The sequence below is a fragment of the Rattus rattus genome, chromosome 6 (assembly GCF_011064425.1).
Source record: "Rattus rattus isolate New Zealand chromosome 6, Rrattus_CSIRO_v1, whole genome shotgun sequence".
Lineage (NCBI taxonomy): Eukaryota > Metazoa > Chordata > Mammalia > Rodentia > Muridae > Rattus > Rattus rattus.
Window position 1 is genome coordinate 125473450 of NC_046159.1, and position 144179 is coordinate 125617628.

Genomic DNA, 144179 nt, shown 5'->3' on the forward strand with positions numbered 1-144179 from the left:
TGATTCGTATTCCTTCTACATGCTGATTTCCAGTTGAACCAGCACCATTTGTTAAAAATGCTATCTTTTTTCCATTGACGGTTTCTAGCTTCTTGTCAAAGTGACTGTATGGACCATAGGTGTTCGGGGTTCATTTCTTGCATCTTCCAGTTAATTTTATACCCTGAAACTTTGCTGAAGTTGTTTATCAGGTGAAGTAGCTCTCCGGTGGAACTTTTGGGGTTACTTAAGTACACTATCATACCATCTGCAAATAGCGATATTTGGATTTCTTCCCTTCCAATTTGTATCCCGTTGACCTCCTTTTGTTGTCTGATTGCTCCGGCTAGACTTTGAGTACTATATTGAATAAATGGGCAACCTAGTCTAGTCCCTGAGTTTAGTGGAATTGCTTCAAGTTTCTCTCCATTAAGTTTGATGTTAGCTACTGGTTTGCTGCATGTTGCCTTTACTATGTTTAGATATGGGCCTTGAAATCCTGATCTTTCCAGGACTTTTATCATAATGTGGTGTTGAATTTTGTCAAATGCTTTCTCAGCATCTAACGAAATGATCATGTGGTTCTTATCTTTGAGTTTGTTTATATAGTGGATAACATTGATGGATTTTCATATATTAAACTATCCCTGCATCCCTGGGATGAAGCCTACTTGACCATGATGGATGACCATTTTGATGTGTTCTTGTGATTGTTTTGCAAGAATTTTATTGAGTATTTTTGCGTCGATATTCATAAGGGAAATTGGTCTGAAGTTCTCTTTCTTTGTTGAGTCTTTGTGTGGTTTTGGTATAAGACTAATTGTGGCTTCATAGAAGGAATTTGTAGTGCTCTGTCTGTTTCAATTTTGTGGAATAGTTTGGACAGTATTGATATGAGGTCTTCTATGAAGGTCTGATAGAATTCTGCACTGAACCCATCAGGACCTGGGCTCTTTTTGGTTGGGAGACTATTAATAACTGCTTCTATTTCTTTAGGAGTTATGGGGTTGTTTAGATGATTTATTTATTCCTGATTTAACTTTGGTACCTGGTATCTGTCTAGAAATTGTCCGTTTCCTCTAGTTTTGTCAGTTTTGTTGAATATAGGCTTTTGTAGTAGGATCTGATGGTTTTTTTAAATTTCTTCAGATTTTGTTGTTATGTCTCCCTTTTCATTTCTGATTTTGTTAATTTGGATACACTCTCTGTGACCTCTGGTTAGTCTGGCTAAGGGTTTATCTATCTTGGTGATTTTCTCAAAGAACCAGCTCCTGATTTTGTTGATTCTGTGTATAGTCCTTTTCATTTCTACTCAGTTGATTTCAACTTTGAGTTTGATTTTTTCCTTCCTTCTACTTCTCTTGGGTTTATTTATTTCTTTTTGTTCTAATGCATTTAGGTGCACTGTCAAGCTGCTGACATATGCTCTCTCCTGTTTCTTTTTGCAGGCACTCAGAGCTATGAGTTTTCCTTTTATTACCGCTTTCATTGTGTCCCATAATTTTGGGAATGTTGTATCTTCATTTTCATTAAATTCTAAGAAGTCTTTAATTTCTTTTTATTTCTTCCTTGACCAAGTTGTCATTGAGTAGAGCACTGTTCAACTTCCATGTATGTGTGGGCTTTCTGTCATTATTATTGTTATTGAAGACCAGTTTTAGTGCGTGGTGATTTGATAGGATGCATGAGATTATTTCTATCTTCCTGTGTCTGTTGAGGCCTGTTTTGTGATCGATTATATGGTCAATTTTGAAGAAGGTTCCATGAGGTGCTGAGATATATATCCTTTTCTTTTAGGATGGAATGTTCTATAAATATTTATTAAATCCATTTGGTTCATAACTTCTGTTAGTTTCTCTACATCTCTGTTTAATTTCTGTTTCCATAATCTGTCCATTGATGAGAGTGGGGTGTTGAAATCTCCTACTATTACCATGTGAGGTGCAATGTGTACTTTGAGCTTTAGTAAGGTTTCTTTTATGTATGTAGGTGCCCATGAATTTGGAGAATAGATATTTAGGCTTAAGAGTTCATCTTGGTGGATTTTTCCTTTGATGAATATGAAGTGTCCTTCCTGATCTTTTTTGATGACTTTTGGTTGAAAGTCAATTTTGTTTGATATTAGAATGGCAACTCTAGCTTGTTTCTTCAGGCCATTTTCTTGGAAAGTTGATTTCCAGCCATTTACTCTGAGGTAGTGTCTTCTTTGTCTCTCAGGTATGTTTCCTGCATGCAGCAAAATGTTGGGTCCTCTTTATGTATCCAGTCTGTTAGTCTATGTCTTTTTATTGGGGAATTGAGTCTTTTGATGTTGAGAGATATTAAGGAATAGTGAATGTCGCTTTCAGTTATTTTCATTGTTAAATGTGGAATTATGTTTGTTTTTCTCTCTTTTGTTTTCATTGCAAGGAAATTATATTCTTCCTTTCTGTACAGTGCAATTTCTCTCCTTGTGTTGGATTTTTCCATCTATTATCCTTTGTAGGACTGATTTTGTAGAAAGATATTGTGTAAATTTTTTTCTTGTCATGGAATATCTTGGTTTCTCCATCTATGTTAATTGAAACTTTTGCTGGATACAGTAACTTGGACTGGCATTTGTGTTCTCTTAGCGTCTGTATGACATCTGTCTAGGATCTTCTGGCTTTCATAGTCTCTGGCGAAAAGTCTGGTGTAATTCTTGTAGGTCTGCCTTTATATGTCACTTGACCTTTTTGCCTTACTGCTTTTAATATTCTTTATTTGTTTTTTGCATTTGGTGTTTTACCTATTATGAGACGGAAGGAATTTCTCTTCTAGTCCAACTATTTGGAGTTCTGTAGGCTTCTTGCATGTTTATGGGCATCTCTTTCTTTAGGTTATGGAAGTTTTCTTCTATAATTTTGTTGAATATATTTACTGGCCCTTTAAGTTGGGAGTATTCGCTTTCTTCCATACCTATTATCCTTAGGTTTGACCTTCTCATTGTGTCCTGGATTTCCTGAATGTTTTGGGCTAGGAGCTTTTTGCGTTTTACATTATCTTTGACAGTTGTGTCGATGTTTTCTATGGTATCTTCTGCCCCTGAGATTCTCTCTTCTATCTCTTGTATTCTGTTTGTGATGCCTGTATCTATTGCTCCTTGTCTCTTCCTTTGGTTTTCTATATTTAAAGTTGTCTCTCTTTTTGCTTTCTTTTTTGTTTCTATTTCCATTTTCAATTCATTCACCTGTTTGATTGTGTTTTTCTGTAAGTCTTTCAGCGATTTTTGTTTTTTCTCTCTAAGAGCTTCTACTTGTTTACTTGTGTTTTCCTGCATTTATTTAAGGGAGTGCTTTATGTCTTTCTTAAAGTCTTCCATCATTATCAATAATGTGATTTTAAATCTAAATCTTGCTTTTCTGGTTTGGATATCCAGTATTTTCTTTGGTGGGAGAACTGGGCTCTGATGATGCCAAGTAGTCTTGATTTCTGTTGCTTAGGTTCGTACGCTTGCCTCTAGCCATAGGGTTGTCTCTGGCGTTTGCTTGTCTTGCTGTTTCTGAGAGTGACTTGACCGTGCTGTAGGCCTCTGTGTCAGCACTCCTGTAGAACTGTTTTCCTGTTTCCTTTCAGCCTTTCCTGAGAACAGATGTTCTGATTTCAGGTGTGTCAGTGCTCCTGGAGACTGTCTTCCAGCTCTAGGTATGGGGAGGAATCAAAGGGTCCTGCCCCTGATTGCTCATAGGTCCTTGCACCCAGAGGGCACAGTTGGCACTATTCGATTCCTCTTGGGTCTGCACTGTGGGCAGAGGGCATTCTCCTCTGACTTCTCAGGAGTATCCACACTTCTGAGGGCCCAGCTCTCTCCCCCAGGAGATTTGGGTGCAGGGAGCTGTTTGGCAGGTTCAGTTTGGTCCTGGGCACAGACCAGAACTGCGCCGACCAGCAGCTTTCTGTTCCTATATTCCTGTGTCCAGAGGCACTGTGCAGTTTCCCCTTGGACCAGGGATGTGGGCCGAGGTGTGCAGAGGTGGCAGTCTGTCCTGTGGTCTTAGGATGTCTGCACTCCTGGGTGGTCCACTCTGTTCCCCATGGGATTTGGGTGTAGGGAACTGTGGGATGGTATCAGTTCACTTCCGGGCAGAGCCACAAACAGGAAGTGCCCTGATCCAGAGGACTTCTGCCTCTGTATATCCTGAATCCACCAAGCAGGTCACTCTGTAGCAGAAAGTGGGTCTTACCTCTGCTCTCAGGAATATTGGTGCACATGGAGATGCGGGCAGGAATCAAAGGGTACTGCGTCTGTTTACTCATGTAGGTCCTTGCACCCAGCAGGAACAGTTGGCACTATGTGATTCTCTCTTGGGTCTAGACTATGGGCAGATGGTATTATCCTATGACTTCTCAGGAGTATCCACACTTCTGAGAGTCCAGCTCTCTCCCCCACAGGATTTGGGTGCAGGGAGCTGTTTGCCCAGTCCAGTTTGGTCCTGGACACAGACCAGAACCATGGGTACCAGCGGCTGAGTGTTCCTCTATCCCTGTGTCCAGAGGCATTGTGCAGTTTCCCCTTGGACCATGGATGTGAGCCAAGGTGTGCAGAGGTGGCAGTCTGTCCTGTGGTCTCGGGATCTCTGCACTCCTGGGTAGTCCACTCTCTTCCCCCTACATTTTTTTATTATGTTTTTATATGATAGTGAATTTTTCCTGTGACTTTAAATCTTTGTATTATAGAAGAATCACCAGAATGACAAAAATCATCAATAACAACAACTTTTGTAATTTTTGTGTGTAGAACAAATTCCTAAGGTTGGTAGATGTACAGAGATTTGTTTTAAAAAAAGCTATAAATATTGGCAGAATCATTCACAAGAAAATTGATGATTGCACTTAATTTTCATAAAACTTTATATGTATTTTACCTATTATGTTCAAAGCTCTTCCTTCTGGAACAGTTCAAGCAAGTGTGAAGCACAATAGTTATAACAACGTTTTTTAATAATGTGGAAAAATGTCTTAAAACTACAATAAGCTGAGCACAGTGGTATGTATCTTTGATCACAGTTGGAAGATTATTGTAGGTTTTTGGCTTCATAGGATGACTGTCTCTCAATACAAACAAACATTAGCCACTTCATTGTGTCTATAAACAAATAAGATTACCTAAAACTAGGAGGTAGAGTTTTCATCTGGTTAGTATGATTAATACCTCTGAGTTACTTCTCCACAGTCTTCCAGTTGCAGGTTGATTTTGCAGGCAGCTTTCCCAGTATATCTGATACCAAAACATTATGTTATCTCAAATTCTCAGCTTCATTAGAGCCTGTGTTATAAATTTTACTTTTGCTTTAATATTTTAGATATAAAAATAAAGCAATATTCCTTAAACATTGTAACAATAAGGTCATGGTGATTATTGGTCTATTATGTGTACTAAACATGGACTTCCCCAATCAGAGATCTGTATTAAAGAAAAAAATCAATTTTCCTTCTTGCATAAATAACACATTTCAATTGTACATGTGGTGTACTATGTAGGACAGAGCTTGTCTGTCCTATTTCAAGCCCTGAGTTCAAAATGAGCACAACAGAAAGCAATAGGCATATTTACTTCTTTATTTGCTTATTTCAGCAAATTGTGATTATTTAAAATATTGGTATAATTATTTAAAATTTAAGATATACAAAACTGTACACAAATTGAAGCAACATAATCAAAAATCCTCACTATGACTGTGGTCACTTAGCTTAAGATTACTAGGATATTTGCAGCTGGGCATACATTAATCTCAGAATTTAGGAGACAAAGGAAGATTGAGGTAGAGGGCTGTAAGACATTTTCTCTAGGGCTCCAGAATGTTTGCTGTTATCATGTTAATTGCATAATAATCTATTTGAAGTACTCATTGGGATATGGTGTCTAATGAAACGATCCTTTAAATAATTTGAGAGTAAGTTTCATTATTTTTTTATTTTTTCTTTTCTTTTATTGGATATTTTCAATATTTACATTTCAAATGTTATCCACTTTCCCAGTGTCTCCAGTGGACCCCTCTTCACCGAATCCACCCACACCCTGCCTCCATGAGGGTGCTACCCTACCCATTCACCCATGCCCTCTTACCTCCCCGCCCTGGCATTCCCCTACACTGGAGCATTTAGCTTTCACCAGACCAAAGGCTTCTCCTCCCATTGATGCCTAACAAGGCCCATCCTCTGCTACATATGCAGCTGGAGCCCTGGGTCCCTCCAGGTGTACTCTTTGGTTGGTGGTTTAGTCCCTGGGAGTTCTGGGGGGTCTGGTTGGTTGATAGTGTTGTTATTCCTATAGGGTTGCAAACCCCTCTCAGTTACCTCAGTCCTTCCTCTAACTCCTCCATTGAGGACCCCATTCTCACTCCAATAGAGTGAAAAATTTTCCAGCCTTTTACTATGAGGTAGTGTCTGTCTTTGTCACTGAGGTGCATTTTCTCTATGCAGCATAATGATAGGTCTTGTTTACTTATCCAGTCAAACTATGTCTTTTTATTGAGGAATTGAGTCCATTGATGTCAAGAGATATTAAGGGAAAGTAATTGTTGCTTCCTGTTATTTTTGTTGTTAGAGGTGGAATTATGTTTGTGTTGCTAACTTCTTTTGGGCTTCTTGAAAGAAGATTTCTTTCTTGCTTTTTCTAGAGTGTAGTTTGCTTCCTTGTGTTGGGTTTTCCATCTATTATCCTTTGTAGTGCTGGATTTGTGGAAAGATATTTTGTAAATTTGGTTTTGTCGTGGAATAACTTGGTCTCTCCATCCATGGTAACTGAGAGTTTTGCTGGATATAGTAGTAGCCTAGGGTGGCATTTGTGTTCTCTTAGGGTCTGTATGACATCCGCCCAGGATCTTCTAGCTTTCATAGTCTCTGTTGAGAAGTGCGGTGTAATTCTGATTGGTCTGCCTTTATGTGTTACTTGACTGTTTTCCCCTACTGCTTTTAATATTCTTTCTTTGTTTTGTGCATTTGATGTTTAATTCTGTGACAGTGGGAATTTCTTTTCTGGTCCAGTGTATTTGGAGTTACGTAGGCTTTTTTTATTTTCATGGCCATCTCTTTCTCTATGTTAGGGAAGTTTTCTTCTTTAATTTTGTTGAGGATATTTACTGGCCCTTTAAGTTGGGAATCTTCATTCTCTTTTATACCTATTATCCTTAGGTTTTGGTCTTTTCATTGTGTTCTGGATTTCCTGGATATTTGGATTAAGGGCTTTTTGCTTTTTGTATTTTCTTTGACTCTTCTGTCAATGTTTTCTATGGTATCTTCTGCACCTTCGATTCTCTCTTCTATCTCTTATATTCTGTTGGTGATGCTTGCATCTGTGATTCCTGATTTCTTTCCTTTTTCTATCTCCAAGGTTGTATCCCTTTAGGATTTCTTTATTGTTTTTATTTCAATTTTTAGATCCTGGATAGTTTTGTTCAATTCCATCACCTATTTGTTTGTGTTTTCCTATAATTCTTTAAGGGATTTTTGTGTTTTCTCTTTAAGGACTTCTACCTGTTTATCTGTGCTGTCCTGTATTTCTTTAAGGGAGTTATTTATGTCCTTCTTAGAGTCCTTTATCATCATCATGAAATGTGACTTTAAATCCAAATCTTGCTTTTCCAGGGTGTTTGGACATGTAGTATTTACACCAGTGGGAGAACTGGGCTCTGATGATGGCAAGTAGTCTTGGCTTCTGTTGCTTAGGTTCCTGTGCTTGCCCCTCGACATCAGGTGGTCTCTGGTGTTAGCATGTCTTGCTGTCTCTGACAGTGGCTTGACCCTCCTGTAAACCTGTGTGTTAGCTAGCACTCCTGTAGACCTGTTTTCTTTCAGCCAAATCTGGAAACTGAGACCTGCTCCTGGGTTTGTGTGTCCTGAAGCCTCAAGGCAGGTTGCTTGGAGCAGAAGAATTGGTCTTACCTCTGTTCTCAGCTGTGTCAGTGCTCCTAGGTTCTGGTATCCAGAGGGAACTAGGCAGGTTGCTCTTGGGCTAGGAATGTGAGCAGAACTGGAGGTCTCCCCAGAGCTCTCAGGATTGTCTGTACTTCTGAAAGTCCAGCTCTCTCCCCCATGGGATTTGGGTACAGAGAGCTGTGGGAGTTGTTCAGCTCTGGGCGCAGGCAGAAACTGGAAGTGTCCTGTCTCAGACTGTTCCTGCCTTTGTGTGTCCAGGTGGGTTGCTTGGAGCAGAAGACTTGGTCTTCCCTCTGCTTTCAGGTGGGTTGGCGCTCCTGGCTATTAGCTTTCAGCTCTGAGGGCAGGCAGAAACCACTCTCCTTTATTTCTTTAAGAGAGTTATTTATGTTCTTCCTTAAAATCCTCTTTCATCATCATGAGATCTGATTTTAAATCCAAATCTTGCTTTTCTGGTGTGTTGGGATATCCAGTATTTGCTCTGGTGGCAGAACTGAGTTCTAATGTCACCAAAAAGCCTTGGTTTCTGTTGCTTATGTTCTTGTGCTTGCTTCTGGCCATCTGGCTATCTCTAGTGTTACCTGACCTTTCTGTCTCTGACTGCGGCCCATTCCTCTTGTGATCCTTGTGATGTCAGAACTCCTCAGATCCTAGCTGTCTCTGTGATCCTTTGACGCTGGGATCCTATGATTCTGAGATCCTGGTTGTGTCTGATAGCCTGGGAATTGAGCTTCCTCTGTAATCCTGTGATCCTGGGTGTTCAGAGCATCTCTGATCTTGGGACAGTTAGAGGGCCTAGGAGTCTGGCTTCCTCTTGGTGTTGTGGTACATGGTGTGGAGCCAGCATCCAATGTCTGCCCAGGGCACTGCTTCAGAGTGGAAAAAAAGCTGTGTCCCTGGCTGGTTCCTGAGTCCCTGGATTCTGGGAGTCTTAGTTACTCCAGGGTTTAGGGTGTGGCCTCCTCACTCCTGTTCTTGGGTGTGTCAGAGCACCTGGGAGTCAGGCTTCCTCTGGGTGCTGTGGGACTGGGTGTGGAGCTGGAGCCCAATGTCTGCTCAGGGTACTGGTGCAGACTGTAAGGCACAAGTTTCTTTATTAAAAAAAGTCCTTAAGACAAGGTTTCTTGGAATTTTCTAATATTCTGTGGAATAGATTTAGAAAGTTAACTTTGTGATTGTCACAAAATAATAATGTATGTAGTAAAATGATGTACACTTCAGAATATAGTAAAGCATCTTATTAAATTTTATCAGTTGAATATTTTTCTATTTCTAAAACAAGATAATCTTTACAGACCCCAAGATTTAACTTTACAAATGCCTGGAATTAAAACAACAACAAAAACAAAAACAAAAGCCTTGTAAAGTTTTTATATAGTTCCTGGAAGAAACTTCAAGCATATCAGAAGCCTCAGAAAAAAATGAAAAAAAAAAAAATAAGACAATTGGCAAGCACTGAGTACAGTTCATTGACAACATAACCACAACACACGAACAGCTCTGTCAACCTGAAGTTATGATGAATAGGGCTAAAAGCAAATTACAAAACACATATTTGATTTGATGCTATGGTAAATCGTTATCTTTATAGCAAGAAATAACAAAGGCTAGAGACTAACTTTTGTCTGTTCTATATTTAGAACTGATGATTGCCTGAGGAACGTGAATCCTTTTTCTTTTCACAACCCAGGCTTTGCTGAGGTTCTGCATGACTAATGTAAGCCTAAGCTGTTACTCTGGTGCCAGTCAGTACTCAACATAGTTCAAATTGGAGTATTTCCCTTTGTTGCCTGCTAGAAAATAATCATTTTTCCCCCAAATTTCTTTGCTGTCTCCTTAAAGTAGTCCTGAATTGATGGTCTTCGGGTGCTTTTGTTTTTGTTTTTGCTAAGATTCTTTTCTTTTCTTTTCTTTTCTCCCCGATTTACCAGCTGTGTTTTCTCCTTCCAGGCCAGCTCTCCACAGTACTGCCTCCTCCTCCTCCTGGCAGGCCCAAGGTCTCAGTGGAGCTTGTGGGTTCCCAGGTGTTTTGTAGGTGTACTTTTGATGTTTCCCCAACAAACGACTCAGTAGGATTTCTGATAGCCTGGTCTAGGCTTTCTTCCCAAGAAATCAAAGAAGAACTGAGACAGGAGAGCACTATTCAGGCGTTCTCGCTTTTAGAGCTTGATGGCATAAATCTCCGACTTGGAGATAGGGTATGTAAAAAATAACTTGCATTTTTTCATGAATATATTGATTTTCAAAAATAGATTTCAAGCTGAACACTGAAAACTGCTTTTGTCTTTAACATATAAAGCAGTAGTGTCTTGGCTTTGCATTTTTTCTACTTGTCAATTGTGCTAATTCTGGTAACAGCTAGACATGTCAATAATGTATGTTTGGTGACTATGTTTAAGTATTTCCTTTTAACAATCTGCTGATTTTTGGTGAATCTTAAAATTATATGTCTCTTTCAGGTTTTAAGACTATATTCTTATATATTGGAAAATAATGTTCTAACTTTTCAATGCTAATACCATGTTTCTACTTTCTAACACACACACACAGACACACACAGACACACACACACAAACACACACACACACACACACACACATATATATATATATTGCACTATCCTTTATATTGAGGTTCAATAACTAATTATATATGATAGAATTTTTCTCAAATTTTTGGCAAGTATTTAAATTTAATTTTATTTATTTTATCTTATATATGAGGGTTTTGTCTGTAAGTTCATGTACCATGTGTGTGTTGGATGTCCATGAAGTTCAGAAAGGGTATTGGATCCCCTGAATCTGGAATTATGGGTATCTCTGAACCACTTTGTGGGTGCTAAAAATGGAACCTGAATCCCACACAAGAGCAGCAAGTGCTCTTAACTGCTGGCCATCTCTTTAATTTTATAATTTACTAACAATTAAATTAAAGATTGAAAGATAATTTGCATGTTTATAATGTCATTACCAAGTGATTATTTCTTAACTGTATTCATAGATATTCTGCAGTGCTGCCATGTTTTACTTGGAGAAACCAGATGTACCAAGTATAGCTGTTGAAAGCCAAGGATTTTTTGCTGGAATTAAGGTGTGTAGCATTGAGTATGAGCTAGAAAGTTAATTTTCTATAGTTTGCCCATGATGGTTCCTGGGCCTTATTGTGGACTGAATCAGAAAGTCTAGATTAAATTTGCATTTTAAAACAACCTGAGGGTTAGGGATTTAGCTCAGTGGTAGAGCGCTTGCCTAGGAAGCGCAAAGGCCCTGGGTTCGATCCCCAGCTCGAAAAAAGAAAAAAAAAAAAAAAAAAAGAGCAACCTGAATAATATTCATATCCAGCAAAGCTGGGAGACACATGGGAAGGAGCTGAATTTGGGGTGCTCTTTTACTTATAGTACACTGTGTCCCAGTAAACTCATCATCAATTGAAAAACAGTTTGAGTCAAAATTGTATTTACTGCATCATAGCATAGCAACAATATGGAATATTAGATGTTTACACCTACCATTACCTAGCATCATAAGAAAGCATGTCACAGAATATTGCCAGTCTCAGGAAAGACTGAATGTAAAATTGTCCACCATGATAAAGTAAAGCCTCACAAGTCAAGCCATCAAATTCATGGACTTGTGAGAAAGGAGGTCTAAAGCTCAAATTAGAATAAATAAGTCAAAGGCTCTATTTTCATAAGTCATTCTACTAGATATTCTATTATGCATTGTGAGAATGCTACTACTTGACTACTGTAAATGTTTGAAGAGAAGAACCAGATGAAGGGCTAGCACCTGGGACTTGAGCTGAAAGGACTCAGCTCTGGGCTTTATGGATTGCCATGATTGTGCTAACTAAACAATATAATTCTATTGATTGCTGCTGCTCACTTTCATGCTGGATCTAGAAAGCGATGCGTTCTTCCAACAGGTAAGCCGAGTGTCAGGGACTCACACCAGTGGAGGCACGGGGCAGTACAGAAGGACAGAAGCTAAAGAGTAACACTGGCGGGGAGGGGGTCCACCAATGGAATTGGAGATTGCATAGGGCATCATATTGCATCGTATCTTGTCCAAAGATAATGTGGGAGATTGGTCAATTGTGAAGACAGGACTTAAAACAGGATAAAAACCTTTGTCTAGCTAAGTTCAGGCACACATAGACAGAACCCAGGTAAGGAAGACTCAGTTACTTTGTCAGAAGAGCTAGCATTGGGAGAGCAAAGAGAGCTCTGACTCTGGGAGCACAGGAACCTTTGCCTCTGCTTTGGTAGATACTCAGCTAAACAATGTCAGTGGTCAGCCGCTGTTATTAGACTAACAAAGGAAGCGCACTAAGAAGCAATTCTTCCAGGCTCCCAGACTGTAGTTGATTTAAACAGATAACAGGTGCTCACAGCCAATCAGTGAATGGAACTTGGGAACTCTTATGGATGAGTAGAATGAAGGATTATGGCCCTGGTGGGGATAAGAACTCCACAGGAAGACGAATAGAGTCAACTAACCTTCACCCTTGGGGCTCTCACAGTCTGAACCACCAACCAAAGATCATACATGGGCTGGACCTAGGCCTCCCCACACATATGTAGTAGATGTGTAGCTCAGTCTTCATGTGGGTCCTGAACAACTGGAATGGGGGTTGTTGACAAAAGCTGTTGCCTGTCTGTGGGGGAGTTCTTCTAGATGGGCTGTCTTGTCTGGCCTCTGTGGAAGAGGAAATGTCTAGCCCACAGAGACTTGAAGTACTGGGGAGTGGAGCGAGGGAGGATACCAAGGGGAAGTCCCACCTGCTCACCCGCTTGCTTGCAGGAGAAGCTGAGGGGGGAAGGGAGAAGGATTGTGGGAGAGGGTTACCAGGAAGGGGGAGTGAGCAGGATATAAAGTAAATGAAAAAAATTAAAGAAAAAAAAGCAAGTCTTCTTAGAGACGGTTAAGACTTTAGGCTGTGGGAACAACACCAAAGATCCCTGCTTCCACATATGACTGCCTGATGGACGGGAGTGGACTCAGGTTTTATCAATACATCACAGGAAGTCTAACTTAAAAGGCAGATGGTCAGAAACAAGCTGAGGTGCAGAATGGTGAAGGTGATGACATTTTGGCTTATGTATTAAGTAAATATATACATTTCAATCGTGACAAAAAGTCCTTGAAAATCACCAGGTTCTTCTCTGCTTATGTCAATAAGCATCAGCAAACAAATGAGAAAAAAAATCACCATCTCTCAGCCTTCATTCTCCAGAATCAACGAATTTTGACTGGTTTGATGTTAATCAGCCTTGTTTACTTAAATAAAACACAATGGTTGTTATTAATGGCTCACTAAGCAAAAGATAGTCTGCTGGGGTAACAATAACAACAACAACAAAAACAACAACAACAACAACAACAACAACAACAAAAACATGTCTTCAAAATGGACTCCTAGAAATACATTCTCTTTGAACTTAAATGCTGTGTTTTCTCATGCAAGTTAAAACCTGAACTGGACACTATATCAGAAGATGGAAAAGAATACCAGCTGAGGATAGAGAGTACAATTCCTATTGTTTGCTCTGAATTTAGTGAGCTTGATCAAGGATGCAAAATCTCATTAAAACTGAAAACCATCGAGCAAGGTAACACACTAAGTTCACTTTGGTTTATTACTTGCCAGGCAATAACTGATCCTTGTTCTCTTGCAGAGAGAGTCCCTGGATTGTACTCACATAAGAAAATATGTTTCTTGCTTAAATCAAACAATAGCCGCATCGTATGACTTGACGTAATGTTGAACCGATGATCGACACAGTGATTCATGTTTGCTTTTTCTTCCTTTCTGGTTCAGACACACTAGTGAACCATCTGCTCCATGTTGTCATTTGTCCTCTTTCCTTTCCATCCACATCTTCGTAATTGATCACTTCCCTTCTTCTCTGTCTCCTACCTTTTCTTCATTCTGCCTTGTTTGTGGAGATAGCGACAACTTTACGGTTTTACAAAATGCCTTCACTGAAAATATTTTTTGTGATGTACTCAGAGTTGGAGCTTATGAAGCATGGATCTCATAATGAGTTCTGTACACTTCTCTCCCCAATGTAAGCTTCATGTGGGATATTTTGTCTCCATATAAATGACTGATCCTACCCATGGATACCTGATGCATGACCATAGATAGATCACTACTAAAACAAAATGGAGAGGGAAGCCTCTCCCTAGAGCAGCATCGAACAGCCAGGAGAGCAGACTGTGAATAGCTGTGGCTGGGTTGCTTGAGTTCTTTCCCAGTTTCCCAGTGCTCTGACCCAAACCAGAGATTTTCTGATTAAAACAGAACCTATAAAGAGAAATGATAGTTCTGTTTGCACACTGTACATTTTTCATACAATAAAGCATTTTCAGTAGAACCTCAAGCACAGGGTATCCAGGTGACAATGGCCTTATGACACTGAGCTGAATAAGAGAGGTGAAAAGATTAACAGGCCCAGGTTAGTCTCCTGCCTGATATACAAATAAATTAATGAATTAAAATGAAAATTTAAGAAGGTGAATTAAAGGCATAAAAAGAAACTCAAAGATGTCACGCTAAGGGACTTGACAACTATACATGCTTAGAAGATACCTACCTGGGCACTTAGACTTCTGGAGGCCTGTGTACATCAGGCTTGTGATTTTATTACAGCTCAGACCTTTGACACAATTCCAGGTCAAGCTACTTCTGGGAGCATGAAAACACATATTACTGAACACATATAACTATCCAAATTATGCTAAGCCAAATTTTCTCTTGATTAGAAGTATACGTTCAAATATACTTATACACTCTTGGTTTCTTTAATTAAGACAATTATTGCTATAATAATATAAAAATGGCATAAATGTGCTCTTGTGTGTCTGAATTGCCAATTAAAAGTTGCTCTCTATTTCTAGGGAGAAATTTCTGATTTCATACTGGATGCTCTTTCCCTTCCTTTCCACCCAGTGTCTATGATGACAGAGAACATGGTTACCTGATTTGACAGAGGCCCTGCAGCTGTTGTACGGGCTCCATGAGAACAGCCTTGGCCTTCATATTGAATACTTGGGAAATGAAGTCATTGCCTGTACCTGATCCAGACATATTCCACACTCTTTCTAGGGAGCTAGCTAAGGAATTTGGACGTTTCTATTATTTTTATGAGTATGAGAAAAATGTATTTCTAGGAAAATAAAAAGAGAAACATAGGCCACACAGTAGTAGCACATACCTTTAATCCCAGCGCTTGGAAGGCAGAGACAGAGTTTGAGACCAGCTTGGCCTACAGACCTAGTTTCAGAGAAACCCTGTCTTAAAAAAGAAAGAAAGAGACACAGAGAGAGAGAGAGAGAGAGAGAGAGAGAGAGAGAGAGAGAGAGAGAGCGAGAGAGAGAGAGAGAGAGAGAGAGAGAGAGAACACATTTTTTTCTGGGATCTTGAACCCAGTAGAGTGTATAAGTTTTACCCAACTACTGCAATTTCATACCTGTAAAATTCATGTGTGTAAAAAATAGTCTTTAGAAATAATTCCTTCCTCTTGTAAACTCAGGAAGGCTTTGTAGTCTTGAATTGAATTTGAAAACCTGCTTCTTTATATCCAATCTCAGGACATGTACTTTCATTAATGAAAAGACCAGAAATTATGCAAATGAGCTATATCACTTTTTAAAGTTCTGTTTTCATTTTCCGTTACTGTTTCCTCTCAGGATTATTTCCTTTTTTTTCTTTCCCAACCCCTATTTCTTTTTTTCTTTGTTACTATCATTTTTAAGTTCTGAATATATTCTGATATTTATAACGTGAAATGAGTTTATTACTCATGATCACCTTCAAGAGCGCTACATCATTTTCTTACTGAATGTCAAAATAGCATATGAACATTTATGTTGACGAAATATTCTACTAAAATATTCATTACCCTCTCCTACCTGTTATTTACTGCTTTTGAATTTTGTCTAAATGCACATGTACTTATAACTTTATTGAAAATAGTAGTGTGTTTGTATGTATGCATACATATTTTAAATTAATATTATCTATAGAGATCAAGTAGATTCAGTAGCTTTATTTTAATTTAAACAAGCATTACAGTAACTTTTAAAGAAAAATATTTAAGAATAATATTTTAGTCTGTCTCATATTGGGTCAAGTAACTACATTTGACTTGTATGTGTCTTGGAAAAAACTTTAAAATTTTTTTTTTCTTCCTGAATAGGTAAAGAACACCTCGATTTAAATTTGGCATTGTCTTCGTGCCATGTGGACCTTTACCAGAACCCTTGTGCCGATGGAATATGTAGCCAGGCTGTAGTGTACTACACTGCTGTGATAGACTTTTCCCGGGATGGAGACAGAGTTACAGACATCACTGTTGAACCTATAGTTAATGATGTTTTCCTGTGGGACAGATACACTCCAGACAGCATCCAGGTTGACTAATCAGAAAAATAACCTTTTTAACTTAAGATTTAAAAATACATTTGTGCCAACAATTTTTTTTTTTATAAATTATTTGAAGAGATGGCTAAAAGGCTAAGTTTCCTTTCTTGTCTTTTAGAGGACTCAAGTTGGGTTCCTATTGCCATCTGAGGCAGCTGACAACTGCCTGTAACTTCTCTAAGAGACCTGACACTTGCTTCTGGTCTCTATGGTCACCTGTTTACACGTGACATATATACACATACAGATGCATTATAGAAATAAATAATCTTAAAAAATGCTTAATATTTTTACTTTAAAACAGTTTCATTTTCAGCACCTATAAAAAGAATTCATTGAATAGTAGTTTCAATTGCTAAAAATTTACTAGCCAGCAATCAATGTTAACATTTAAACATCTTCTTCTTCCACAGATCAAAGTCAAGGATGTCCCATCTGCTTACTGCTATTCATTTACTGACCCACACATAATTACGTTTGATGGCAGGTAATGTCCTGGTCTTTTCTTCTTTTGGTGGCTTTTGTTTTCTTTGTTTTTTTTTTGCCATGTTTTGTTTTAAGCATCACACTTTTTTATCATTTCCTTATGTTTTCAATGATTTGCACTTTTGCTGGTTTGTTTCTAAACATTAGTGTATTTGTGTAGAATATTTTTGCGTTGATTCTGTTCCTTAGTAAATAATGCAGACAACTAATGGGCCTGAATTTTTGGATTATTATAAATAAAGATGTATTGAAGATTATTACAAATGCACATATCATTCGTGTTTGGCCACCTATTTATTTGGATTTTAAGTCACTTATTTTCACTAAGAGTATTTACTGTGTTGTATGTTTATAGAATTAAAAAATAATCTATGAGGCTTATGTGAATGATAAAGCTAATTCATTCAATCTATTTTAATACTAATTGCCTTTAATTAGTGATAAGAATGCCAATTTTCAAAATTGATTTTTTTTCCTACCATGAAGTCTTTTGTGGTTGTTTCTGGAATTCAAGTAAAATGTTCAAAGTAATGAAAAGAGTATCAAAATGATACGGCTTTCACAGTCTGTAGCTGGGACCTTGTGATGCTAAGACATCCTTAAGAAGAGAGACAACTCATTGTCTAGTAAATCCTTTCTACATGATACCTGACAGGTGTTTTAAACATTGTGTGACAGCTGTCAGTAGATTTTTCCTGAGTGACATAGTGGTGGAACCCTCCACTATGAGCTTTGGATAGAAGAAGTGATACAGACACACGATTCACACCAATCATAGTAGTACTAGAAATAAAAGAGTTGAAAGCAAATATGTGCCAGGAAGAAAATTAAAACAGACAGAAAATAAGGGAAGGAAATAGAGCTCATGATTTTATTAAAAGAGACCGGCTACTGAAAGCCAGTAAGTAATACTCACGTTAGAAAATGCTTTCTGTAAGGAAGACAGCCAGGTGCCTGTGTACTCTGCAAGCATATTCTCCTTTAAGAGTAAAGCCTGCTGGATGGACAAAGAGACAGAAAGATACATGGGAAAGAGTTAAGGAATTTGTGGCCACTTTGAGTCATTCACAGACATATATCAATCTTCAGATCCATAAATGTGCTGAAAATTTCTTTTCCTGAGAACAAAATACATTGCCTGCTTATACATACATTAAAGAACTTTTATATATTAAAGTTATATTGTTATAATATTTTATCCTGATTCTCGATGTAGTTGACCTTTGTTCATACTAGGGTATATGACAACTTCAAGACTGGAACGTTTGTGCTTTCTAAGAGTATGTCACGTGATTTTGAAATCCACGTACGTCAGTGGGACTGTGGGAGCCTTCACTATCCTGTGTCATGTAACTGTGGCTTTGTTGCAAAAGAAGAAGGTGACATCGTTACTTTTGATATGTGCAGTGGGCAGTTACGTGAATCCCCGCCATATATGTTTGTAAAGAGCCAAGAATCATCATCAAGAAATATCAGAATAACTGAGTCTTATTTAGGAAGAAAAATTACGGTATGTGGACAGAAGTAAAAATTTGACAGTAGAAGGAATTTTGCTTTTCATAATTTTGGATTAACTTTTACTCATGCTTACAAATTAGGGACTGTTATGTTTTGATATTAGGTTGCTGAAGAAATAAGTACTTAGAAGATAATGAATGAATATAATCAAAATATATTATATACATGTATGAGAATGTACAAAAGAAAGAAATAGCTTTAGGTTCACTCAGATATTGCACAAAAAGCTTATATTTTAACCTATTATTCAAAATGCAGCATACACTCATATCCCTTTAAAATGTTTTAATATTAGTTTTGTGGATTGTTCCTAAAATTATGTGACAATGTCTAATAAATATATATTAGGTAAAATGACAAAAATAAATATTCAGGAATAGCTGAGCAGTTTTTTTAATGAATACAGTCTGTTACTACTTCAGGAAGACATTGGTAGATATATGAAAAAGTAAAAATTAGGTAAAGGGTCATAAATTATATTTTTAATTGGATTTTTTCCATCTTTATTAAATAAAGGGGGTTCATTACAGTGAATTACAGGCTGTGGTCTGCTAATCCTATTTTTTCTCTTTTTTTTATTGGATATTTTTTATTTACATTTCAAAGTTATTCCCTTTCCTGATTTCCTGGACACAAGCCCCGTATCCCATCCCTCTCCCCTTCTTCTATAAGGGTGTTCTCCTCCCCAACCACTCCCCTTGGAGGGAGGGTCCAGCCTTGGCAGTACCAAGGACTTCTCCTTCCATTGGTGCTCAACAACGCCATCCTCTGCTATATATGCATCTGTAATTATGGGTCTGTCCATGCATAGTCTTTGGGTGGTGGTTTAGTCCCTGGGAGCTCTGGTTGGTTGGCATTCTTGTTCTTATTGGGTTGCAAGCCCCTTCAGTTTCAATCCTTTCTCTAACTCATCCAACAGGGTTCCGGTTCGGTTCTCAGGTCAATGGTTTGCTGCTAACATTTGCCTCTGCATGCTCTGGCTGTGACTCTCAGGAGACAGCTATATTTGGCTCCTGTCAGCATGCATTTCTTAGTTTCATCAATCTTATCTAGTTTTGGTGGCTGTATACATATATATGTATGTGCTGTATACCCATGTGTGGCAGGCTCTGAATGGCCTTTCCTTCAGACTCTGCTTGAAACATTGCCTCCATATCCCCTCCTATGAATATTTTTGTTCCCACTTTTAAGAAGGAGTGAGGCATCTGCACTTTTGCATCCTTCTTCTTGAGCTTCATGTGGTCTGTGGATTGCATCTTGGGTAATTCGAGCTTTTGGGCTAATATCCACTTATTAGTGAGTGCATACCATGTGTGTTTTCCTGTGATTGGGTTACCTCACTCAGGATGATATTTTCTAGTTCATTCCATTTGCCTATGGATTTCATGAAGTCATTTTTTTTGATAGCTGAGTAGTACCCCATTGTGTAAATGTAACATATTTTCTGTATCCTTTCCTCTGTTGAAGGCTATTGGGTTCTTTCCAGCTTTAATATTATAAATAAGGCTGCTATAATGAACATAGTGGAGCATGTGTCCTTGTTATATGTTGGAGCATCTTTTGGGTATATGCCCAGGAGAGGTATAGGCTGGGTCTTCAGGAAGTACTATGTCTGATTTTCTGAGGAATCTCCAGACTGATTTCTAGAGTAGTTGTACTAGCTTACAGTCCCACCAAAAATGGAAGAGTGTTCCTCTTTCTCCATATCCTCACCAGCATCTGTTGTCACCTGAGTTTCTTATCTTAGCCATTCTGACTGTTTTGAGGTGGAAACTCAGTTGTTTTGATTTGCATTTCCCTGATGACTAAGGATGTTGAATATTTCTTTAGGTACTTCTCAGCCATTTGATATTCCTCAGGTGAGAATTCTTTGTTTAGCTCTGTACCCCATTTTTAATAAGGTTATTTGACTCTCTGGAGTCTAATTTCTTGAGTTCTTTGTATATTTTGGATATTAGCCCTCTATCAGCTGTAGGATTGGTAAAGATCTTTTCCAAATCTGTTGGTTGCCATTTTGTCCTAATGACAATGTTCTTTGTCTTACAGAAGCTTTCCCAATTTACGAAGCCCCATTTGTCAATTCTTGATCTTACAGCATAAGCCATTGGTGTTCTGTCTAGGAAATTTTCCTCGGTGCCCATGTGTTTGAGGTTCTTCCCCACTTTTTTTTCTATTAGTCAAACTAATAGGAAAAAAGTATATCTGGTTTGATGTGGAGGTCCTTGATCCACTTGGACTTAAACTTTGTACAGGGCAATAAGAATGGATTGATTTGCACTCTTCTACATGCTGACCTCCATTTGAACCAGCATCATTTGTTGAAAATGCTATCTTTTTTTTTTCACTTGATGGTTTTAGCTCCTTTTTAAAGATCAAGTGACCATAGGTGAATGGGTTCATTTTTGAGTCTTCAGTTCTATTCCATTGATCTACCTGCCTGTATCGGTACCAATACCATACAGTTTTTAATATAGTTTGAGGTGAGGGATGGTAATTCCCCCAGAAGTTTTTTTATTGTTGAGGCTAGTTTTTGCTATCCTGGGTGTTTTGTTATTCCAGAAGAATTTGAAAATTGCTCTTTCTAACTCTATGAAAAATTGAGTTGGAATTTTGATGGGGAATATGTAGATTGCTTTTGGCAAGATGGCCATTTTTACTATATTAATTCTGCCAATCCATGAGCATGGGAGATCTTTCCATCTTCTGAGATCTTTTGCAATTTCTTTCTTCAGAGACTTGAAGTTCTTGTATTACAGATCTTTCACTTGTTTGGTTAGAGTCCCACCAAGGTCGTTTATGTTATTTGTGGCTATTATTTCCCTAATTTCTTTCTCAGCCTGTTTATCCTTTGAGTCGAGGAACACTCTACATGACTGCTATCCAAAGTTTAGAAGCCAAGTCAACAGAATGGGGAGCATAAGACAAGCCTGGGTTCTATAGCAAGACTCAGTCAAAACTAAATAAATAAGCAAAAACGAAAAGTCAATTCACAAAGGAGTAACACTGAAAAGTATGTCTAAATGTACAAATAATCAACAAAATATTGAAATGCCTCATCATTAACCAAATAAATAAAGAGCACTACCTTTCACATAATATTGCCAAAAAATAAAAATAATGGAAAAATAGTCTTTCTAGGGGACTCTATATGTCAATTCAGCAAAAGTTTTAACTGGAAACTTGTTCTAGTGAAATCCTTATGGATGTAGGTAACACCAGTGGTGTCCATTGTATCTCGCCCTGTAAGAGGAAATTTATAAGTTACCATAGGGGATTTTAATAAGAGAAAATTAAAATTAGACACATAATAGAAGAAGTTATGATCAAGAAAATGAGAGGGTGGGCATTTGTTGATTTCTAGGCAGAGATACAATATACAGACTTTGGAATAGTTTTAACCAGCTTAAATATTAGAAATATAAGGTTACTACTCATGAAAAGCAATACCATGAGTACACATCATTTTTTTTTAAATAAGGAGACAAGAAGGATTATGTTTAAACTGAAAAACAAACACTGGTGATGTGTCTTTAGTGCTTTTAGAAAAAGTCATTTTTTTCAGTTACAGTTCCAGATGGTTGGCCTCAGGACATTACTGGGACCAGTGGCAGTGGTTCATTGTCAGATGGCACAGACCATTAAGGTCACTTGGGTATTGATTCTATTTGCCTACTGGCCATAAGAGAATAGTGATTAGCTTCAAGGACTTATATTCCTCTCAAATCATGTTTATTGGTGTAAATTAATGACTTGGCAGTGCAATCCCATACTGCATTATTACCATCAGAATGCGACTTTGTTAACATTACTCTTACTAGCTCTAACTGCTTCGATCTTACAAAATACAAAATTTTAATTATGGAAGAAATCAAGAACCATCTGTTTCAATAAATAGTTGAAATGGTGGGGTCTGTAGACAGTTAAGAGGACTGGCTTCTCTTTTGGAGGTTCAATTCCCAACATCCACATGGTAGGTCTCAACTGTCTGTAACTCCAGTCTCACAGGGTCTGACTCCCTATTTTGCCCTCTGCGGGTACCAGACACACACACACACACACACACACACACACACACACACACACACACACACACACACACACACGCACGGAGAACAAACATACACGCTGGCAAAACATCCATGCACATAAAAATAAAAATTAAAAGAATTGAAATTGTGACCAAATTTCAAATCAGCATAAGGTGAAAAGTGATTTCTTTGAAAATATAGTATTAAGTGAAAGTTTTCATGTAAAAAATAAGCTTCTAATTCTTTTTGTGCATAGAAAAATAACTTTCTTATATCTTACACGGCACTCTTCTCTTAACCTCGTGGATTGAGCATCTTGTATCTCAGTGTGGGCTTGTCTGCTTTCAGATTTGGTTTTCCTCCGGAGCGTTCATCCGAGCTGACCTCAGTGAGTGGGGGATGAGTATAACGCTAAGAATCCCTAGTTTAGACTTCAGAAGCACATTGGGGCTTTGTGGCACCTTCGATGAAAACCCAGAAAACGATTTCCATGACAAGAATGGGATCAAAATTGATCACCACGTCAACAATTATGTCGCTTTTGTCAATGAATGGAGGTGAGAATCAAGCTAGGATTCATTTGTTTTTGTGTTGCTATGAGGCTAAGGCCGTGGCCATTCAATGTTCTGCCCTTCCGTAATAGATCGGTGGGGAAAAAAAAAACGTTTCTGTTGAAATAATTATCCTGTCTTTCATCTGGAAGGCTTCTACCAGGAAAAAGCATGTTTGACAAAATACCAACCTCCCCGCCGTTTCCTGCAAAACCATCCTACTGCAGCTGTTCGCTGGGTACCTCCACGCACCATCTGCTTTCTCACCATCTGGGCAGCAGGTCTCACTCAGAAATGGCTTCCAGCTGCAAAGACGTCAAGCACATCCACTTCTCTTCCTTGATTCCGGACCTAGATATTAACTCTGAATATATCAATTCAGAAGCTCTTATTGGAAAAATAAACCTTCATGCACCTACGGAAGAAAGCAATTTGAATGTCTCACTACAGGAACATGCTCACCCAAGCCTGCTCAAACCGGAGTTAAATTTACAGCATCCTGGGAATAAGTCTCAAAATCCTCCTACATATTTGAGTAATGAGAGGCATACAGAGGACCAGCAAATGAGGAATGATCTACAAAGCAGATGGAAACGACACAATTTGAAGGACTTTCATCCCGTATTTACTTTCCAGAGTCTTGGACAAGGCAACCTGGAAGAGTTTTCTTATTTTTTTCCTGAGGACCACTCTGAGGGCAGCCAGCAGGAGTTTGTCCCCTCATGGCCCACACCATCGGGCCTCACTGAATTCAACGTCTTAGCAATCTGTGAGCAGACTCTAGTCAACTCCAGCATTGGAAGGCTCTGTCTTCCCTTCCTTGGCAGGACACTAAACCATGTTATGGACATGTGTGTGAAGGATGTTCTGTTAAAGGACGACATTACCTGGGCAGAGGCAGGCGTGGCCTTGTTAGAAAATGAATGTGAGAGACACGTTTTAGAAGAAGGAAAACACAACGTAGAAGAATACGGGAAGTCAATGGAAGGCATCCTAGAAGTGTTAAAATGTCCCAATTTGTGCAGCGGACATGGACACTGTATGGACTGGGGCTGTGCATGTTTTCCAGGCTACAGTTCCTATGACTGCAGTCATTCATATGGTATGTAAATACTCTGAAACCTTGGTGTTGGGGATGGCATGTGATTATGGACATGTCTTTGTCCTCAGTGTTTATTAAGTCCATAGTGAGAATATATTAGTTAATATCCTAAGGATTCCCCCAAATGTTTCATCTTCTTCAAATGTCAAAGGGAAAGTCCAGTGGCAACTTGATGGTGGCTGTTGATCCTTTCTAACTGACTTCATCTCTGTTGTTCACTGGAAATGCCAGGCCACCCTGACACAGGCTTTTGCACACAATTGGTGCTTCTATCTGCAGAGAATAACCTTTCGCCTAGCCTCCATGTTCCATATAATTTAAGCACTATTTTATGTTATTTTACTAAATACACTAGTTTGCTCAAAATCACTTTTTAAGTCTATTTTGGAACTTGTCTCTTGTCTGAGTATTAACTTAAAAACTTCCTTGTAGTTTTTCTCACACAACCCGATATTTTTTTATCTCCTATGACATAATTAATTTAAAATTTCTGCACATACCTGAAAACACATATTTGTACATTTTATGTTTTTTCACCTTTAAAACAATCTTTGTCATCCCATGGTAAAACTTAAGTTACATGGAGGCTTCTTTTGGCTTATTCCTATAGCTCGTGTAGTGGAACTAAATACAAATACATCAGTAAATAGACATGTGTTACAACCATGACATGATAAACTAATACAAATATTTGTGAGAATTTTGGGAATCCTGAGGTCATAGGCTTGTGATTTTTCTTCCAAGGCTGGTAGGTTTTTTCAGGCTTTGACAGAATTAGGGCAGAAGAATTTTGTTTACAGGCACACATCCATTTTAACAATCAGATCTCACCGATGCAGGTAAGATGTGCTCACTAAGGCTACAACCAGAATAAGAACCTTATGAAAGTCAGTTAACTATGAATTCTAAGAGAGATATTTCCTGTTAGTGATTAATAAACTCACAGTTATCCTTATGGAACAACAAAACAATATACAAAACTGGAATAGGTGTATAAACTATACATGCATATATATATATATGTGTGTGTATTTATATATGTGTATGTATCTATTTATATACATATATACATTACACATATCCATGTATATATAATACTTTGATAAAAATATTTTGTAATACTGAAATGATTTTTGAAAAGTGAGTATTGCGCTGTTAAGTAAACTATTTTATTATAGAAGCGTATTTTACCTGTAGTCTATTTATTTGGCACAAGCTGATATGGCTAAACTAAGATGTGTTTTAGGTATAATTTGTTAACATCTGCTCTTAATTAATACAAATATTACTGAAACATTAGGGAAATGTGAGTTTAAGTGTTATCAATTATGACAATGCTTTTGTTTTGATGGTTAGCAGTACCTATTTAAACACAGCATGATTAAATGTTTAATTGGTTAATTACTATAAATAATGTTTTGAGTACATTTCGAATTGTTATTGGAATTATACTTTTAATTTAGACACTCAAAATAATTATGTGTTTTTTTGTAATTCACAAAGTATGCAATTTTTTTAATCATTTTTTTCTCTAAAGACATTGTTCCTGAAATTACCGAGATTGAGAACATTGGATTCTGTGATATTCAGAAGCAGAACTGTGTCACAGTGAGAGTTTTTGGTCATGGCTTCAAAGAGTCATTATCCATCAAGTGTGAAGTTACTCAACTGGAGGTATGATAAGCCCAGGCTTTGGGTGTTGTCTTAGGGTTTTATTTTTGTGAACAGACACCATTACCAATGCAAGTTTTATAAAGAACAACATTTAATTGGGGTAGCTTACAGGTTCAGACCATTATCATCAAGGCAGGAGCATGGCAGCATCCAGGAAGGAATGGTGCAGAGAAGCTGAGTTCTACATCTTCACATGAAGGAAGCCAGGAACAGATTGTGCATCCTCAGGCAGCTAGGACGAGGGTCTCCAAGCCCACGCCCACAGTGACACACTTCCTCCTACAAGGTTACACCTTCTAATAGTGCCACTCCCTGGGCCAAACATATGCAAACCATCACAGGTGTAGTGTTTAAAACGATTGAGTTTATGCCATTTTTAGGTTAACTTTGTCTAACAGAGAGCAGCGTGATCTCAGGCTGTTCAACCCACTGAGAGTTACAGGAAAATGGCCACACTGCTTCACTAGATCCACTACCTTGTGATTGTTGATAAATATTTTATGCCATTATTATTAAGACATGGTTTTCAGGAATGATTGATAAAATCTAAAAGAACATCAAGCTTGTTATTTAGAAACATCTGTCTCTCTAGAACTGTAAACCACATGAAGGGTGATGGTTTTCAGCCAAGAAGGTGAATATGCCCTTCCAAAACACAAATGGGGATAGCTGTGCTCTGATCACATCTCCCTTGCTCTGACTCTGAAATACCCCATTCGGTCCTCCATCAGTTCTTTGTCTCGTAAGATTATTAAAGCAGAAAAGTCATTCAGTTTGAATGCAAGCACATCAGAATATATTTTATTTTGTGAATTATACAATCTTCCTTTTCTTTATTCAAGTAAAAAATTTATTATAAGGACATGCTTTTAAATTTAGATGCTCATTTGGAAAAGTTGAAAATTTAAAACATGTTTTTGCATTCTTTATATCTAAGTCAACGAAGTAAAGTGTGAATCTGGCACCGAGAATTTGCTGAAGAAAATAATTTTGGAAATATTTCCCTTGTGTAATTATACACAAATATGCTCATTGCATCATGTTATGCATGGGGTCTCAATATCAGAAGAGAGAAGAATTGTGGTGTTGGCTGATTTGATAATATAAGATCATGCTTTTAGTAAATGATTGAATAGAAGAGAATTTTACAAATTTGCATTTTTCTAGGAGAGAAAATTGTCATATATTTTCCCCTTCTTCTTCTCTATCCAACCTCTCCTGTGTGGATATATAATATATATTTGAATATATATTTGAATATATATTCAGTAAGCATTCATTTAGTGTTGCCTTTTTTGTATATATTTATTAGCTGTCTACTTGCTATTGGAAATACCACTTATGTAGATGTAATCTTAAAATCTAAACATAAAATGTGTCCAACATGGGTTTTAAGGCTTTCTTGGCTCACTCTTTATTAAGCATAATTTGACACAATTTTCAAGTCATGCAACCCTAGTCTTTTAGGGTTTGCTGAACTTGGATATATGGTACTAAGCTTCCAGTAAGCTAATGTTTTCTTCTGGTTTCATTTTTTATTACAGGCTAGTTATTGCTTTTAAGACCTCTCAATGGATCAAACATGCGCACATATCTATATCTTTCTATCATCTATGTATCGATCTATGAATCTATCATCTATCTTCATCATCTTTGCCTATCTACTTAGCATCTGTCTAATCTACCATCTTCAAGATATTGACAGCATTGTCTCTGATTCTATTGGAATGGCACAGGGTTCACTCTAGTCTCTCTTCTTATTTGTTTCTCTTTTCTTTACAAGTGAAAAGAAATTCCCACCATTTCTAATATATAAACCTATTTTGTCATTCTTTGCATATACATATATTGTCAAATATTTTACCCTCTACCTTTGAAAATCAAATTTATAAAATGACATAATGATACAATAGCAAATGAAGTTTCCAATGATATACACTATTTTTACTTCATATTCATAGTAGTTATGTATTTCATTGTAATATAATTAGTTTAAATGTTTCTGTTTCTTTTTGAGTTTCCTACAAATTGTAGTTGATTTGCATTAAAATTATTTAGTGTCTGGAATATTATCATAATTCCAAAAATTTGATCTGTGTGAAAGGTATTTACAGAGAATTGTTTATTCCTTCTCTTCTCTTTCACCTACTTTTTCCATTATCTTTTTTATTGTCCTGAGTAATGAGTTCCCATTATTCCATATTTTTATAGTATTCTCTCCATATACTGACATATATGTCTATGATCATTGTTTCCAAGTTAATCCCCCTCACCATATTTCTTTTGTACAAAGGCACACATATATATCTTCTATGTTCCATAAAGAACAGACTATCATAGCTTGCAGCTCTTTTCTACTATTACAGTAATGTTGATAAACGTGTCTTGATCTAGAAATCCAGGTACACACCCATTTCTTTTTTTTTTTTCATTCCTCTAAAAGTCAATTCCAGCTTTTAAGTTGCTGGTCCATAATATTAAATCCAAAAAGTAATCTTGTAGGAAAAGGGCTCTTTCTGATCTAGATCCTGACTCCTTTTGTGGGCAGTTTAAACAACCTCTTGTCTTCATTCAGCTCTACTATGGACCATGATGTTTTGTGCTTCCTTCATTTTCAAATGCTGGTTTCTCTATCCATGTTGGATTTCCCTCTTTTTGTTTCAATTTTCAGTATCCAAACAGAAGCTCCCTTTATCTTCCAGGAAGAAAAAAATATGACACCCTCTTCTGAAGCCTTCCTTGACTAGATTAGATTTGGGACTTTCTCTGTATTATATCTTATTTCAACCTCAGTTATTACAGCAAAATTTTATATTCCATTTCTTTTCTTTTATGTTTTGCCTTAGCAGAATACCAGCAGCTGATATGTATATGTGTACAGGGCTGATCAACTGAGATTGGATGGATATGGTTTAATACAGGACACATGTGAGAAGCTCTAAAAAATTAAATTATTTAAACTAAAAAGAATATCCTCAGCATATAATAAACACAAACTTTTGAATACAAAGGATGTAGAATCCTATTTATTTACTACTTTGGGTCAACCTTTTCATAGAGGGCTAGAACTCATAACTTAAGGACCAGTCATTGGCCACAGTCTGATTTCACAGAGAAAAACAAGAGGTCCAAAATGCCTTAAGCATAGCTATCATGACAAAATTGTTATGATATTTTTGTCATTCTTCCTCTGCTAGAGAAACTGACAGACCTTCTATAACAGACTGTTCCTCCATAACTATAGATATCTCCACAATTGTTGAGCTGTCAATCAAAAAGTCTTCAAAATGAGGTTATACTTTATTCCACATAAGCTGGAGTGATATTGCTGTCCTTGCCCTTTCCTTCTAACCTATAATGTTGAGGAAATATCAGGTTGTATGACCAATGCTACGTCATTGTGCAATCGAAGTGCATTTTTATATATTTGAGTATATAAATGAATTCAGATGTCAACAAATATGCCCTTCTAGTTTTCAATATAGTTGTCAATACTCAGCAAATCATTCTGCCATTTTCTTTTCACACGCTAAGATTTTTATAACACTATAAAGTAGTACCCAATGTATAGCTTAAGCATGACATTCTGTTTGCATTGAGTAGGATAAACTGGCTAGAATCTACTCAAATGACACAAACTAGCTTAAGCAAAATGACACATTTTATTGTGGATAGTATATTTTTTTAATAGAATCAAAAACATGAAGTTGAATTCTCATGGGAGAAAGTATTTTACTTTCGTGGGACTTGGTACTATGAAAAGTGATTATGTGCACAATTATAAATGTGCACATCTGGTTTTAGTCCTACTATTCTTTGTACTACCACTACACAGTTTTATATTTTGAAATGTAATCTATTATGGGGAGTCTGACCCCAAATCCTCTGGCATAAAGTTAAAAATGTTCAAATAGTTGAAGTACTGACTATCTTTGTTATTTTTCTGGATCAGTCAAGGGTCATATAGCAGCATGAAAGCTCTATGGCTACCGACATACTGTAAAGGTGTTCCAGGGAGGTAAAAGTGGGAATTTTTTGGATGGGGGAGGGGGGAACTCTTACACTGAAAATGTGTTTACCATCTGCCAACTGTGCACTCCACTGATTTCTGACTTCCTCTTGCTCTGAAATACATTCTGTGGTGAATACATATATATGATCAACCTTGGCAACTTTTTTGGGATTGAACTTGTCAATAATGTATGCTTTGGGGGAAATGTTGAGGGGAAATGTTGATTTTTTTTTAATTATCAAAATACGGCATATACTTTTCTATTATTCTGAATAAAACTTACTTTCAATGTATTTTTCTAATCATATATCTGATCGTATGGATTATACATTTTAAAATTTCTATGTTGACTATATATAATTTACTAATTATAAAATGTACAAAAGCACTTCCACCATCTAGAAGCAATCGGTTGACTTTTCATTACTCCTTCAGTATAATGGCAATGAATGGGTGCTTGGAGCCAGTGTCTACACACAAGCAATCTTTCAAAGTAGCAGAGTGGTTGACTGTCAGCTGCTCCCAGACGGCCAGCATTTTGGTAGCATGGATCTAACAGCAGAGAAACCCTTGGCAAAGTTTCAATTAAAGGTAACAGATAAAAGATATCATCATATGCATAAATAAAATTGCATAGTGAATTGATGAAGCAACATTTAGAAAAAATAACCTTAATGTATAACTACATTCTCATAGGTATCTAATGATGGTTACACATTCAGTAATCCCAAGATAATGATTATATATGATGGCGCTTGTCAAGTTTGTGGTTTCTATGAAAATGATTCATGCACTATGAAGGTATATATTTTTACTTTTTCATATTATATATATATATATACATGTTTTTGCATATTTTGTCCTTTTCCCAACCTTATGCTAGAATGACATGGATAAATTCTTTCCTCAGATTTTTGTTAGTCTAGGTAAAATTAATGAACTTTCTGTAACTCTTGTTGATTAAACAAGGATATCTCTTCTTTTTGTGTCTTAAAGTGGCAGAATGTTTCTCCCTGAAACTTTGAAGGAGGAGCTATGTTAAAGTAGCAAACGTCTGTAGTTCTAGTACTTAGGAGATGAAGGCAGGAGGACCACAAGTATAAGGTTGTCCCATCCTGGAGAACAGTCTGGACTACGTGAGACCCTGCTTCTCTGTACCCCTCCCTAAAGAACCAGAGGAGAAATTTCACATTTAATTATCCACTCATGTGGTCCTACATACATATTTTTCAGTAAGATTTGTGTTTTTGGTTAATTAGTTATTTTGTGCAGCAAATAATTTGTATTTGAAAGGGGTTTATAATATGTATCTAAGGCTTTTATTGTTTTGTTTGCCTGTTTTTTGGTTTTATTTTTCCTTTGGTTATCTAGAAGGCTTCCTACATGGAAACTGAAGACTTAATAAAGCCCATGGACCTAATATCAGTCAACCCTTCAAACCACAGAACATAAAACTAGTGGGCACACATAAAAAAAACAATGTGTATACTTTTTCCTGAGATAAGTATTCAGAGTAGGTCAAGACGAAATTTTAGTTATTGAAAACTGATTTGGATTTTATTTTACTTGAAATATTTTGTGTCTGCCTGTTTAGAAATACTTTCAATGATGTCATTCAAAGCTGCCTTGCCCTCTAGGGCTATTTGTTCTATTTCATAGAGCACTGTACGTGCTAACAAAGGAATTGTTATAAAATGAGCAGAAGTGGTAAGTGAGTGTGATTCTTCAGAAGAAGTTAAGGGATGGTTGCACTCTGCTGCTTTGCTTTGGGGGATGATTTGGGGAGCTGAAGTGATTGTTCCATGGATCTTGGCCAGTGGTAAAATTTAAAGATCAGAGTAGGGAACACCGAGAAACGGAAGTCAGCTATAAATTGATATCATTCTTTCAACTGTACAGGAAAAATGCCATTTTATTAATAAAGCACTTCTAGGAGGAGCCGACAGACAGAACATTGGGGCTGTGTTTCCTGTTACTCATAAGCTATTCTCTAGTATTCCATGGCCTCCCTGCATTTCTTTATTCTTCCAAATTAATCAGTTTTATTGTTCTTAGTACTATGAATAATTAGTTTACAAAGATGTATTTTGAGTTCAGTTTATGAAAATTATCTCCAAATCCAAATATACATGCTACTGTCTTTCTGTTTCTAGTTTCTACGTATTAAGCATGGGATATCTTATTGAATTTTTTTCAAATTTCACTAGGATAATATTTGTATTATTGATGATGTCTGCTACACTGATGGGGATAGAAATCCTACCAGCTCTTGTTTGATTTGTAGACCTCAAACTTCAAATTCTACTTGGTCAGTTTTAGATTGTAAGTTCTTTTTTTTAATTCAATTGTTTCTTATACAAAGGTCTTCTAAGTAATTTTAAGCCATAACTGATATTAATATATTTGAGGTAGATTAACAATGTAGTTAACTTAGAATCTCTCATTACTTCATAAGTTTCTTTGCTTTAAGAAATCAAAAGACTGGAGTATGTTTTTATATGTGGTCATGAACACCAAATAACAACACTTTGGCTAGTAATAGGCTTCATATGTATTTGTATCAAGTGATTTAATAGCTCTTTTAATTTGTAACTAAACTTTCCATGATGATACAATGATAAAACTGATTGATGGTATATATCTTAGAATTTATCCTAATATTAAGTGATATAATGCTATATATAATTTATATCACCATATAATAATAGGTTACAAATTATGTATTTTAATATTTAATAATGAAATAATATTAGAATAGTTCATAGAAGAATGAAATGAGAATTCTTAATTCAGATATATACAGTTTCCTACATTTAACTCTACTTTGTTCAGTTTCATGGCAAAAATTCAGCTATTTCAGCTCCAATGGGCAGGGATCTATCATTTGATATTTAAAATATTTAGACTTAGTACTCTATAAAGTGCCTTTTAACACCCCCTTCTGTGATTCTGTGAATATTATCATGTGTACAGAAAAATTCAGGATCGACTCCTCCATCCTAAAGGTACCACAAATAGTGGTCACCTGTCATTAACGTCTTCACTTTCCCAAACCTAAGGTAATTTCATGTGTGTGTCTGAGTTCTTTCCTCCTGTGTGATCAGGTATTATTAAGTACATGGAGTACTAAGTACGATGCAGTAAGACATGACTCTCAGAGCCTATATAAGCTTATTTATAATCAATACACTTTATATTTATATGTCATTGCTTATGTAAATTCCATTACTTTTGTTAGGTAATTTTTTCATATTCACTGCTTAGCACCAAGATTTACAGAACATTAGCCAAATCTAATGAAATTTTGAGGGAAAATCTTGAAAGTGATAAAGAAAATGGAAACTGCCTTCTGAGTTGGAGTATTTATTGTTTGTTTGTTTGTATGTTTGGGACAGAGTTTCTCTGTGTAGTAGCCCTGACTGTCCTAGAACTCACTCTGTAGACCAGGCTCAAGTTCAGAGACCTGCCTGCCTCTGCCACCCTAGAGTTAGGATTAAAGGTATGTGTCCCCACCATCCGGTGAATCTTTTAATGGTTATGGTATGACTGATTTGTGATTATCTATCATGTTCAGTAGTATAAATAGTCTTAAAGTGGGTCTCATGTAAAGGAAGAGGGAACTAAGGTCAATAATGAGGCAGCTTTCAAAATTATACAGGGACAAATAGGGAGGTGGACCAGGGCTCTTGGCACCAGGGCATCCTATATACACATAATGCCCTTGTGGTATTTCTTGGATCTCTTATCTTTAGCTAGTGTCATAGCCAGGGTTTCTATTCCTGCATAAACATCATGACCAAGATGCAAGTTGGGGAGGAAAGGATTTATTCAGCTTACACTTCCACGTTGCTGTTCATCACCAAAGGAAGTCAGTACTGGAACTCAAGAAGGTCAGGAAGCAAGAGCTGATGAAGAGGCCATGGAGGGATGTTACTCACTGGCTTGCTTCCCCTGGCTTGCTCAGCTTGCTTTCTTATAGAACCCAGGACTACCAGCCCAGAGATGGCACCACCCACAATGCCCCCAACCCTCTCACTAATTGAGAAAATGCCTTACAGCTGGATTTCATGGAGGTATTTCCTCAAGAGAGGCTCATTGCTGTGATAACTCCAGCTTGTGTCAAGTTGACACACAAAACCAGCCAGTACAGCTAGCAAGTGAGGAAAGTACATATATTAAAATATAAGACAGTATAATATATATTTTAGAAAGTTTTCTGAGTATAAGGAGAACATTCCTATTCCCAACACAGCTTCACTAGCAGGTGTGTGAGCTTGGGTATTGGAAAGAGCACAGAGGAATAGGATTTGATCTGACTTTTCACTCCCAATTGTTATAAATGGGGAAGTAGGCAGAGTGAAAGAAGTGTTAGGATTTGGATGAGGAGTATAATCACAGGAAGTAATGTGAGGTGCAGAGGGAAAAGTGAGGCTGGAGAGTATACATGAACAGAGTAACAGGGTCCAAGATACCCAGGATCCCCAAGCCTTGGAATGGTCAACACAAAGTTGTTTAAGACAAAGGAGGAATGCCTCCAACCTGCAGAGTGCAATACTGTCAGCATGTGTCATTCAGTATGCAAAGTATTTATAGTCTTGGCTCGCAAAACTAACCCTGAACCTGTCAGTTACTTTTACATTTACACAGAATAGAATGCCATTTATGAAAAAAGAAAAAAATAGCAGCTAATAGAACTTAAAGCAGAAATAAGACCTAATTAGACATTTGTCCCTATGGGAACTATCAGAATTCTTTCATTTTCTATGCAGGCACAAGATTAAATTCTTTCTCTGTTACAGATAACCAGCCCCCTGTGATTCAAACACTGCAAGACAAATTACAGGTGTTTTATGGTGAAGACTTTGAATACCAGTTCATCGCCTGGGATCCAGAAGGCTCTGAGATACAGTTTACACTAGATTCTGGTCCTGATGGTGCAGGTGTTTCCTCTGAAGGACTTCTTACATGGAAAACAGAGTCACAAACTCCTCAGAAATTCACTCTCCGTCTTAAGGATGACTGTGAGACTGAAGCTACAGTCACACTGGAGGTTATAGCTATAATTACATAAATGTCACTGGATCTTTTACAAATACTACCACTTTATTTTAAATCCTAGCCCAAGACATTGTCTTAATGTCAAAGGGATATGGAGACAACAAACATTGCATGTTTGTTTTAATGTGGTTTGTAACCAAATAACACCTTAGAAACACTCCTTTTTAAAAAAAAAAATTGGATATATTTCTGTATTTACATTTCAAATGTTATTCCCTTTCCTGGTTTCCTGTCCACAAGCCCCCTATCCGCACCTCCCCCATAAGGGTGTTCCCCCCATTCACGCTTCCCTTACCGTCCCCCAACACTCCCTTACACTGGGGATCCAACCTTGGCAGAACCAAGGGCTTTCCCTTCCACTGGTGCTCCAACAATACTATTCTCTGCTACGTATGCAGATGGACCCCTGGGTCAGTCCGTGTATAGCCTTTGGGTAGTGGTTTAGTCCCTGGAAATTCTGGTTGGTTGGCATTGTTGTTTTTATGGGGTTGCAAGCCCCTTCAGTTCTTTCAAGCCTTCCTCTAATTCCCCGCAAAGGGGGTCCTATTCTCAGTTCAGTGGTTTGCTGCTAGCATACATCTCTGTATTAGACATGCTCTGGTTGTATCTCTCAGGAGAGATCAATATCTGGTCCCTTTCAGCATGCATTTTTTAGGTTCATCAATCTTATCTAGTATTGGTAGCTGTATATATATGGGTCACATGTGGGGCAGTCTCTGGATGGCTGTTCCTTCAGTCTCTGCTCTAAACTTTGCCTCCTTTTCTCCTCCTATGAATACTTTCGTTCCCCCTTTTAAGATGGAGTGGAAGCATCCAAATTTTGGTCATCCTTCTTCTTGATCTTCCTGTGGTCTATGGATAGCATCTTGGATAATTCAAGCTTTTGGGCTAATATCCACTTATCGATGAGTGCATACCATGTGTGTTTTTCTGTGATTGGGTTACCTCACTCAGGATGATATTTCCTAGTTCATTCCGTTTGCCTTTGAATTTCATGAAATCATTGTTTTTGATAGCTGAGTAGTACCCCATTGTGTAGATGTACCACATTTTTTTGTTCTTTTTTTTTTTTTTTTTTCGGGGCTGGGGACCGAAACCAGGGCCTTGTGCTTCCTAGGCAAGTGCTCTACCACTGAGCTAAATCCCCAACCCCTGTACCACATTTTTTTAATCCATTCCTCTGTTGAAGGGCATCTGGGTTCTTTCTAGCTTCTGGCTACTATAAATAAGGCTGCTATGAACATAGTGGATTATATGTCTTTGTTGTATGTTGGAGCATCTTTTGGGTATATGTCCAGGAGATTTATAGCTGGGTCCTCATGTAGTGGAATGTTTAATTTTCTGAGAAACCTCCAGACTGAATTTCAGAGTGGTTGTACCAGTTTGCAATCCCACCAACAATGGAGGAGTGTTTCTCTTCCTTCACATCCTCACTGGCATCTACTGTCACCTGAGTTTATCTTAGACATTCTGACTAGTGTGAGGTGGAATATCAGGGTTATTTTGATTTACCTTTCTCTGATGACTAAGGATGTTGATCATTTCTTTAGGTGCTTCTCAACCATTCGATATTCCTCAGCTGAAAATTTTTTGTTTAGCTCTGTACCCCATTTTTAAATAGGGTTATTTGGTTCTCTGGAGTCTAACTTCTTTGAGTTCTTTGTATATTTTGGATATTAGCCCTCTCAGATATAGAATTGGTAAAGATCTTTTCCCAATCTGTTGGTTGCCATTTTGTCCTAATGACAGTGGCCTTACAGAAGCTTTGCAGTTTTATGAGGTCCTATTTATTGATTCTTGATCTTAGAGCATAAGCTATTAGGAAATTTTTCCCAGTGTCTATGTGTTCGAGACTCTTCCCTGCTTTTTTTCTATTAGTTTGAATGTATCTGGTTTGACTCTTAAGGCCTGAAGCATGGGTCTAAGTTGATAGCTGGCATCATACTCTGTAGTTGCAGAGAAGGATGGGGATCTCACTCATTTCCACTCTGAAGGAAGTCCTGACTAAAATAAGATCCATAACTATACCTTTTTCCTTCAAACAAAGATGTCTTAGATGATGAATTAGAAATAACCAATACACAAAGAAGACATGAAAGAACTAATTGACAATTTTTACTTTATTGATATATGTAGCATGTCTGTCACAAGGCTTAAATTCTTATAATTTTGTGATGTCCATGTATGCTTGGAGTTTTGCATGTACATTTTCACACAGACACATCTGATGAAAGGTAACTGTGTTTGACCATATTAGCCTAGCAATTGAAGTTATTGTCTGCTCTTAAACTGCAATAACATGGGTGGCTGACTGCCTTCCATATTACTGATTTTGTTTCCTTGTATTCTGTTTGCATTTAGAAACTGATGGTTCTATCCAGGGGATATGGTGTTACTTGCCTAAAAACTATGTCCTTGGGAAAATGAGGAAGGGGGAATATAAATTCAAGGCCACTTTGAACTATTATTGAATCTATTTCTAAGATTAGAAAATAATAACAAATGTTCTACTTGCAACATTTCTAAGATATAGGTGCAACATGTAGCACCTATATTTTAACTTCACTCTTGAAAGGAGACATAATTTTTTAAACAAGAAATTTGCAGAGAAGCATGACGTGTTTATCCATGTCCAAAAGGCCTTATACCTATCCTGATTTCATGGAGAGATGACTAAACATAGTTTTATTCAAAATAAACACATTCAATACTTTTCTTTTGTAGGTGACTGTGAAGTCTTGTGACTGCTTGAATGGTGGTTCATGTGTGACTGATAGAAAATTTCCTCCAGGAACTGGAGCCTACCTTTGTGACTGCTTGCCTGGTTTTTCTGGTGATCTTTGTGAGGTTGAAGCCAGTGGGTGCCAGTCAAACCCCTGTGGCCTTGGGAAATGCTCTGGAGGCTTATACGGTTACTCCTGTGACTGTCCTCCTGAGCTCACAGGTCAGTCTGGGTTCCTTATGAACTGAATAAGAATGTGAATGAGTTAAACACAAAAGTTCCTTGGAATAGTCTTTGGGTGAACCAGGAAAATCTATACTCCTAATATTTTAAACCATATTCTTAAAAGTCTAGCAAAAAGTGGCACAGGCAATAAACACTGCATGCATCCTCTGATAATTTTTAATTGCAAACTACTCTCAAACACTTCTGCATTTTTGCTTTCATATATATATATATGACATATGTAATATATATATATATATATTCCTGTGATTTTGTCCATTTTATGATTCTGATAGCAATCAAGGAAACTCAATTGCGTGTTTATAGGCACTTCTACATCTATTTGGCAAGTAAAAGTACGTGTAAGTGCATTTATATTGAAATATGGATCAGGGAACCCTGTAGAAGAGGCGGAAGGAGTGTGGGAACCAGAGGGTGGAAGACACCAGGAGAACAATGCCCTCTACATGAGCTAAGGAAAGCTTCTATGAACTTATAAAAGCTAGATCAGAAAGTACAGGGCCTACACAGGTCTGCACCTTTGGGTTTATATTTTATCTTTCTGTGTAGTGTTTTTATGGAACTCCTGAAGGTGTGAATGAGTGGGTCTCTGAATCCCATGACTTCTCTTGGGGCCCATTTACTACTGTTGGTTTACACTGACCAACTTCCCTGTGATGATTTTTGTTTTATCATTTTATATTTTATTTTGTCAGAAAAAGAGAAACATTTACTTAAAAATATCTTTGAAAGAAATATAGTGTAGAATAATAAAACTGTTTCCAGAGAATAAAAATTTTATCACATAAGAAATGCTTTATTAGTAATTTACTAACTTAGAGGTATCATAGGTTAAATCAGAGTTGGAAACAAGTGAAATGCAAGCACATTCACTAATTCATCACTTGTCCTCAAATGTCTGATTCCAAAAATAAACACACGATAATAATAAGCTTAAATTATCAAAGAGTTGAAAGTCATGTATCAATAGATTTTTGGGTATATTGATGTAATATTAGATTAATATACAGTCATTGAGCTGACCTTTCTGAAATAAATTAATTTTAACATAGATGAGCAAAGCAGAAAATTTACTTGTATTTAATCTTTTTATTATTTTGAAATTATCACTTAGGCATGTGAATATAGATATCTCATTTGTTTTGTGTTATGGACAATATTTGAAAGTATTTAGCCCACACCCGCGGATCCCGACCCGCAACAGCTCTCTGCTCCCAGAACCCGTGGGAGAGATACCTTACCGCCTGGTCAGGTGGGAACTCCTGAGGCTGCAGAGCAGAAGAGACCACCAACACTGCCCACCCCTGCCCACATCCCTGGCCCAAGAGGAAACTGTATATGGCCTCTGGGCTCCCGTGGGAGAGGGCCCAGGTGAGGCACGAGCCCTGCCTGAGACACCGCCGGAACCTGAAGGAAACAGACCGGATAAACAGTTCTCTGCACCCAAATCCTGTGGGAGGGAGAGCTAAACCTTCAGAGAGGCAGACACGCCTGCGAAACCGGAAGAGACTGCTCTCTACACACATTGCTGATTCCAGAGGAAAACACCGGAGGCCATCTGGAACCCTGGTGCACGGAGGCTCCCGGAAGAGGCGGCGCAGATCTTCCCGGTTGCTGCCACCGCGGAGAGCCCGTGGGCAGCACCCCGCGAGCGAACTCAAACCTCGGGACCACAGGTAAGACCAACTTTTCTGCTGCAAGTGACCTGCCTGGTGAACTCAAGACACAGACCCACAGGAACAGCTGAAGACCTGTAGAGGGACAAAACTACACACACGAAAGCAGAACACTCTGTCCCCATAACTGGCTGAAAGAAAACAGTAAAACAGGTCTACAGCACTCCTGACACACAGGCTTATAGGACAGTCTAGCCACTGTCAGAATTAGCAGAACAAAGTAACACTAGAGATAATCTGTAGGCGAGAGGCAAGCGCAGAAACACAAGCAACAGAAACCAAGACTTCATGGCATCATCGGAGCCCAATTCTCCCACCAAAACAAACATGGAATATCCAAACACACCAGAAAAGCAAGATCTAGTTTCAAAATCAGATTTGATCATGATGCTGGAGGACTTCAAGAAAGACGTGAAGAACTCCTTAGAGAACAAGTAGAAGCGTGCAGAGAGAGGAATCACAAAAAATCCCTGAAAGAATTCCAGGAAAACACAAACAAACAGTTGAAGGAATTAAAAATGGAAATAGAAGCAATCAAGAAAGAACACATGGAAATAACCCTGGATATAGAAAACCAAAAGAAGAGACAAGGAGCTGTAGATACAAGCTTCACCAACAGAATACAAGAGATGGAAGAGAGAATCTCAGGAGCAGAAGATTCCATAGAAATCATTGACTCAACTGTCAAAAAGATAATGTAAAAGCGGAAAAGCTACTGGTCCAAAACATACAGGAAATCCAGGACTCAATGAGAAGATCAAACCTAAGGATAATAGGTATAGAAGAGAGTGAAGACTCCCAGCTCAAAGGACCAGTAAATATCTTCAACAAAATCATAGAAGAAAACTTCCCTAACCTAAAAAAAGAGATACCCATAGGCATACAAGAAGCCTACAGAACTCCAAATAGATTGGACCAGAAAAGAAACACCTCCCGTCACATAATAGTCAAAACACTAAACGCTCAAAATAAAGAAAGAATATTAAAAGCAGTAAGAGAAAAAGGTCAAGTAACATATAAAGGCAGACCTATCAGAATCACACCTGACTTCTCGCCAGAAACTATGAAGGCCAGAAGATCCTGACTGATGTCATACAGACCCTAAGAGAACACAAATGCCAGCCCAGGCTACTGTATCCTGCAAAACTCTCAATTAATATAGATGGAGAAACCAAGATATTCCATGACAAAACCAAATTTACACAATATCTTTCTACAAATCCAGCACTACAAAGGATAATAAATGGTAAAGCCCAACATAAGGAGGCAAGTTTATACCCAAGAAGAGGCAAGAATCTAACTGTCTTGGCAACAAAACAAAGAGAAGAAAAGCACACAAACATAACCTCACATCCAAATATGAATATAACAGGAAGCAATAATCACTATTCCTTAATATCTCTCAACATCAATGGCCTCAACTCCCCCAATAAAAAGACATAGATTAACAAACTGATACGCAGAACGAGGACCCTGCATTCTGCTGCCTACAGGAAACACACCTCAGAGACAAAGACAGACACTACTCAGAGTGAAAGGCTGGGAAACAACTTTCCAAGCAAATGGTCAGAAGAAGCAAGCTGGAGTAGCCATTCTAATATCAAATAAAATCAATTTCCAACAAAAAGTCATCAAAAAAGATAAGGAAGGACACTTTATATTCATCAAAGGAAAAATCCACCAAGATGAACTCTCAATCCTAAATATCTATGCCCCAAATACAAGGGCACCTTCATACGTAAAAGAAACCTTACTAAAGCTCAAAACACACATTGCACCTCACACAATAATAGTAGGAGATTTCAACACCCCACTCTCATCAATGGACAGATCATGGAAACAGAAATTAAACAGAGACGTAGACAGACTAAGAGAAGTCATGAGCCAAATGGACTTAACGGATATTTATAGAACGTTCTACCCTAAAGCAAAAGGATATACCTTCTTCTCAGCTCCTCATGGTACTTTCTCCAAAATTGACCATATAATTGGTCAAAAACAGGCCTCAACAGATACAGAAAGATAGAAATAATCCCATGCAATATCGGACCACCAATGCCTAAAGCTGGTCTTCAATAACAATAAGGAAGAATGCCCACATATACGTGGAAATTGAACAATGCTCTACTCAATGATAACCTGGTCAAGGAAGAAATAAAGAAAGAAATTAAAGACTTTTTAGAATTTAATGAAAAATGAAGGTACAACATACCCAAACTTATGGGACACAATGAAAGCTGTGCTAAGAGGAAACTCATAGCGCTGAGTGCCTGCAGAAAGAAACAGGAAAGAGCATATGTCAGCAGCTTGACAGCACACCTAAAAGCTCTAGAACAAAAAGAAGCAAATACACCCAGGAAGAGTAGAAGGCAGGAAATAATCAAACTCAGAGCTGAAATCAACCAAGTAGAAACAAAAAGGACCATAGAAAGAATCAACAGAACCAAAAGTTGGTTCTTTGAGAAAATCAACAAGATAGATAAACCCCTAGCCAGATTAACGAGAGGACACAGAGAGTGTGTCCAAATTAACAAAATCAGAAATGAAAAGGAGACATAACTACAGATTCAGAGGAAATTCAAAAAAATCATCAGATCTTACTATAAAGCCTATATTCAACAAAACTTGAAAATCTACAGGAAATGGACAATTTCTAGACAGATACCAGGCAAACCAAGTTAAATCAGGAACAGATAAACCAGTTAAACAACCCCATAACTCCTAAGGAAATAGAAGCAGTCATTAAAGGTCTCCCAAACCAAAAAGAGCCCAGGTCCAGACGGGTTTAGTGCAGAATTCTATCAGACCTTCATAGAAGACCTCATACCAATATTATCCAAACTATTCCACAAAATTGAAACAGATGGAGCACTACCGAATTCCTTCTATGAAGCCACAATTACTCTTTTATACCTAAACCACACAAAGACCCAACAAAGAAAGAGAACTTCAGACCAATTTCCCTTATGAACATTGACAAAAAAATACTCAACAAAATTCTGGCAAACTGAATCCAAGAGCACATCAAAACAATCATCCACCATGATCAAGTAGGCTTCATCCCAGGCATGCAGGGATGGTTTAATATACGGAAAACCATCAACGTGATCCATTATATAAACAAACTGAAAGAACAAAACCACATGATCATTTCATTAGATGCTGAGAAAGCATTTGACAAAATTCAACACCCCTTCATGATAAAAGTCCTGGAAAGAATAGGAATACAAGGCCCATACCTAAACATAGTAAAAGCCATATACAGCAAACCAGTTGCTAACATTAAACTAAATGGAGAGAAACTTGAAGCAATCCCACTAAAATCAGGGACTAGACAAGGCTGCCCACTCTCTCCCTACTTATTCAATATAGTTCTTGAAGTTCTAGCCAGAGCAATCAGACAACAAAAGGAGATCAAGGGGATACAGATCGGAAAAGAAGAAGTCAAAATATCACTATTTGCAGATGATATGATAGTATATTTAAGTGATGCCAAAAGTTCCACCAGAGAACTACTAAAGCTGATAAACAACTTCAGCAAAGTGGCTGGGTATAAAATTAACTCAAATAAATCAGTAGCCTTCCTCTACACAAAAGAGAAACAAGCCGAGAAAGAAATTAGGGAAACGACACCCTTCATAATAGACCCAAATAATATAAAATACCTCGGTGTGACTTTAACCAAGCAAGTAAAAAGATCTGTACAATAAGAACTTCAAGACACTGAAGAAAGAAATTGAAGAAGACCTCAGAAGGTGGAAAGATCTCCCATGCTCATGGATTGGCAGGATTAATATAGTAAAAATGGCCATTTTACCAAAAAGCGATCTACAGATTCAATGCAATCCCCATCAAAATACCAATCCAATTCTTCAAAGAGTTAGACAGAACAATTTGCAAATTCATCTGGAATAACAAAAAACCCAGGATAGCTAAAACTATCCTCAACAATAAAAGGACTTCAGGGGAATCACTATCCCTGAACTCAAGCAGTATTACAGAGCAATAGTGATAAAACTGCATGGTATTGGTACAGAGACAGACAGATAGACCAATGGAACAGAATTGAAGACCCAGAAATGAACCCACACACCTATGGTCACTTGATTTTTGACAAAGGAGCCAAATCCATCCAATGGAAAAAAGATAGCATTTTCAGCAAATGGTGCTGGTTCAACTGGAGGTCAACATGTAGAAGAATGCAGATCGATCCATGCTTATCACCCCCTGTACAAAGCTTAAGTCCAAGTGGATCAAGGACCTCCACATCAAAACCAGACACACTCAAACTAATAGAAGAAAAACTAGGGAAGCATCTGGAACACATGGGCACTGGAAAAAATTTCCTGAACAAAACACCAATGGCTTATGCTCTAAGATCAAGAATCGACAAATGGGATCTCATAAAACTGCAAAGCTTCTGTAAGGCAAAGGACACTGTGGTTAGGACAAAACGGCAACCAACAGATTGGGAAAAGATCTTTACCAATCCTACAACAGATAGAGGCCTTATATCCAAAATATACAAAGAAAGTTAGACCGCAGGGAGACAAATAACCCTATTAAAAAATGGGGTTCAGAGCTAAACAAAGAATTCACAGCTGAGGAATGCCGAATGGCTGAGAAACACCTAAAGAAATGTTCAACATCTTTAGTCATCAGGGAAATGCAAATCAAAACAACCCTGAGATTTCACCTCACACCAGTGAGAATGGCTAAGATCAAAAACTCAGGTGACAGCAAATGCTGGCGAGGATGTGGAGAAAGAGGAACACTCCTCCATTGTTGGTGGGATTGCAGACTGGTACAACCATTCTGGAAATCAGTCTGGAGGTTCCTCAGAAAATTGGACATTAAACTGCCTGAGGATCCAGCTATCCCTCTCTTGGGCATATACCCAAAAGATGCCCCAACATATAAAAAAGACACGTGCTCCACTATGTTCATCGCAGCCTTATTTATAATAGCCAGAAGCTGGAAAGAACCCAGATGCCCTTCAACAGAGGAATGGATACAGAAAATGTGGTATATCTACACAATGGAATATTACTCAGCTATCAAAAACAACGAGTTTATGAAATTTGTAGGCAAATGGTTGGAACTGGAAAATATCATCCTGAGTGAGCTAACCCAATCACAGAAAGACATACATGGTATGCACTCATTGATAAGTGGCTATTAGCCCAAATGCCTGAATTACCCTAGATGTCTAGAACAAATGAAACTCAAGACGGAGGATCAAAATGTGAATGCTTCACTCCTTCTTTAAAAGGGGAACAAGAATACCCTTGGCAGGGAAGAGAGAGGCAAAGATTAAAACAGAGACTGAAGGAACATCCATTCAGAGCCTGCCCCACATGTGGCCCATATATATACAGCCACCCAATTAGACAAGATGGATGAAGCAAAGAAGTGCAGAAGTGTAGATAGCTCCTGAGAGACACAGCCAGAATACAGCAAATACAGAGGCGAATGTCAGCAGCAAACCTCTGAACTGAGAATGGGACCCCGTTGAAGGAATCAGAGAAAGAACTGAATAGCTTGAAGGGGCTCAAAAGAGACCCCATATGTACAACAATGACAAGCCACCAGAGCTTCCAGGGACTAAGCCACTACCTAAAGACTATACATGGACTGACCCTGGACTCTGACCTCATAGGTAGCAATGAATATCCTAGTAAGAGCACCAGTGGAAGGGGAAGCCCTGGGTCCCTAAGACTGAACCCCCAGTGAACTAGACTGTTGGGGGGGGGCAGCAATGGGGGGAGGGTCGGGGAGGGAACACCCAGGAAGGAAGGGGGGGGGGGATGTTTGCCCGGAAACCGGGAAAGGGAATAACACTCGAAATGTATATAAGAAATACTCAAGTTAATAAAAAAAATAAAAAATAAATAAATAAATAAATAACACAAGTGAAAAAAAAAGAAAGTATTTAAATACTAATTGCCTAAAAATATGTGCATAACAATGTCTCTTCTCTATTCATAATATGAATTTATTCATTCAAATAAGATTCTAAGCATATCAAAGTACCTTAATGAGAAATTTTTGACTTTTTTAACATGTAAAACTAAAAATTTCAGAGCCCAGTACTTTGAATAAGTCATTCTTAACATTAGTGGTCAAGATTCTAAACAATCATTCAAAAGATTCAGGTTTTTAAAGAAAAGTATAAATTTTATAATTATTTTATATAATTATATATTATATGCTGTAATTCTTACCTCAAATATTAATCAACTATTTCTTAAGACACATCTTGTTATGATACCCTAACCAACTCAAAATCTTCCTATCACACCCTCCCTGGTGATGAGGTTACTCACCTTATTTATAGAAAAAAAAACAAATTTACGTGTGTGAAGACGTTGAGTTTACTATTAAAGCAGTCTCAATGATTTTATATTTGATTGTACAGTAGTTTTTTTAAATAAAGAGTAAATGTATTTCCCCTGTAGAGGATTGGAAGTACTAAATAAAGAGCAGGAGAATCTGCTAGGCAAGTATATGCCTGCAATTCCAAAACTCGAGAGGCAGCAGTATGACAGTTTTTAGTTTAACCTGAACTACATAGCCAATACCAGTAAAGTATAAGTAACCAAACAATGAGATGTTGACATTGAATAATTATAACTATTGGTCTGTTTCCTATAGGCAAGAACTGTGAGACAGATGTAGATGAATGTGAATCCTGGCCTTGTTTCCCAGGTGTGGAGTGCATCAATGTCTTTGGTTCCTATTATTGTGGTCCATGTCCAGAAGGGTTTCATGGTGATGGAAACACATGTCATGGTAATAGCCCTTGCTTGTTGCTGTATTTTGTGCTGCATTTATCTACTTCATGTCACTCAAGAGCATTTTCGTCCACTCACATTTTTCTTCAGTATGTATGTGCCATGTTACATGTAGAACTAGATGCACAGGATCAAAAGCATAGCTCATACATCCTCACACTTAATTAGCATCTGGTAGCAATGGTACAAAAAAGAAGTTTTGTATGTTTTGAATGAGGAACACACAGGAGGTATCACTCCTGCCAGGAAGGACAACTGAAGACCTTACAAGAGGTATGAATTGAGTGGAGAAGGAGAGATAGAGAAAGAGAGGAAGAGGGGGGAGGGAGAGGGAGAGAGGGGAGAGGGAGAGAGGGGAGAGGGAGAAAAAAAGGGAGAGGGAGAGAGGGGGAGGGGGAGTAGGGGAGAGAGAGAGAGAGAGAGAGAGAGAGAGAGAGAGAGAGAGAGAGAGAGAGAGAGAGAGAGAAGACTATCCATATGAAAGTCAAGAGGTCAAGAGAGAGGACTGAGTTAAAGAAGAACTCTTGTGGTTATTATCCAAGGAGACAGAGGAAGGGAGACATAAGACGCTGAGGGACATCAACAGTGAGTTCCAGAAAGCAGCATTGAAGAACTATACATGGATTATGGTTAAGCGAATAAAGATCCCCTTTTCATGATATATTTATAAATCACCCAATCTATATACCATACAGATATGTGGGTCTATATGTCAAGGTAACAAATAAGAAAGCCTGTGCAGCCTCCTACTTGTTTTCCATTATCCCTAGAGTATTTTTTGTAGATAGATAATAATTGTATAATTAACCACAAAATACCTTCTTTTCTTTCATAATCTCTGCAATCTCAAATCTTATATTACAGAAAAACATTGGAAAAATCATTTTTTCCTAGTTCTGGAGTATGAAAATTCAAGAGCAAAGGTGGTTTATTTGTCTTCAGGAATACTGTCTTCTTGCCCATCAGATAATAGAGTCTTCAGGCCTTTCTTCTGTGTGTGTTTTCCTGGTATCTCTACCTTTTCTTAGGACAGTTATCTGCTTACAGCAGAGATGCACTTTCTCACCTTGTGCAACCAGAATTCATTTTACAAAGGCCCTCCCTCCAAACACACCCATGTTTAGCATGTACACATTTTACAGATGAATTTTCAGGCCCACAATTTAATCTGAAAATTTGTAGGAATAAACTTAACTTTGACCTAATTTCCAATAGTCAAGTCCAAGAGCCTCATGAATCCAGATTATGACTCATCGGATTTTGTTTGCAATAGTTGAATTCCGATATGTTTGATTTATTGATTTGCAGTTGAAGAAGAGTTTTTAAATGACTTTAACACAAAACCATGGTTCTCCTGAGGTCTGATAAAAGAGTTTTTGATAAAGAAGATGATAAAACTGCAAAAATTCACATTAGGCTAATAGACAAAAATGTCCCCAATAAGTCATGATCTTGGATCAACTGTAACACAGACATTTTTGCTTTCCCTAAGACTAACAAGTTGCAACTCAGTTGTTTTTACTTTTAGAAAGATATCCTGAGGGTTATATAGGAAACTCAAAATACATTTGCCCTTGCTAATCTCCCGAATGCTCAGGTATGTATTACAGAATCATGAGTAAAGTGGATTTCATGGAAGCTTATTAGGGGATATTCCATAGCTTTCAAACCTGTTAACTTTCTGTGTTACCTCGTGTATCCAAGTGCGTTGCACAGTCCTTGAAGGCTGGAACACTATGACGACTTTTATTACTGTATGATTTTTAGTCATAAGTGTTATAAACCATACATAAACGAATGAATAACTTGGCATCAAAATGTGTATAGGGTAAAACATTAATAAACATTCTGATAGACATTTTATTTATTTCTTTGTTCTTTAGACTTGAGTTTTCAACCACCGTCAAAGGAACCTTTACTGACAGAACCAAGCTTTACTTGGCGTCCTGCAACAACTTTCAACAAGTTCTTAAACTCAGTAGGCACATCCCGCTTGTCAATAAAATCAGTCACAACTCAAATGGATAATACAAGGAAGGGTGGTGTTTCTCATCAGACACCAGCTCATGAGTATGTGGATCACGTTCTCAGTACAGATCTAACTGTTGACGTGCTTGAAGTTCCGGCATCCAGTGGTCATGTTCTAAGCACCAGTCCTAACAGTTCTTTTGGCCAGGTAGATCCTGTCCAGAGCACTACTCCAACAGAGACCGGAGGGCATAATGCTCAAATTAGCAAACCTTTCCAAAATTTCTCTGGGCGAGAGTTTACATCATTGACAACTAAAGCAGCAATTGCTGTTTTGCCAGGAAAGTCTACATCAACCAGAATGTCAAATTGCACAGAATCATCTTGTTTCCTGGGTGTTTCCTGTATGCCAACCTCAGATGGTCACTTCAGGTGTGGTCGCTGCCCCTCTGGGTATTACGGAGATGGTGTCATTTGCAGAGGTACTGTGAGAACTTTTCACTCTACATAATGAAAACTAACTCACTTAATTTCAAGTAACTAAGAAGTCGTACTTCTCTGTTTGCTGATTTCTACTCACTCTGCTTAGTTTAAAACGTTTTGGGAAGAGTGGGTTTTCCAAATTACTTTTTAAAATTGCTGTTTTTGTTAAAAAATGATTACTCTGTAAGTATTAATAATACAGTTATACTTGTTCTGTTCTAAGTTTTATAGTAACTCTGTTTTAACCATCATATAAGCTATAACAACCTCCCATTTTGAGTGCTGTTTTCCATTTGTACAAATGACAGAGCAAATCTTTGTGAGCTTAGTTATCTAGTATCAAGCAGCTACCGAGATGAGACACAGTTGTGCATACAAACTGATCAGTATTGTGTCTCAAGTTCTTGTCAGTCCACAGTTGACGTGTAACACTTCAAATTACTAATTCTGACGTACTTGCTTATTTTTACAAACTAAAACTTTCTGTATTTCCACCAACACTTTTGACATTCACACAATTTTCTGACGTTTCAATTCTACAAGCATTGTTTATATGTTTATATGTTGGATGTGCTTAGTCATGGTTTTGGCTTGGGCAGTGGAGAAACTGTTTCCTAGGTGTGTTGCCATTGCTTCTATGATTGCTTTGTTAAGAGTAACTCCATCTTTTATGGCTTAATAAATAGAGTAGAGACATCATCGCATACATTATGGTTACATGAGAAATGTCAAAGACCCAGTGGAATATGTCAAGGGACTCAAGATGCTCAAGGGAATCTAATCCCATTAGCTTTCGACTCCCTGGAACCTTGCTTCTCCCTTGAGCATCACTGTCTGTTCATCAACATTTAGCTGTATTCAGTCTGAAACTCCATTGCACTCTGCAATACAAGTGTATGGCTGGCTGCTTCCTCTTCTGCAAGCTGGGGTTATTGGAATAATTGCCACATAGGGTGCTTCTTTCTTAGTCTGGTAATTATTTTTTCAACCATTCTAATCATGAAGTCCGTATAAAGAAAAGACTTATGGGTAAACGTAGTAACTGTGCTTTAATACTTCATTAAAATGTTCACATCAGAAAACTTCAGGGTTGGAGTTCAGTACTCAGCATGGTGACTCACAACCATTAGAACTCCATTTTCAGGAGATTCTATGCCCTCTGCTGGGGTCCATGGACACTGCATGTTGCCAAACACCCACAAAATAAAAATTTGTAAAACCAAAAAAGATTTGGCTGGGCTGTGGTGGTGCATACCTTTAATGCCAGAATTTGGGAGGGAGGTGGATTTTAAGTTTGAGGCCAGCCTGATCAATAGAGCAAGTTCCAGGACAGCCAGGGCTACATAAAGAAACCTTGTCTCAAAGAAAGAGAGACAGATATAGAGACAGAAAGAGAGAGAGAGACAGACAGAGAGACAGAGAGACAGAGACAGAGAGACAGAGAGAGAGAGACAAAGACAGAGAGAGAGGCAGAGACACAGAGACAGAGACAAAGACAGAGAGACAGAGAGAGAGACAAAGACAGAGAGAGAGGCAGAGACAGAGAGACAGAGAGACAAAGAGAACATTTAATTCTACAGGTAACACACACACACACACACACACACACACACACACTCATGCCACCATTCAGACTTTCTTCCTTGTTTTTTTGCAGCATTTTGTAGACACTCTTGTGGAAGAAACAGGGAATGTGTTGCCCCAAACATATGCAAATGTAAACCAGGTTACACTGGTTCCAACTGCCAAACTGGTGGGTACATGATTCATTAGTTTGTATAATAAATTTTATTTGATAATCAATATTTCTAAGCCAAGGGCTTTATTTTTGTGTAGCCATCTGTCACCCTGCTTGCAAAAAGCATGGAAAATGCATTAAGCCTAACATCTGTGAATGTCCTCCAGGGCACGGTGGAGCTACCTGCGATGAAGGTGAGAAGTCCGATGACAGTCTCAAATATGGAATTAAGTACAGTGTTATTTCCTCGAAAATATTTTTAAAAGATAATTGTCTTTTAAAAATTTTGTGTTTGTGTTAATGAGTACTTATTGGTACTGGGATAAAAAGCTCACAGTTTAAAAAATATTCATACTAATTCTTTTTTAGGGAGATTTTTGCTTTTAATTTAAAAAATGTTAACTGTACAGGTGTTTTGTCTGGATGTCTGTCTGGACACCATGTGTATACAATGCCTCCAGAACAGAGTGCCATATTTCTTGGGACTAGATTTACAGACGGTTGTGAGCTGCTAATAGGTACAGTAGTTTATCTGGGAAGCAGCCAGTGGTTCTTAACCATTGAGCCATCTCTCTAGCCCCTAGCTTTAGACTTTTAAACACTCAAACTTCAGAAGTCATAGATGGAAAGAGTAATTGTTTTTCTTCCAAAATATTTGCTTTTTGAGAATTAGGTGTTTGGGGGAAACTAATTCTTTAATTGATTTATGGATTAAATGCAAAACTCATGGCTATTAGATGGTAAGAAGAAACCTAAAAGGTGACCCTAAAAGTACACCTATATCCATAGTGCCTGGTTTAGGATGAGTTATTAAGTAAGGAGTCTACAGGATAGAGCTGATAGAAGTAGGTGCTCATTAAAATTTAATTTGCTATTTTTAAAACAGTTTTTGAAACTGAATTTTAGTAGGTAATACATATAATTGTGAATGATGTTAGAACCCTGTTAAATGCTTTGATGGTGGCAAAGAAAGCAGAAAGTCACAAAATAAATTTGGAAGGAACAGAAGTCTTCAAAGCTAATAGCAAATGAGAAGAACTATGGAAAGATAAAAGTCTATGTTTAGGACAGGAATTCATGACAGGTATTTTCATCCAATTAACCAAAGGTTTTATAAACCGTTCACACGCCTGCATTACGTTTTGTAGTTTTCATGTATAAACCATGGTGGCTGATTTTTAAGCTTTAGAATTGTGAATTCACATCGTGGATTCACAGAAGAGTAACTACACAGTAAAAGGAGCTGGGCTTACCCTAAATTGTTCTTTTAATGAGACTTTATTGCAACCATACTTTATAAATCCATCTATACTGATTACTGAAACCTGACTTAATGCTATCTGTGTCTGCAGAACATTGTAGCCCTCCTTGCCAACATGGTGGCACGTGCTTGTCTGGGAATCTCTGCACTTGTGCTTATGGCTTTGTAGGACCAAGGTGTGAAACATGTAAGTAAAGCTCTCTTACAATCTGCTATAACAAACACCTTCCTTGGTGAGTTGATGGCTTTCGTGCTAAATAAAACAAACCCATCCCTAAGTAACTTTGACATGCTAAAGGAAGCAGGTGCTCCCTGAATAGAGGTAAAGATGCTTAGATGGGTGTGGCTCTAATCCTGGTATTCTAATCCTGAGGTTGAGAGGAGACAGTCATGAGTTGAAGAGTAGTGTGAGTTATACATAGTAAAACCATTGTCTTAAGAAAAAAATAAAGAGGTTTGCTATGAGTAGTAGCAGCTTTGAAATAAGTGGAAATCAGACTTATTAATTTGCTTATAAGTTTATTTTATTTCATTTATCTCTATGTTCACCAGATACTAATGATTTTCTTAAATAACTCATTCTTGTTTGGTGCTAATAATTGTCTAATTTCTCCATCTCTGTTTGCAAGAAAATAGCTGAACATAAGAACCTGAGTACATCTATTATGACCATGAAATATCCTGGTCTTTCTCTCTGGCCAAATTCAATTACTAGAAGTATTTGACGGTCACAAGCTAAATTTGTCTTTCTTTTGTCCTTGTTCTGTGATCTTAGTGGTCTGTAACAGGCATTGTGAAAATGGAGGCAAATGTGTTGGACCAGACATTTGTCAGTGCAAGCCTGGCTGGTATGGACCCACGTGTAGTACAGGTAAAATCAGAATTATGTGCAATAAAATTATCAACAAAAAGAAACTTCAAATGTCCCAAACATTAACATCTAAGTTACAAAACTGAGCTGATAGGAATGACGTGAAGAAGATATGTATAACACATTTTTAAAACTCATACATTTCATCTTCACATTTTTCTGTTATCTTAAACCTTATGCCTGTCTTACATGCTGCGTTACCTAATAAGTACATTCTTGCTGTTGTGTTTCTATGGTATGTGTTACATGGTATGGACACAGAAACCTGTGTTTGTTGTGATTTCTCCATTTAAGTTCCTGTCTTCTTTTCTAACCAGGACATAGACATCCTGCTTTACTTAACATCCGTTCAATTTTGGATGTCAAGGCAGCCATCACAGAAATCCTTTTTGAAATCAGTATCAGATGTAGCAATAGCAGTAGCAGAAGGTTTGCGGTCTAATCTAATACTATCTACCCCATGTAATATCTACCCTCCTATGCTTAGAAGACAAAATCCTTTCCCTATTTATTACAACGTCAATGTCTGCTTTAAACTCTAACTCAATAATTTCACCTGTAATGCCTATCTAATGACTTTTCTCAACAAAAATATAACCCACCATTTGTAATGTGCTGGCCATACGGGAAGCCCATGTCAGAAGAAAACAAAGATCATGCCCTTATTTCAAGTCTCACACCAATTTTGAGACAAGAGATGGAATTATATTTTTTCTAAATATGACTATGAAACAAGTTGGTTTATAAGAAATATAAGTAAACTACATATCACAAGTGAAAGCATTAATTCCAGCAAGTGGAGTTTGGAAGAAAACTGTGTACTCCCCTTGGAGGCTGGATAAAAAATCTAAGCTGAAAATTGAATTAAAAGCGCTTTCAGAACAAAACATAGGTGATCAGGCATCAACCGTCTGAGCATGGAAGGACTTGAGTGAAGCACCCCTGTATTGTTTGCAAGGGGGTAAAGATGCACACATAAGCCACGTCCTTTTATGGGTGCTGTTGAGTTAAATTGGCTTTTCTTAGCCTACAATCATGACAAAAAGTATTCTGCATTTTAATCATGCTCACTCTACATTCTTAGTTTTATTGTGATCATCGTTAGCACACCAAATAACCACACTTACAAGCAATTGCAAAGTTCCTTTGCTACCTCCCATTTGGTAAAGTCTAGAACATTATTGGCTCTCTTGCAGTTAAGTATACCATCATGCTTCCTTCCATCCATCTGTGCCGCATTCAGTCTTCAAATAACATCCTTTGTGATCTCTTCCTCTCCTGCTGTTCATTAGCTTTATGCGATCCCATTTGCCTCAATGGTGGTTCCTGTTATAAGCCAAACACGTGCCTTTGCCCTGGTGGATTCTTTGGAACGCAGTGCCAGAATGGTAAGCATTCCTTGGACATAGTACAGAAGGCAAGTGCAAAACTAGGAACACAAAATGGGAAGGAAACACAAGTTTCAGACGGAAAAAGACTGTTTCCTCTGTTTCCTACTGTTGTCTAGGTATGGCCATGTGGACCAGCTCATGTATCAGAATTGTCGATTGTTCAACACATGTTAGATTAACAACCGGGGCATGGTCTGTGAAGTTTTGTCAAGCTCAGATGTGAAACAAATGTACATCCTTCTAGTACAGTTCGTAATGAATGTTTCCATTGCTTTCAATCCAGTAGTTTTTGACACGTATCTTATCTAATGTCTGACATTTTCTTGTAACCGCTCTTGATTTTAGACTCATAAAACATTTGGGAAATGCATCTATGTACAAGTCTATGTAAAATGGCAAAATTTTTCTTTTTCTTTTCTTTGTTTTATTTATTTTATTGTTTACTTAAGATTTATTTATTTATTTTATGTATATGAGTACGCTGATGCTGAGGGAGAGGGAGAGGGAGGGAGAAGGAGAGGGAGAGGAGAGGGAGAAGGAGAGGAGAGGGAGAGGGAGAGGAGAGGGAGAGGACTAGTGTCAGGTGTTACTCAGGTCCTTGTTTAATTTGGAGTTCCAAGGTGGGTCTGAGTGGGTCATTAGTTGAGGTACACATGCAGCTCAGCTCTTAACCACTGAGCCATCTCTCCAGCCCAGGATCATTTTCTTTTCTGCACCATGTTTTAATACTTTTCCCCATGCAGTTAAAATTATAGAAGTTTCTTCTTTTTTTAATTTTTTTCTTTTCAAATTAATGGTAATATCTCAGGCTTGAGCATATTGGTAGGAAATAGGAACTATTCTTAGTAAATTAAATGCATGAAATACTTCCTGAATCTTTAATTTTAGAATTATGGCAAACATAGTTTTAGAACACATTTGAACATCTTCATCATTAAATTTCTAAAATTAACAGTTATGTGATACGATTTGATTTATTTTATTGGAAATATGTTTTCATGCAATACATTCTGGTTACAGTTTGCTCTCCCCTAACTTTTTCATGATTCTCCCCATCATTTCCCCTCCCATCTAAATTGACACCCTTTTTTTTTCTCATTAGAAAAGAATAGGCATCTAAAAATTATAATAAAATAAAGACAAATCTGAATAGGACAAAACAAGGCAAGGATACAGAATGAAAGGAGCTAAAGAAAAAGCACAAGAAACATAGAAATGCACAGAAACATTCATTTACACAGAGAAATCACATTAAAAACAACAAAAAACAAACAAATGTTTGCACACAATAAAACAGAAATAAAATGAAAACTGTAACATATATGCCAAAGATCTGTAAAGTTGAGAGAGAGAGAGAGAGAGAGAGAGAGAGAGAGAGGTGGTGGTTTTTGCCTTTACTCCCAGCACTCAGGAAGCAAAGACAGGCAGATCTGTGAGTTCAGGGCCATCCTGGTCTACAAAATGAGTTCTAGGACAGCCTAGGCTATGAAGAGAAACCTTGTCTCAAAAAACAAAACAAAACAAACAAAGAAAGAAACAAATAAACGAGTGAGAGAGAGACAGAGACAGACTGTGCCTGGCATGAACTTTAGAAGCTTAAAGCTCACCTCCCCCTCCCCCCCAGTGACACACTTCCTCCAGCAAGGCTACCCCTTCTAGTTCTAACCCATTAGAATCCCATTCACTGTTGAGTAAGCATTCAAATATAGGACCTATAGAAGCCATTCTTACTCAAACCACCACAGATGTATTTCACAGCTTGTAATTTTCTTTCCATGATTAACAAATTATATGGGATGCACATTTAGAAAAAATGTATCTGTAGGGCTGATGAGATAGTTCACTAGGTACAGATGCTTGCTAACAAGCCTCAAAGCAGAGTTCAGTCTGCAGAATCCACACAGGGGCAGGAGAGAGCTGTCTCCTGAAAATTATCTTCTCTGATCTGTATCACATGCATGAGTACATGTGCGCATGCTCGTGCGCGCGCACGCACGCACACACACACACACACACACACACACACACACACACACACACACACACACTCAGTATGTACCTGCAGAGGTTCAACCTAAAGCAGTGCAAACTATCTATTTGTTGAATTAACTATTAATTAATAAATCCCAGTGGTGGGGTCACTACCTGCCTCAATGGTTGATGTTCCTGAATGAAAGACACGCACATAGTCACACGGTCTTTATATATTAATATGCCTTAAGCAGCACAATTGCTGGGAGACTGCCTAGCCTCTGGAATGCTAGAATAATTCTGAGTTACTATTTACTAACTTCTGAGTTCCATCTTGGCTTCTCTTGGTCAACGGTCTCGACCACGTTTTCTTGGCCCAGAGCCTGGGGTGCTCTCCTTGCTTCTCTACCCCATGGTCACTTCTCTGTCTTCCTCTCTCCCCTCTCTCCTAAAGCATGGAGGAGCTCCTCCTCTTCCTGTCAGTTTGAGGCCTGGGAAATCCTAAAATCCCACCTCTGTCTGTCCTCCCCACTATTGGCTGCTGGCATCTTTATTTACCAATCAGAACCAACTGGGGCAGGTTCCCGGAAGCTATGCGGAAACTCTCTTGTGCAAACAGTTTTTGGGGGAACATAATTAGCATTTGTTATACAATATTCATTAAAATATCCAACTGCATATTTTGTATTGAAAGTGCTATTTCATTTATAAAGCTTCTTAAAATCAATGATGTTTTTAGGGGGAGTGGAAATTAAGAAAGCAGTTATTAAGGGGAACTGATCCAAATTGGCAGTCTAAACAGCTCTTTTACTAAAACACATTAATTTTTAAAACAAATTAAAATCCACGTAACAATCTATCAATCAAGGAGAAATAAATTTAATTTAGGCAAAGCAGATAAACAATACAAGAAAATCCAATGTTTACAGTCTATAGTATAGCTGGGTGTCAGAACACTGCTTAGCATATACAGAGCTCTGGCTCGATTCTCAACACTGCATACAAATAAAATAACATTAAATTTTACCGTTTGAGAGAAACACAAAGCAGTAATAACGCATCTCATAGAAATGACAAACATTCAGGTTTGTTTCCTAATCTGGCTTCCCCTCTATGGTCAATATATGGTCAATACGAGGGAAGTTACATTAAACAACCAACAAATATTTCCAACAAAGGAATTTTATTTTACTTATTGTTTAAAAGATTTTTACCCAGCATTCTCAGGAACCAGTCATATAAAGTTTCACTAGGATGTGACTAGATAAATGTTCTTTTAAAGTGTTTACTGCTAATTTTATAAAGTAGTATAACAAATCGTTAAGGGTCTTTCTAGTCTTATACAAGAGTAAATATAACCTAACTTTGAGCTAAGCATCATTGGTTCACTTTCTTAATTCTCTTCACATCATTTCACAGTTGGCTTTCCATGCACATGAAGTATAAGTTACATTTCACAAGGCACTCAGTTGAAGATTCCAGCACTAGGGTGTTTTAATGATGTTAACCTCCTAGTGGCCGATGGCTCTGATTTCTGCATTTCATTGTTTAGGAAGGACAGTTGTAATGGCTTGCAGTTGTGGTCTTTTGTTTTTATAGTGCAGTTCTCTATCTTATGGCTCCATAGATAACAGGCCTATAAGGCCATGTGCAATATATAATAATTCAGTACGTACAGTTCACACACTGCTGCCATGTGTTCTTTTAGCTGTCTGTCACCCTCCCTGTAAAAATGGCGGCCTATGCATGAGGAATAACGTGTGCACCTGTCGTGGTGGGTACACCGGAAAAAGATGCCAGACAAGTAAGACGCCACTAAAATATTTGCATGCCCCAGGTAAAAATGAACCTTTGTTGTGTGACTCATGTGTTTGTTGCTTTTGTTCTTTTGACCTAAGGCATCTGTGAGCCTATGTGCATGAATGGTGGAAAATGTGTGGGACCGAATATTTGTTCCTGTGCTTCTGGTTGGAGTGGAAAACGGTGTAACACACGTAAGTAAAACAAAGAAGGCTCTCAATGTGTCAGCCTTCTGTCCTCAGTGAGACTGCAGGAGGGCAGCATGAAGGAGGATTTAAGACAAAGTCTGTTTTTATCTGTTTGTTTTTATTTTGATCTTTTATTCTTGCTCTGGGAGATATCACTTTAAAATAATGAAAGACAGAGTCATCTGAAGACAGTGTCCAGTATTTTCCAGTTTTTCAGTCACATATGCCAGCATAAGCCATGGGTCTGGACTAATCTGAAGTTGGAAGTTGAACTGAACTCACCTGAGCTCAGCAGTTCAGGTCAGTGCAGGATGAGTTTCTAGCCATTCCATCATTAGCCGCAGAGCTAGTGATGACTCCCTTCCCTCAGATGTCTCCTTTATTCTTTGTGTAAAATTGTTATTTAATCTGAGGGTGACGCTCCATGCCTTTAATCCCAGCATTTGGACACCAAGGCAGTTGGACCTCTGTGAATTCAAGGTCCACTTGGTCTACAAAGTGATATCCAGGCTAGGGCTGGCTACACAACAAGAGGCTGTCTCCAAATAAACCAAGATGATTACTTTAGAGTACTATGTGGTGTGTTGCTTAAAAATGAAAACCGCTGTAAAACTCCAACAGCTAGGGAAGAAGTAGGATGCACCATGGTACTCCAAAGAGCATTAAAATCACATTTTCTCTCCTTCTTCTCCCCTGCTTTTGATACCGTAGTATAATTACATCATTCCTCCTTTCCCATTCCTCCCTCCAAACCCTGTCATATGCTTCTCCTTGCTCTCTTCCAAACTCCTTTCCATGGCCTCCTTTTTCATTGATAATCCCTTTGTGCATATCTTACTATATGTGTGTGGAAAAAAAAGATAATAGAAAGAGAAAGAAAGAAAGAAAGAAAGAAAGAGAGAGAGAGAGAGAGAAAGAAAGAAAGAAAGGAAGAAAGAAAGAGGGAAGGAAGGAAAGAAAGAAGGAAGGAAGATCCTACTCAGTCTGTATCATGTTCGTCTTATGTGTGTTCTCAGGGATGACATTTGTTATTGGAAATGACTTGATGTGCTCCTCTCTGGGGAAACATTCTCCCGATGTCCATATCAATATCGATGTCGGTATTCCTTAGTTGCCTGTGGTTCGTTATGTAGAATTAACACCTCTGGTCTTTCCTGAATCTACTTGGGCATGGCTATTCTTGTCCTCCTTCAGCTCTTGTATAGGCTGACATGTTAAGACTTTTTTGAAGACTATGCCTGAAATTGGGAAATGATATTGATAAAATGTTTTCCTTTGAGGTTTTTTCTTTTCCATTTTATTTTATTTTACTTTGGAGACAGGTTCTCATATTGTTGGTATCAGGAACTGCTTTCGCCTCCAGCAATGACATCACCTGGTTAGTGTTTCCATGGCAACAGACATACATTCCCAGCATACCTTTGACTTAATTCCCACCTTCATCTGGGAGCAGTTACATCATATTTCAAATAAAAGGCAGAACTTTTTTGCCTCCCTCCTCTTTTTCTTCTCTCTCTCATCCCTCTCCCTTGTCTTGTCCTTTCATTACACCTCTCCACATGGAACCGTGTTGGCCTGGTGTGGTTTGTCCACACACAAGTTGAGATTTCTCCCCCAACACATATCATTTCGGCTGACCTTGAGCTTGCTATGTAGCTGAGGCTGAACTTGACCTCCAGATATTACTGCCTTAAACTCCAAAGTGGTCGGATAATGGGCATGTTCCATCACTCCAGGCTGAGGAAAGATCTTTTAGTTCTTGACTTGTACATTTTTCTTTTTTAATAAATGAGAGTTGTTTTTGGTAGTTTGTTATAATTTGACTAGTAGTTTAAATTTATAATTTCTTTACCTTTGTATTTGCAGCCATCTGCCTTCAGAAATGTAAAAATGGTGGTGAATGTGTAGCTCCCAGCATGTGCCATTGCCCCTCCACATGGGAAGGGGTACAGTGTGAGAAACGTAAGCAGCATTCTCTACTTCACGTTCTGTGTATAAACCCATTGGAATAATTAATCTGTAGCTTATGGAGACACAATAGAGACTGATTTCTTTGTGAATAAAAAGATATATCTACAAGATGGTGTTTCTCACCAAGTCTGGTGAGAACAGACCCCACTTGCCATTTTCTGATTTCCAAATATGAGACACAGCATGAGTGTGCCCCATCCCTATGTGTCATGGCAGGAGTGTACCCCCTCCCATGCTATCCTAATTTTATTGTATCACTCTGATAAAGTATCCTGACAAAGAACAACTTAAGACAGAAATCATTTATTTTAGCTTACAATTACAAGTTACATGTTATCGCTGCAGGGAGGTAACCGTGGCAGGAACTTAAAGGAACTAGTCACATCATATCGACAGTGAAGAGAAGAGAAAAGAGAGAGAAGTCAATGCTCCAGTTCTTGGAGAGCTTTCTTTTTACTCTTATCCACTCTGGGGCCCTAAACTTGGGAATGGTGCCATCCATTTTCAAGCTACATCATTTAAGACCTAATCAAGATAACCCCCTATAGAAATATCCATAGGCCAACCTGATCTAAGAAACCATTTCTACTTTCTTCTTAGATGATCCTAGGCTGTGTCAAATTGACATTTAAAGCTAACTGTCATATATTCACAATGAAAATAAAAATTTAGAAAATAAATGTTGACCAATTTTATATCCATTTGAAAGAAGAGATTATTTGATAGTTTATTTCCCATTTCTCTTATTTCCTTTTAAAGTTTTAAAACAGCATATTAATCATATGATTAATGGGTTTCACCGTGACATTTTGATAAATGGCTATAATGTTTGTTGATCCAGTACCCTCTCTTGTCCCTTCTCTGCTCCTCATGATTCTCCATGAATGTGGAAGCTTTTGTTATACGTGTAGACTGATATCCTTTAAGCACAGCCTGAAGCTGGGACTGTAGATTCTCCACACTGAAGGACCTTTGTGTGAATCAAAAAACAAACCATTTTCCTCAAAATGTTTTCTGTCCAATTTTCCAGAAACTAATGTATTGGCAATGCTAACTGAACATAGATGTTACTGCCATCTTCTGGGAAACAGTGGTAATGCCCATTCAAAAGTAGATCTAAAGGTTGGAACTTCTTTAGTGTGGAACCCTTGAGTGTTACAGTCCTTCCCAACCACATACAGCAGCCCCTTACATATTTACAAGTAATGGTTTTATTAAAGCATTTTATAGATGATTATGCACAGATATATATATGTATATATATATATATATATTTGTAAAATTACCTTAGAAGAGATTTCCATGAACACCTTTCCTGTATGGACAGTGCACTGGTGTTCAAAAAGTAACTGATTGAGCTGGGCATGGTGGTTCACACTTACAATCCAAACACTTGAAAGCTTGGATCAGGGGGACTGAAATGAGTTTGAGGAATTTCGGCTACATAGGGAATAAAAATGTAGCAAAGGTTCACAGCAAGGTTCTGTCTCTAGAAAAAAACAGAGAGGGAGAGGTCAAGATGTTTCCAGTTACTGTCCAAAGTAGGATAGAAATTTTTTCATATACATACCAGTATCAAATTGTCTCTTTGGAATGCTTTTAATAATTTCAAATAGCTTAGAACATAAGTAATATAGCTTTAGTTTGATTTAATAAGGTATATCTTGAGTTGCGAGTGTGGATTCTGGAGTTAAGAGAGAATGTAAATTAAATCTGCCCACAGAGAGATCACTGACAGATTCTTTATATTTCTTTTCTACTCTAATGTGACTACCAGAAAATTTAAATGATACATGGTTCATATGCACTTCTTTCCTGTGGTGAATTATAATTTATTTTGTTTTTTTAAGTGGCACAGAAATTGTACATATCTCTGTGTGATGTTCTAATCCATATACGTATCATAAGAAGTAATAACCATAGGAAATCACAGTGAGGCTCCAATCACAAGATAGTTTCAGGATAGTGGAATACAGTGTATTATGGGATTCTATTATAAGATGTGATGACCATACAAATCTGTTTGTTGCAGCAATTTGTACTCAGAAGTGTCTTTACGGAGGAAGATGTGCATTTCCTGGTGTATGTTCCTGCCGTACTGGATACTCTGGAGTCAAATGTGAAAAAAAGATACAGGTACTTGATAGTACAAAAAATAGAGGCTTCTCTGTCTGTCTTCTACCTGGTAACTGACTACTGTTGATATCTTATTTCCAAAACAGAGCATATATGGATTCATTTTTTGCCTCCAAAGTCAGAAAATATTATCAGTTTACACTCACACAAATGTCTTATGTCCATGTAAATGAGTGCAATGTATAGATCCCACATCACAGTGGGATGCAGGACATCAGAGGACAGCTACTCCATAGTATGACATAGGACACAACTAACTTTTGCTTTGGTCAAATACCAGCCTCACATCTCTCAACATACACACCACTTTAAATTAATGAGCCACTACCTCGGTGATTAACGTCCAGCCCTATATGATTTTAATGACCGTGTATCACAAAAATCAAGTCTGTTCTTATAATCCCCCCTCAAAATTCTTTCTTTATTTGCTGTCTATTAGAATTCATATATAGGAAAGGAAATATGCCTATCAGTAGAATTGGGGATTCCTTGTGTTTCAGAAGCCAAAATACCAAGGGAAGAAGAGGATTTCTTGCTGTAAGAGACTTGCTCTGTGACCTATAAAGCAACTGTTGTAATGCATTTATTCCAAAGCTCTGTCTAAAAGTTTGCACTATACCTGGTTAGCCACTACTCAAATTCCAGGCTAGCAAGATGTTGTTTGGTTCTGATTTCTATAAATATTAGAGATATGTGGTGATGACATGTAAGTACCCATAGCAGAAGGCCCTTCAAAAATGTCTTACCCTATGAGTTTCAATATAAAAGCCATCATGTATTACTCAGTATTTCAAAAGGCCCAGGGGCCAACATTCCAAATGTGAGGGCTTGAGGATCTAGGATTTGAGGTCATCTTTAACTATGTGATGAATTGAGACACTATGTCAAAATAAAACAAAATATCCCAGAGATCATGGAGACCTAAATATATTGAAACATTATAATGCTTAAAATACTAAAAAAAAGAAATTCTTCTTGAAGTTTGAAACTGGATCAATCTGTTTTTGGTGCAAAGACAATTTCTGTATGTTTTTCTATCCTGAGAATAGTAGGGACATAATAGAGTCCTGGTGTGAAATTCAGGATGTCAAGCTGTTTAATGCCTAGCTGATTAGATCTTAGCAAGTCCTCGGCAGGTCTGATATTGTGGGTTGCATTGAACACAGGACTGGGGGATGGTGAGGGAAGAAAAGAATGGGAAATGAGGCTGAGAAAAATGTGTGAACTATTCTGAATATGCAGTCCTTTCCAAAATATATAAAGGCCAGTTTTGTTGGACATTGAGTATTTTAATGTTATACTTTTCCAGTGTGCATCACATCGGTATACAAGCTCCAGATACAAGTAGCTTATTTACCATTGCTTGGATCTATTTTATGAAAACAGGGCTGAGTGTAGCAAATTTAACCTTCAAGTTGACAGAACTGACGGGCTTTGTGTGCCATGCCAGAGGAAGGGAAAATAAATAGATTAATACTAAGCTTCTACTGCTCACTGGAACGTGACTTTCTCTTTCTATTACAGACGAAACATCGTTGAGAAACGCGTACAGTTTACAAGCCTCTATCATTAGAAATTCAGTATTATTCAGAAAGAGTCGAAGATAATTTTGAAATGTATTTGAATATTGCTTAAAGTATTATAAAGACAAAAGAAAGTAATAAAATGTGGAATGATCTAAGTTGTCAATATCAAAGAAAAACAAAATAAAAGCTCCAAGTAATTTGAATTTGACCTTGAAGTATGTTTTGATAGTTGATATTAAGTTTGTACTCCTGAAAATACACCATTATTTATAAATTTGTGGTTTTTATCAGTTCCATCTGTGACTATGTCTGTATCAGAGGTCAGTTGAAATGACATGCTGCTTAATGTCTCCTAGATACACAATGCTTAATGCATAAGTGTACATTGTTGGGGTTTTTACAAGAATTGGACAAGAAGATGGCGATCTAGAAGTTGGGAAAATAGTTGCAAAAGGTCTGAAAGATTGATATTGAAGTTTGCAACCTAAAGCACAACCTAGTACTTTCTAGAACAGTACTACTCCTCAAACTGTAAGTAAGGACCTTTCCCAGGGTTGCATACCTGATATCAGGCATATTGCATATTTACATTAATATTCATTAAAACTAGGAATCATTTAGTTGCCAGTCATTAAATTACAGTTATAAAGTAACAATAAAATAATTTTATGTTTGGGGGTCACAACAACATGGGGAACTGTATTAAAGGGTCGCAGCATTAGGAAGGTGGAGGACTGTTCTAGAAGCTTTGCTGTTGCTGCTGCTGCCCTTGAGAATCTTCAAACTCTAGCACCAAGTCTCAAACAGAGTAGGCTACTCTGAAGCAAGTATTACAAAGATGCCGTGAGTCTTCCAATTATCGCAGCACTGGTTCAGAGGATATCAAAAAAGAGGCTAAGGGAAGAATACAGAAGCCACAGGATAGGGATGAATGTTTTGAATGTTTTAACTTCTGGACATGACATTAGTATCACAATTGTAGACACATAGCAATTACAGTAACTGCACACAGGCTACACAAGAACAACTCAGCCAAAATCCATCATGAATTGCATAGGTGGTCTCTTGCCCCACACATGACTACTTATTAGTAGTGTAGAAGTTGCTAGAGAATCATTCCTTTCTAAGGATATAAATAGTGGTAGACTTCTCATGCTCCAGTGAATGGTTCCAGACCCAAGCACACATGGGCACTGCAAACTAGACTGGACTATGCAAAACAAGCAAAAAGATATACACTTAGTAGGGGATCCTTTGCGGAAGAACACTGAGAGTTGGAGATGGTACGTGGGGTAGATGCAGGATAGTTTTCAAACCTGGAGAGGTATACTAAGAGCACAGTGCAGGAAGAGGGCTGAGACAGGAGATCCACTAGAGGACACACCCAGCTGAGGCCTGCGACTGGCATACTACAGATGCAATTCAGCTTCAAATCCTGGCTCTACCTCATCTCAGGGATGTGGACTTGTGAAGAAAACTTCACCTTCCTCTACTCTTGAATCCATTCATTGGCAAAAGTATGGTGAACATACTTATTTCAGAGCACTACTGGGTAATTTTAAAGTTAAAATGAGGTTATTGTAAATTCTACAGTACACAGCAATTGAACAAAGGTCAACCATGGTACTAGAGTATATATAGCTAAGTAAATTTGTCTTTTATTTGATTACTGCTGAATACACTTATTTGTTCTAGTTCTTTCCAAATTTTATCTGGCTGGTTCAACTCAGCTGTTTGGGCTCAAACTCTTTTCCAAGCTGACTGATTCAATCTGGCTTCTCTCAGTTTCTCACTAGATTGCTCTGGTTAGCCTCAAACTAACTCTAGCCATTTGTCATAGTCTTCTGGCTCCTTCTAATTCACTGACTTCACTACCTCTGCTGACCTCCATATCCTATCCCTGACTCATTCTGTCAGATCTTTCTCTGATTCATCACTCTTTCTGCCTCAATTAGAATTAGTATGGTTTGTTTCCAAGTTTAAGTATTTACTCTTAAAAAACACCACGTCGGCAATGTGTGAGTTAAACAAGCAAAAGTCTATGGTCAATGCTTAGTGACTAGACGACTCTAATGAGGGCTAACACATAGAGGAAAACTGGGGAGCTGAGTGCATACTAAGCTGGTCCATATGACTGACAAGGGTTCAGTTGATGGATCTGTGAGGCTCCCTCTGTAGTTTCCCCTTTGTAGTTTCTCAGCATTACTAATTGAACTGCAAATAAGACCTGTGTGGGCTTAGTGGACCGTAAGGCCAGTTGTCCTCTTGTGCTTTTTCCATTTAAAGATATTAAAACCTAATCCTGACCATAGTGCTCAAAGGAAGTGCACATACGTAGCAATCAAGAGAGTTGTATTTCCAATCCCCAGCCTCCCAAATAAACAAAATTCTGTATTATAGCCATGTTGGTATGAAGATGAGTGACATTCGTGTAAAATGAAAAACCACACCTGAAACCCCATTCTTCCCATCTCTATGGCCCGCTAAGCGTCATGGGCCACAGTTGCTGTACCTCTCTGCTAAAGAAGAAGGGGTCTCCTGCACGACTTAAGTAGGCTTTTGTTTGGTGTTGTGTTTTGCTGTTCTCTGGGAAGAGTCTCACAGCTTAGACTGGCCTCCCATTTTGCACAGTACTGTTTAAACCTCCACAGAAGATATCTCAAGATAGTTTTAAAAATATAGTAAGAGCAAACTATGTGCCATTCCAGTGTAGGGGTGTGAGTGTGTGTGTGTGTGTGTGTGTGTGTGTGTGTGTGTGTGTGTGTGTGGCGGAGGGAGGGGGCATATCTGTCATTCTTCAATGTAAATCTATTGTAATCGCCTGTAGTTTCTACACTGACGTGAAATGAGCAGACTTGACCTGCAGATGGTGCTAGAGCTTCAGTTCATCTTCCGTGCCTTGGGTACAAGGCACCCACTTTGATAATAGCATAGGAAGCATTTAATGCGAACATGACACTTTCAATAAGAACATCATTTATGAGCCTAGGCATCTCCATTATATCGGGTGATTGCCTGGTAATTGTAGGCCCCTGCCTTGGCAGTTCACAGTTCCTATTGTGCTAGTAAGGGATATTACATCCCAGGAGTGAAGTACTGAATTCATCAGAGGTTTACATTGTCTTGAGTAGTATTTGGTTAGACAGAATTTCCTTCTTTATTCTGTGAGTTGGGAAACGTTGATCAATTAAAAGAGACAGTGTTCCAGGTAGTTGAGAGTGTATTTTCTGGTGCCAATGAGAGATAATATAATCAAGCCATATAAATGACACCTGAAAAGAATCTCTATAAGGCAGAGTACTTGCCTGGAGGGTCTCCTTCTCTCCACTGTAGTTTGTTGATTTTTGAGGCAGAGATTTTACAATGTAGCCCACAAACTGGCCTTGAACTCAAGGCGAGGCTCCTGCCCCAGCTTTGAGTACACTGGTACTGAAAACACGATCCTAGATGTTGTTTCTTCATTTCTGTCAAAGGTGCGTGCAATTTCCCTGGCTAACTGTGCATCTAAGCATGTGGAGAGTCTGATTTGAGACACTATGAGTTTAAGGAATAATAAAATTATAAATACTTAAAATCAGTGCTAGAGATCAAATCATGGCTGCCAGGAAAGGCCTTGAGCACTGAGCCAAATCTTTAGCCATTAGTCTCCAACTTAAGTTATGGTCAATACAGATAAAATATGTGAAAAGTGATGACATCAAATTACACTATCCTCACCAAAGCCTCACTGAGATAACTCTTCCCCAGTTTGCTTTGTCCTTTGGTGGGGTAGGCTCAAACTTCTGCTTTCCTTTCACTATCTGATCTCCAAGTTATTCAAGATGAGGCTCTTTCCTAGACCCCAGCTCTTATACTACTAAAAGAAGATTCTCAGGTTACCTTATATGCCACGGATCAAGGTTGGATCACTGGGGAACAGAACTGTGGATTAATTTTATATGGCTGATTCCAATGGAGGTGGTGACACATGCTCCTCTCCATTATCCAAGTGCCCTGTGGCTTCTCAGTGTCCCTGCTGATCCTGGGATGACTGAAATTATCTGATGGCTATAGGATTCAAGAGGAGAAATTTTTTAAACTCTTTCTTGAGATTGGCCAATTATTTCTTTGGATTTCATCTGAGACCCATTTCCCCAAATTAAAGCATCAATACAGAACCAAAATATTACCATTCCAGATGAAATCGGTATGGTCAATGAGTTTATTGTCTGATCGTTTCCTTTATGGTAGGAAGCAGTCCCTTCAGAAGGTTTCAGGATGAAAGATTTACATTAGGAAATAAATGTAAGGTAGTCACAGAGTTTTTTAAGAGAATTTTGACTTATAGGGAAAACATCTTGAAACAGTTTCATTTTCAGTTCCTCACTGTAAACAACAAAATAAGCATAACCATAAGAGATGAGAAGTTGCACTACCGAAATGTCCAACCTCAACTGGTGACTCTGAGGTCATAGATCAGATGTGTGCTTGGCTCTGTTCACCGAGAGTTGGGGTTTCTGAAGGCAAAGATAGCATCAATAGGAAAACAGGGTCAGAGAAGTCAAAGATGGATTGCAGTTCAATGCTGATGCTCAATATATCATCAGTCCATACATCGGTCTGAAAGGAAGGGGATGCCAAGCCAGTCCTTCAATAATTTTTGCTCTGAGATAAGAGGACCGATTCTTGGTGGCCCTGATGATGCACACCTTTAATTCCAGCATGCTGGAGGCAGGGGCAGGTGGATCTCTTGAATTTGAGGGCAGCCTGGTCTACAAAGAGGACAGGACAGGACAGCCAGGGCTGTTACACAAAGAAACCATGTCTCAAAAAGAAAAGAAAGAAAGGAGGGAGGGAGGGAGGACTAAGCACTGGCCCCGTCAGTCCTACCCAACTGAGCCCGTCTTGAAGTTGTTTCTAAATGTTTTCCACATCATCACTGGCTTCCAGGTGAAAAGCATTTCGACTCCATAGTTAACCTGTGAATGATGCAGAATCAGCTCTGCCAGGCTCTATTACTAAGCAGTAGTAAAAGGATGTGTTAGGAAGATGTTTCCTCTCTCAGGGACTGCTAACAAGACAAACATGCTTGAAGCAAACATGAATAAACAGTTTGTAGCTTCCCACAGAACGTTCATGCCGAAAAGATACCTGTGCACTTCTAGCTAATTAGGCCCCGAGTTCTTCTTAAAAGCCACATTGTGATTAATTAAAATGATTGCCACTCATTACTTTAAAAAGAGTAAGTTCATTATTATGTGTACCCTTAAGGTGCCATATTACTATTGCTGTGCAGGAATATTTATAAGATCTTTTTATGTCATTCATCTGTCAGTTTGAGTTGAAATTGTCATAATATTATAAATCCTTTGGTTAATATTTAGTAGAACTTGAACTAACAACTGAAATTTAAATTCAAGATTTGTTATCTTTTATTGCAGACCAATTTAGGAAGAGTGATCACATCCATACCTGGTTCAGTGCTGTAAAGAAGGACCAATCAGTGGAAACGTTTACCACTTACAGAATAATTTATTTAAGTGTGGTGTCCCACTACCACAAATTCAAACCAAAATGGCTGAGTGTATAACTCTATATATACACATATGTTTATTCAAATACTCTCTGAAGTATTATTCTTATATTAATGATAATATTTTTGCCAATAACATTTATTATATCCATTTTAATATAAAACAAAAATTGTTATAAGTAATAGGATATATATACAAAATGAAAATTGACAAGAAAATATTCAAATGTTTTAAATAACTATCAAATGGAAAGTAGTTAACTAATTACCTATCCAGCAGCAGAATTTCTATGCATCTAATGCAACAATAACCAAAGTAAAACTATCTTGATCACACAGAGAGGTCTGTGTTACATTTTTTTGTTGTTATTACTTTTGTTATTTTACAGTCCAGTTGTTACCCACTCCTGGTCTGCCCTCCCACAGTTCCACTTCCCATTCCTCCTCCCTCCTGTCTCCAAGAGGATGTTCCCATTTCACCACCACACACCACCCCTGCCAGGCCACCCACTCCCAGTAAAAGGAATGTGATACTAATCTGAGTTTCTCCATATTAAGAGAACTGAGGCAATGAGTAAATGTTGCCAACATTATTGGACAGGTTTAAACAATAGGATTTGGGTAAGCCAACATGGCCATCTGTACACTGGAGAGGCTGGGAAATCTGATAACTGCTCCATCCACAAAGCTGCAGGCCTTGGGCTATCAGTCTGACACTGAAGGTTGGGAGGTCTTGGGGAGAATAAGTTGCCTCTATTGGAAGTGAAAGGAGCTGGGTTCCAATATCAGTGAAGAACAGCAACAGTGGTAGCAGCAGAAGAGGTGCACTCAGCAGCAAGGAGGAAGGCCAGTCAGCAAAAGCAGCACTGACTTCCTACCACAGCATTGGACATATAGGCAGCAGTTATCAGGTGCATATGTGCTGGGGGAAGCATCTTCTCTCCGTTCTTCTAGGACTTGCCCTCTGATGCAAACCCAGAGGTACATCTCCTAGTTGATCCCAAAGCTAGACAAGGTGATACTGGATGATCATAGATATAAAAGAGAAGTTTCCAGACACAGTAAAAATACACTTTAATTTGAATCATGCTGTCCAAGCCAGTTGGGAAGACGCTCACTAACAGTCCCACGATCCCAGCACTTGCGGAGTTAGACAGGAGAATTAGAAATCAAATGTTAGCCCAACTACATTGCAAGTTCGATGTGAGCCCAGGCTACAAGAGAACTGTCACAAAATAAAAGTACACATGTCCATATATGTAACCACGGGCAACCTTTTAAAACCAGAGTAAATGTCTAAAAGTGTAGATATGGTTATCTCAGAGAGTAGGACGGAGAAACGATGGGAGGGCAGGGAGACTTCAGTTACTACTTTCTATGTAGTTATATTGCTTGCTAGTTTATTTCATTTCGTGGGTATAGGTATTTTACCTGCAGGTTTGCCTGTGTCGTGAGATGGTGCCCGATGCAGGCGGTCAGAGGAAGCCATCAGATCCTATGGAATTGAGTTACAGATGTGGAGAACTCCGTAGAGGTGTATTCTGTGAACCAAATCCAGGGCCTGTGCGATTAATGACTGAACAATCGCCTCTTCAAACTTGCTTGCTTACATTTTTTATATTATATTGACATAAGGAGGGGAGGAGAGAGGATCGAGCTCAGATCCTTGTATGCTCCTGGCAGGAGAGATCTCACTGAACTCTATCTCTAGCCCAACCATGGCCTTAAAGTATTGGGTTTTTTGTTGTTGTTGTTTTTGCTTCCATTTCATTTTCTCCCCCGCCCCCTTTTTCTCTACCCCATTGTAGTGGGTTTGGTCTAGTGCTGCTTGTGTTCCAATGTTAATTTGGGTCCCCAAAATTGTTTGCATGAGTGAGTCCACATCAGCAAGTAAGACACTGAGGAACCCTGCCCCTAGTTGGTTTTCATTGGTAAATAAAGATGCTAGCAGCCAATAGCTGGGCAAGGCAGGCAGAGGCAGGACTTTTAGTTTCTAGGCTTGGACTGAGAGGGAGAGGAAGGCGAAGGAGATCTGCCTTACCTGGAGAGTATGGAGGAAAGGACAGATGTCATGACTAAGAAGAGTACAGGACAGACAGGCATGATCACCATGTGAAGGAGCTGAGAGAGCACGGCCCAGAGCTCAGTCCAGTTGGTCAGCCCTCTAGGTCCAGAGCAGCCAAGATAGAATATAGAGTTTAGTAAGTAATAATTTGGGATTATTTTCGGGAGGTAGATTAACCACTTAGAGGTTAAGCAGTGGCCCAGCTATTGAACTGATTAAGGCATATCAAAAATAAAGGTTATGTTTGTTTCATTTGAGAACATAAGTGAAACCTTGAGACAGGTATTGAACCTGGGGCTGGGATTTTATCGATTAAAAAATATTGCTGCACACCACCTCAACTCTTCTCTCTCAGAATCTTCAGTTAGCTACAGCCTTAGCTGCTGTTCTTATTGCTATAATAAAATACCATAACCAAAGGCAATTTGGGGTGGGGGGCAGAACTCAGGAAAGGTAGACAGCTAAGGGTGAGAACTGAAGCAGAAGCCACTGAGGAGTGTTGTTCACTAGCTTGATCTTCTGGATTGTTCAGGAGCCTTATGTCATTCAAGATCACACGAACAGGAGGGGTGTGTGCCCATTCACGTCAATCAAACACAAAAGAAAATTGATCACAGGCCTGTCCACAGACCAATGTGCTCAGTGCATTTTTCTCAATTAATAGTCCCCACTGTAAATGACTCTAGCCTGGATAGAGCTGACATAAAAGTAATTAGCACAGCTACAATATGTCCTTAGGAAATTAGAAGCAAACCAAACAAAATAAAACACACACACACACACACACACACACACACACACACACACACACACACACAACCAAACCAAAACCAGTGGGTTGCATTGTTTGCCTTAAAGGAAACAATTTTAAAATTAAAAATTAATGTTATTTACGTAGAATTGTATTTTGCAATGGGTAAAATTACGCTTGAACATTTAGGCACTATTTTTTAGAAGTCATAAGCTTGGAAACTGTGCCATTTAAATTAGGAGAACTTGCTTACAAACCCATCAATTAATTACTTGGTTTTCACATGAGGCTTAACTAGACAGGAGGTAGCACTTACAGGCTGGTACTTCTATTATGAGTAACAATTGCTGAACTATATCCATGGAACAGAGAACAGGTAGGAGAAAATATACAGACTTTAGTGTTTGAAGGTTTCATTTAAAAGCTGAACAATTCAATCAGGAAGATCAGATTTATGTAAACTTATGGGCATAAAAAAAGACTATAACTAGTATTTTTTTAATTAAGCTGAAAGAGAATTTTTCACTGAAAATTCTAAGGCCTTCGAAGGACTGAGCCATTAAAATGTCAATATTAATTAACAAATATTTTTATTTAAAGGGAAGAATTAAAATGCACAATTATGTTTATTTGAGCTATGTGTGCCATTTCTCTTAAAGGACAACATTTAATTGGTACTGGCTTACAGGTTCAGAGGTTCGGTCCATTATCACCATGGCAGGAGGCATGATAGTGTCCGGGCTGGCATGGTGCTGGAGGAGCTGAAAGTTCTACATCTTGGTCTGAAAGCTGTCAGGAAAACTGTCTTCCAGGCAGCTAGAAGGTGGGTCTCATTGCCTATCCCCACAGTGACACAAGTCCTCCAATAAAGCCACACCTACTCCAACAAGGCCACACCTACTAAAAGTGCCACTCCCTGGGTCAAGCATATTCAAAATCTCATAGTGAAGTATGCAGAAATAAAACCTTTCCAGAGACAAACAAAGTAGATGACATATAATGATCAATTAACAGTAAGAACAAGTCATCAGGACTCATTGACATTTTCACCGTTTTATTAAATTATTGTTAGGTTCTTTTCTTATACAATATATTCTGAAAAGTCCCAGTCCTTCCTCAAATCCTATCTCATCCAGATCTTTCTGTCTCTAATTAGAAGAGAACCAGCATCTATGTGATTACAGGAAAGCAAAAATATATAATAATAAAATAAAACAGAACCATCATATTAAAGTTGGACAATGCAAGCTAACAGAAAAATGAAGGAGCCTCAAAACACAAGAATCAAAGATCCACAAAAGTACTAAACTGAAAGCTATCTGCAAAGGCTTGCTGCAGATCCATGCAGGCCCCGTGGTTGCTGCCTCAGTCTCTGATTTCATATGAGCTTTGCTTAGTTGTTTTAGAAGTCCTTGTTCTTCTGGTGTCCTCTGGTCCCTCTATCTCCCCCTTTCCTTCTACCTCCTTTTCCTTAGGGTTCCCTGAGCTGTAAGAGTAGAGGTTTGATGAAGACATCTTATTTAGAGTTGTGAGTTCCAAGGTCTCTCTCTCTCTCTCTCTCTCTCTCTCTCTCTCTCTCTCTCTCTCTCTCTCTCTCACACTCACTGTGGACCTCTATATTTGTTTCCATCTGATGCAGAAGCAAGCTTCTCTGCTCATGATTGAATGAGGCCCTGGTCTCTGACTGTGGCAGAATGTCAATAGGAGTCATTTTATTGATATCTTAGATCTTTGGGCTGTCTAGTCTCTGATTCTTATTCACCCAAGCAGTGTCAAGTGTGGGTTCCATCTCACAGAGTGGGGCTGAAGTCAAATCAGACATCAATTAATTATACCCACAAGATTTGTTCCACTATTGCCCTCAAGTGTGTTGCTGGCAGGCCAGATTGCATACGAAAGGCTTTACAGTTGGGTTAACATGTACTTCTCTCTTCTGTTAGCCTGCAGAGGACCTTCCCTTGTCATAGACACTAGACTGGTTTATATAGATGCCAGTTCTATTTCTCAATGTTCAGTGAGTTGTTTAAGTGTTGTCTTTAGCAGTGCCTTGTCAGTTTCTAGAGAACAAAATATTGTCTTAACAACATACTGGGTTATTTGGGGATTCCCACTGGACCCTTCCAGTTGGATGAAACCCAGTCCTGGACAGTAGGGGTTCTGTCTCCCTCATTATTTGGAGGCCTCATTAGGATTGCCTTCATATAAATAAGAAGTTTTAATACACTAGGGGTCCATACCACCCCTCAAATGTTCTTCAAATCTTGCTGTCTCTCATTTGATTTCCTCCTTCAATATAAATCTCCCATCTCCATTCCCATCTGATTCTTCCATTCTTGTTCTGCCCTTTGACTGTTGTTCCAGTCTACCTATAAAACCCATTCTATTTCCCATTCCAAGGGAGATTCATGTGTTCCCTGTAGTACCTTCTCTATGCCTAATCTCTCTGGATTATTGGAATATAGATTGGTTATTATTTATTTAATGGTTAATATCGAGATATAAATTACTACATACTGAATTTATTTTTCGTGGTTTGTGTTACCATATTCGGGATGATTTTTTTTCTATAGTTCCATTTTACTGGCTGGTTTTGAGTGTCAATTTGACACAAGCTAGAGTTATCACAGAGAAAGGAGCCTCCATTGAAGAAATGCCTCCATGAGAACCTGTAAAGCATTTTCTCAATTAGTGACCAAGGGTGGGAGGGCTCATTGTAGGTGGTGCCACCCCTGGGCTAGTAGTCCTGGGTTCTAAAAGAAAGCAAGCTGAGCAGGCAAGGGAAGCAATCCAGTAAGCAGCATCCCTCCAAGGCCTCCGCATCAGCTCCTGCTTCCAAGTTCCTGCCCCATGTAAGTTCCTGTCCTGACTTCCTTTGGTGATGAACAGCAGTGTAGCAGTATAACCTAAATAAATGCTTTCCTCCTCAACTTGCTTCTTGGTCATGATGTTTTGTGCAAGAATAGAAACCCTGACTAAGACATCCATCCATTTGCCTGCAAATTTTATGATGTCATTTTTTTCCCTGTTAACATTTTTTTTTTTTTTATTAACTTGAATATTTTTATATACATTTGAGTGTTATTCCCTTTCCCGGTTTCCGGCAAACATCCCTTCCCCCTCCCCTTCCTTATGGGTGTTCCCCCCCCCTATTGCCGCCCTCCCCCAACAGTCTAGTTCACTGGGGGTTCAGTCTTAGCAGGACCCAGGGCTTCCCCTTCCACTGGTTCTCTTACTAGGATATTCATTGCTACCTATGAGGTCAGAGTCCAGGGTCAGTCCATGTATAGTCTTTAGGTAGTGGCTTAGTCCCTGGAAGCTCTGGTGGCTTGGCATTGTTGTACATATGGGGTCTCGAGCCCCTTCAAGCTCTTCCAGTTCTTTCTCTGATTCCTTCAACGAGAGTCCTATTCTCAGTTCAGTGGTTTGCTGCTGGCATTCGCCTCTGTATTTGCTGTATTCTGGCTGTGTCTCTCCTTCATAGAAGACCTCATACCAATATTATCCAAACTATTCCACAAAATTGAAACAGATGGAGCACTATGATGTCATTTTTTTAAACAGCTGAATAATACTCCATTTTATAAATGTCCCACCTTTTCTTTATCCATTCTTCTGTTGAGGACATCTAGACTGTTTCCAGTTTCTGGCTACTATGAAAAGAACAGCAATGAACAAAAAGCACACACACATACAAACAACAACAACAACAACAACAACCACGGAGTCAGCCTGCCCTGAAGTAGGGTTTATATACCTAGTGACATTCCATTGGAGAAAAGAGATTTCCCCTTCCCCAATGGTTCTCAATTGCTAAAAGCTTCTTGGTCAGTTGTTGGACTTCATGTTCACTGACCCTTCTTCATAATACTGGGATTTTGTCTGGTTCTATAAGGACTTGTACAGGCCTTCTGCACACTGTCACAGCTTCTATGAGTTTGTGTATATTGATATTCTTGTTCTTCCATATATTCAGCCTGCTTCTCCTCTTAGATCTTGAGCCCAGAGGGTAAGGTTTTGATGAAGACATTCCAATAAAGTCTAAGTGCACCAACATTTCTCACTCTCTGCACACTTGGGTGAACAATTTCTTTACATGTATTTTTCAGATCCCACATTATTTTGTAGGCTGTGTCTCTTGTGCTGTCTAGCCCATCTCTGCTAGTGTTTAGCCATGTGAACATACTGTCCTCTCTACCTGCCCTTGATCCCTTCATGAAGTGTCTTGGCTGTGTTTCCTTGTAGCATAAGAACAGGTGCCAGTCTCCCTGAAGACTAAGTCAGGAATAGAGGTGTCGGGCCTTTCATCCTTTTCTCCACCCAGTGTTAACAAAGCATTTATGTTTAAAGAGTTGACGCATACTTCTTTGTGAAGTTGTGATCTATTTTTCATATATAAAAAGTACAAAGAGTAGTTTACCTCAAATAAGGCCAGGTTAGATTCTGCAGAATCGTGACCAATTCCTAAATAAATGAGAAAACAGAAAACATTTTATTTTTGCCTCACTTGACGATTACCATTCCCGTTGTCAGTATTTTATGTGAAATTGCCTCAAAAAAATGTTAAAGATGAATAAACCCTTTCCACTCTAAATGAGAGGCAGAGCAATTCTCTTTAGTTGTGCCACATCTGGAAACAGAATAACCATTGTTGAGTGAAGATGGGGAAACTGATTACAGAAAAAGAAAAATGTTTAGCAACTGCAGAATATGATCAAAAGCTTTCAGAAGGAAATGATGCAGATAAACGAAGGGGAAATTTCTGAAATAACTTCTGTTTCATTTTGCTCGAATAAAACATGGATGATGATTAAAAATGCTTTCCTCCTTCCTGAAATCTTCTGGTGCATATTTAGATGCATCTGCTGCAGTATTAATGGGGACATAAGTAAGGTTTGAAAAATTATAAGTTAACTTCTAATGGAATTAAGAAAAAGCAGAAGCTAGTAAATGTCATATACTCATAGCTGAGGATGTGGAACTAGAAACAACAGATGAGAGAGAGTATGCCCTGTCTGTCTTTAAGAGTCTGGGTCAGTTCATTCAGTATAATCTTTTCTAGGTCCTTCCATTTTCATGAAATGTTTATGACTTTTTCTTCTTTACAGAATTGTATCCCATTGTGTACATGTAAACATATTCATTGTCCATTCGTCAGTTAAAGGACATTTAAGATGACTCCATTTCCTAGCCATTGTGAATAAAGCAGTAGTGAACACAGGTGAGGGAGGATCTGTGTAGTGGGATGTTGAATCCTTTGGGGATATGCCAATGAGTGGTATAGCTGGGTCATATGGTGGGTCTATTTTTAGTTTTTTGAGAGTTCTCCATCCTGATTTCCAGAGCATCTGTACCAGTTTGCATCTTCCTAGTAGTGAGTGAAGGAACTTCTTTTTCCACAACCTCACCAGTACTTAACGTCAGTTGTTACGTTGATCTTGGCTATTCTGACTGAAATCTCAAAGTTTGCAAATTGCCACATGGAAGCAATGCTTATCTGCACATTCCCTCTCCTGTTGTTTTGGGAGAAAAGAGATTTCCCCTTCCCCAATGGGTCTCAATTGCTAAAAGCTTCTTGGTCAGTTGTTGGACTTCTGCACTTACAGGTTGTATTAATCAGGTTTAAACCTCAAGTTCCCTGTGTACCTATGCACATAGACTTCACAGACACAGATAAGACTAAAAACTAATGATACAATTGGTTGCATTAGTCATAGAAGTTGAGCTTCGGCCAACCTTGGGTTGATTTCATCAGGGTGAACACCCACCCGTGTGCAAGTGATTGTGCTAGCCACATGTTGCTTCCATTTACTGTCTAAAATGCCGTGTGACCACTTTGTCTCAGGAGGATTTGGATCTTTACAAGTGTTAAAGACTTCTCTGTTTTAGAATTATGTATACAAACTAATCAAGATCTTGGTAAACTAAATAGGCTGCAATTTTCCTTTAGATACAGAAAAATCAAGTGAGATTGGACCCAAAGAAACCCAAGAAGCTGAAGCGTGATAAGACCTACATGTCAGATGAGTAAAGCTTATCTTAGAAATGGAAGATTTTTCTGGGTCGGAACCCTAAATTCAAGACCTTATTGGCTAACAGCATAGGACTTGCTTCAAATTTACCAAGTCTTGTGTTGCTTCCTAAGTACAAAGGAAACAGCAAGCAGAGATATTTCTAAAACCAAATCCAGTTCATTCCCATTCTAAATAAATTGACTGGAGCATAACATCAGTCTGATCTTATGAAAAGCACTACTGGCTTTTCTGAAAGAGAAGTATGGAAAACCATGGACACATGTATGTGCTTTGAAAAATATGTTTCTGGATTCGGCAAACGAGATGCATTTTATTAATTATTAAATAGGTGTGGGAAGGGACTCTGTTCAGCACACTTTTTCAGCATATCCCCTCTATGTTAAGTATGATTTATTGTTCTGTTTGTGCTTTCTAGCCCCAGAGTCATCGTTAAGGGGCAGCTAAAATTAAGGGACTGAGGAATACTCTGTCAGTATTTGCCCATGGCTGGAATGCAGCCATGAAGAAAATGAAAAATGAAGCACCATTAGGAATAAATTGTAGGTTTTTAGTGCGCTTTTATTCTCAAAATGGGTTTCTGTTTTGAGATTCGCCTCTTTCCATTTGCACTGGCTTGTGTTATAAGCTGACAGTGCCATTCTGTTCCCAACTGAGTCTCCCCAGATGTTCCCGACATTTACAGGGTAAATTTCTACTTCCCATACAAAGCTCTTTGTGCATCAGCCCCATCTGTGCCGTTAGGTTCTAAAGCCCTCGAAAAGTTTTCTGAAACTTCTTAGCAAATTGTGAATGTGTCAACATGTAACACAACTCTCATACAGAAAAAAAAATATAAGAAAGACATAGTTTGTTTTGAGTCAAATGTGATCAACCACGACATAGACTAAGGATTTGAGTAATCGGAATAACACATTCCACCATGGAAATGATTGCATGGACTTCTGTAGTCTCAGAATGAAAGGCACTCGTGCACAAATGTATGCACAGAGAAACACTGGTGGTGACAGCATGTTAGAGCAAATCAGAGAAAACTGAATAGGCTTCAGATGCTAACTGAGGATACCCTCGGAGTTTTGCTTAATGGAAGCAAGTGGTCTTCTAAGAATACCTTGAAAATATTTTACCCAATGCTCAAAGGGAGCACGAGGTCTGATAACAAGATAACTTACAGATGTAGCACTTTACCCCAAGCAGATGTGGTTGTTCACAATTGTGATCTCAACACCTATGCAGAACGTTGAGGCAGAAGGAGCACTTCAATTTCTAGGTCAAACTGGCCTAGGTAGTGAATTCTTGGCTGATCTGAGTTAGAAAGTAAGCCTCTCTTTCAGAAACTAAAATAACAAGCTAACCAAAAGACAATCCCATGTAGTCTGGGCTCTCAATCGGCAACAACCCTGTCTCCACAATTGGAAATTCTAATTAGTCAATCACCCTGCAGAATCTTCAAGACCAGAGTGGCTTTTTCAGAGAACACTTCAGTCACAGATCTGTACTATGATTTCTGATGTGAATGGAACATCTAAGTCACGCATCGGTTAGCTTTTGTTTTATTGAGCACTGAAAGTTTTTCTGCAAAACCCATGGCCATCTCTGCCCTCAGTCTTTCAATTACTGGATTATACATTTAAGCTACCTTGGTTGACTTTATTTTTCACTTTTGGCTATGAGAACATGGCAACTACATTAAGAAAGTTAGTAAGTTTTAGTATTCTATAAGAATAAATGTAAAATATCTTCTGACTTAGAAAACAAATAGAAAATAGTTTCGGACTTCATAACTTTACTAATCTTTGTGCCAGTTAATACCTCTAATTCCTTTAGAACACACATAAGCTTAGTCCAATCCAACATTAAACACTCTCCAAGTTACTGGGTAGAAGGGACAGTCATTGTAACTGCTATAGTTTGTTTCTTACCATTCCTTTATTTTCTCATGATGAGAAGCCAATACTGCATGCTTTATACCTTCCTTTTGATGGTAAACAAATAATGTGAGAAGTTTTATTTATTAGTTATGCTAATCTTAGTTAACATTAAGTTTCACTTAACTTTGTGTGTTCTTGAACATTTCTAGCACTACCACCACTAATGCCCAAGTATATTTATTTACAAGAACTTGTTGACTCCAAGAAAAATATTAAATATCAACATCCTTGAAGCTAGTGCACAGTCTAGCTGCTACAGTTGTCATACTATGTCATGAACTCTTAGAGGTTGTCATGCCTTCCATTTAAACAGTGTTCAGAAATGTCTGGTGGATCCATGAAAGAATCAACAGATCACTTCATTCTATTTTAATTCTACACAGATGCAAGGTTTAGCAATAAATGGATGTGTGAGTTAAGAATGCCAACATTCTTAAAAGGGATCATCAGCTTCATGTACTTTTAAAGCATACTATAAACCACACTATAAAACTCAAAACTATAAAATCTAGATGTAAATTTTATAGTGAAAAATAATCTAAGTGATACTGCTATTAACTTTCATGTATTCAAATATTGTTATATACATACATATGTACATACACACACACACACACACACACACACACACACACACAAACACACACATGGTAGGCCTCTCAGTTACCCAATGAGGATCAAGTTTCAGGGCATCACTTTAGGTCCTATTGGAGAGTTGGATAGTATAAGAACTTTTGTCATAACTAAGCTCTAAGACTAGCATGGATGTCACCTGTTAGAATCATGTATTCACTGTAATTTGAAATATTACCCATCAAAATAAAACTCTAACTTGATTTTCAATGTCTGAGTTGTTCAGGGCTATATAAATAGAAAGTGATTATATACAGCTTTTTATGGGTCAAAAGTTGAGCTTTTATTTGGAAAGAAAACAATTGTTCTGTGTCTACATAACAGATAGTGTACAATGAAGAGCTATATTCCAGACAAATTTACCAACATAATCTTTTCTTTCACATTATTTTGACTTGTGCATGGACATCCTCATGACCTTTATGTTTAGTCAGGGCATCCAGTAATGTCTGTTAATGTTTTGCCATTTCAAGATAAGGGGGGGAAGCTCACAGTGAATCTATAGAATGTAAAATATTTATATTTCATGGTGTCTTTCTGTGCCTTGACTGTAGAACTGAACAACCAAAGACCATTGTTTCTGATTTTTCTTTGTAGAACTTAAGGCAATTAATTCTAATAAATTTTAATGTGATACCATGCATCCCTCTGATTGCAGCATCACATGCGCTTACCCATCACGTCTGTGTGCTATCCCTATTTTAACATAGATAAAGATCTCGATGCTGCAGAATCCTAAGGGATTATCTAATCTTATGTTACAACAGTGAATGGACTTTGATGTCCTTAAGCTGATGAGTTGTTCAATTCTGCTATCCCATTATAAAAATTTGCCTTAGGTAGCCATGGTCAGTATTTTTTTTTTCCATGAAAACTTGAAGTCTGTATTTCCAAGGCTCAAGTGGTTCTCCTGCTTCACCCTCCTATGTAGCAACTGCACTACAGTGTACACTGCAATATCTGGTTCTTACATCAGGTGCCAGGAATCTAGATTCCATTTGTTTCTACTCTATGTGGCCCCCAAAATAAAACTTAGAACACAGATCGATGATAATAAGGATATTCTGGGAAGCACTGTAAAGGTAACCAAAATTGGTCAAGAAATTTACTACTGTTCAGTTTATGAAGCTTTGGTTCAAGGGATTGCATGTGTAACTTAAAGTTACTTAGAACTGGAAATAGCAGTGAAATTTATCCTTTAATTCCCATTAATCATTCAGGGAAACAGAAAGCATTTATTAACCAGCAGTTCAGTCTATATAGATGTAGTAGAGCAGCAAAAAAGTATATATGCTGACATCTGAAAGTCAGAATATTATGCTGTGTGAGTCCATTGAGCAAGACTCAGACTGCCTGTAAGGTTGCTTCTTGACTTATGTAACCCCCAAATCAAGAGCAGGTAGGAAGGTAGGAGCCGGGTAACCATTGCTACCAAGGAAACATTGTTGGTGTCAGGAACCACTCAAGCCTCCAGCAGTGATGTCACCTGGTCACCTGCTCATCCGTTGCATGGCAACTGCCATACATTCCCAGCCTACATTTGGTTCAGCTCCCACCTTCACCTGGAAGGAGTTACATCAGTTCAAATAAAAGGCAAACCCTTTATGCCCCTCCCTCCTCTTCTCTTTTCTCTCTTTTCTCTCTTCTCCCTCTCTTGACCCCCTCTTGTCTCCATCCCAATAAACCTCTTCCACGCAGAACCACGTTGACCTGGTGTGTTTCGTCTGGATGCAAGCTGCGATTTCTATCCCAACAAACATTTTTGACTATTTACTTAGTTTCTAGATCTAAGTTATTTTTCACTTGAACCTCTGTAGCAAACTTTAGTAAGAACAACAAACAAACAAACAAAAAATAGATACAAACACATTGTGTATGGGGATGCAGTCTGGAACAAGAGTGTGATCAAGACGTGTCCAGACCCATAAAATCTCATGCAGAGACTGGCCAGAGTATAACTGTCTTTCTCCTTGCTCTGGGTCTGTGTGTCCTAGTGCACATAGTCTGTATAACCCTCACCTCTGCCACCTTTGAGATAGTCATGGAACCTGGTGGCCAAATTACAAGATTAACTTCTTTCCCTATAAGGATGTGTCCAGCAAGCATCTGGAATTCCTCTTCCTGAAGAAGAAGCATTCCCAATACCTAGTCGCCAACCAATAATGTACAGTCACCCTGAAAAACCTCTACCCACTCACCAAGATTTATATAGTCCTTGTTACCCGCAATAAAGGAGAGCTGTTTCGTTGAAAACTGTCTCAGATAAGGCTGTTCTCCTCCCAGCATTCAAGCTGGCTGAGTTCCTTCCTACCCATCCTACCTGGTGATGCTTCATTCTTTTGAGTCTGGCCTGGACACCCTGTGAGCGGAAGCAGAACTGGGCTGGCATCTGTTTCCCAATGTGGCAGAAGCGGACCCAAGGCAGCAGCTGGTGCCCATGTGGATTCAACAGGCCCTTCCGTTTCAGCAGGAAAGAGTGAGTTCGCCCAGGCCTTTGGCATCAGCCCAAAAGTCCAAGCCTCCACACTGAGGGCTGCTTTTCTTTTCTATCTTTTCTGCTTTGTCTTTGGCTTATCCACCAGGGGCGGGCATGTGGTCTCAAATGTCTTGTTTAGGAGCTCTGCAATCTGGAATAGGGTGGACTTGAGGGTCCTGATCATCAGACTAGCCTGAGTGAGGGAGAATGCAGCATTCTTGACAGGTTCCTGTTCTAAGCAGACCTGTGCACTGACGAGTTTCAACCATGACAGGCAGGAATTGGGGAGCAAGGATTTTCTTCTCAGGTGTCTCTGCTCAGATGCCTTCTAACCTGGGTACTCTCTGATGTTGACAGAAGGTCCCCAAACCTCTGCCTGCATCCCGGTAGCCTCCAGACGTTGGCAAACACCTCCTATCTTTTTTATCTTTAAATAAAAACCTGGTGATTCAACAACCAGTAAATACCATTTCCTGTCTCTTGTAGCTGCAGTCAATGCCTAGGACTGCTTAGAACATGACCAGATGGGAATGCTGCAACCCCTCATCCCCTCAGTCAGGTGAGTCTGAGGATCAGAGTCTTACAGACCACCCTACTCCAGATCTCGACACCGATGCCTAAACAAGAAATCAAGGTCACATAACCACTCCTATCCCTTACTATCCCTCCACCCCACCCCGAGCACCAATCAAGCTTACACTCCATAAGGATTTATTAAAAATATAGATGAACCACTGTTCCAGGTCATGGCTTCCCTCACCCCTCCAAACAACCAACAAATTATACTTTTCACTTTTCAAGACTGTCAAGACAATAGAGTGTCCCCGCCAGCGGGGACCCAGTTATTCAGGGTCCCGAAGAGGCTTTCTACCTGTGGGCCAACTGAGGGTGAAGAGAAGAAGGAGACCAAGCAAGATTCTGTTGTCAAGGTCTCGTTTATTGGGACGAACGTTACAGTTTTTAAGGCTTTCAGGTAAGGGGAGTGACCTTTGTGAAACATGAAGGAGGGGGGAGATGAGGGTATAGGCAGTGGTAGCTGGAGACAAAGAGGTCAGGCGATGAGGTCAGGTGGTGGAGACACGGGGTGTTGACTGAGGAGATAACTGATTTTTGCTTAGGCTGAAGCATCCTGTGAATGTTATCTTCCTGTGCTGTAAATTCATGGGAGAGGCTCTTAGAGGAGTATGTGTGGCCAACAGTCATGTAGCCACTTTAAACTATACAGTTACAAAATGACCAGGCCCAAATCCAATATGGCTCACTACAATAGAGGAAGTGCCATGTACAACCCTCACCCCACCCTGGCTTCCTACCCACAGTCCTCTACCACACAGTGGCTTTGCAATTTCCATGTTTCTCATGGAAAAGCAGAAAAAAGGCCAATTACTCTCTTCTGGCTAACTTGGAGTCCCTCTGCTCATGACTTTAATATAGGCCTGGAACTGCAGGTATCTCCAGTTAATATTATCTGCTTGACCATACCCATACTGAGCCACAGACTTAAAAGAACTCAGACGAGAAGTAAAGGAAGTTGGCATTCATGTACCCTGGACCAAATAGCTCTTACAGATTCAAATTGCTACCTTAAACTCATCCCAGGACTGGTGGAATATCTGTAGCCCCTCCCCGCCCTTCCAGGATGAATGCCTCCAACAAGTCAAGAAAAATTGGGACCAAGATGATGTCCTATGGGAATTCCATAATTTTTTGGCCAGGAAGATTTTTCCACAGTCACACAATAAGCAACACAGATAGTGGGTTACTATAATCAGTTATGTATTTGTGCACTCCAAGCGTGGGATAGAATCACCCCACACTCCCACTCATAAGACCCTGCCTCCTTCCTGCTTAGAATGAGACCAGATGAGAATGCTGCAACCCCTCATCCCCTCAGTCAGGTGAGTCTGAGGATCAGGGCCTTAATGACCACTCTACTCCAGATCTCAACACCACCGCCTAAATAAGAAATAAGATCCTGTCTCCTTCCTGCTATTTCTCCACCAAAACTCAGAAGATGCCCTATCTGATTTTATTCTTAGAACTATTGGGAGAAAAATTCCTGATCCTTGAGCCAGAGATCTCCTTCTTAAAAGCATCATCTGGAAAGATATGACTTTGGAGTCCAGGTCAGTCTGCCAAGGTCTCAAAAATGAACACTAAAAGAGATGGATTGTGACTGCCCAAAACATAGGAACAAGACTGCATCAGGTTGCCTCCGAGGCTCAGGCTATAGCAGCAATAGGAACAGTTGAGATGTACTTTAAAAGTGGTGAGAAAGGACACTGGTAAAAGATTGTCTCCCCCCTACGATAAAGAGGCAAGCAACTAGAGCTCTTAAACTTTAAACAGGGTAGCCGTCACCCCAACAGTAAGTAGAAAAACTGGTTCCATAGAGGCTATTGGTGGTGGGGGGGAGATAAGACAATTTTGTGATAAGAGGACCCACAAGATTGGCAGCTAGTCCCTGGGCCCCAGCTTCTAGGCACAGGGAGCTGCTCTCTCATTTATCACTAAGCAGGCCTACAGACTGGAAGACCCTGATGGAGCTGCCAGTCTAATATGCACTCTAATAGCTAACTTCACCACCAATCTTCTTGGGAGTGATATTTTACAAGCCCTTGAGGTGTTGCTTGCTACCCAATCAGAAAGAAATTGCATCAAGATAAATGATCATAGTTATAAAGGAAACTATACCCAAAGAAGCTGTAAAAACTCCCCTCCAAATCACCCCAATTCTAAGGGCTACTGTTAAATTTAATACTCCCTGCCTTGATTGGATTTCAAATGAAGCCATTTGAGTTGAACAATGGCCTCTATCTAGGGAGAAACATGAAGGCCTCACATAACTAGTAAACGAAGAGATTCTACAACTGATTTGTGCCTCCCTCAGTCCATGGAACACCCTGTGTTGATTATAAAGAAAAGCTCAGGGGAAGGAAAACTGCTGCAACATTTTAGGGAAATTAATAAAACCATGTGAGTCTGGGGTTGTTCCCAAAGGAATAGACAATTGTCAATAGACATCAAAAATTGCTTCTTTTCTATTCCTCCCCACCCTTGAGACTGGAAACACTTGGTTTTCAGTACCCCTACCCCATTAGAAACTCTGGGATGACCTTGCAATATGAGTAGACAGTTCACCCTCAGGGCCTAGATAATAGCCCCCTCATCTGCCAGGACACCGTGGCCACTGCATTTCAACCACACTTAAGTATCTAAGGACTCAATATATACCATTATAAAGATGACATCTTTGTGCATGGAGATTCTCCCACCTTTTGCTTCCAATTTAAAGATCAATTATTATCTTCCTCATCCTCTGTCTTAGGATTTCCATTGCTGTACAGACTCACCATGACCAAGTTGACAACACTTCCCAAATCCAACGTTCCAAAATGCACATTCCTCCAAAGAAATACATGGTCGGGTCTATCACAGTAATGTCCCAGTTCCTGGTACCGACTTCTGTCTTAGGATTTCCATTGTTCTAAAGATATACCATGACCAAGGCAGTTCTTAGAAGAGACTGGGTCTGGCTTACAGTTCAGTCCATCACCGTCATGGCAGGAAGTATGGCAGTCTAGGCAGAATGACGATGGATAAGGAACTGAAAGTTATCCAATTGATCTGAAGGCAGCCAGGAAGAGACTGTCTAAGCCTACCTACACAGTGACTCACTTCCTCCAACAAGGCCATACCTATTTCAACAAGACCACACCTCCAAATAATGCCACTTCCCATAAGACAATTATATTCAAACCACCACATTTTCTCTAGGATTCAAAATAGCCCTTCACAAAATACAACTTATTCTTCCCATTTTATTCTTGGGAACAGAAATTTCCCTCAAAGAACCCTCTTAAATCCACCCTTTTTCCACTCAGCTCTTGCCTTCCTCCAGAGCATTTTATATAAGCTTAACTGGCTTTGATCCTCGATCCCCATTCCTGTAAGCACTCCTCAGTCTCAGAAAATGAAATAAAGCCTCTTCTGCCCATATGTGCTTTCTCCTGAAGCAATTCAAGCTCTAAATTCAGTCAATGTGGCCCCAAAGACATAATAGTTGCTAGATATGACCCAATAATGCTCTTACAGTTTTGTATCTTCAATTCCTTCCCAGTACCTGTGGGAACCCTACATAGGGCCCAGGCAGTGCTCCATAGCTGGTGGGCAAAGAACCTAGCATTCTAACTGAGGTTGATGCACTCTCTATCCTGAGTAGAAACGTTAGAGATAGATCCCTACACACTTTAGGGAAAGAACCCTCCTTTCTCACTCTAATATTCAATGGCTACTCAGAAATCATTCCTGCTTTGTTATTAGCTTGATATGATTCCCAGAACAAATTGACAACCATTATCCTAATGAAAAATGTTTCTCTGCCCTCACTCTTTTGTGGTAGCTATCTCCCCAAGCCTCCGAATGCCCTTTAAAGAAGTCCATCACCAGGGCTCCCTCAATATATACTTATGGAGGAAAGAGGGGAGGTGCAGCAATAATATACTATTCCTTTAGAGATGAATACCCTGTTATCTCATTAAAGAGTTGCCCATTGCTCCCACCAATATAAGGAACTATATGCTATATATTTAGCCCTAAAGGAAGTCAATGGGTTCCTTAATCTTTTCTCAGACAATATACACACTGGTTAAAATTTGCTTACCTGGTTATTAAGATCTTTGGTCAAATCAGATGCCAACCGACTTCCACCCCAACTCCCTATTCATATAGGTCTCCACCTTTTTTACAGGAAGAGCCACACTCTTCAGATCTTACAGTCAGATCTTACAGTCCCCTGCCAGGTCCAATATCTGAGGAAAACGTTCCCTTGATTATTGGAGCGCCTTTAAAAGAACATTCACAGCCTCTGTCAAGCAAGCAAAGCATTTATGTTTATACACACACACACACACACACACACACACACACACAAATATAAAGGATCTTCATGCTTGCTTCCCCTACATCCCTCTCATTCAGCGTCAGAGGATAATAAACACATGCTCCTCTTGTAAATCCCTTACTCAAGCACTAAACCCTGAGGTCTCAATCCAATGCCAATGGCAATTTGATGTCACCCACATACCCCAATTCGGCAGACAAAAATATATCTTTGTTACTATTGACACATACCCACCTTTTATATGGGCTAAAACACAAGTGAGAGGAAACTCAAAAAAAAATTAATACATCACATGCTTTCCACCTTTGCTATCATGGGCATTGCTCAACAACTAACAACTGAAAATGGCCCTGACTTTACTAGCTCCTTATTCAAAATGTTCTGCTCACAATGGGAAATTGCCCACAACACCCAGGGCCAAGGGATAATAGAACACATCAATCCTTAAAAATCCAACTCATAAAACAAAAGAAAATAACATACAATTAATGATGGCTGTAACTACCCTACATATATCTAACATTTACAAAAGCTCCAAACACCCCCATCTTCCTCCATTAGCACATACCAGGAGTAAATCCTCCCATCTTAGTCCAATGGTGCAGTCCCCTGGACAGGCTTTGGAAGGGACCAGACTGCCTCCTTACAACTGGAAGGAGTTTTGCTTGTGTCTTTCCACAGGACTAGCCTAGGTCTGTTTGAGTCTTTTCCAGAAATGTCTGACAACACTCCACTAACCAAAAAGATGGCCTTCCTCTTGCCGAATGATAGAGGACCAAGGAGACAAAGAAGACACCATCCTCCAATGGAACAACAAGATCTCCTGGAAGGACATCCATGACTAGTGACTAAAGCCCAGGCCATGTAACCTCTACCCTCTATTTTTATTAATCTCCATTCTAACTCTGCTTCTTCTCAGCCTCCTCCTAACCCTCACAATACCTACCACTGGAGATTCTTTGGTAGACAGACTTATAACAAGACTTAACAAAATCACAGGACCCTAGGACAACCTATTATTTCAAGGATCTTGAACTAGGACTGAAATCTCCCTACACCCTACTCCACTATCCCCACTATCCTCAGCCATTTCCTCTGCTTTCCTTACCACAAGATAGGCGACTATCTCCAGGATGTCTCCATATATGAAGGTTGCAGACATTGGGGATGCTGAATTCAATCCACCAGTCATGGTGGAACTATGGCTGCCAAACATAAAACTCATTTTCAACTTTCCATTAGCAATCCCTGGGATGAATGATGTTGAATGGGAGTTGTGGGTAAGCTCTACCTAATGGCTATGCCAAATACCCTATAGCAGACATATACATTCCCTGCCAGCTTGTCCCTGCCTCCAAGTCAGTCTTTACCCAATGCAAACATTCTTCAACAGGAGGATCAAATCCAGAAGTTATTCCAAGCTACCCTTTCCTGGCTACAACGCATCCAGTATATAGCTGACCTCCTTCCCCTAACCATTCATCCCAACTCCTTTCAATGTTTTATCTGCATTCCCCTCTCCTGACCACTGTTGGCAGCTGTTCCCATTAATATATGGTTTCATGAACCCCTTTACCCACTTGGAAGTTACAAAACTTTCCTCTCTTTGACACATCCATCCCTTTTCCACATAGGTCTCTCTTCAAGATCCCATCCTACATGTTCCCATAGCATCACTGTCACCAATCCAGTGTATGTGAACCCCCATGCCCCCACTTACTCCCTTCTCTGGTAAAATGACATTACCAGTTCCTGTGTTAAGCTCCTTTTTTCCTGGCCTCTGCATTCTCATGATGACTGTTCCCTAGGTTTATTTCTGTAAGCCTGAAGATTTCTCTTTACAGCTGGGAGTGGACTGAAAGAAAAAAGAGATTTTCATCCATCTGCTCATCAGACTGGGTGTCATTATCTCACTGAGTGCCATAGAAGGCACTGGAACAGCCCTTGTTCAAACACATCATCTACAGGTGACTTGCAGAATAAGCTTCACCAAACCATGGCTTCTACCTCCAGTCACAGATCACCTCCTTGAGCAGGGGTTGTTCTCCAGTATTGGAAAGCTTTGGACTTAAACAATGCTGAACAAGGAGGGACTTACATAGTGTTGTGGGGGGATTGCTATTTCTATGTCAATGACTCTTGACTGGTTGAACAGAACATGCATATGCTGAAAGATCTCTAGAGAGATCTCCAGGCACACTATGCACCCAACACCCCTAACCCACAGTATTCAATACCTTGACCATTGGAGCCCTATTGCTTTTGGTGCCTTGCCTCATCCAGTTTCAAAAATGGCAAATAAGAAGCATTGCAAAAATCACTACTAACTGGATTCTGGGTCAATAACAAATAGTTCCCAACATAAAGGCTGATGACTGTGATGATACCTCCCCTCTATAAAACAGATGTGGAGCTGGCCAAATTACAGGTTGAGCTTGTTCTCTTCCTATAAGGTCCTGTCCAGAAAAAACACCTGGAATTCCTCTTCATACAAATAAAGCAGTCCTAATACCCCAGGACCAACTAATAATGTACATTCACCCTGAAAAACCTCTCCCCTCTCCCCAAGGGATATATAGCCCTTTTTATCCCCAATAAAGAAGAGCTGTTTCAATTAAAACTGTCTAGGGGAAGGCTGTTTCTCCCAGCATTGAACTGGCCAAGTTCCTTCAAACCCATCCCACCTGGCTACACTTCATTTCTTCTTGTCCAGCCAGGACATCCTGAGAACAGAAGCAGAACCAAGCTGGTAACACATATATCTAATATCCAGGAGGTATCCAGAAAATGTCTAAATTCCTAAGGTAAATTTAAATTCCTGTTTCTATAACCACTTCTCAAAGGCGACATGATTAGGTGACTGAAAAGACAAGGGAAAGGGATTTCCAGTTGTTACAGGAAGTTTACCAGAGATGACCACTCCAACACAGGTTCTAGCCAATTGAAAATATTCCAGCTCTCTGGAATCATACCTCAGCATTTGGGTACCAAGCTGTAGCCACAGGTGTCCAGATCATGAAGTCTTTAAAGGGAAAACCACACCCTAACATCTTGCTCAGCAGCTTTCAAGGGCTTCGTAGAAGCAAACAGTTTGAAGCAGGCAGTTTTGCCAGAATCTAAGGTAAGTAGTTAGTTGGAGAGGATTCCCTTCACACGAGCAGTTTAACCGAAGCTAAGGTAAGTTAGCTAGGACACCCTGGGTTCCTAGAATTGACTTGGATAATTTTTCACAGGATCTCCATGAGGATCAGATTCTAGTTGAACCTCAAATGGCTTTAGCAAGTATACAAGATGAAGGTACCTTTGCATTCTCTTGCCCCTTCACATGTCCTACTGATTTTATGTGCATGAAGCAAATCCTTGATTCAACCTGTTTAGAAGGGTATAGTTGGTCCTAGGGACCAACTCTTTAGCTAAGGTTATTCTCTAAGTTTATTCTCTAAGTTTATTTGATGCAGTTGGCCATGTAGGAACTAAGTAAACAGATAGTGATACTATATTAGTCTGTCTCTCTGTCTCTCTGTCTCTCTGTCTCTCTGTCTCTCTGTCTCTCTCTGTGTGTGTATGTGTGTGTGTATATGTGTGTGTGTGTGTGTGTGTGTGTGTGTGTGTGTGTGTGTGATTTATTAGAATTACTTACAGGCTGTGGTCTAGCTAATTCAACAATGACTGCTGATGCAAGGGGTTTAAGAATCTAGTAACTGTTCAGCTCACAAGGCTGGATGACTTAATTGGTCATCAGTGTATGCTAGAATCTCTTAAAAATAAGTTCTAATGCCAGGGAAAGAACAGACTTGCTAAGGATGTTAGAGAAAACAGGCTAAGACCCAAGCTTCCTTCATCCATGACCTTAATTAAGCATGGAGAAGAAGGTATAGTCCAGATTAGCAGTGAATCTTCCTACCTCAAAGACCTGGATTAAAGGTGTCTTCCCATTTTAAGGATCCAGATTAGAAGTAGATCTTCCCAAATCAAATTAAGAAAAAATGTCTTACAGGTAACTGTTATGAAATATATGTCAAGGGGTACTTTGGTAGGTGCAAGCAAGGTGCACTCCTGATAATTTACACCATGCAGCAAACACGGTATAAGAGGATTGTTGAGAGAAAGGAGAGGAGAAAGGACCTGGGGATGGGGTGGAAGCAGACGAGGGAACATGTAGACAGACAGACAGATGGGAGAGCAGAGCCATGAGGTTAAGGGAGAGAGAAGGCACACTAAAAGGACACACACACACACACACACACACACACACACACACACGCACGCACGCACGCACAAAGAGAGAGAGAGAGAGAGAGAGAGAGAGAGAGAGAGAGAGAGAGAGAGAGAGAGAGAGAGAGGCGCTGATAGGTCCTTTTTTAAAATCTTTATTAACTTGAGTATTTCATATTTACATTTCGATTGTTATTCCCCTTCCCGGTTTCCAGGCCAACATCCCCCTAACCCCTCCCCCTCCCCTTCTATATGGGCTTCTCCTCCCCATCCTTCCCCAGTTACCACCCTCCCCTCAACAGTCAAGTTCACTGGGAGTTCAGTCTTGGCAGGACCAAGGGCTTCCCCTTCCACTGGTGCTCTTACTAGAATATTCATTGGGTTGGAGCCCAGGGTCAGTCCATGTATAGTCTTTGGGTAGTGGCTTAGTCCCTGGAAGCTCTGGTTGGTTGGCATTGTTGTTCATATGGGGTCTCGAGCCCCTTCAAGCTTTCCAGTTCTTTCTCTGATTCCTTCAACGGGGGTCCCGTTCTCAGTTCAATGGTTTGCTGCTGGCATTCGCCTATGTATTTGCTGTATTCTGGCTGTGTCTCTCAGGAGAGATCTACATCCAGTTCCTGTCGGCCTGCACTTCTTTGCTTCATCCATCTTATCTAGTTTGGTGGCTAGATATGTATGGGCCACATGTGGGGCAGGCTCTGAATGGGTGTTCCTTCTGCCTCTGTTCTAAAATTTGCCTCCCTATTCCCTGCCAAGGATATTCCTGTTCCCCTTTTAAAGAAGGAGTGAAGCATTGTGCAGCATACACCTGCCTCACCTGTTGGTATCAGCAGGGGTCATGACATAAGCAATTGCTAGACCCTTCATGGCAGGCTAGCAGAATTACCTATACACTAAAATATGTTTTATGTAATTCCAGAAGTAGTCAAGTTGATAACCAAGACCAATCATTGGATCTATGTCTTTTTTCTGTCCTTTCTTTGAGGTTTTCTCTCTATATATTTACTCTCCCCTTTCTCTTTTCCTTTCTCTTTCACCCTATTTGTCTTTCCCCTCCATCTACTCTTTCTACCCCTCTTTCTCTCTCTGCCTTTTTCATTCATCAACCCTCATTGCTTCCTTCCTTTCTTTAAAGCAGTTGCCCACGCACGCACTCCGGGACACTGGCAGCCAGCTCTGATAAGCTTTTTCTCACTTTTCCTTCCTGCCTTAGACCAACAGAGTAGAGAAATCTCAGGAAGTCTGATGAAAGCTAAACTTAGAACAGTCATAGGCCCACCACTTTCCAGCAGCCTCAATTTCTGTGCATAGGAGATAAGAGGTCTCTATGGGAAGATGTAGAGCCCTTCCCAGTCACTCAGAGGGGCCCTGCTTCCTTTGGCTGAAGTCTTAAAGCCTGGGATAACTCTCAGAAATCAAAGATTAGGTGCCTATGTATGTTGTCCAGGATATTTATGTCCCTACTTGGATCAGGACCAGAATTGGGATCCATTTGACCTTCATTATTATTGAGTCAAGGCCAATAGGAGCTCTCATCCCCTCTCCACTATGGGCAAATAACTTAAGGTAACATAGATCAGCATAGATAGTGTGACTTTCTATTGAGTGGGAAGATGCACATTTAGTCAACTCTTAGTACAAACGAGCTGGATAATTTGAAGACAGTGTGCAGGACCCTTGTCATTGGCAGGGCATACAGAAGGCTGTAACCCCCAAAGGCCATTCTCCAACCAGTCCTTTCCATAACCTGATTGATAGACCCTAATCCATTTCCTAGACCCACATTGTTCCACCCTGTTAAGGACATAAGAGAGCAGGAGTCCACCAGAAAGATCAAGTTTCCCATTGCCAGTTTTTCTGAATTCCCACATTCAGGTTTGAGGCTGATTGGGACCACATACCCTGGGTTGGTAACCTCCAGTCAGTCTTTTCTTTAAGGAACTGCTACAGGGCTGATCCAGAAGCAAGGTTTGGTATTGGGTCACCTGGGTGTTAGATAACCACCTCTTGGGGGTACTCCTCAAGAGGGGCTCCACAGAGTGTGGGGCTGTTATGAATAATTCTTGCCCTAAAGTTAATTTGTCAGTTTCTTTACCAGCAGAGTGGTGACAGCTATGGCCCTTACACAGGCTGACCACCCGGCTGTGGCCAGGTCAATGTCTCTTGGACAGTTATGCCACTGGTATTTCCCAAGATTCCAAAGTTTGTGTGAGAATCTCTCACCCATGTACAAATGGAATGGATTTGTAATGTATGGAAGGGCCAGGAGCAGGATCATGGCAGACACCAGGGCCCTTCTGGGGATTTTGAAGGCCCTCTGCTCAGTCGTACTCCATTCCACTGGTGCTGGCAGAGAGGGGATTGGCTATCTCAGCTAACCTCATTATCCATAGCTGGCAGTATCTGACCATCCCAAGTCAATATGGGAGTCGGGATTTTCAGGAAAACTGATATGCAGTCGTGGGAAAGTTTTTGTTTTCCTCCTTTTTGTTTGTAGACTAGGTGTGCAGCTGGAGGAACACAGTGTTGAACCTTCTGGGCTGAGATTGTACCCCAGGGCTCTGAGAACCTGTTAAACAGCCTTCCGTTTACTGTCTGTATTCCTCCTCAGTGGTAGGAGGTCTGAGAAGGCCATCTACACACTGGAACATGGTGCTTTGTGACTACGTTTGTTTAAACTCCAGCAGATAGATATGCACTCAGGGCCTCATCAAACTGTGTTGTAGAATCCTAGAATCCCTTTTCTGTTTTCCCCATTACCTCTATTGTCTTTTTCCCCAAGGGCAGTGAAAGCTGCAGGAGTGTTTCTATGTTTGACTTCAGCTGGAGTTCAGCTGTGACAAACTTTCTGAACAATTTCCCGAAGTTGAGACCTATTCATCCCTTCGAATCATGCTAGTTTCTGGAGTTTTCTCCTTATGTCTGGGGCCAACTATATGACAAAGGCAATGTGAGTGACTTGCTGGTTTGGGGAGGCATCTGGAACTGTGGGGGTAAATACCGGATCTGTCTCAGAGCTCTTCCAGAAACCGAGCAGGTGATTCATCAACTCCTTGAGTGACTTGAGTTATCTTAAGTTGGCTGGTAGGTTTTCTGTTGTTTAATCTTCCCAATATTGTTTGGTGAGAAATATGTCCAATTCCCTTTTACTTTAGAACAGTTCTAAACAGGATGATGTGGTTTCTCCAAAATCAGAGGGTTTGGGTCTTCAAATTATACAAGTCACAGCTAGAGAGGAGACATAAACCATGAATGGGGAAGAAATTGAACACACACACACACACACACACACACACACACACACACACACACACACACACACACACACACACAAACCACCTGGGACTGAGAAATTATCTTTGTCTTCCCCAGTGCTTAAAGCACACTGCTCCAGGAACCATTTTCTTCTTCCTGTAGCAGGCAAGGCTAAGAGAACAGGCAGAATTTGAGCATTTGCCTAGGTAACCTGGTTGAGCCAAAAAGAATCAGGTTGAAGAGGGCACATGTCTTAATTCAAGTGGGAGCTAAAAAACCAGAGAAAACCATTGGTTATTACAGGAAAACTGGTAGCTAGAGTGAGCAGCATGGGAACTGCAGCCACTGAAGGTGCACCCGTAGCAAGAGGTGCAGCTCGTGTGGTCTGTGAGCCTGCAGAAAACTGTGTGCCACCAGAGGCGGAATCTGTAGCAGTGGTCTTGGGTTTGCCCATGCTTTCCACTTGAGATCTGTTTCTCCAACCATCAGACGGACAGAAATATGAAGAGACACACACAGGGAGACACCGGTGTACAGAGAAAGACATAACAAAACAAATGACAAACGAGGGTGGTCAGCACACATTCATAAATCTGAACAAACCAGATGATCTCGTGATATTTCACATGACTACTGGACACAGGATCTATGCTTGTATACAACTTCCCTCCCTTCTTGTGTCCTAATCAGATGTCACCTCTTATAGACCAAACTTACCAGATAATTTTCAGTTTACCTTTCCTTGGGGGAGCGGGAGGTGATGACAATGTCAGAATGGCTGCAGACCACTTGACAGCTGTTGGTTAGACACCATTCTCTTGGGGCCCTGCGATGTGTTAGGTCACATGACATGAACATAAGTTACTTGGTAACGTATGTGTGGCCTGCAATGTCCAGAATACCACTTATTAAGGACAGAAACCACATCTTCTTGGCAGCTACAGGAGGGTTTCACAGGATCAAGCAGTTTAATGGAAGCTATAAGTTAACGAGGACATACTGACCTTTGGTTTCTAGAATAGAGTTGGGTAATTTTTCATGGGATTCTCCATCAAGGAGATTGGATTCTAGTTAAGCCTGAAATGGATAGAAAGAATACAAGATGGGAGAACGTCTGCACTGTCTTACCCTCACACTTACAAAGTGTCTTGGGGCAGCAATTTGTGAGAAGTCAAATAAATAACAGAACAAGCCAATAAAGCTTGCTAACACACATCCTTCTGGGGTTGTATCTTGAAGAGTTTAAAGTTGTCTTCAGTATTTCACCTTTGTTCCGCAGAAGGGAAAAGTACCCTTTGTCTTGTAAAGCTTTCTCAATTGATCCCAATTAGGATCAATTCCATTTACACAAATGGAAAGAGTAGGGAGCTCTGTAACGAATGCTACTTCTTATATTCAGCTGACAAATTCCTCAGAGTTTGAGTGGCAAATTCTGCCCACCCACAGATCTGGAACAGTTCCACTGATGAAAAGGAAATAGTGAGATTCTCCAATAACTGTCAAGTATGGAATTGGGTTGTAATTGATACTGAGGCCTCATTTAATTGGACCAAGTACAGGTAAGGTATCTAATTGTCATATCTAATTGTCATGTTATATATCTCAGAGCCCAAAGAGGGTAGGCTAAGAAAATTTGATAATGGTCTCTGAAATGACAGCATTAGCCTAGAAATAAATCACAGTGTAATTGGATGATTTACCCTTTGAGATGCAATATATAATTTAAGCCATTAATTTAATAGTGGTGGTATTTTCTCAAAAGTTAGAGTGCATGGAATTAGGCCCACAGAAAGGTAGTAGTAGTAATCTTGTCGTTTTCCCTACTGACCTACTTAGAAAAATGTGCATTTGCTTTCTCCACTTTAGGCAGAGTTCTAGGATGGTAGTCTTTTATAATAGACCAAAAGAAGCGCGTTGTCTACTGTATTTACTTCTAAAGTTGCCACCTGGACATTTTGTATTCCTGATAGGAAAACTCACCAGATGAGCTAGGCACTGGCCTAGTGAGAGAACTCTACAGTGGGTAATACACGAGGATGAATATTGTTTTTTCACTGTTAAACATCTTGTTCCAATTTATACTCATGGTGGTTAGTCAGTGACTCAAGAGAAAAGTGACAGGGAAAAGTTTTATATGGGGCATGAGTGTAAGAACTGCTCATGTTATAACCCATCCCTACGATTTTTGCTGAAAAGATGACTTGAGTTTAGGAAACACAATAAAAGCAAAAACCTTTTACGCAGAAATCATATCTACAACCCAGAATCACTATTACAAAGATGATAGAGAAATAAAAACACATTGTTAATTAAACAAGAGTTAAGCCCAGAATGAGAAGCTGACCCAGGCAACCTTCTGAGACTGGGAAGAAAGGAATGCTACTTTTTTGAGATAACCAAACAAACATATATGAGCAATAGCTGGTGTTCAAGGAAGAGTGTTTCTCAGAACACTGTCTATCTCATCCAGTTTATCCTAACTTTACCTGATTGCTATGTTAGCTATTTGACCTTATTCAAAAGAAAATCAAGCCTCCCCTTTCTTTATGATGAATTGTTTCATTTCTTAGGGTGATGAATACACTGAGGTTTCTATGGATTCAGAGAAGCTGGAAGCTTCCATGCTTAGATTTCAAGGAGATCTGCATAAGTCCTTATGAAGGACATTTCTTAGTGAGTGTCTTAGTCACGGCATTTATTCCTGCACAAAACATCATGACCAAGAAGCAAGTTGAGGAGGGAGGGGCGTTATTCAGCTTACACTTCCACATTGCTGTTTGTCACCAAAGGAAATCAGGATAGGAACTCACACAGGGTAGGAACTTGGAGGCAAGAGTGGATGCAGAAGCCATGGAGGAATGCTGCTTACTGGCTTGCTTCCCCTGGCTTGCTCAGCCTGCTTTCATATAGAACCCAAGACTATTAGCCCAAGGATGGCACCACCCACAATGGGCTAGGCTCCCCATTGATCATTAATTGAGAAAATACCTTAAGCTGGATTTCATGGAGGCATTTCATCAAGCAAGACTCTTTCTCTGTGATAACTCCAGCTTGGGTCAAGTTAACACACAAATACTTTGGATTTCTAAAAAGTGCCATATATGTTTCAAAACTGTGACACCATCACAAAGTTTCTAAGGTAAATGTTCTGACGAGTCCACATAGGTTTTTCTATTTTCACCAGTGGAATTAAAGCTTCTCATCAAATTTGGATTTTTCTTTCAACTTAAGAAAGGGTGACTCCAAGTTTCTCATAGCAGACTCCAACTCCTGGGCTTAAGAAATTCTCTCTTCTCAGCCTCAGTAGTAGCTGGAACTACAAGGACGATGCACTTGGGCTTAGTTTAAGCTTGTCTTTGTTTTAGGATGGTTGAGTATTACAGAACAAGGGAGCAGATTACTGCATGAGGAGATGCAAGTACACATTCCCCTTCCACTCTCCACCCTCGGCCCATTTCTCTGGTAGTCACATCTTCTATCAGTGTAGCATATGTTATACAATTATTATTCATTATTGTAAACCAGAATCTTTAGTATAGAGCAAGATCTTTCTTTGTATTACATAGGCATTTGACAGATGCAAAATGGCATGCATGCCATGATTGTGGAATCACATAAAGTAGTTTTTTGCTCAAATATCCCTGGAATTCACGTACTTATCCTTTTTCTTACTCTACCACCCTCATGATGTTTCCCTGTCTCTTCGGTTTTGTCTTTTGAAAACTGTCATATAGCTGGGACTTTTTAAGTGCAAGCTTTTCTCCCTGCCTTCTTTGCTTGAGCAAAATGCCCTTGAGGTTTCTCCATGTCTTATCTTGACTTGAGAGCTGATATCTTTTTAAATACCGAGTACTAATCTATGGCATGGATTCAGCATGGATTTATCCAATCAACTTTCAAAGGGAAACTTGGCTGCTTTCTAATTTTAGCTATTTTCAATTATTTGTTTTATGTATTATTTTCATATAATCTTTCTTTTTTTTAAATTTTCACTGCTGATTTATTTTTGAACTTTGATATTTATTTTTTTTTATAAACTTGAGTATTTCTTATATACATTTCGAGTGTTATTCCCTTTCCCGGTTTCCGGTTTCCGGGCAAACATCCCCCTCCCCCCTCCCCTTCCTTATGGGTGTTCCCCTCCCCATCCTCCCCACATTGCCGCCCTCCCCAACAGTCTAGTTCACTGGGGTTCAGTCTTAGCAGGACCCAGGGCTTCCCCTTCCACTGGTGCTCTTACTAGGATATTCATTACTACCTATGAGGTCAGAGTCCAGGGTCAGTCCATGTATAGTCTTTAGGTAGTGGCTTAGTCCCTGGAAGCTCTGGTTGCTTGGCATTGTTGTACATATGGGGTCTCGAGCCCCTTCAAGCTCTTCCAGTTCTTTCTCTGATTCCTTCAACGGGAGTCCTATTCTCAGTTCAGTGGTTTGCTGCTGGCATTCGCCTCTGTATTTGCTGTATTCTGGCTGTGTCTCTCAGGAGCGATCTACATCCGGCTCCTGTCGGTCTGCACTTCTTTGCTTCATCCATCTTGTCTAATTGGATGGCTGTATATGCATGGGCCACATGTGGGGCAGGCTCTGAATGGGATTCTGTGTCTGTTTTAATCTTTGCCTCTCTATTCCCTGCCAAGGGTATTCTTGTTCCCCTTTTACAGAAGGAGTGAAGCATTCACATTTTGATCATCTGTCTTGAGTTTCACTTGTTCTAGGCATCTAGGGTAATTCAAGCATTTGGGCTAATAGCCACTTATTAATGAGTGCATACCATGTATGTCTTTCTGTGATTGGGTTAGCTCACTCAGGATGATATTTTCCAGTTCCAACCATTTGCCTTAATTTCATAAAGTCGTTGTTTTGATAGCTGAGTAATATTCCATTGTGTAGATGTACCACATTTTCTGTATCCATTCCTCTGTTGAAGGGCATCTGGGTTCTTTTCCAGCTTCTGGCTATTATAAATAAGGCAGCGATGAACATAGTGGAGCACGGGTCTTTTTTATTTGTTGGGGCATCTTTTGGGTATATGTCCAAGAGAGGTATAGCTGGATCCTCAGGCAGTTCAATGTCCAATTTTCTGAGGAACCTCCAGACTGATTTCCAGAATGGTTGTACCAGTCTCCAATCCCACCAACAATGGAGGAATGTTCCTCTTTCTCCACATCCTCGCCAGCATCTGCTGTCACCTGAGTTTTTGATCTTAGCCATTCTCACTGGTGTGAGGTGAAATCTCAGGGTTGTTTTGATTTGCATTTCCCTTATGACTAAAGATGTTGAACATTTCTTTAGGTGTTTCTCAGCCATTTGGCATTCCTCAGCTGTGAATTCTTTGTTTAGCTCTGAACCCCATTTTTTAATAGGGTTATTTGTCTCCCTGCGGTCTAACTTTTTGAGTTCTTTGTATATTTTGGATATAAGGCCTCTATCTGTTGTAGGATTGGTAAAGATCTTTTCCCAATCTGTTGGTTGCCGTTTTGTCCTAACTACAGTGTCCTTTGCCTTACAGAGCTTTGCAGTTTTATGAGATCCCATTTGTCGATTCTTGATCTTAGAGCATAAGCCATTGGTGTTTTGTTCAGGAAATTTTTTCCAGTGCCCATGTGTTCCAGATGCATCCCTAGTTTTTCTTCTATTAGTTTGAGTGTGACTGGTTTGATGTGGAGGTCCTTGATCCACTTGGACTTAAGCTTTGTACAGGGTGATAAGCATGGATCGATCTGCATTCTTCTACATGCTGACCTCCAGTTGAACCAACACCATTTGCTGAAAATGCCATCTTTTATCCATTGGATGGTTTTGGCTCCTTTGTCAAAAATCAAGTGACCATAGGTGTGTAGGTTCATTTCTGGGTCTTCAATTCTATTCCATTGGTCTATCTGTCTGTCTCTGTACCAATACCATGCAGTTTTTATCACTATTGATCTGTAATACTGCTTGAGTTCAGGGATAGTGATTCCCCCTGAAGTCCTTTTATTGTTGAGGATAGTTTTAGCTATCCTGGGTTTTTTGTTAGTCCAGATGAATTTGCAAATTGTTCTGTCTAACTCTTTGAAGAATTGGATTGGCATTTTGATGGGGATTGCATTGAATCTGTAGATCGCTTTTGGTAAAATGGCCATTTTTACTATATTAATCCTGCCAATCCATGAGCATGGGAGATCTTTCTATCTTCTGAGGTCTTCTTCAATTTCTTTCTTCAGTGTCTTGAAGTTCTTATTGTACAAATCTTTTACTTGCTTGGTTAAAGTCACACCGAGGTACTTTATATTATTTGGGTCTATTATGAAGGGTGTCGTTTCGCTAATTTCTTTCTCGGCTTGTTTCTCTTTTGTGTCGAGGAAGGCTACTGATTTATTTGAGTTAATTTTATACCCAGCCACTTTGCTGAAGTAGTTTATCAGCTTTAGTAGTTCTCTGGTGGAACTTTTGGGATCACTTAAATATACTATCATATCATCTGCAAATAGTGATATTTTGACTTCTTCTTTTCCAATCTGTATCCCCTTGATCTCCTTTTGTTGTCTGATTGCTCTGGCTAGAACTTCAAGAACTATATTGAATAAGTAGGGAGAGAGTGGGCAGCCTTGTCTAGTCCCTGATTTTAGTGGGATTGCTTCAAGTTTCTCTCCATTTAGTTTAATGTTAGCAACTGGTTTGCTGTATATGGGTTTTACGATGTTTAGGTATGGGACTTGAATTCCTATTCTTTCCAGGACTTTTATCATGAAGGGGTGTTGAATTTTGTCAAATGCTTTCTCAGCATCTAATGAAATGATCATGTGGTTTTGTTCTTTCAGTTTGTTTATATAATGGATCACGTTGATAGTTTTCCATATATTAAACCATCCCTGCAGGGCTGGAGAGATGGCTCAGCGGTTAAGAGCACCAACTGCTCTTCCAGAGGTCCTGAGTTCAAATCCCAACAACCACATGGTGGCTCACAACCATCTGGAATGGGATCTGATGCCCTCTTCTGGTGTGTCTGAGGACAGCGACAGTGTACTCATATATAATAAATAAAAAAAAAAAAAAAAAACCATCCCTGCATGCCTGGGATGAAGCCTACTTGATCATGGTGGATGATTGTTTTGATGTGCTCTTGGATTCGGTTTGCCAGAATTTTATTGAGTATTTTTGCGTCGATATTCATAAGGGAAATTGGTCTGAAGTTCTCTTTCTTTGTTGGGTCTTTGTGTGGTTTAGGTATAAGAGTAATTGTGGCTTCATAGAAGGAATTTGGTAGTGATCCATCTGTTTCAATTTTGTGGAATAGTTTGGATAATATTGGTATGAGGTCTTCTATGAAGGTTTGATAGAATTCTGCACTAAACCCGTCTGGACCTGGGCTCTTTTTGGTTGGGAGACCTTTAATGACTGCTTCTATTTCCTTAGGAGTTATGGGGTTGTTTAACTGGTTTATCTGTTCCTGATTTAACTTCAGGAACCTGGTATCTGTCTAGAAATTGTCCATTTCCTGTAGATTTTCAAGTTTTGTTGAATATAGGCTTTTTATAGTAAGATCTGATGATTTTTTGAATTTCCTCTGAATCTGTAGTTATGTCTCCTTTTCATTTCTGATTTTGTTAATTTGGACACGCTCTCTGTGTCCTCTCGTTAGTCTGGCTAAGGGTTTATCTATCTTGTTGATTTTCTCAAAGAACCAACTTTTGGTTCTGTTGATTCTTTCTATGGTCCTTTTTGTTTCTACTTGGTTGATTTCAGCTCTGAGTTTGATTGTTTCCTGTCTTCTACTCCTCCTGGGTGTATTTGCTTCTTTTTGTTCTAGAGCTTTTAGGTGTGCTGTCCAGCTGCTGACATATGCTCTTTCCTGTTTCTTTCTGCAGGCACTCAGCGCTATGAATTTTCCTCTTAGCACAGCTTTCATTGTGTTCCATAAGTTTGGGTATGTTGTACCTTCATTTTCATTAAATTCTAAAAAGTTTTTAATTTCTTTCTTTATTTCTTCCTTGACCAGGTTATCATTGAGTAGAGCATTGTTCAATTTCCATGTATATGGGGGCTCATATAATCTTTCAAACAAAATGTTTCATTGCGTCTCCCTTTCATCTTTCTCCCTATCCCTCTCTCCCTTTTATAGTCCCAGTGGTTGCATTTCCAATTTCAGGTCACATGGACTTTTTGTGTGTCCTTATTTCTTCCATTCTCAATTTCCTTTCTTCCCTCTACATAGTCTCCTGTCTAGTTTCATAGACTATAACACACAGTATATTACATACATGCAATCATTAAAAGTTAGGGTCTACATATGAGAGAGAACAGGAAATTTTTGTCTTTCTGAGACTAGGTCATCCCATGTAATACAATATTTTCCAGTTTCATTCATCTTCTTTCTTGAAAATTTTATACTTTTTTTCTTAAGAGTTGCATAAAATTCCACTGTGGATATGAGTCAAATTTTCATTATCCATTTTTTTCTGTTGATGTGCATCTAGGTGATTTCATCTTCTTGCTGTTATGAACAGTCCAACAATAAACATCATTGTGGTAGAATATAGAGTTTTTTTGGTATATGTCCAGGAGTGTTATACTACGTCATATGAGTTCTAGTTTTAAGGTTTTTTAGTTGCTTCTATAATGATTTCCATAGTGGCTATATTCTTACCAGGAGTAGTTGAAGGTTTCTCATTGTATATATTCTTATTTGCATGTGTTGACTTTTGTTTTTTTGATCTTACCTTTCTGACTGGACAACATGAAACTTCAAAGTGGTTTTAACTTTAATTTTTCAGATGATAAATCATCTTTATGCATATGCAAGTGTATGTGTATGTGTACATATATATGGTGTGTGTGTGTGTGTGTGTGTGTGTGTGTTGTTGTTGTTGTTGTATCATTGGACTTTCCTAGTGATAAAATGGTATGACCAAGGCAATTTATAAAAAAAAAGAGTTTTTTTTTTCTTTTGGGTTATGACAATGATGATTACAGAGCAAGAACATGATACCTGGAGCAGACGCTTAGGGATCACATCTTTCTCAGGAAATCTGTTATTGGTATAAATGAATACTATCGATTTTTGTGTGTTGACTTTGGGCCCTACAACATTATTAGAAGTGTTTATTGAGTCAAGCAGAAAGTTTACAGGGTTTCTTAAGTATAAAACTCCTTAATCTTTGAATAGGAGTGGTTTTACTTTTTCATTTCCTATTTTTTTCCTTTTTATATATTTCTCATATATTACTATTATGGCTAAGAATTTTGGCACACTATCAAGTAAGAGATTAGTGAACATCTTTTCCTATGCCAAATTATAGAAGAAATGTTCCAATTTTTCCATTTACTTTGACATTAACTATGAGTTCATCATTGCTTTTAAAAAGTGTGTTCTAAATACTTTAAATTTTAGTTCTGTTTTTTTCTCCTAATTATTTTCCCTTGGCAGCTGAAGTCCTGTCTTCTGTATATAGCAGACTAGAAGTACCAAGGAATTAACACATTAGATGTGCCCTTAGACCCAGTGGAAAATAACTATGAAATGTGTGAGTTTCCCAGAAAGATTGACTAATCACGGGGGCAACTTGTTAGATAATTCACACTTAATTAGTTCTCCTTTTTTCTGGAGGAAGGAAAAATTAATACAATCCCCTCAATTAATTTGATATCTACTATTCATCTTCATTTAAGAGTACAGAAGAGCTGAATGCCACAAGTATATAGCTATGTAAATGCCACAGTATTTATTTTCAAAAGAAATACTGAGTATTTCAGTAATAGGATGGACAGCCTAAAGTAATTAATTAATTTACACTTAAGGCTGATATAATTTTGAAAAGGTTGATCCAACTTTAAAAGACCTGTAATACTAATATTATGGTCTCTGTATTTTGTAATATGAATATTTAAATATATATAGAGATGAATGATCTGTACAGCCTTAACACTGATTATTATAAGATATTAAAGACTTTGCAATTCAATGATATAGATCTACAGTATTAAGGCATAAATTTCTTTTTATTATATATTTTATGTGAATGTCTTTTGCCCACATGTATGTCTATGTACACCATGCATTCCTTGTGCCTGGAGAGACCAGAATAGGGTATCAGATTTCCTGAAGCTGGAGTTATAGCCAGTGATAAGTCACCATGTGATTGCTGAGAATCCAACTTCCCTGAAGAGAAGTTGGTGTTCCTTTGTTTGCTCGTTTGTTTTTCCTTTTTATTGATTCTCTGTGAATTTCACATCACTCACCTCAACCCCACTCATCCCCTTGTCCTCTCATATCAACCATCTGCCCTTGCAACCAACAGAGGAAAACAAAGACCTGATTGTGGAAGTTGTAATGTGTCATAGTGTGCCCCACAGTGCACACTTCTTTGCTTACAAATCTCCATCTCACTGAGTCATTGTCCTCTGGCTTCTGCTCCACTATCAGTCTGGAACCTTAGTGGGACATTCCTCTATTATATCCTATTGTTGCCCTGTGTCATGGAGATCCTGTAATTTGAATCTGTATGACTGGCTCACCTCCACACAGTCCAGCAGTTTATCAGTGGGGTAGATAGTGAGGAGGGCCAACTCAAAGCCCTGGATCTGGGCCTGAGAAGAATCTCAGATAGTCAGGCTGTCAGCTCTCCTACACCCAGCACCCACACTACTGGGGCTAACTCTCTTGCTTTACCTCAGCTGGCCCATACATTGCTGCTGACAGCAAGCGGTAAAGCCAGCCCTCCAGCTGTCATACACTCAGGGCTGGCTTATCTGAGTCCTGGCCATCAGGGCCAGCTCTACTTTGCTGCTCAGGAAAAGGTGCTGAGCCTGAACTCCTGGGCCAGCTCTCTTGCCTACAGAAAGCAGTTAGGGGCAGGCAGGGAGAAAGGTATCTCTCCTTTCTCCATACCATTGCACAGAAGATGTGTGGCAGGTTCAGCTCTCTCATGCTCATACCCTTAGAGCTGGCTTACCTGTAACTCCAGCCACCAGAGACAGCTCTGCTGTGTTTCCTGGGTGATGTGCTGGGCCACTCTCTAGAATATTGCAACTGGTTATGGGCAGGGTTGGCTCTTTGGCTCTCCCAGGATACCTAGGTGAAGGCCCTCAGACATCAACATGCCCTAGCAGTATCCCGGACCAAGGATATCCACCTGGCCTTTGGTGGTAACAGATCCCTGCTACTGCCGGGCCAAGGACCTAGAAGTGGTTCTTGGTGGTAGCAGGCCAGGACCCTACCATGATTCCAGGTGGCACCACTGGCTACTCACATCAGGCTGTCTCTCTTGACGAGAATAACTTTCAAAGTGACTGCTTTGAAAATTTAGAGAACATCCTCTCCAGTCACTTAACCTTTATCATGAACCTCTTATCCTCCAAAACCATGAAATCATAGACTTCTGTCCTTCTTAAATTATATAGGGCTAAGGATATGACTCAGTGGCTAAACCATGGGAACCTGACAACCTGACCTTTGATCCTCAGATCCCCAGATCCCGTGCTAGATTTGGTAACTCAAGTGCACTTGTAACTCCACCACATCCCTACCAGGAGAAGGAAAATACAGAAAGGGAAATCATCAGAAACTTGCAGGTCAATTAACCTGGCAGACACAACAGTGAACAAAAGAGATTCTGTCTCAAAGAGGAAGTCCAAACTGAGGGGTGTTTTCATAAGGACACACACACACACACACACACACACACACACACACACACACACTCACACACACAATTAACTAGTTGTACTTTTTATATCAGTACAGACTATGTCAGTCCTACCAGATAGATAAAACTGTGTTAAAACAGCATTATTTGATGTTTGATTAACTAATAAGGGCTTTTTGATCCATTGTTTAAGAAAGTATTTTAAGGGCTGGAGAGATGGCTTAGTGGCTAAGAGCATTGGCTGTTCTTCCTGAGATCCTGGGTTCAAATCCCAGCAATCACATGGTGGATCATAACCATCTGTAACGAGATCCGATGTCCTCTTCTGGTGTGTCTGAAGACAGCTACAGTGTACTTTTAAATAGAAAAATTTTATAAATAAACAAATAAATAAATCTTTTTAAAAAAAGAAAGTATTTTAAGTTTGGCAGTCTATGCCATAATTGAATTTCTGTTTAGACTGACAAAATATTAATTACTTTGTATTTTAGAAGGTCTTAAATAATTTTAATGGACTTGATTATTTTCCAAAGTAAACTCTACATGTTTTCATTACAGCTAAGGTTTTATGGGCAAGCACAAAAGTTAACAGGCTGTTGACTACAAAATTTAATATTATTTATCATGCTAATAAAGTGATATGCAAATTCGCTGCATGAGAAATACTTACTTTATTTTTAATTAGGCATCAAGACATGTTTAAGTTAGAGTAAGAAATGTCTTTATAAGTCATTAAAGAACAATGAAATTTCAAGGCTTTAGGTGAATTTTCTAGGCCAGGTTTTTTGTGTTTTCTAAATGACAAAATACAGACTATAGTATGAAAGAATTACCTATTACTAAAGATGCTGTCAACAGAAAGGTGTTAAAATAGTGAAAGGGTGCCAGTGAGGTGGCTCATCAATTAAAGGGACTTGTGCCAAGATTGAGACCTGAATTTGATCCATAAGGGTCACATGATGAAGGGAGAGAACCAACTCCAGAAAGCTGTCCTTTGACCCATATACACATGCACATACATGTACATATATGTAGAAACAGACACACAAAATACATCAGCTAATGTAATAGTAGTAGTAGTAGTAATAATGAGTGTGTGTGTGTGTGTGTGTGTGTGTGTGTGTGTGTGTGTGTGTGTGTAAGGTGATTGAAGAAAACTGGGCAATAACTGTTCTTTCTGTAAATAAAGAACTTCAGGTTTCCATTATTACTGGTTTATAACTAAAAGGTTTTAGCTTGTAGAGTAGATAAGAAAACCAAAGGTCCTTGTAGAGAAGCTATGACACAGGACCCTGGTAAGTTAGCATGTGTGTGCTAAAGTTTGGCTGTGAAGCTGAGGACTGCCTTTGCATTGGTACACAAGGTCTAGAGAGAAACCATCAAGAACTAATCACACTGTCCATCCCAAAATAAGAGTGAATTCTTACTAGCTTTAGCTTGATGACCTAGAAGAAAACTACAATTAAAAGTTGCCTGAGAACTGAGGCAACAGTCAAGAAGACATTGTAAATATAAATGAATGAATGAATGAATGAATGAATGAATGAATGAATGAATATATTAATCATACGTTCCTCTGTCTCTCCAGTTTTGGCCTTTTTCTTACACAACGAACCCAAACACCTGTGCATGCGTGTGTGTGTGTGTGTGTGTGTGTGTGTGTGTGTGTGTGTGTGTGTGTGTGTGTTACCGCTTGCTGACAATGACAGTTTACATCTGCACTCAGAGCAACTAGTAGGCTCAAGAAGGAAGTTTGGTTACCAGCCTTGGAGAGATACCAGCATTAAGAAAAATCATCTTTAGAGTGAAAATTCTAATGAATTTTTTAAATTAATGAATTAACCGAATCGAAATAAAATATATAATAGTGGCTGAAATGAGGTTTCAACTTAGAATTAATTTACTTTATCAGACATCTTTAATGTGCCCCACAACTTTTTAAATAAGTTAGTAGAAGGTTTAATCAGAAATATGAAAATTACTTTAGAAAAAAATACCCGTCTTCTTAACGATTATGCAATAAGCCAACAGACTAAAATGTCCCTGCACAGGGACTGGCTTGGCGTGTGCTCCCGAGCCCTGTGGAGCTCAATAAGAGAGCTATGAAGTGGAAGGAGAGAATGTGGCAAAGAGAACTTCTCAAATGATTTTAATAACCTTTGAAATTAGAAATAGATGTTCTCTGACAAATGGCTTAACCCCAATTTTCTCTTAAAGTCTTATTGCGCTGCAGCTTTCCGTGGGAATCATGGTACTAAAGAAAAGTCGATTTTTGTATATGCAGCAGTATGTCTTGTTAATTGTACATTACCCAGAACACATTTTCTAATTAAAAAATCATATTCCAGGGTGATAATGGAGATTGAAAAATAATGATAACAATTAAGCTCCTTTACGTTTCAGTTGTGTTTAAAAACTTCTGTTTTATTCAGGATCTCAACATTCTGTATATGTGTAACATCACATACTGAGTGTTTTCCCTACCCATGTGATAGCTTGCTCTGTGTGGTCTGTTATGAGGACAGTTTAGCTTTGACCTGTATAGCATCATGTGGCGAGTTACGTCACGCCATTGTTAGTAGTATTTGTTATGCTGTTTATATTATTGTAGCACATAGATATGTTATTTCTTTCTTTTCTGTGTCATGTAATTATATAGATACACCATGCATTTTGCTGTAATTCATTGCTATTTCATAGTGAAACTTCTGATAACTAATTGACATTATTTTGTGCGAAAAGTAGTGTCTATGTTAATATATTTTTAAACATGTACTGATAGTTTCTACCCAACTTCCATTCTTCTTGCCTTCTCTCAAAGCCATGGTTTTGTTCATGTAGCAGTCTCTCCAAGCACAGGATATTACGTTGAGGTTGCCTGCTGTATCCAGAGTTCTCTCGTGAAAACTCTTGCTTCTTCCTGAAGGAGATACCACCCCATTCTCCTTTAGTTTTCATCTTGCCTGCAACATGGACATGAGCAACCACCTTCAGGTCATGAGTGGGCAAGCCTGAGAAGGTGTAACAAATGTTTAGCTGGCACAGAAAGAGGAGGGGGACAGGCAGTAGGCTTTATCATGGAACACACATACACCCTAGCCCTCTAACCTTATTTGTTAAATTTCAGAGGTTGAGTTTTATGCTATTATCAAATGAATGAGATTCTAATGTCAAGTTTATTATATAAAGTCTCTCTATATGGCCCATCAAGTGAATACATGAAAAAAAAAAAAAGCCGGAAATACATGGTGGCTTACAGTTCAGTGGAAACAGTACAGCTTTCTCGGTAGTGGCGCCAGGTCAGTTGCATTACTCATAGTATTGAAAAATACAAACCCGATTCCTTCATAATCTATGAAAAATTATTTAAAGATTAGACAGACTCATAATCATGAAAAGGAAGACCAAGCTTTTGTTAAAAACAAGAAAATATACGTATGCAGCGACCATAAAATGTTAAAATTATTAAAGGAAGAAATCCTACTCATTACATTGTTTGAATGAAGTAAAGGTAAGCAAAACACAGGATGTAGTTACAGTACCTACATACTCAAACCAGATTTATGTTAGAATGTATAAAGAAACCCTACTACCAAATGATAAAATTCACTTATAAATGAGAAAATAATTTAAATAATATTTTCCATGAGAGAACAACAAAACAGCATACATAGAGACACATATATAGTATACTAATTGTATTATAGTGTATATTGTCTTATACTATACATGTAGTTCTTGATGCAGCATATTTTTGTGACATAAAATCAAATTCTGCTTTTGCCATAACAATGACTGAATTGAAATAGGTCAAAGCCATTAAGGATAAAAATGAACATAGACTATTTCAGGAGCTTTGGATCTCTGATTTTCAACTTCCTTATATGTAAAATGAAGGGTCCTTTCTAAAGTTCTATTGTCTAAAATATAGTTCCACAATAATCATTCAATCTGTTGGACTACAAATGTCTACATAATAGGCAATCATCTAAGCAGGCTTATTGTAATTTCATCACTTTTCATTTTATCTATAGATTAATGCTGTGCTCATAGCAGCAAGCGAGACACACTCTGTTACAGGCATTTTAAAGTAAGAGTTTAGGGAAGCTTCAAAGGTTGCATAACAAGTCTCTATCTCCCTTTCTTCTTTTATAATATAGTGTGGAATATTATTAATCTACTTAATTTCCTCTCTTCTGCTGCTAAACCTTGAACTAAGGAAAGCTATGAGTACTGGCTACATAATCGGGTCCAGTCCTCCAGAATTTAAAAAAATGTACTGAATACTGAGACTGGTGGTGCAGACTGGCATCACAGATACTGGAGTAGGCAGGGGTTGGAGCAAGCAGATCACAAGGTCAAGACCTGCTGGTGTTTCATAGTCGGTGTGACAACAAAGTGAGACCCTGTCTCAAAATACGAAAGGAAAGGAGGGCTGAGATGCAGCTTGGTGATGAAACAGCATGCGGGAGACTTGCTTCGATCCTCAATACTACACAAGTAAACAAGCAATACCACAGTCAAAGAGAATGAGAAATAGCTACCAGCTGGGTTGGGCTGTAGACCTATAATCTTAGCACTTGGGAGTGGAGGCAGGCAGATTAAGAGCAGCCTTGGGTTGGGTGAGACCCTGTCTCAACCCAACAAAGCATTGTAGAAGAATGTGTTGTCTTCATGTGAACAAACACAGTTTTATAAAAACATAGGATCAGAAACAAATACTACAATTGAAAAGTTAATTTCGTTGTTTTTCTAAAATACTGTGTTATAAGGCCACATGTAGAGGTAGGAGGAAACATTTTCCTGTGGCTTTATGATATGCCTATTCTAACTTTGTACACACGTGGAATCCTTTACTCACTCAGTGTCCCCACTCCAAAACTCAGTTTTAGCTTGAGTTTCAAAATCACAGAATCTGGGAATGAATCTGTATGAATCTGGGAATTGGGTTCTAGTTTAGATTTGCCAGGTTCCTTGCTCTACAACTGAATGTGGCACTAGCCAAAGCTGGACCAAGCATCTAATCTCTAGTCATCGTTTATTCATCTGTCTGCATTCCCATCTGCAGAATCCTAGATGAACTTTGATCTTTTGCCTGCAGGACATCCAAAGTGCTAAGATTAGTGACCACCTACACTAACAGCTCTTTCTTGACTACTGATAGGATTTATGTATAGAGACTACTCCTGCACAAAAGCCAGTCAAGAGACCAGGAAAGGGCCCTAAGGGGTGGGGAAAGGAAAAAGACTTCTGTTTTGTGGAATAGATATTTTGTAGTCCTAAACACTGATGGCATGGTCCAGAAAGCAGAACAGGGGTGTGGAGAGCTGTATAGGCCTTTGAATTGAAGAAGACTTTGCATCAATGTCCTTCCACCTGTCTCCTCTGTTGTGTGACATCTCCCTGGAGAGGTACAAACAAGCACCTACTCAATGCTGATAAGGCACCAATGGGCAGACTCCAAAACAATTCCATCCCAGTCTAGTTTGGTGAACAAAGAGTTTATTTAGGCTTGCATGCAAAGCATGGGTGCATTTGCACTCTCAAAACATATCACCAAGAATTCCCACAGCTACATAGATAAGAGTCTCAACCCTCTGCAAACTCTAGTATCCCCTTAGACCATAACACTATGTGCTGTTGGGGAGGAACTGTATAGAGCTGAGAGGAAAGTAATAGCCAGTGACTGGAATCCAGCCCCTTCATCTAAGAAGGACAGTGAACAGGCACAGTGTTGAGTATACATGTACTGTTACGTGTAGTGTTAGCTGCTCTGATGAACTTGGTAATGACTCTGATGCTTAGATGACAGTACTATACAACTGCCTTCTTGCAGGAAGTCAAAATGTCTCTAAACTCTGTATGCAGTTGATATAAACAGAATTCTTCTCCTCACAAAGTGGTTACCCAATTGTTAGCCTGTTCCATTTTCACTCCTAGAAGCTTCTTGTGTCTGGAGGTAAATGGTATTAGCTGCAGAAAATGGAGAAGGTACTTACTTCCTTTGGACTTTTCTTGTTGAAGGATGCTTTTTCCAGCCACATGAATCTTTGTAAGGTGAAAATCTAAATGATCCGTAACGCTTGCTGAAAAGATAGTTTGGGCCTCTGAACTCCAGTTTTAGCTTTCTCAGTTGAACTTGAAACAATATTATAATTCCATAATATATTGTAGAAACCATACTGAGATTTTTTAAGTATAGGGCTGTGGATATATTTCACAGTAGTTGATTAAGAGTAGTATGGTACCACAAGGACAGTGACAGAGATGGAGGATGGACAGAGAGGCATGGTGGAAGGCCTATAGGGACAACATGTACAATTTATGTCAAGCAATCAATTAAACTGTGAAAACAAAATTTCTTCAATGCAAAGAAACTCCAAAAATCCCTTCTGTCTTCTTTACAAGAAAAATAGAAAGCAAGTGGTTTTTCAAGGTCTTACAGACATTTATATAAAAAAATTTCATTCCAGAATCTCACTTTTTTAACAGCATAGAAATTACTTCTTAGAGGGGGCAATTAATGACCTTATTCTCTTTCACTAATATGAGAGTATAATTATTTCTCCTGGAACTACTACTATATATTATTTCATATTTTATTTCTCCCAAAGCTTTTCATATACCCATCTTACGAGGGAGTTAAAGAAATTGTCAGGAAAGATTTAAGGCAGAAATAACAATGGTATACGACATCTCTACTTACTCATTTATGCTTACATAACTTCAGAGGTGCTCAAAAGGTTCCACAAATATTGAGTCATTAAAGCTTAGTGCCCCTGTGAGCTGCACTTGCTATTACCATTATGGTTTATTATTATTCAGACAGACCAAGTTTCCTCTGGAGTCTGGAACAACTCTTGCAGAAAGTGTTCGCTTTTTAACATCCTGCATCAGAGAGTCACAATTCAGGTTGTTAAAATTAACTCATTTTTCCTAGGATGGTCTCTAGTGGGATACTAGGCTTCATCTGCTTCAGGTAGTGTGGCAGAAATAGTGCTTGCTTGGCGATTAGGAAAGTTCTAGTAGAAAGGCCATTTCTTCCCATCTCAAAACTACAGAGATAAGGCAAAAAAATGCTTTAGGAATTGAGAGTACTTGGTGCTTGAAATGATGATTATTGATGTATTTTTTGTGATTTATTGAATAATATACCATAGGGCTGGGAGTGAGGTTTAGTGGTAGAAAGCTTGACTAGCAAATGGAAGGCCTTGGCTTTAATTCTTATCATTGTGAATGAACACACACACACACACACACACACACACACACACACACACACACACACACTCTAGTCTCTCCTGAGAACATGAATAGTACACGTAAAGTGAAGACCTTCATGTTTCTTTAAATTGTTTCTTCTCAGTCTTGTTTACCATACAATTCCAGGATCATACACTAGACCTTGTCATTGTCAGTCTCTGGAATGAACCCCCACATAGTGTCAGCATCTAATCTCCCATGCAGAGCATTTGAGTACCATCCACAGTGACTTTCTGAGACCATGTTTCTTATTTATGAATGATCATCATCCCTATCACCAGCCCTTTCTTAGCACATCTTGAGTGTAATGATTACAGTCTCTTCTTGACTTTTGTATCTCTCTTCCTTTATCATTTTCCACTGAGAAACCAAATTTGTAGTTAAAACCCTTTCTCCAGTTACATTGGGCTTGCATATGAGATTGTGAAGGGCCACTGGATGTGGCTAGAAGACAAAGTATGTTAATTAGTTTTAGTTTTAAAATGTTAATGAAGAAAGTTTTTTTGTGCAACCAGGCACTTCTTCCTGACTCAGTCAACCTTCTCATTTTCAGTGAACGTTGCTACTGCGCAGAATCTCAAGTCCATTGGAGATGTACTGAGGGTCTGAGTTTTGTAAAGACTACAGGGAATTCTAATGCTTGTTTAAAGGTGAGATGCAAGGCTTAAGGACTCAAACCCTGGAATATCCTATCCACTCCCATACACACTCTCTGCTGAGGGTTGAAATCTTCACCATAGCAAGGTGCCTGTTGCCCTTGTGAGGATCTCTGAGGATCTGCACCCATAAAGACCTAGAACAGTCCTGGTGGATAGGTGGCTGGCGCACTGAGAGCACATTCCCACAAAGGGAAGCTGATTTATTAGTCCCCGACTGCTTTGTTCTTTGAGCTCACATCACTCCAAAAGCTTAATCACGTTTACAGTGTTTTTCATCATAATGCACCTATATTATCTTGTTTGTGTGTGATTCATGAATGACACGTCAACTTCCATAAGCATCCTTCATGGGAAATCAGACTGGTTTTCCATAATCTTCAGTTGTCTGGCCAGTGCTTGTCACGGTCCTATTCTCTGAAAAATCACTTCCTAAATGGAGGACAAACATTACAGCATCTTCAACAAGAAAATTGATTTCATGATTGAAATGTTCTATGTACTACATTGCTTTGCATAAATATTGGTTGTAAAACCTGTTTAAATGACTTAGTAAATGTTTCCCTGAAAAATAAAGTCTGCCAATACAGTCAATTTGGATCAATTTTGATTGTAATTATGAGCAATGATTAAAAATAAGCTTTAGTGACTATGTTGCTTACACTGAATGGAGCTAAATGATTACACACACACACACACACACACACACACACGAATTAACATTTTATACATGGGTGTGTCGAAGTGTTAAGCATAGATAGATTCTGGAGCCTCATATATGCTAGAATGAGCTGTATACACTTTTGCAAACACATTCAAATATCTTTCTCTGAAACATTTCTGATTTATTTAGTTGAACTTATTACTCTAAAAACTATACTCAACCAAAATGTAAACTATGAAGGATAATAAAGTGAATTTTGAATTATACATAATCCCTTTTCTTAAGATATCCACTGTTCTTAATGAGTACATATACTTGGGCAATTTTTTATCTACGAATTTCCTCCAGGACACAGGATTATGGCTACTGCTGTACTGTTTTCAAGATGAGATTTCTAGTAGGGTAAAGAGACTCTGAGATACAGGCTCTGGAATAGAACTACTGGGAAGTATACAGGTCATGGGTTCCCATGGCTGTTCCCAAGGGGGAGCTGGAGGATGCATCCCTGCCAAAGTGAAATGGATGCTGATGAGGATGTGGAGAAAGAGGAACATTCCTCCATTGTTGGTGGGATTGCAAACTGATACAACCACTCTGGAAATCGTCTGGAGGTTCCTCAGAAAATTGGACATTGCACTACCTGATGACACAGCTATACCACTCCTGGGCTTATACCCAAAAGATGCTCCAACATACAACAAAAACACATGGTCCACTATGTTCATAGCAGCCTTATTTATAATAGCCAGAAGCTGGAAAGAACCCAGATGTCCCTCAACAGAGAAATGGATACAGAAAATGTGGTGTGTTTACATAACGGAGTACTACTCAGCTATTAAAAACAATGACTTCATGAAATTCATAGGCAAATGGATGAGACTAGAAAAATATCCTGAGTTAAATAACCCAAACACAAAAGAAGACACATGGTATGCACTCTCTGATAAATGGATATTAGCCCAAAAGCTAGGATTACCCAAGATACAATCCACAGACCACATGAAGCTCAAGAAGAAGGATGACCAAAGTGTGGATGTGTCAGCCCTGCTTAAAAGGAGGAACAAAAATATTCACAGGAGGAAATATGGAAACAAAGTTTGGAGCAGAGACAAGGAAAGTTCATCCAGAGACTGCACCACCTGGGGATCTAGCCCTTAAACAGCCACCAAACCCAGACAATACTGCTAATGTCAAGAAGTGCATGTTGACAGGAGCCTGATATAGCTGTTTCCTGAGAGGCTCTGCCAGAGCATGTCAAATACAGAGGCGGAAGGAGCTGAATGTGTTTGAAACCCCATAAGAACACCACCAACCAACCAGAGCTCCCGGGGATTAAACCACATTCTAAGAGTACACATGGACAGACCCAAGCTCCAGTGCATATGTAACAGAGAATGCGAGGAGCAAGGCTTGATGCCCCAATGCAGGGGAATGTCTGGGTGGGGAGTCAGGAAGGGGTAGGTGGGTGGGGGAACACCCTCATAGAAACAGGGGGAGGAGGATGGGATAAGGGGTTTATGGACTGGAGACCCGGAAAAGGGATAGCATTTGAAATGTAAATAAAAATTATGCAATAAAAAAAGAAAAAGAAAATCATAGTTTAGAGTTGTTTACAGGTATTGGTAAATAACTAAGAAGTAAGGAGAAGAAAAATGGAATTAAACACATGGTCTTCTACGTAAGCAAAGCAAAGCAAAACAAAATAACAAAATCATTTGTTCCTTTTCCTTGAATTACTATCTTGAGTCCTCATACCTCCCAATCCAAAACTGGAGAGAGAAGTAGACCAAGAATATGGGTGGGTGAATGCCCCTCCTACATTTTGATCATTTCTGATTGAAGAAATAAGGTCTGAACTGGGATACATAGGAGGAGCTTTGGGTTGAGGTGTAAGTTTTCATTAAATGTTGTAGGAGTTTGATAATGAAAAGAGACCAGGATAAATATAAGCAGTTCTACTTGAGAGAGAGAGAGAGAGAGAGAGAGAGAGAGAGAGAGAGAGAGAGAGAGAGAGAGATTAATTACCTTTGTGTCTCCATGACCAGATACCCAAGGAAAGAAAGTCAAGGGAGGAATGAATTTCTTGCACCATGGCTTCCAGGTTTTCAATCCATGCTCTCGTGGCCCCATGAGGTTGGGCAGAGTATCACAGCGGCAGGGCCCTGTTATGAAGGAGAGCTGGCTACTTCATGGCAAGCAGAAAGGGGCCAGGGACAAAAGCAAACACACAAAAACTCCAAACTCCAAAACCAATTTCCCTCAGTTAGGCACTTATTTATAAAACTTCCAGAACCTCCCAAAACAATGTCACAACCGAGGCCACATGAGTCACATGAGTCTTGGGGACACTTTACCACAAGACAACACAACATAGCAGCCACATCAGGGTGTTTAGAATATAATGGTTCCAGGGCTATTCTAGTAGAATGATCTCTATCTTAATGTTATTATTGAGTCCTCCATTGGTATAACTTCCTGCTTTATAATTTTTTTTATTTTTTTTATTTTTTTTATTAACTTGAGTATTTCTTATATACATTTCGAGTGTTATTCCCTTTCCCTGTTTCCGGGCCAACATCCCCCTAGCCCCTCCCCCTCCCCTTCTCTATGGGTGTTCCCCTCCCCATTCCCCCCATTGCCGCCCTCTCCCCAACAATCACGTTCACTGGGGGTTCAGTCTTAGCAGGACCAAGGGCTTCCCCTTATACTGGTGATCTTACTAGGATATTCATTGCTACCTATGAGGTCAGAGTCCAGGGTCAGTCCATGTATAGTCTTTAGGTAGTGGCTTAGTCCCTGGAAGCTCTGGTTGCTTGGCATTGTTGTTCATATGGGGTCTCGAGCCCTTTCACATGCTTTATAATTTTTGATGGCTTCTAGTTGAACAGCAGTCACCATGCACTGTGTAGCATAAGGTAAACAGGTTTGTACTAATTACCATAGCTTAGTTGCATTAACACTGCAGTAGATGTTACAGTAGCATAGTAATAGAAAGTTCAGACAGGAATGTGTTTGAAAACAATATGCACTTTTTGGTTAGGTACAATTTCTTGAGCCTTGGATTACCATTTTTTTACCACTACAAGTAGTATTCATGAGCACTGCTTACTAGTCCATTTCTCCATCTGCAACATCATTTTGCTTTCTCTGTTTTAGACTTGAGTTTGGTATAACTCACACTTTATCCCCAGGATGACTACATGGAGGTTCTCTTGGACTGTGCATTAGTTATTTTCCTTGCTGCTGTGATGACATACCTGGCAAAAGCAGCCTAAGGGAGAAGAGGCTCTTTTGGATTACAGTTGATGTCAGCTCACTATGACGGGGAAGGCATGGTAATAGGAATATGTGACTGGCCACATTATATCCACAGGCAGGACACAGAGAGTAATGAATTCTAGTGTTCAGTTTGTTTTGTCCCTTGTATTCAGCCCAGGATGCCAGCCACTGGAACGGTGCCACTGATGTTTAGATTAAGTCTTCTGTTTTCAGGTATACCCTCCTAGAAACATTCTCTGAAGTGTTTTGTTTTTTTTTTTAATGGTGTGCTCATTAGTCTTTGTCAGTTTCATACCAGTTAAAATCACACAGGTGGAAGGAACATCAACTGGGAAATTGTTTCCATCAAACAGAAATATGGTTATGTACTTTTTTTTTTTTTTTTGTTAAATGATGCAGGGATGGTTCGGCCCAATGTGGGTAGGACCATTCTTAGGCAGATGGACCTGAGTTGTAAGAAAGCCGTCTGAGCCAGCAGGAAGCAGCCAGTGAATCTGAAACCTGTGTTCTGTGGCCAGTCCCTGCTGCAAAATAAAAAGAATGGAGGTGCAGCTCAGTAGGAGGAGGCTCGGATGACACACAGGGAGGCCTTGGTTCCACCTCTAACATCCTACCACACGGCACTTGAAATAAATGGATTCGAATCGATGTTTCCTCTTGGAAATTTGGTTTTTAATTTGGGCTAAAACTGTAACCCAAATAACCACATGATTGTATGACCTGTTTCCTGAAATAAAAAGCATTTCTCACAGGAAGAACAAATACGCATGGTTCTAGGCTGCCTTCATGGAACAACCTTTAAGCCACAAAGTAACTTAGCCTTGCAAAATACTTACAGTTGAACGCATCTGTTATTTGCACTAGTCTGAGTTCCAATTAATTCTGGACACAGCCAGCTGACCTGGCTAAGTGCCTCTGCAGCTCAACTGGAATCCTATTAGAGTGAATGGTCTAAAACTAAACGGGCAGTGTGGAAAGCAGAGAGGCAGCCTGCTCCCAGTACTTTGTCTATAGGTCTAGATAAACTAAATAAAAATGCTTATTGTGGCGAGAAAATGCCTTTAACGCACTTCTTCAATTGGGAAGTAAAAGAAGTTGAGTGTTTCTAGAACTTAAAAGTCTTGGTGATGCACAGACTATTTTAAGTAGTTCACTTGCAGAGAGGCAGTCTCTCTGGGCTCCCTGTCAGTGTTCCCATGTACCAAGTATTAGCATACAGATTGTTGTCAGAGAAATCTGTTATGTTACTACTGATATATGTGGAAGTATATATGATTTAAGATATTTGCCTGTAAGAGATCATGAAATAATACTGGCAGTATTAAGACCCACAGTTGAGAGAAAGAGGAAGTAAGAAAATAGTAGTATAATCTATTCTAATAAAAAATGGAAAATACCCTATATAGCTTATATCAAATTCAGTAGGATTAGTAAGAAAAACTATTTCCCCCATTCCTTAATGTATAGAGCATCTCAATATTGTCAACTATAGCTTTTACAGAGAACATCTGTTTGACTTATGAAGACAGACCAATGAGAACTCTCAGACATGCCTGGCCACTGTGGAGAGCACATGGGCAACAGGAAGCTGGCACACTAATAGCTATCCACAGAAGGTCGGCTGCTTGGATAGTATCTTCTTTACCTTCTATGCCTTTAAACTGTTGTTTATACTTAGGCTCTGCTCATCACAAGACTAATCTGAATAGGGTGAATAGAGGAGGTGAAGTACCACCCCCACCCCCCCCCTCCAACCTACCTCCCACTGCTATACACACACACATACACACACACACACACACACACACACACACACACACACACACACACACACACACACACCAGATTATAAATAGTGGGCCACTTTGTTTTAGTGTACTGTTGCTCCAGACTCCCTCTCCCCTTTCCCCTTTCCCCTCTCTCCTCTCTCCTGTCTCTGTTTTTAGAGAAAATTCATTAGAGTTTGAGTAAGAAGTCTGTCATGAATTGTGTAATATGATCAGAATAGAGGCCCAATGGCAAAAGGTCAGAGTTTATCTAATAGGAAAATGAAAAAGGGAAATAAATTATTTATGGCTGAGGGTGCAACTCAGTAGAACGCTTATCCAGCACACAGGAAGCAACAGATTTAATGTTTAGCTCAGCAAAAACAATAAACAAGACTAAAAAAATGTACCTAGTTAGAAAGTCCCCAGTTACACAATCACCCTAGTTGATACTTACTATTGGTTGTAGTTTTAATATTCATCTAAAATAAAACTGTATCAGAAACAAGCTGTTTTTTTTTTTACTTGCAGTCATGACCAAGAGATATTTTATTTTATTTTTATTTTATTTACACTCCAGATTTTTATTTCCCTCCAGGTCCACCCTCTGACTTTCCACATCCCATACCTCCTTCCCCCTTTGCCCCTCCCCCACGGCCCCATCTCCAAGAGGATGTCCCCACTCCATCCCCACCCACCCACCCTACCCCACCAGACCTCCCCATTCCTGGGGCCTCCAGTATCTTGAGAGTTAGGTGCATCTTCTCTGACTGAACCCAGACCAGGCAGTGCTCTGCTGTATATGTGTTGGGAGGCTCATATCACCTGGTGTCTGGTGCCTGGCTGGTGTCCAGTCTCTGAGAGATCTCGGGGGTCCAGGCTAATTGAGACTGCTGGTCCTCCTACAGGGTCACCCTCCTCCTCGGCTTTTCCCTAACTTAACCGCAGGGGTCAGCAGCTTCTGTCCATTGGTTGGGTGTAAATATCTGCATCTGACTCTTTCAGCTGCTTGTTGGGTCTTTCGGAGGGCAATCATGATAGGTCCCTTTTTGTGAGCATTCCATAGCCTCAGTAATAGTGTCAGAGCTAGGGGGTCTCCCCTTGAGCTCGAACCCACTTTAAGCCTGATTCCATACTTCCTTTTCCTCAGGTTCGTCTCCGTTTTTGTCCCTGCAGTTCTTTCACACAGGAAAAATTCTGGGTCAGAGTTTTTGACTGTAGGATGGCAACCCCATCCCTCACTCAAGGCCCTGTCCTGCTGGAGGAGGGCTCTAGAAGTTCCCTCTCCTCACTGGAGGGCATTTTATCTTAGGTCCCTCCCTTTGAGTTCTGAGAGTCTCTCTCATCTCCCAGGTCCCGGTACATTCTGGACGGTCTCCCCACCTCCTATCTCCCAAGGTTGCTTGTTTCCATTCTTTCTGTTGGCCCTCGGGGCTTTTCTCCCACCCAATACCTGATCATGTTCTCCTCTACCCCTCCCTGTCACCTTTCCCACGCCCATTCCTCCCTCCCCATTCCTGTGATTGCTTTCTTCTCCCTCCCAAGTGATACTGAGGCTTCCTCACTTGGCCCCTTCAGCTTGTTAACCTTTTTGAGTTCTTTGGACCGTATCCTGGGTATTCTGTACTTTTTTGGCTAATATACCCTCATTAGTGGGTACATACCATGTATGTCCTTTTGGATCTGAATTACCTCACTCAGGATGATATTTTCTAGTTTCATCCATTTACCTGCAAAACCCAGGATGTCCTCGTTCTTGATAGCTGAGTAGTATTCCATGTTCCATTGAACGATTTGTTCTGTATCCATTCTTCTGTTGTGGAATATCTGAGTTGTTTCCAGCTTCTGAGTATCACAAACAAGGCTTCTATGAACATAGTGGAACATGTACCCCTGTGGCATGGTGGGGCATCTTTTGGGTATATGCCCAAGAGTGGTATAGCTGAATCTTCAGGTAGATCTATTTTCAGTTTTCTAAGAAATCTCCAGATTGATTTCCAGAGTGATTGTACCAGTTTGCAATCCCACCAGCAATGGAGGAGTGTTCTTCTTTCTCTATATCCTCGCCAACTTGGGCTGTCACCTGAGATTTTTTTTTTTATCTTTATTAACTTGAGTATTTCTTATTTACATTTCGCTAGTTATTCCCTTTTCCCGGTTTCAGGCCAACATCCCCTAACCCCTCCTGCTCCCCTTCTATGTGGTGTTCCTCCCATCCTCCCCATTACCACCCCTCCCCCAACAATCACATTCACTGGGGTTCAGTCTTTGCAGGGCCAAGGGCTTCCCCCTTCCACTGGTGCTCTTACTAGGCTATTCATTGCTATGTGAGGTTGGAGCCGAGGTCAGTCCATGTATAGTCTTTGTCACCTGAGGTTTTAATCTTAGCCATTCTGATCGGTGTAAGGTGGAATCTCAGTGTCATTTGGATTTTCATTTCTCTGATCCCTAAGGACTTTGGACATTTCTTTCGGTGCTTCTCAGCCATTCAAGATTCCTCTGCTGTGAGTTCTGTTTAGTTCTATACTCTATATTTTGATTGGGTTAATTTATGTTTTTGTTTTTATATTTTTGTTTTTGTTTTTGTTTTGGTGTTTAGCTTCTTGAGTTCTTTGCATATTTTGGATATTAGTTCTCTTTTAGATGTGGAGTTAGTGAATTTTTTTTCCCAGTCTGTAGGTGGTTGCCAATTTTCCTATTGACATTGTCCTTTGCTTTTCAGAAGTTTTCCAGTTTCATGAGGTCCCATTTATCAATTCTTGATCTTAGTCGTGAGTCATTAGAGTTCTGTTTAGGAAATTCTCCCACTCCCCTAATGCCAATGAATTCAAGACTCTCACTTTCTCTTCTATTAGATTCAGTGTGCCTGGTTTTATGTTGAGGTCCTTGATCCACTTAGACTTGAGCCTTTGTGCAAGGTGTAAAACATTGATCTATTTTCATTTTTCTACATACAGACAGCCAGTTAGACCAGCACCATTTATTGAAGATGCTTTCTTTTTTCCATTGTATATTTTTGGCTTCTTTGTCAAAGATCAAGTGTGGGTAAGTGTGTGGTTTTATTTCTGGGTCTTCAATTCTATTCCATTGATCAATATGTCTTTCTCGGCATCAATACCATGCAGTGGGTTTTTTTTTTTTGTTTTTTGTTTTGCTTTTTTTTTTCACTATTGCTCTGTAATATAGCTTGAGGTTAGGGATCTTTTGTTGTTAAGAATTGTTTTTACTATTCTGGACTTTTTGCCTTTCCAGATTAATTTGAGGATTGTTCTTTCCATTGAAGAATTACACTGGGATTTTAGTGGGAATTGTGCTGAATCTGTAAATTGCCTTTGGCAGGATGCTGATTTTTACTATGTTAATTTTGCCAATCTATCAGTATGGGAGATTCTCCATTTTTGAAATCTTCTTGGATTTCTTTCTTGAAAAATATGAAATTATTGTCATACAGGTCTTTCACTTGTTTGGTTAGAGTTACCCTAAGATATTTTATATTATTTGTGGCTATTGAGAAGGGAGGTATTTCCCTAATTTCTTTCTCTGCCTATTTATCATTTGATTAAAGGAAGGGTACTGATTTATTTGAGTTAATTTTATATCCAGCCACTTTGCTGATGTTGTTTATCAGCAGTAGAAGTTCTTTGGTAGAATTTTGTGGTAGCTTATGTATACTATCATATCATCTACAAGTAGTGATAACTTTACTTCTTCTTTGCCAAATTTAATCCCCTTGATCTTTTTTTGTTGTTTTGTTGATCTAGCTAGAACTTCGAGTACTATATTGAATAGATGGGGAGAGTGTGCATCCTTGTCTTGTCCCTGATTTTAGTGGGATTGCTTCAAACATCTTTCCATTTAATTTGATATTGGCTGTTGGATTGCAGTAAATTGCTTTTATTATTTTAGGTATGGATGTTGAATTCCTGATCTCTAACACTTTTATCATGAAGGGCCGTTGTATTTTATCAAGTACTTTTTCAGCATCTAAGGAGATGATCATGTAATTGTTTCCTTTGAGTTTGTTTATATAGTGGATTACATTAATGGATTTTCATATATTGAACCAACCGTGCATCCCTGGGATGAAGCCTACTTGACTGTGGTGAACAATGGTTTTGATTGTTCTTGGATTTGGTTTGCAAGAATGTTATTGAGTATTTTTGCATTTATATTCATAAACAAAGTTGGTCTGAAGTTCTCTTTTTTTGTTTTGTCCTTTTATGGTTTAGGTATCACAGGTTTAGGCTTCATAGAAGGAGTTAGGTAGTGTTCCTTCTGTTTCTATTTTATGGAATAATTTGAGGAGTATTGGTATTAGTTCTTTGAAAGTCTAGTAGAATTCTCCACTAAAGCCGTCTGGCTTGGGGCTTTTTCTGTTGTTGTTGGGAGGTTTTTAATGACTTCTTTTATTTCCTTAGGGGATATGGGCCTGTTTAGAGAATTTACCTGCTCTTGACTTAACTTTGGTATGTGGTATCTTTTGAGAAAACCATTCATTTCATCTAGATTTTCCAGTTTTGTTGAATATAGGCTTTTGTAGTAGGAGCTGATTTTTTTTTTTCAATTTCTTCCATTTCTTTTATTATGTCTGATTTTGTTAATTTGGATACTGCCTCTGGGCCCTTTGTTTAGTTTAGCTAGGGGTTTATCTATCTTGTTGATTCTGGCTTTGTTGAGTCTTTGTACAGTTCTTTGTCCCTATTTGGTTGATTTCAGCCCTGCGTTTGATTATTTCCTGCCTTCTACTCTCTTGGGTGTGTTTGCTTCTATTTGTTTTAAAGCTCTAAGGTGAGCTATTAAGTTGCTAGTGTAGGATCTCTCCAATTTCTTTACATATGCACTCAATGCTATGAATTTTCCTCTTAGCACTGCTTTCATTGTGTCTCATATGTTTAGGTATGTTGTGTCATCATTTTCATTGAATCCTAGGAAGTCTTTAATTTCCCTCTTTATTTCTTCCCTGACCAAGTTATCATTGAGTAGAGAGTTGTTCAGTTTCCATGTGTATTCTGTTGTTTTTGTTGTTATTGAAGAACAGCCTTAGTTCATGATGATCTGATAGGATGCATGGAATTATTTCGATCTTCTTGTATTTGTTGAGGCTTGTATTGTGCCGAACGAATTATATAGTTAATTTTGATGAAGGTACCATGAGGTGTTGAGAAGGTGTATTGTTTTGTTTTAGGGTGAAACGTTCTATAGATATCTGTTAAATCTATTTGGTTCATAACCTCTATTAGTTTCACTGTGTCTTTTTAGTTTCTGTTTCATTGACCTGTCTGTTAGAGTGAGGTGTTGAAATCTCCCACTATTATGTGCGTTTAGATGTGTGTTTTGAACTTTAGTAAAGTTTCTTTTATGAATGCTGGTGCTCTTGAATTTGGGCCATAGATGTTCAGAATTAAGACTTTCTCTTGGTGAAATTTTCCTTTGATGAATATGAAGTTCCTTCCCCATCTGCTTGATAACTTTTCGTTGAAAGTCTATTTTATTGGATGTTAGGATGGCAGCTCCAGCTTGTTTCTTAGGACCATTTGCTTGGACCTTTTTCCAGGCTTTTACTCTGAAGTCATGTCTGTTGTCTTTGTAACTGAGGTGTGTTTATTGTATGCAGCAAAATGTTGGATCTTGTTTGTGTATCCAGTCTGTTAGCTTATGTTTTTACAGGTGAGTTGAGTCCATTAAAATTGAGAGATATTAAAGACAGGGGATTGTTAGTTTCTGTTATGATTGTTTTTGTAGGTGGCTTTATGTGCTTGTGTTCTCTCCTTTTGGCTTTGTTGTGAAATGTTTAATATCTTGTCTTTGGTGTAGGTACCTTCCTTGTGTTGGAGTTTTCCTTCTAGAATCCTCTGTAGGGCTGTTTTGATAGATAGATAGATAGATAGATAGATAGATAGATAGATAGATAGATAGATAGATAGATAGATACTGTTCGAATTTGGTTTTATCCTGGAATATTTTGGTTTCTCCATCTATGTTGATTGTGAGTTTTGCTGGGTATACTAGCCTGGGCTGGCATTTGTGTTTTCTTAGAGTCTACATGACCACTGACCAGGCTTTTCTGGCTTTTAGTGTCTCTGTTGAGAATTCTGGTGTAATTCTGATATGTCTACCTTTGTATATTACTTGGCCCTTTTCCCTTGTAACTTTTAATTTTCTTTCTTTGCTCTGTGCATTTAGTGTTTTGATTACTGTGAGAGGATTTTCTTTTCTGGTCTCATTTGGTGTTCTATAGGCTTCTTGTGCCTTTACGGCCTTCTCTTTCTTTAGGTTGTGAAATTTTTCTTCTAAGATGTTGTTTAAGATGTTCTCAGGTCCTTTGAGCTGGGAATCTTTATTCTCCTCTATTCCAGTTATTCTCAGATTTGGTCTTTTCATTGTGTCCTTAATTTCTTGGATGTTTTGGGTTAGGACTTTTTTATGTCTTGACTTTTCTTTGACAGTTGTGTCAATATCTCTTAAGGTATCTCCTACTCCTGAGTTTCTCTCTTCTATCTCTTGTATTCTCTTAGTGTTACTTACATTTGTAATTCCTGACCTCTTTCCTAGGTTTTCCATTTCCAGGGTTGCCTCCACTTGTGTTTTCTTTATTGTTTCTATTTCCACTTTTAGGTCTTGACCACTTTATTAAATTCCTTCACCTGTTTGATAGTGTTTTCCTGTATTTGTTTAAGAGATTTATTTGGGGCTGGAGAGACGGCTCAGTGGTTAAGAGCACTGACTGCTCTTCCAGAGGTCCTGAGTTCAAATCCAAGCAGCCACATGGTGACTCACAACCATCTGTAATGGGATCCGATGCCCTCTACTGGTGTGTCTGAAGACAGCTACAGTGTACTCACATAAAATAAATAAATAAATCTTTAAAAAAAGCGATTTATTTGTTTCCTCTTTAAGGGCTTCTACCAGTTTACCTGTATTTCTTTCAGTGAGTTATTTATATCCTCCTTAAAGGACTCTATTACCTTCATGAGATAGGATTTTAGGTTTGCTTCCTGATTTTCAGGTGTTTTGGTGTAATCAGGGCTTGCTGTGGTGGGAGAACTGGGTTCTGATGATGCCCGAGTATGTATATTGGTTTCTGTTGCTTATGGTCTTGCACTTGCCTCTCGCCATCTGTTATCCCTGGTGTGGGTGACTCTTATCTGGAGCCTGCCTCTTTTGTCCCTGGGTTGTCCCTGTGGGGCCTTCTGACTATGGGGTCTTCATAGGGGCAGAGAAGCTGCTGATCTGTTGCCTTGACTGCAGTAGATCTCCTGGGTGGTCTTCAGACAACTGGGTCTTCAGAGAAGCAGTCAAGCTGTTCTCCAGGGGGGCCTCCAGACTGTTTATTCTGTTTCCCTGTGTGCACCAGAACTTTCAACAGCTTTCAGTCTGTTGGGCCTGTTCCCCTCATGCCACACAATGCCCACATATCTTCAGACTGTGGTGTTGGTTGCCCAGATGCCCTGAGTTCAGGAAAGTCCTGGCAGGAAGGGGAGTGGAATTAGGCAGGTGGGGGTTTTTGTGGGTAATGGGTCCTGAGTCCACTGGGCTCTCAGTGGCAGCTGCAGGACTTCAGGAGGTTTCTTACTAGATGGCTTCAGTGCAGTGGATCTCCTGGGGTGCTTCAGGCTGTGGTGTATTCAAGGGAGCAGGCTAGCTAGCAGTCTGCCCCTGCAGAAAGCACCAGCCAGAAGTGTGGTGCAAGGTCTTGAATTCAGAGCCACCAAGCTCCACTCTCTAGCCTTAAGGCTATTTTCAACATACTGTTATTAGATTTGTTAGGCTCCCTTCTACATTTTAATGTTGCTTTAACAGAACTTTATTTCTATATGACTATAACCTGATACTTTGCCTTGTAGGTTAGCTACTGCCCAAAGTTCACTGGATCAAAACTCTGGTACCCGTTATCACACCATCTCAAGTTCTTGCAGTTCTAAGTATCGCTGGTAGAAAGTATCATAGTGACATAAAGGGGGAGATTTTGACATTGCTTACAAAATACCTTCACTACTAATCAATCTTGTAGTGGTGAGAGCAGACTGATGTCAAAACCTGCATCGAAAGCAGGTTAGTAAGTTAAAATTAAAACCTCAAAAGCAACGGTTATAAAATGACAAAGTGCCACTATTTAAAAACATGTGTGGTTTTGCAGGTAAGCTGAAGAAACTTTTCCTGCTTTACTTAGTACAAGATACAAGATGCTTTTTCCCAGTTTTCCTTTTAGGATAACTATTAACTTTTTCTTCAGAAGTCAAACAGTATCAATATACAGGACACATATACAATATAATCCAAGTTTCTTTAGACACTAAAATGAGTGGATTGACAGTACTCATGTTACAGGTTTTGAGTAATTTCTCTGTAATGTTGTGCCTTGCTGGCACCAGGGCTTTATGCATTTAAAGGTCTAAAGGAGGCCCTGTCCTCTCTGCCTACTGCCAGCAGATCAAGATGTAAAGCCCTCATCCAGCACCATGCTTGCCTGTATGCCCCAGTGTTCCTACCACGATGGTAATGAAATTGTAAGTGAGGCCCCAGCTAAATGCTCTCTTTTATAAGAATGGCCTTAGCTATGATGTTTCATCAGAGCAATAGTGTGTAGAGTATAAACACACACACACAAAAAGACAAACAGAGCATTTAACGTAGGGCTGAGTCCTATAAAAAAAAAAAAACAAAGAATATCAAAAGCACAGAATTCAGTCTCATGGTTCTAAAAGCACATATCTTCTGGTACTTTGGAAAGGGGGTTTCTCACTATATTGTCCAGGCAGATCTCAAACCCCTGAGCTTCAGGGGTCCTTTGGATTTGGTCTCCTGAGTGTAGGGGTGTGCACCTCTACAAACAGGGTTATTTTTAAACTCAATATGAACTTACCTAATAGTCACTACTTTAATATTTTGAAGGATAGTCTTTGGAAGCTGCTTTTAAATTAACTGTAACAAATAATATCCAAATAGTTTGACTTTAGGAAATTCCTTATCTCAAAACAACAACAACGATAGCAACACAAACCCTCAAAATTACCCAGGCAGAACACACTTTCAGGCTTTTATAGATTTGTGTGTGTATCTGAGCCTATGCACATGTATGTCAGGTGAGTATCCCTGCATAAACATGTAGAGATCACAAGAGGACACTGAGAGTCCTACTCTACAGCTTTCTATCTCTTCCTTGGGGGCTGGGTCTCCCTGAACCTGTGACTTGTGTTTTCTTGGCTTGGCTTCACTAGCGAGTATCAGTGACCTTCCACTCAGAGCTAGGGATTACAGGCTCATTCTGGGATTGGATTCCAGTCCTTATGGCTGCATAGCAACTATCACTGTATTATCTTTCAAGCCCCAATTTCAGATATCTGAAAGTTTGTATTCCACAAACATTTTTAGTGAAAAAGATTATCTGACCTTTAATAAAAAGTCAATGTCCCACTGACGGCCCACTTATGTTTATTCTAAGGAGTTAAATACATTGTAAGACAAAAGTTGATTTTGTTTCATTGGGAGAAACACCTTTTCACATTTAGGATCAGGATTCCTTTTGCACTTAATCTGATTAGGGTGACTTTTTAAAAATGCTATAAGTATGTGTTCCATTCCTGGTACTTGGGCTTATGAAATAAAGATGCATTTTTCCAAAGTTGTGATGGCCAAGTGGTTCTAGCATGGGACTCAAAACACATTTCATTATGTCAAAACACACCATGACTTCATTATAGCATCACCATAAAATATAACGCACTGTACAAATTTCTGAAGATGTCCCTTTTAAGACTAAGCATTAGATGTAAAAGCAAAAATAAATCATTTGTCAGAAAGTAAAAACCACCCTTTTCAATGTCATTTTGAAAGTTATTTGTGAAATACATATTTACACTCACATCTGCTTGATCACTGTATATCAAAGCATATTTCTTGAACCTTAAAGCTGTCTGCAGATGTTTTTGATCCTCACTAAATCATGGCAGACATGACTTGTTACATCTTGGAGTCTTATACAAAATGCTGTCTGGAAAATTAAAATTTACCTCTTAAAAAAATCTGAAAACAAACAAAAAAAAATCTGAAAACTTGGATCAAGGAAATTGAAATTTACCAGAATAAAGAGCCTCATCTATATGTTTCTTCTTTCTCACTTTAGAAACTGTCAAGTTAAACAAACAAAAAATCCCTACAAAAGACAAAAAGACTTAAAAAACAAAGCAAACAAACATTAATTTTTATATTTTACCAATATAATTCAGAGCACATCTCATCGAACCTCAGATTGTTCTATTTTTCACATTTTAAACACTATGTTTAAAATAAAATAAAAAGAGATGTTTGACTAAATCTTGACCAAAGCAAAAATTTAAAAGAGTATTAAATTCAGTTTAAATGAAAAACATTTTAGGTTTAAATACCTTCTCCCTCCTGATTAGGCAACTGATTTCAAAGCACTCAGTTGAAGTTTCAGTGCATGTGACTCCATTGGAAGGAGAGGGAGCAGGAAGCAGGATATGAGCTGTGTGCATTGAAGACAGAATGGAAGCCAGAATACAAGGATACAGGATTTTGTATGAAGAAATGTCTGGAATGAGCAAAGCAGTAGATGGTCCTAAGGCATGGGAACAGTCTTGCAGCTTCGATGGGATACCCACAGGTGAGGGTTCATGAGACACAGGTTACAAAGTCAGACAGTGATCAAGGCTTTTGTTTTTTCCTTTAAAAAAAAATAAGGGGATGATAGCAATAGGAATTCCACACCTAAGATTTGAGAGATAAAGCCTGGGGAGAATGGGGAGAACTTGAGGGTAAAAATAGATCTAGAGGATCAAAGAAAGAGAAGTCAAGGATGATGCTCGTTCTAGGACTCAATAGTGTGGAGGGGAGGGACTAAAGTACCTATATGTTCAAAATTTCAAGAGCATAACCCAAATACTTTGTTGATACAAATTTTATTTTTCATGCTAAAGTGATTTTTAAAATTTTCCTTTTGTCATACACAAGTATAAGAGTGACAGTTACAAGTGACTTTAAAAAATAGCATTGGGGGGGCATTTCTATTCTCATTCCTGTCATAACCTTGTTTCCCTATATCAACAGCGATCGCAGTCATAATTCAGAACTGTACACATAACGAAGTGAACGGATGCAACATGGTGGAGGCCGCTAAAGAGCAAGCACACAGAACGTCCTTTACTTCTCTAGTCCACAGTCCGCATGACTGCTAAGAGTTTAGGAGTACCATCATTCCTGTAATGAGGGAACATCCCAAGTCGTTTTCCAACCCTCCTCAGTTAAGTTTGATACCAGCCTCTGTGTCATTGAAATTCTGTACCTGTGCAGCCTGCCATTGCCCTCATGCTGGGCATTTACTAGATGAACAGCATGTACACTTGAGACTCACCCAATACAGCCGATGCAGTGTCCCCCAGACTTCTAGTTTCTACTATTCTGGGTGAAGTGGGACAATCTGAACTGCCATCATCTACATGGTAGTAATATTAACTTTGGCCACTGGCACGATACTACTCTTTCTGTTTTACAGCATACAAAATGTCCTGAAAATATTTCACTTAAGCACATTTCAATTAATATATTTAGACAGAAGGCAATGACTTCCTTCTAGAATAGTTAGACTTAACTATGAAATGCTCCTCATAATCTTGCTGTTATCTATGCACTGCATTGAGGGCCGAACACCAACCACACTATATCTTCAACTTGGAGTCTGTGTGTAAAAGGAACAACAAAGGAATTGCATCAACAGCTGAAAACATGGAAACTCCACTTTTGTTCCTAGAGTAAGCCCACTGATGTTGCTTTTATCTTAGAGATAAGCCCCAGAGCTTCTCTATGAAACCTGTCCTCTAAGCAAGCTAAAACCACACAATGCAGGTGCTGTGGCTGAGGACTGTGATGTAAATAGGTGACAGGGAAGTTAAATGTTTGAGCCAAGTATATCACACATACATTTGTTTCAGTCTAAAAATAAAACTTTAAAGAAATAATGATTCGGACCCAACTTTCTCAGATGTGTACTGATTGTCTTTAGAAAGTTAAATGTTTCATTTAAAATCTAACTTTACAAAGTCCGTCAAAGTCCATCAGAGGAGAAAGTCTGATCACTCTTCTAAGACACACTTGAGCCAGGCAGCTGTGGCTTTTTAGTGTCTCAAACTCTAGCCTGACAACACGGCACCGTGGTTTATCGTTTGCTTATAAAACAACGACTTTCTGTTTAGCTCTTAGTCCTTATCAAAGAAGACAAAAAAATGTAACTGAAAATATAAAAATATTCATGTTTTTAAACCACACGAATGAAACTATCTTACAAAATAAGAAGCAATGTGGTGACACCCAGTTGATTTAAGTACTTCAAAAGACAAAATGGAAAAGAGTCAGCAACAGACCTGCCACCATAATACCCCAAATTATTCCACAGTATGCTAAAAGCCACGAGGCCCAGTATGATCAAGTCAATTGTCCTAATGTTACTTAGGCTGTGCTTGGATGTCACCTTCCACCTCCTTTTCACACTGTACCACCATTTCCTAAGTACAAATCCTAAGATCTGAAGGGAGTTGTATTTTACTCTTGTAATATTTTTTAAGAAAAAAGTAACTACTTCATTAACACCGAGTAAACAGGAGTCAAAACAAAATTGACAAAATACAGTTACACTCTATTAAATGTCACCTCAGGCAAGATAGTCTTTCAAGCAATTTCAAGGAATTTATCTCATGTCTAGTATTTTCACACTGTACCTCAAATCTCAAATGCAATAATCTTACTTATAAATAATTCACACCAAAAATGTCAGTTTTATTTTTATTGGAATGACTGTGGAGTATTAAATATTAACACACAAAAATTAAGCTCCAGCTTTAGTTTTAAATGATTCTATGTTGTTTAATTTACTTTTAGAATGTTTCAAATAGCAATTCAATGTTACCAAAATCTTAGCCATAATTGTAAACTTCAAAACCTTTTACTTTACTTTTTACATGCATTTGTGTGTGTGTGAGTGTGTGTGTGTGTGTATACCATATATGTGGTACTGTACTGTATGTGAATGGGTATCTGAAAACAACGCCAGTTCTCTCCTTCTAGACTGTGGGGTACAGAGAATGAACTCAGGTCATCAAGCTTGGTGGCAATCATCCCCCAACACTGACCCATCTTGCTGGCCACTTCTAATTTTTAAATTGCAATAACCTAATTTACCATGGCTTTCCAATGGACATTTTAATTGATTGGGCACAGATATGAGAGACAGAGAACCAACTTTTGGCTGCATTTAAAGCATTTACTAATCTGTAATTTTAGAGCAAATCCCCTCAGTGTCCTGTGTGTGCTGAAAAATTACCTAAGAAAAGCAGACAGAAGAGCAACAGTCAGGGTGTTGTATACACACTATCCACACAGAGGCCGGGCCGGTGTTGGGTTAGCATAGAACGGAATTTCCTCCTGTGAGCATGGGGCAACATGGCAATGTCTTCATCGTGTCCCTGGCTAAGCTCCGGTGGTACTCATAAAAATGTATTAATACGCACCCTTTCTCCCTGCCAGAAGCCAGACTTAGCTGCAACAGACTCAACTAAACCAGACTCAGACTGACTTGAGGAAAGCGAAAAGCCTTTCTTTATGGCTACTCTTCAGATTCTCCAAGATATAGGTTTTGCTGCTGTTGTTCACTTTGTTTAGAGTTTTATTAACTTGCAGCTGTTACCTGCCTGGCTTACCTAGAAGTTACTTGATTTTCCTTGAAGAATTAATTACAGGCAATGTGCTTCAATTCCAGGTGCTTCTGGTTGGTTTTTCAAATGACTCAAACATCAAAGCTGGACATTAAAACTAGATGGGATAGAATTTTCAACTTAAATAGCTAAGAAAAGATTTTGAAACTGAACCACTGGGAGCAAAGTTCGCTACACTTTCCTGCCTCTTTAGGCCTTGTGCGTGAACTCTGGAAGAAAGTGAAAAACAAACCCCTTCTCTTACACAGTGCTGACCGAGACTGAGATACACCCGGAAGGAACACAGACAGTGCTTATTACATGAGGCATAGGTAACGGGTGGTTCTGAAGAAATGGCTGGATGATGATTTGCACACCTTACATGGTTGTACGGAGGCATGGAGCCAGGGTGGAGAAAAAGCACAATGGAACTCATAAAAAAGGTTTATTGACATTTTGCTTTTTTACATAGAAAGTCTCTAAAATATGAAAATTAACTGAGTAAATGAGAACCTATACAGGAACTTGGTCAGATAGACACAGGTTGAGTAGCCAAACTAAAGACAGCAGTAATGTTTAAGTAATAGGATTAGATATTTCTAGACAAGACAAACAACTGAAACAAAGCAGATGGCTCAGATAACAATGAGAGAATGCAGATAGCGAAATGAGATTGATTGGAAAACGTAAGCACAAGCAGACAGCTGTGCAGCTTCAAGAGTGGAGGTGAGCAGCAAGCACAGAAAAAGGGAATTTCAAAGACCAGCTTGAGTGGAAAGTGAACGACTGCAGGGGACGCTCTGGGAAGAACAGGAAGGACGACAACAGCAATGCCTGAGGGATGCCACATCAGAACATGGATGACTACAACTTTCACTCACATGGAGAATACAGGACGGGCGCTAAGGAAAGGTGAAAGGATGCTTAAAGCACATTTTGTATGCTTTGTACTTGAGAATTACAGCGCATTATGTATGCTTTGTACTTGAGAATTAAAGTGCATTATGTATGCTTTATACTTGAGAAACAGACTGACGAACAGACTACACATCACAACTAACGTAGGCACTTGGGTATGGGAAAAGGAAAACCCACCTTCTGACATAAGGAAACTTTAAAGGGTCCTTAAAATTTGCTGAGTGAATAAGAAAAACACTCTGTGGAAAATAACACTGAAAATATAAACTAACAAGATGAATACATCCATCATACTTGAGAATGATGTTAGACAAAATTAAAAAATAAATGTTTAATGTAACTGCTGGAAGCATCAAATCAGTATGATGCATAATGATTAAAATTTTAAAGCAAACCAAAGGATTTATTTTGATGTAGCCACCGGTGTTAAATGAAAGGATTTCTTGAAAAATTTCTAGTAAGAAATAATTTCCTTCTCTAAACCATTCATAAACTTGATGATAAGTAATCGCTGTGAAGAGCATCTATATAATTCTTAATGTGAAAAGCAACATAAAGTAGAGAGAGCAGCAAAGTGTTTTATTGTGCATCTATTTTATGCCAGATCCAACATGTAGCTGGAACCTACTGATACTTCATAGGTTTCTGAATTTCATTTTCCTACTTTATTTTTTATGAACAACTTGCTTTACTTCTTAATCTGTACCACTTCATTTGACATTTATCAAAGCTGTATAAAAGCCATGCAGTTTATTTACAATATTGTACATTAAAGGAATATGTTTGAAGATCACACAGGAAGTTCACAAAGCTATACATGAAACACATACTGAGAGGTTCTTACAAAATGTAGGACAGAATTTGGCAGACTGTTATGGTTGGTGAATATTATGCAACCATTAGCTAGAAATAAGACAAAACATGCAAACCTGTAGAATTTGAAGAAATTAAAGGCTAAAAACATTTAGCTAATAGCTAAGTTATCATATAGTTGAAAGTTTACTATGTAAGAATGGGAATTTATAAAACAGGTCAGTTTTTAAAAGTTCTCCATGAATAATAGGCTTTCAGTAATATATAAAAATCTTCAGAAGTTATTTTTCAAATTATGTTCAGGATTGAACTATATTATCAATAGATATATAGATTAAATCTATGACTTTTATATAATTATTTATTGTATTCTAAGGAAGTCTCAATTTTTCACCTTGGGAACAAAGGTGAGAAGAAAGCCAATCAGTTAACATTGGATGGAGGAAAAGCTCGTGGTGGGAGCAAATCGTCAACACAGAAAACAGAGTCCAGGAACTGCATAAGGACCAAATTCTGTTAGCTGGAGGCCAACATCCCAGTGTAAACTTTAGACATGCTCAATTAAAGATGTCCTTAGAGGCAGTACCTCCTCACTGACAGCTCTGACCATGTCTCAGGTGTGGTACTGGGTCTAACCACATCTCCTTTAGAGTTTATTGTTGTGGCTGAAGGACATTTAGATACTCAGACTGGGCCAACTGGTAAGTCGTGTTCCTTCCACAGTCAACATACTGGTACCTCTCCTGAGATATCTGCTCAGAGTGTCCAAAGTATGCTGTTGTTACAGTAACTCTAAAATGAAATAGACAAAAGATTACATATTTTACAAAAATTATTCCAAAAGGTTATTTGAGAGTAGTACTAACCAAACGTGAACTTATATATCATAAGTTAATTAATGCCCTAAAATTACTTATTGTGACTTATAATTCTCAGTTACTGAACATTTGGTATTAAGAGGACATTATAGATATGGGATTCTGAGGAAGGATTTTTCCAACAGACTCAGAAATGCTAATCTAGCAAACCCCACTCAATAATTATCTCTCACACAATATAGATAATATTTATATAAATATATGTTTATTAAAAATTATATAACTATAATAAAGTTTATTACATGCTTAAAAAGAATCATATGGTTTCCTCTTCATAGGAAGATGGAAAATTAAATGTCAACCAAGGACTAAGATATCAAATATAAGCAATAACATTTTATGTGAATAAGTAATAACCAATTTATAAAGCCAAAGCTTGCTCCTCCTCATTATTGTAAGTTCCCTTACAAGGGCAGAAAGGAACAGCAGTGTGCCCATCCTGTGTGTGCCAACCCTGCCATCTGCCTGAGCTCCTGCCATCTCTGCAGGCCTTTAACTGTGGCTCTGAGCAAACGTAATCTAGGTAGCTATATTCCAAAACATTCCATTTTACACAGCACTCCTAGAAGACTAATAGCCAAGCTGAGACGGCTTTCCTGGGCTTACACATCCTACTAGGCATTATAAACTCAGTCTTAGCAAGAGTTATCTGTGCAAGCACGACCATACTTACTGCATCATGAGAACTATGTTGTGTACTTTGATGGAGGGCAGTGTACAGAAATCACTGTGAAAGAAATTAAAATAGAAAGAACACTGTCATTACATTCTCAATTAAATTCTATTAAACATAATAGAGACTCTGAATAGTGATTTTGGTTTTTCCTTTGAGGTGGAATCTCTACATGTTGACCTCAGTAATTTTCCTCATCTCAGCCTCTGTAATGCCTGGGATTATGGGCCATGATACTGTGCCTGTCAAGACACTATTAAGAATATGCAAGTAAGTAGTGCTGGGGAGAAGACTTAGGGGTAAAACACTTGCTGTGTAAGTATGAGGGCTTCAGTTTGGATGCCAAGCCTTCAGGCAGAAAGCCAGGCATGGCAGGATGCACTCATAAACCCAGTCCTCAGGGCTGGAGACAGGCTATTAGAGGCTTGCTTGCCAGCCAACCTCACCAAATAAATGAGCTCTAGACTGTCAGTCACAGGCCCTGCTTTAGAGAATAAGGTAGAAACTGATAGAGGACAACATTCAACTTCAATCCTGCCTTCCATAAATGCATGCAAGTGTGTGTACCCTCACAAATGTCACATATACAGAAGTACAAGTCCATAGGAGAGCATTGTTATACATTAGAAATTCAGTATTCCTATATCAAAGCACCATTAATAAATAGTAGCTAAATGATAATTAAAATGTTCTTTATATATACACATACAAACACAATTCTGGTAATAAAGATATACTTTATGGATATATCTATATTTATCTATTAAACTATCTATGTTATCTATGCTGTAGACAGTAAAAGGAAAAGCATGTTTAACGAACAGGGCAAGCACTGCAATATGTGGTCATTTTAACTGATAAGCTTATAAAAATTAAGAAAGCAAAAGGTAACGTTACTAAAGGCCAAACTTACTACATGTAGCTCATTTCCTCAGCAATAACTGTGGGTACCGTATAATCAATCTGAAAGCAAAACAAAACAAGGACAACGCATCAACAGAGGACAGCATCCAAATACCAACCATGTTATTTAGAGGTCTAAACTTTGCAAAGGTAGGAATCGTTCCTTTGATGAATTTGGTTTATACTTTTCTGAGACACACTTCCAAGTCAAGTCTTTGAGGGCATCGCCCACCCTGCCCCATTTTATAATACACAGGGTGAAGGGCCTTTAGCTCACTCACCCTCTCCTGAACGGGCTTACCTGCTTCATATCAAGTGGGCCAATGTTAGTTATGTTGCTTAACCGTGCCTTCCCAATCACTGTTTTTGAAAACTGAACTTGAGCAGTGATGTTTTCAACTTCAACAGAATAATAGTTATTATTTGTTATATTTAGTGTGTTCTGCAAAAAAAAAAAAGAAGCAGGAAATATACAATATGCTTAATTAGGCACAAAAATATGAACTCAAAATTATAAATCAAATGACCTTAGTTGTAACTATGCCTCATTTATTAGGAAAAAAATATCAACAAAAACGTTAAAAAACATTTATAAAGAACTATGTGTATAATGAACATGCAATTCAAAACCTTGAAAACAAGACCCAGAAAATATATTACATAAATATGTGGAGAAGTGAATGTTAAAAAAAAAACATATATTTTATAGTTTTAGCAAAAGTTGAACTAAACATCATTTTAATTTTTATTTAAATTCTTACGTATTTTATACATGTCTTTACCCACAAAATAATACAGTGCGTCAAAAATATTTTTTAAATAAAATAATTCTTTTCAGACAGGATGTCACACAATCCTGCAGGCTTTGACGTCACTACGTAGCTAAGGATGGCCTTGACCTTGCCCTCCCACCTCCAGCTCTACAGAGCTCCTATTACAGGTCTGCAGCAGGAAGCAAGGTTTTAGGTGGAATAGGGACTAAGTCACATCCTTGTGCATGACAGGCAAGGACAATCACCAAATGAGTGGCATTAGCAGCCTACAAGAAATAAACGGGCATTTTACCTTACATGCCTGTAGAGATTTACACTGGATTGATATGGAGAGAGAAAAAGTTAGTCCCAAGTTTGCAGCTGGTCTCTACTTTAAAAAAATTATTTATTTTATATAAGCACACTGTCTGTGTCTTCAGACACACCAGAAGAGGACATCGGATCCCATTACAGATGGTCATGAGCCACCATGTGGCTGCTGGGAATTAAACTCAGGACCTCTGGAAGAGCAGTCAGTGCTCTAACCACTGAGCCATCTCTCCAATCCCAGTCTTCTGTTTTCAAGCTTTTGCTCTGACCCCTAGTCATAGCATTACACATATATGCTACCATGGCCAGTCTGCCTTACATGCTTCACATTCACAACTATCATATCAAACCATTTGGAAATTAGTGCAGGAAAATGGAGTGTGATCTCAGCTGTAAAAGAGCACATGTGTCTTTCAGACATAAGAATGGGACTGCTTGATAACACACAGGAAGGTTTATATATAGGGAGGTATATACACATTGTTAGCCACTGCGTGTATATATTGTTGAGAGTTAAGTTTTCACAGAAGTAATACACAATCATTATGTATGACTGGGGGTCTCAGTGGGCAGTAAGAGACAGTTAAGTGTTTCAGTAGCACAGTGCCAGTGAGTGGTACTGTGGATGATGATGCACACTGGTTCCTGGCTGACCATTCTTAGCTCATCTGCATTCGATCAAGATTTCTGTCTATCTGCAGCTGGCTATCCTTCAACCATGCTGATGCAGCTAATGCTCCACAGAAGCTGAAAAAGGGTGCAGGCCAATACCATGCAGATAAAACATGTGCTGGGAGGATGGCACAACCAGTCCCACGGGGACAGAAGCCACTGCCCTCTGCCTTTCACTCTATCTTTTCATCTGTCTGTAGACCTGAAGTCCTTACAATATCCTTTTTTAATGAACCAGTGAATGTAAGTGTATTGGTCCTTTGAGTTTTATGAGTTATTCAGGGAAATTAACCAAATATAGGATCAGGTTATGAGACTCCCAACTGATAGTCTTTTGGTGGTCTATACCTGAAACTGACATCTAAAGTGGGGAGGAGGATGTTGGGACTGAACCTCTAGCCTGTGAGGGCTGAAGGCTACTGACAGTTTAAGAAGCACTGGGGTTGGGGGGATTTAGCTCAGTGGTAGAGCGCTTGCCTAGGAAGCGCAAGGCCCTGAGTTCGGTCCCCAGCTCCGAAAAAAAGAACCAAAAAAAAAAAAAAAAAAAAGAAGCACTGAGCTGGGGCTGGAGAGATGGCTCAGTGGTTAAGAGCACTGACTGCTCTTCCAGAGGTCCTGAGTTCAATTCCCAGCAACCACATGGTGGCTCACAACCATCTGTAATGAGATCTGATGCCCTCTTCTGGCCTGCAGTCACATATGCAGGCAGAATGCTGTACATAAAATAAATAAATAAATAAATCTTAAAAAAAAAAAAAAAAAAAAAAGCACTGAACTGATTGTTTCTGTAGAAATGCAAAAGAAAATTCTACAAGGTGGGCGGAAGGCACTGCACTTATTTCTGATTTGGTTTGGTCCAGGGAATCCCCATATACACTTAGTTACTATAAATGGAAGTATCAATTATTTTGTACATTGTTATGACCAAATACTTAATTAAAAGCAACGTAAGCAAAGAAGACGTTATTTCAGCTTATAGTTTAAAGAAATACAGTCCATCATGGAGGGGGCGGGGCATGTTGGCAGATGTTCAAGGAGGCTGGTCACGATGCACATCCTCAGTTAATAAGCACAGAATGATGAATGCTGCTGCTTAGCTTACCTTCTCCTACTATTAGTTCAGTTCAAGAACTCATGTCATAAAACATGACTGCCCACAGTTAACGTGGGTCATTCTACCTCAACCTAATATAGACAGTAAATCAGCATCGATACCTAGAAGTGTGTCACCAGGATGGTTCTAGATCCTGAAAAGTTGACAGTCAATATTAACACTCATTAATCCACACCGCTTATCTGAGGGGGCAGGAATACTACAATTCTGGTACCTTCAGTTTTTGACCTATGAACTTTTCAATCTTTTCCTTCAATGTCTTCTAGTGAAGTCTACTGTTCATCGCAACAGAAATACTATTTGTAACCTAAAGTTCAGTATTCCTTAATTTGATTATGAATAAATACCTAAATTATGCTAATCCTTGCTTAATTATTTAAAAATACAACAAGGCATTCTCCTTTAAATACATTGGTATTAAAAAAGGAAATGACATAGCTCCCATGCTCATGGATTAGCAGGATTAATATTGTAAAATTGGCCATCTTGCCAAAAGCAATCTACAGATTCAATGCAACTCCTATAAAAATCCCCAACTCAATTCTTCATAGAGTTAGGAAGAGCAATTTTCAAATTCACTTGGAACAACACAAAATTTAGCATCGCAAAAAACAATTCTCAACAATAAAAGAACTTCTGGGGGAATCACCATCCCTAACCTCAAGCTGAAGCTGAGTTACAGAGCAATAGTGATAAAAACTATATGGTATTGGTACAGAGACAGGCAGGTAGATCAGTGGAATAGAATTGAAGACCCAGAAATGAACCCCCATACCTATGGGCACTTGATCTTTGACAAAGGAGCTAAGACTATCCAGTGAAAAAAAGACAGCATTTTCAACAAATGGTGCTGGTTCAACTGGAGGTCACCACGCAGAATAATACAAATTGACCCATTCTTATCTCTTTGTATAAAACTCAAGTCCAAGTGGATCAAGGACCTCCACACAAAAACAGATACACTGAAACTAACAGAAGAGAAAGTGAGCAAAAGCCCCAAACACATGGGCACAGGGGAAATTTTCCTGAACAGAACAACAATGGCTTATTCTCTAAGATCAAGAATTGACAAATCAGACCTCATAAAATTGCAAAGCTTCTGTAAGGCAAAGGACACTATCAATAGGACAAAATAGCACCAACAGATTAGGAAAAGATGTTTACCAATCCTACATCCGATAGAGGGCTAATATCCAATATATACAAAGAACTCAAGAAGTTAGACTGCAGAGAATTAAATAACCCTATTAAAAAAAGGGTACAGAGCTAAACAAAGAATTCTCAGCTGAGGAATACTGAATGACTGAGAAGCACCTAAAGAAATCTTCAATATCCTTAGTCATCAGGGAAATGCAAATCACCTTTGCTTTCATTCTATTTACATCTTTAAATGCTATAATCTAGCAATGTTTAAATTATTATTCCTAGAAAGTAAAAAAAAAAAAAAAAAAAGGAAATGACCTATTCCTGAGAACTCTTCCAAAGAGACCACAGCATACTCTGAGCTTGAAGGTGTGAGCCACTGTGATGGTTACACAGTTCCCCTTTCAAATACAGTGGTTAGCGAAGGCTATATAATCCTCTTTTCAAAACCACATGGGTTGTAAACCCACAGCCATTTTCACATGTTCTTAACTTAAAATAATCAGGTCACCATACAATTTCATCTTTAAATAGAATCAAGTTAAGGTCTGTTAAGACTGACAGAAATTTTCTTTCATAAGAGGTTAGAAAGCAAAAATGTATTCATAACATCCACTGAATCAATGGTTAACAACTTGTTAACTATTTGGAGTCAAATGTTGAAAAGTAAATGGACTATATATTTTTCCCTTTACCCGAAAATGTCTATTTGGTCTTCCTACAAGAGACATCTTCAAATGTTAAATGATTCCCAATATACTCAAATGCCACAAGAGGTTACTTTCCATTTTTGGCAGAACCAGACATGGTAGTGGGAGTCGACACAGCAGTGTCATGTGGAATTCAGCAGCAGGGTTCACTAGCAAGCCTTCTCAGGGTGGAGTGAACGGGTGGATGAGCAACCCAAGAATGGTGTCAAGGCCTTCAGTGCAAATGTGCACTTACCGTGATGTTTAAATATATCATTCGCTTTTGAGAGTCGTAACTAACATAGGCTGATTTTACACCAATGTACTTCACGTCAATAGATCGAGGGAAAAGAAAAAACACAGCCAATCCAGACAGGAGCAGGCAGACAAACACAGATGCCATCACATACAGCTTTCTGAAAAGAAAAGTAGAAGCCTTACATATGTGTTGTCCAAAATTACATAGAGCAACATTTCAGGATTTTCATTTGAAAATTTTTTTACCACATATACCAGCAAGAAAATACTTCTAATTTTACCAAACTTTCATTGTAAAACTGATAGGTTGGTATTACGAAGGGTTAAAATAATCTCCTTAGAAGCTTGTCAGTTTTAGAAGATGAGATTTCAGACATATAACGCAACATTTACCATTTACTGAACTGACCTTCAATCCAGATTCTATACTAGAACCGAGTTTAGGACCCTTTGCACACAGAGAATCCACACCTCCATCTGGATGCCCTGAGCAGGGTTGGCTCTGGATAGTCTCACTTCCTGTCATGATAAAACCTGAAACTCGAGTCACCTGACTCCCTGTCCTCACCATCGCCAGCCCTTCCCAGTCTCCATTTCAGTGCATTCATATACTCGGTTTTACAAATACCGTTTACCCTGATCAACTTGGCGGTGGAGATATTAATGTGCAGTTTACCTGAGGCAAATGGCGATGTTAGACACATATAAGAGAAAAGGACAACTAACCTAGGTTTATTATCCAACGTTACACTCAAAACAATGACCAGATTCCTTGGTCACTGGACTCTATGGTGCTCTGCAAAGACCTGTTTCATTCTAAGTCCTGCATTCCTTCCCCT

General features: G+C 39.0%; 2 protein-coding genes across 2 annotated transcripts in view; one reads left to right on the forward strand and one right to left on the reverse strand.

Moving 5' to 3' along the window:
• The first annotated feature begins 4518 nt into the window (after nucleotides 1-4518).
• On the forward strand, nucleotides 4519-95710 carry Vwde (von Willebrand factor D and EGF domains). The gene is made up of 27 exons (XM_032907270.1): nucleotides 4519-4534; nucleotides 9826-10073; nucleotides 10876-10965; nucleotides 13342-13486; nucleotides 16079-16293; nucleotides 16716-16789; nucleotides 18025-18298; nucleotides 22683-22891; nucleotides 23038-23987; nucleotides 25525-25661; nucleotides 30109-30264; nucleotides 30370-30474; nucleotides 31881-31995; nucleotides 34473-34723; nucleotides 37456-37675; nucleotides 46030-46167; nucleotides 48053-48619; nucleotides 50278-50373; nucleotides 50457-50552; nucleotides 51711-51806; nucleotides 52395-52490; nucleotides 53783-53878; nucleotides 57561-57656; nucleotides 57751-57846; nucleotides 59707-59802; nucleotides 61844-61947; nucleotides 95507-95710. The coding sequence occupies exons 1-27, from the start codon at nucleotides 4519-4521 to the stop codon at nucleotides 95708-95710; spliced, it is 4986 nt and encodes a 1661-aa protein (XP_032763161.1).
• Nucleotides 95711-133275: 37565 nt separating this feature from the next.
• Nucleotides 133276-144179, reverse strand: part of Tmem106b (transmembrane protein 106B) — a 19413-nt gene continuing 8509 nt past the window's right edge. The window contains exons 5-9 of the mRNA XM_032906936.1: nucleotides 143339-143498; nucleotides 138684-138824; nucleotides 138393-138442; nucleotides 137480-137533; nucleotides 133276-136720 (exon numbers count right to left, since the gene is read on the reverse strand). Of these exons, the coding sequence (XP_032762827.1) occupies nucleotides 136582-136720; nucleotides 137480-137533; nucleotides 138393-138442; nucleotides 138684-138824; nucleotides 143339-143498 (544 nt within the window). The 3' untranslated portion in view covers nucleotides 133276-136581. The remainder of the gene's footprint in view (nucleotides 136721-137479; nucleotides 137534-138392; nucleotides 138443-138683; nucleotides 138825-143338; nucleotides 143499-144179) is intronic.

Coding starts and splice junctions, on each gene's coding strand:
- Vwde (XM_032907270.1), top strand. Junction 10,074..10,875: donor ATCTCCGACTTGGAGATAGG/GTATGTAAAAAA, acceptor CTGTATTCATAG/ATATTCTGCAGTGCTGCCAT. Junction 34,724..37,455: donor AAGCTACAGTCACACTGGAG/GTTATAGCTATA, acceptor TTTCTTTTGTAG/GTGACTGTGAAGTCTTGTGA.